Here is a 144,179-nt window from a genome sequence, read left to right on the forward strand (position 1 = left end):
TGATGTAACTGAGTTCTGGGGAATGAAAAGTGAGCAAGAGTGATGTGTGCCACTTCCAGCCCTGGCTCTTAAAAATTTCCCACAAGCTTCTCCATGTTCTCTCTCTTTCTTGCCTTGACTGCTGGCCAGATCCAGAGGACCTGGGGAAGGATTTTGCCGGCCCAGGGGGCACAGAGCCACTAGGTGGAAAGAGCCTGAGTCCTGAGTGACTGTGGAACACCTCTTCCTCTCACCGACTCACATTGGACTGTGATGAGAGAGAGAAGTTAACCTTTATTGGGTTGTTCACTGAAATGTAGGGGGTTGTTTGTTACTGTCTGTGGTCTATCCTGACTAACACATGTGGAGATTAGAGAGTAGCTCCTCTCTGGGTTACAGATATGCTGGTGTGTATGTTAAGATGGGTCTCCTATGGGAGGGCCTTCCATGGAGTCTGAGCTATGGGGTCAGAAATGGTGAAAGAAAATAAATACATGTTTAAAGAACTTGAGGTAGCATCAGCTGAAAATGTAAGATAATACCTAAAAATGTATTTCATGCCAAGACAATTCAATAAGGAAAGAATACTCTTTTCAACAAATGGTGCTGGGACAACTGGATATCCACATGCAAAAGAATGAAGCTGGACCCCTTCCTTACATTGCACACAAAAATTAACTCTAGAGCCAGCCCGGATGGACTAGTGGTTAAAGTTTGGTGTGCTTGGCTTCGGCAGCTTGGGTTCCACACCACTCTTGTGTCAGTAGCCATGCTGTAGTGGTGGCTCACATAGAAGAACTAGAAGGACTTACAACAAGAGTATACAACTATGAACTGGGGTTTTGAAGAGGGGAAAGAGAAAAGAGAGGAAGATTGACAACAGATATTAGGATGTTAGCTCAGGGGAAATCTTCCCCAGCAAAAAAAAAAAAAAAAAAATTTAGGGGCCAGCCCCATGACTGAGTGGTTAAGTTCACATGCTCTGCTTCTGTGGCCCAGGGTTTCACTAGTTTGAATCCTGGGAGCAGACATGGCACTGCTTATCAGACCACGCTTAGGTGGCATCCCACATGCTATAACCAGAAGGACCCACAACTAAAAATATACAACTATGTACCAGGGGGCTTTGGGAGAAAAAGGAAAAATAAAATCTTTTTAAAAAAATTAATTCTAAATGTACCATAGATCTAAATGTAAGAGCTAAAATTATAAAACTCTTAAAAAAAACATAGGAGTAAGTCTTCATGGACTTAGATTAGGCAAAGCTTTCTTAGATATGACATCAAAAGCACAACAACAAAAGGAAAAATAGATAAACTGGGCTTCATTAAAATTATAAAAACTTTGTGATTCAAAGGACATCACCAAGAAAGTGGAAAGACAACCCACGCATGCAAGAAAATATTTGCAAATATTATGTGTCATATGGGACTTGTATCCAAAAATCCTACAACTCAACAGTAAAAAGACAAATAACTCAATTTAAAATTGGCAAAGAATCTGAATAGAAATTTCTCCAAAGAAGACATACAAATGGCCAACAAGTAATGAAAAGATGCTCAAAATCTTTAGTCGTTAAGGAAATGTAAATCAAAATCGCGATGAGATACCATTTCATTTCTACTAGGAGGGCTAAAGTAAAAAAGACAGACAGTAGCATGTTAGCAAAGATGTGGAGAGATTGGAACCCCCACATGTTGCTGGTGGGAAAGTAAAATGGTGCAGCTTCTTTGGAAAACAGTTTGGCAGTTCCTCAAATTGTTAGACATAGAATTACCATATGACCCAGCAATTCCACTTCTAGGTGTCTGTAAACCCAAGGGAAATGAAAACTTATGCCCACCCAAAATCTTGTTCATGAACATTCATAGCAGCATAATTCATAGTAGTCATAAAGTGGAAACAACCTAAATATCCATCAGCTGATGAAAGGATAAATAAATGTGGTATATCCACACAATGGAATATTACGCTGCTGTAAAAAGGAATGAGGTGCTGATACATGGTACAACATGGGTAAATCCTGAAAACATTATGCTATGTGGAAGAAGCCAGTCACAAAAGGCCACCTATTATATGGTGCCATTTATATGAAATGTCCAGATATATGAATCTACAGAGACAAAGTAAATTAGTGGTTGCCTGGGGGTTGGAGGGGAAAGATAAGACAGGGGGAAATAGGGACTGACTTCTGGTGAGTACAGGGTTTCTTTTTGGGGTGATGAACGTGTTTTAAAATTGATTGTGGTGATGGTTGCAAAACTCTGTGAATATACTAAAAGCCATTGAACTGTACACTTTAAGTGAGTGAATTATATTGGCGTGTGAATTATATCTCAATAACGCTATTAAAAATCTATTCTGAATTATATTCTATTGATTATATAATTATGTATTTCCAAGCACAGAACGATATGCCCCAGCACAGAATTGTTGGGCTGCAAGTGATAGAATCAATATTATAGTCCAGCAAACATTGCTTAGGATACCTGTCTTGTCCTCAGAGATCACGAAGCTGGACTCCCCCCAGCACCCCAAGCCCAATGGAAACTTAAGTAAGTCTATTCTTAAGAAACTTCAGAGGGTCCTTTGCAGTGGTGTGCTAGTAAATGTTTAACAACTGGCTGTCTGGTAGGGGAAAAAGAAAGCTCTGATTTGTAGCACTTGCCAGTTTCCGTGGTGTAAACATTCTCACCATGGATAATTTTAAGCCACCAAGATGATATCACTGAAGGTAGAGTTGGAGAAGAGACAGGGAGAAATATGGCATCATACAGTATTTCCACCACACAGCTATGATAGATGTAAATAACCTCAAAAGCATAACAAATAGCAAATGTAGTAACATGATTAGGAAGTTATGAGTTTTGAGTATTTAATACCTTTGTTTTTAATATAATTTACTTAATTATCAGTTTGTATAATTAGTTTTTAATAATGAATGTGTTTATCAGCCGATTTACAAAATTCTTGAAAATTTAAGTTGGCTCTAGAGACCTGGTACAAGCTGGCTCCAGCAACCACTAGTCCCGTGGTTTATTTGTCTGTGGCTGGTCACAGGAAGAGAAGAGACAAATGGACAAACTTCCTCTCTCCTCTGACCACACCCATCCCCACCCTGCCCCCACCATTAACCAAACAGAACGCCTTCCTTCTCTAATCCAGAATCAGGCAATTCCTGGAAGACTGCAAATCGATTGGGAGTTTTCTTTTTCTTCCTATTCAAATAACGTTTCTGGCTTTATGGTTCTAGTCACTATATTCACCCGCATCCGCTAGTATTCTGCTCCACCCCCAGTCCATGACCAAGGAAAAATAATAAGGAAACAAGGAGGGGACAGGCAGGGACAGTGGCTGGTTTAATATCTTTTGAATCTAGCACCGCCACCCTGGAGTCAAGTGAAACATGTCAAAGAGTGGAACTTACATGGAAAAAGTCTGTTAGCCCTGACAGCTTCAGGTATATATTTAGAACAGAATCCAGACTTGTTTTGTTTGTCTCTTTTGTTTGTTTGTCAAAACAAACAGAACCTTTAAAAGATAGCGTGTGGGCTGCTTGTGGGCCTCCTAGGGCAGGCATGAGGGTCCTCTTCTCTCTCCTCCTCTTAGTGAGCTGGTATTCATCCTGGACCCCCCTACATCTTCCCCAAAGAAACCTGAAACTCTTCAACTTCTCAGAATTGGGACGCCAGTTTCCCTAATGTCATCTTCCCCATGACTTCATCACCGCAAATGAGTGAATGAATACATGAGTCAGTAATTTTAAAGCAGCTTAAATTTCTGGGTCAGAAATACCCTGAAGAGAAAGCAAAATGATTGTTCAAAAGATGTTTTAAGATTCCTGGAGGTTGCAGTTTATGACTGCTATGAGAGAGTCTATTTTTAACCAGCCATTGCATAAGAATTTAAGAAATGTTTTAAAAAAAATTGACTGAAGACAAAAGGGGAACCAAGCAACAGATGGGAATTTTCCAAATCCTTTCAGCCAGGCCCATATATCATCTGCATCACTGTAAATATACAGGACACAAAAACAAACAGCCGTGAAGAGATGCATAAACACTCCGTGCACATGCATGCTCTCACACACGTGCGCAGCCACTGGTGACCAGAGGACAACTGGCGTCTTTTGATTTTAACAAACGAGCTCATGAAAAGAGAAAAGTATTTCGTTAAGTTACACCGAATAGTGATTCTAGAGGCGTAATTAGTATAAACAGACTGGGCGCTTGCTAATTAGGGGCATTCTCCTGTAATATTTAAAATGATGTTCTTGATGTCTGATTTTACAGGAATCAAACGAGGCCTCTCTATTTTGGAACATAGTTTATCTGATGTAGTGAACACCTCCTTTCATCTACAGAGAATAGTGTGGAAAAGTCAAATGTTTTATCTCTTTTCCCAAATAGTTTTAAATCCAACAGGAAAGACAATTAGAAAACATGCGTAAGAATCCATCCACATAACTCATTGCACAAGTCAATGAACCACTGACCCCACTAGACAGTCTACAGCAACAGAAACTGCCTCACTTGCAAGAAATGCAATCTTCAAGTTACCCAAAGAATGTGGCTTTAGATACTCCTGGGATCCGTGGGATTACGGAATGAGCGCGAAGGAATCTTACAGATCTCTTTCATTTTATAGGTGAGGAAATTGAGGACTGCAAAGGTTGTGACACAAATGAGGCCCAGTAACACCTCTAATTAAGTTAAACAGGTGATTTGCCTTTTCAGATCTACTCTCCATCTGTGTTCCTCTCATTGTTGCAGGAGGCTGACCTGTATGGGCCGCATCTCAAAATCCGGTCCCCAGATCAGCAGCATCAGCATCCCCGGGAACTTGTTAGAAATGCAAATTCTCAGGCCCCACCTGAGACCTACGGTGGAGCCCAGCAATCTGTGTTTGACCAAGCCTTCAGGCGATGTTGATGTTCATTAAAGTTAGAGAGACACTGGATAACTCTGGATGGGAGATCTGAGACAGCAGGAGGAGTGAGTTGAGGGTATTTTTTTTCCTGGTTCTCTCCCTGTGTGATTGTCTAATATTAGCTGCATCCTTCCACCAAAGATCACTGTGCCTCTCAAGACAGCCTCTGAGCCACGTGACTCATTCCTTCTCGAGCCAGCAACCATTTCCTCCCCTCACCCTACAGGTCCAGGGACGCTAACAGTCCCTATTACTCGCTCCAGAATACTTCTGAATCGCTTGTGGTTCCCCTACCACCCACACCCGTATCTTTGTAAAGAGTCCCTTTATTCAGCCCTTCTCTACTTATCCTAATTTAGATGTGCCTCCTGGGATCCTCAGCAATTACATAACCAGATGGAAAGATGCTTGTCTGGGTGATGAGTAAGGAGCACGGCACGGCTCTCCAGGGCTTTTCCAACATGGGATAAGAATCTAGCTGCTCTCTTCAATTCCAATAACAGGAGTGACTCTGGGATAGTTCCAAATACCATATTTACAGCAAAAGAGCATAAAATTTATTTATACCAAACATGATAATAATGTTTATTGTGTAATTTTCAAGTCAAAATTTATTTCTCCCCATAGATTGCCTATCTTGAATTTCTTCTTTTCATCCTCTCCTCTCTCATTGTCATATACCATATAGCAAAAGATTTGTCTTGGACTGCCTCAAGACCTGATCTGCCTTTATCTGCTGATTCATGACCTAAGCACTTTGCCCTCAGACTCTCCTTTTAAATCCACCCTGCTTCTTCTTTTTTTGGGGGGGGATGGGGGTGGTTTGTGGTAAAATACACGGTAGCATAAAACTTACCATCTTATAATCATGAAACAATAACTCCTCCTCCTTGTCCCCTAGCCCCTGGCAACCACCATTCTACTTTATGTATCTGTGAATCTGACTACTCTAAGTATCTCGTATGAGTGGATCATACCAAATTATTTTTTGTAATTGGCTTATTTCACTTAGCATAATGTCCTCGAGATTTATCCATGTTGTAGCATGTGTCATGACTTCCTTCCTTTTTTAGGCTGAATAAAATTTCATTGTACGGATAGACAAAATTTTGTTTATCCATCCAACGGACACTTGGGTTGCTTCTACCTCTTGACTATTATGAATAATGCTACAACAAACAAGATTGTACAAATATGTGTTGCAGTCCCTGCTTTCAATTCTTTTGGGTATAAGTCCAGAAGTGGAATTGATGGATAACATGGTAGTTCTATTTTTAATTTTAATTTTTTGTGGAACTGCCATAGTGTTTTCCAAAGCAGTTTTACCATTTTACATTCCCACCAACAGTGCGCAAGATTCCAATTGCTTCAGATCCCTGTCAACACTTGTTATTTTCTGGGTTTTTTCGATCATACTATCTACTGGGTGTGAGGAGATATCTCATTGTGGGGTTTTTAAATGTTATTCCTCCTTCTAGAATGCCCTCACCATATACCTATCAAACGTCTTGACCAGTTGAAATTAATCTCTTCCTCCTTTGTGTTATTTTAACACTTTTTACTTTTATTTCTGCATCTATCATCCACTCCCTTGTGTGCTCAAGGTTTTTACCTGTTGTCTTCTCAATTTGGATGCAAGTCTCTTGAGGACAGTTGCCTTGGATTGTCCATCTTTCCATCTCCCATTGTGTTTAGCCCTAGGCATTGTGCATTGTAGGCTCTAAAATCCCCAGTGACTCGAAATGCTAGAGGGCACACAGTTAGCGGCAAAACCAAAACCAAACCCAGGTTTCCTAACTCTGCTGAGAAACAGTGGAACCACATTTAAAAACAAAACAAACAAACAAAAAAAAACCATTGTGTTGTGTTTGGAAACGAGATCTGGCTTCCTGAGATTACCTACTGCCTCTTAATTTCTCACTTAACATACTCACAATAAAAAAAAAATTGTGCTCTCAAATACACAGAATTCATGCTGTGGTTCATGAAGACTAGTGGCTGGATTTCTGGCAATCAGCTCTAAATTGTGGTGCCATGTGCTGCACTAACCGGGCTGCCTTTAGGTTGGATATAGGTGGATGTTGTTTTTGCCATCATAGCTTGATATGTTTGATTTTAATCCCGATGCGTTTTAATGGACTCTTTTTCCACTGGGGGATTGATGCTCATGTATCCCTCTTGCCTGATAAAGATGTCAGTGTTCTGCAGAAAGTGAGTTAAAGTGCAGGAAAGATATCTAATCTGGTGTTGAAGTCTTTCGAGATGCTGTAAGGGAACTGGCCCATCTTCCATGTATCTGCTCATTTCCCTCCAATCTGGGGGATAGATTCATCACATGTTTTGCCCTCACGTCAACTCTTCACAGTGTTGGCTACAGGAGTCTCTTAGAGATTATGATTTAGGCCCCTGATCAAGTAGCCAACATCCTGCTGACAAGACTGCCCTAAGCCCCAATGACCACTCAGATCTTCAAGAAGCAGCTCTCCTTATCACTTCAGGCAAGAGGCCTCCCGTTCGGCCCTGAAGCACCAAGTGGGGTGTAGTGAGATCGCAGGATAAAGGCCACTTCCTGCCTTCAGTCTCTTTGATTTCGTCTTTAGAGGATCTCAGGAGGGAAGTAGATAGAGATGGGAAAGCCCACACTGCTCTTTTTAAAAATCTTCTCATGGAATTCGCCACTCTTAGCAGAGCTTGAGTTAGTCATCATAAGGAGTTCTATGTGCCCTTGGAATAGGATTGTGATAGTGTTGGAGGCCCCCTAGAGCAATCTGATGAACTTCCACTCAACCATTTCCTTCCTAATTTACATTTAGGATATGGATGGTGAGGCCATGCTTAACAGCCAAAACATCACCATTGTGTCCTTTACACTGTAAGTGAATGAATCATGAGCTGCTGTTTTCGGAAGCATATCTTGATCCCTCTGGTGGGTGCTGCTGTCCTCTCTGCCACCAGAATTCCTGTCATGACTTGTCCCAGTGGGAGCACCATACATCTCATCTGTGTCTTGGAGAGATAGAGCATGACAGGGATTTTCCAGGACTGTGCTGCCATTTTTCATGAAAAATTCCAGACACTCTCCTGTTAGGCACGACTTCCTTTTATCCCCAGGCTCCCTCCTAGTGAGATGTACTCTCCTCAGTCAATTTCAAGCCTCACAGGTCAGGGATTCCCTGCCAAAGACTTCCTTCTCACTGTAGTTGGTTCTTTCACTCGTTTCTGTAGGCTTGACCCCAAACCAGAAGAAAAACATGGGACAGTTGCTGTCATTTGCTTTGAAAATACACTGATTTGGGGTCAAATCTGAAGTGCAATCTCTGTGCCTTCATTCAGCTGCAAGCCTATACCATGATAGTGAGACCATCCCACCACGATGGACAGGAGGAGGAGGCAAGCATTTATGGTGCAGGGATGAAGATTGGAGCCTTCAGAATCCTACTGCCTGAGTTCACTGTTGTCTCTGCCATTAATTATGTGACCTTGGGCCAGTTACTTGGCCTCTCTAAATGTCAGTTTGTTCATTTGCAAAATGAAGATATCATCTCATCTAATCTCCATAACAACCATGCCAAGCTAATCCATGTAAAACATTTAGCTCAGCATCAGACACGTAGTAAGGAGACGATACTGGATTTATCTGGCATGAAGTCACTAGTGACTTAAAGAGTGCAGCTTTAATATGTGATATGGTTATAAGAGGTTGCTTCCAGAGCCCTCTTCCATGGTCACTTGTGATCACTGGAGCATCGGGAAGGACCCCTTAGATTTATTCTCAACCTCTCAACTCTTTGCTGTTCTTATTTTATTTACCCAGTTCGTCTATTGCCCAGACCTCCCCTTATCCAAAGGCAGGACCAGCTGGCTGAAACTAGACAAATGGGGAAACTGTTCCAAGACATGAGTTCATTCAGCATCTTTTAAGCATGTGCCAGGCCCAGAGCTAGAAATTGGGGGCACAGCCTTGAGTCAGGTAGCCATAGTCTCTAACCTCACGGAGCTTACAGCTTGGATTACAGGGTGACATGGTCACTCTGCTCTTGCTATACCAGGCTCTGCTTCTTCAATGTCCTCAATATGTCAAGCATATTCCTGCTTCCAGGCCTTTACTGGCTGTTTCTACCACTTGAAATACTATGTCCCAAGACACCTTCATGGCTTGTTCCCCCAATTCCTTTGAGCCAGTGATAAAGTGTTCTCTTATCAGATGCCTTTCCTGACCACTTTATCTAAAATCCCCCTATCTGCCTCTATCTGCCTTCCCTATTTCATTTTTCTTTATAGGACTTATTAACACATGACATGTTACTTGGCTGTGTCTCTTTGTTAATTGATTATCTCTTTCCACTAAAATATAAGCTCCAGAGGGCAGGAATTTTGCCTATTTTGTCCACTACTGTATCCCCAGTACGTAAAGCAGCACCTAAGACATCACCGTGCTCAATAAATATTTGTTGATGAATGAATAAATGAAAATAAATACTTAAACATGCAATTGCAGCCTAATGAGCTAAGCATAAAATCAGAGATATACAGAATGGTGTAGGAGCGCGTGTGAAGGGTGCTCAACTCAGATGTGGGGGTCAAAGCAGGGGCAGGAAGGAAGAGAAAAGGAAAAGTGTGTGCAAAGACCTGAGGGTGGAAGAGAGCATGGTGCCTTCAAGCGTCTGAAAGGTCTTCAGGTTGGTCGAAACATGTCACAAAGGGGTAGGAGATGAGGCCGGGGGTGCGGGCCAGATCATGTAGGACCGGAGGGGCAGGCTTTCTAGTCCAAGTGTCCTCTCTGCCCAGTCACACTCTCTTGGCCATGGAAGCAGATAAATAGCAATCCAGTGGTGACCCGGGCTGCTGGGACTAGAGCAGGGCTATGGTCTGGCTGGAATGGAGGGAAACAGGAGAAAACAGGAGAATGATTAGTAGTTTAATCTTGTGTTAAACTAAGTTAATAAATTCTATTCATCCTTTAATATTCTTTAATTTATCCTTTAATGTGGCAAATATTTGTTAAATACCTCCTGTGTGCCAGGCACTGTGTAGTCCCAGGGTGATGAACCCAGACACCCACCCTGTGCCCCACTCTCACAGAGTTCACTGTCCAGTGAGCTGAAAGGAGGAAAACAAACCAATCAAGAAAACAGACAAAGAGACAATAACTTCAAGTTGTAGTAAGATCGGAAGGGAATACACAAGAAGCAAGGCTGAGGGCACCTACCTGCAGGAAAGCAGCAGAGTCCCGTAAGAAGCTGACTGGCTTGAAGAGGACAAAGTGCGTAGCGAGGGGCGGTTGATGGGGCTGAGAAATGGTCAAGGTTGTGCTTCCTGTCTTCCGTCCTGGTGCTGACCACGGTTCCCTAGAAATGCTTCAGTGAGGACCTGCCAGAGAATTATCATTGGTGGGTTATTTGGGAGACATCCATTTTATTCTTAAATCTCTTCTCCTTTCCATCTAATCACTGGCCTTTTCTTCTTCCAAGAGGTACCAAGGGCCTCCCCTTCTGTCTCCAGCCCCTTCGCGCGGCAGCTCTGGGCTGCTTAAACTGTCCCAGCCTACTTTTCAACGTCACCTCTCTGTGCCTTTGCCTTCAATTCACTTAGGACAATAGGTATACATGTACCGTCTTCACAGATTGTGCAATGCAGGGTAGAGGGCCCCCCGAAATAAGGGGGCTCCCCTCTCCTAGAGTTAAATAAATGCAGTCAGTTAGCACACATCTACTGAGGGCCCACCATCTCTGACCCTGTTCTAAACTCATCTTACAATTCCCACAGGGTCCACTTTACAGTGAAGAAAGGGCTTGGGGACCCTTCCTGAGGTTGGCAGTCATGGGACCCCAACATAAAAGGCCCCCCATTGGTTGTGGTATTGCTCTGGTTAAGTTACCTCCCAGGCCGCACCTGTGTCTGGAACGTGCTTCCTCCCCCACACTGCAGAAATGTCTCTTCTGTCATTGAAACAACCCCCGAAATCTCCCTTCCTTCCCTGGAATCTCCTCCGTAAGAAGGGTTATTTCCCACTCACCCCACCCTGTCTAACTATGTTCCTCCCACGACGCCTTCTCTCAGATGCACCTGCCTGGTGGCTGACATGGAGCGAACTGTCTGCTGTTTGCCCTGGGGTTCCTCCAAACGCTCGTGGGTGGATTTATCAGCAAGCTTCCAGAGGTCAAGAACTGTCTGCTTATTTGCACAATTATTACAAGGTAAATGTGTGAATAAAGCAAGTGAGAAAACACACATAAACACACCCAACACCACACTTGTCCCAGAGAAGGGACAAGAGAAAGCAGCTATGGGTGTTAAAGAATAGATGCTCTTAAACTCTATATTTGCTTTTTTGGAGAAGAAATATGTGACTGGTATAAAAGGGTGTAGGGCGAGTCCTCTCCCTGGCCACACGTCTCTGCTGTCGGCTGTTGCTTGCACATTCTTCCGGAGGTTTCGTGAAGACTCTCTTAACGAGCGAGGCTTTCACCATGGAGAACAAATTACCGCAATCCGGCTTCGCAGCTCCATGTGGAACCAACAGTCTTCCCTTCCCTCCTGACTCCAGCCAATCCCTGTCATCACCCTGACATTCCCACTGAATCATTCCCATCTGAAAGAGAAAAGGAACCAAAGTAACAAACGGAACGGACGCAGACTCCCCGGTGTGGACAACACAAGAAATTGTCCTTAGCATGGAGGCTGCTGAGCTTTGAGCCTGAAGCCAATTTCTCTATAATGCAATTGTCCACCACAATTGTTCAATAATGAAAAGGCGTACGGAATTATCATGTCTCATAGAATAATTATATGCTTTAAAGTCTATTTGTAGAAAAAATAAATACACCAATGCTAGTATATCAGCAGAAATTTGTATATGTAAATGTGGTGGGAGTATCACTGAATTGTTTTGCTTCTTTTTTCTATTTCCTAAACGTCTTTAATGTGCTTTTATAATAAATATATATGTACTTACAACTTACACTAGTTTATTTGATTTAATTTCATTTATCTAGCATTCACTCCACGTGTATATTTAAATATGAATTATAATACATTGAAAGGGGAAAGGTAACAAACTCTTCCATCAATACAAATGCATTCAGCCAATGAAATCCATCCCATTCTTGTGGATGTTTATTTCCTGAGAGCACACAGCATCACACGAAGTGGTGACTCTTGGCCATGTCTGAATACTGGGATCACTGGGCATCCTGAGAAAAATACTGATGATGCTTAGCTCCTGACCGCAGAGATTCTGACGCAGTTGGTTTGTGGTATGGCCTGGTTTGGGGTTTTTACAAGCTTCCCAAGTAATCTTAATGTGCATTGAAGGTTGAAAACTACCTATTTAAAAAAAGAAAATAGGAATGAACCCCGTTGAGAATTTATCAAAGTAAAGCATCTAAGACAGTGTTGTTATAAATTACAACCAATCTTATTCAAATCAAGAGGGAAATATGGTATTTTTTCAGTTCAAGAAGGAAAAATACCCTCGAATTTAATTAGTTAGAAATAAGAATGATCCCCACTACTTGGCATGTGCCTGACATTTTACACATACCACCTCTAATCTTCATAAAAGATAAATAGCATGATACCCATGTTAAAGATGAGACTCAAAGAAGTTATGTAATTGCCCCAAAACACAGCCAGTAATAGAAGGGGCTGGGGGCTTAAACACAGCTCTAGTGCCGAAGCCTGCGCTTACCCACCACCCAGGTTGCTTCCATTGAAAAATAAAGATGTACCTGTCAGGCAGAACAATGCAGAGTGTGACTGAACTTTTGTTAAAACGAGCAGACAGCCCTCAGTGTGCGGGCCTGGAGGGCGTTCACCGACTGCTAACCATCTCCCGAGGAGGTACTTTAAGTACTTTAAATATTGTTTGGATTTTTTTTACAGTGAACATCAACTATATTTGTAATCTATAATTTATAAAAGCCAATACTGAGGGAAACGTCTCCAGCAGTGTGGCGGTTAAGGGCAGACCTCCAGACACAGGCCGGGGGCAGACTTTCCCTTCTCCCTCTGACGTCACTTCCGTAAACCTCCATCCCTTCTCTCTCAACCAGGGGCAATAATAGCACCTACCTCAGGGGTTTTTTGAGGATTCTCACAAAAGGAATATTATGTGTACTATACCTATATTATATTGCTTATAATCATTCTAATAATGATAATCTATGTAGTTCTTCATACTGAAATATCTTCAAATTTCTTATTTAAATGTGGCAGCCAACACACGGTAACTCTCATTTCTGCAGAGGGGGAACCGAGGTCCAAATCACACAATATTTTAATGGCCACTCAACACAGCCCGGAAGGTCCCAAGTTCCGAGCGTCCTTTCCCTGGGCCAGTCCTGCTCCGACTCTGCTCTCCCTGGAGGTCCGTGATTGCCCACGAAGCAACACTGGACAAAGATCAGGTCATTTTTAAAGCTTGTTTTTTGTTTTAACCATTAGGGTATTTAAAAAAAAAAAATCAAAATTACTCAAAACAAAAACAGTAACCACATGTGTCCAGAGATGTCTATGGAGAAACTGGAGGTAAACAAGCCACCATCCTGCGTGTCCTAACAGCAGCTGCCTCAACTCGCTCTTTAAAAGCTGCAGGGTGCCAAGGCCCAGGGTTATCAAATCTCGTTTCTAAAACCCTCCTCATCCACCCTGTTCGCTCTACCGGAGCTCCCTGCAGGGAACCGATACCCCTTGTGTGGTTTCTAAATGTCAGGACAGGCCTTGGTCAAAAACAGTTACGTGTTTTTGTTTCTAGTGTGAAAAAGAGAACAAGCTTTGCAGACTGCTTTGTCCTCAATGGTGTTGATGAGGGAAAAAGTTGCAAACCACAGAGACACGTCTTAAGTTAACAGAACCTATAGGAGCCAGATATAACTGTGTGGGCATAGTTATAAAGGGAAAAGGACCTGCTTGAACACTAGTTAAAACTCTTCAACTTCTCAAAGAAAAACATCTAACATTTAACTGGCACTTCTGAGATGTTAGAAAATAAAGAACACTGGCTTTCTGGAGGAAGTCGGCCGTGAGGAAAGGGAAAGGAGAGATATCTCCTCTCTGCAGGAAACAGAGAGATCCCCGTTGTGTCAATAGCCCTTTCATTTGAACACGTAGCTGTGGAGACGGGGTGGGGGGAGCGGGGCGGTTCAGTCCGAGTTAATTAGCAGAGTCTGCATAGGAGAAAGTTCCCGAGCAGGATGCCGCGGTGGAAGGAGAGGCTGGCCGGAGCGCACGTACGTGCTCAACTGTCCTGCTGGGCCACTGACGACAAATGGGATGAGGGCTCTAGATTAAAAAGTGGTGCTGGCATTTAAGCGAGAAAAACAGACACGTTCGGAGAAAACACATGTGCTTTCCCTCCCACACACCCAGAGGATGGGAACACAAAACAAGTGATCCCGCCCTGTAGATACGTTAATGGCAGGATGTGCGATGAGAAAGATCTACGTTTCAAGGAGGGCAAGATTAGAGAATGCTGAAATGTTAGCAAGCCAGTGACATACATTTAAGTTATTTGGGACAACCATGAAATGAAGGGGCCAGTCAATCTTCTTTTAAAGGGAGAAAACTAATTGGGTAGGGGAGAATGTGTGTAAAGACAAGAAAGATAGAATTTTTATAAATATTAGAGGTTGTTTACCAGAGAGTCTGTGAGTGTGTGTGAGAACGGGAGTGTCCATGAAGGAAAGTGCTCATCGAAGAAAGAGGTCAAGGTCTCACGCAGGTTCCTGGGACTAGAAAGAATGAAGCAAGAATCAGAATCAGGGGAAATGAGAGAGTGACGTAGGGAGGGGTGAGAGGCAGCAACTAACATTTAGGGAGCAGCTTGTGTGGACCAGGCAGTGTACTGGACCCTTCCGCTGCATCCCTTCTCTTCTCTGAATAAACTAGAGAGTTGCTGTTAGTGCTGTCAAGTGGATTCCGACTCCTACTGACCCTGTGGACAGCAGAGCAGAACCCTGCCCAGTATTTTTGCGCCATCCTCTCCCCTTCCAGCGCACTATCAGACAATGCTCTGCTGCCGTTCATAAGGTTTTCATGGCCAATCTTTTTGGAAGTGGGTGTCCAGGTCCTTCTTCCTAGTCTATCTTAGTCTGGAAGCTCCACTGAAACCTGTCCACCATGGGTGACCTGCTGGTCTTTGAAATACCAGTGGCATAGCTTTCAGCGTCACAGCAACACGCAGCCGCCACAGTATGACAACCGACAGATGGTGGTGTGGTTCCCTGCCTGGGAAATGAACTCAGGCATTGGCAGTGAGAGCACCTAATCTTAACAACTAGACCTCCAGGGCTGACACTTGAGGAAGCTTCTAGGAGTCTCCTCTATGGATGAGGAATTCTGAGGCTAAGAAAGATTAAGTAATATGATCAGTTCGCGCAGCCATTAAAGGAGGTAGAGATAAGCTTTCAACTGATGCCGAAGGCCCTTGCTCCATCCCCTCTACCATGTTGTCACTCAAGGCGGAGACGGACCATGGAACACCTTAAAAAGACAGCCTAAGAAAGTTGAGAGCAACGTGAAAGTATCGAATCGGTCTGACAGACCTCTCAAGGGCCTTGACATCTTAAGACGGACTGGCTTGTGCCAGGCCATGCGTGTTCTACGTGACATCGTGCCTGAGTAGGATATTTTACTATTTAGGCATATTGTCTTTCTGGGTGTGGTGCACTATTGTTACAGGCCGCACACCCAGACAACATTGTGTGAGGGTTGCTGCTTACCTGGAAACTCCAGGCACCAGGATTTTAACTGCAAGAGTCAGAAGGAGTCCACCCTGTGCAGGTATCTTATAATAATAGCTGGTGGCTCTCCATAACCCAGGAGTTTATGAAGATAACAAAAGGAAGTATTGAGAGTGCTAATGAAATAAGACCAATTTAGTTACTTCCATTTAACTTATAATTTTATGCAACACTGTAAAGGATATAGAAAGGCATTTTGGCATAAACTCCCAAATTCTTCTCACTAAGAAGTAAGAATGTTCTCCATTCCAGTCTTGTCTGAATTCCTCTACATCTTGGGTTTTCAAGTTCTGGCAATTCTCCTGAGCATATTCCATGTTGATCTTGTCATACGCCTCCAGTAAGGTCTAAGTCTCTATACTGGGGCTTGTTCAAATTTCACTTTATGCAGCAAATATTTAGCAATAGTATTCCGAATGAGATTTGTTCTCTTCCTCAGGCTCACCAAAATGCCTGCTGCTCATAACTTCTACTTTGCAAAGGACTTCTCTATGTTTTCGAGTCCCTGCAAGTCTGAAAACCCAGTGTTCTGGCCAGTTGCATTTGAATTCTGTTTATGTGGTCGGAAGAGATTATGTTCAGCTTCTTTTTGATAGGAAGAGTGACTTCTTTATTTGGGACTCTCCTCCAATCTAAAGCAAGGATGCTGGGACACTTCTGATGTAGTCCTATTACAAACCCTATTACAAATGTTTTGGGTACAGCAGCTCAGGGCTGTTACTATGAACTATTTCATCCTCAGTATTGTGTAGGCTGCACTATGATATGCTGCTACTGGCCCAAGTATGTCTAGGTCCTTCAAAGAAAACCGTTGAGGTTTTTATGATAGGGGAACTAAATTTAGTGTACTTTAATTAAAATGTGAACACTTTTTATGTGCTATGTAGTACTGTTAGGAGCTTCACATACATGCTTTCATTTAATCCTCAGAATATCTCGGGCCGGCCCGGTGGTACAGCAGTTAAGTTCTCATGTTCTGCTTCTCAGCGGCCCAGGGTTCACCAGTTTGGATCCTGGGTGCGGACACAGCACCGCTCGGCAAAAGCTATGCTGTGGTAGGCGTCCCACGTATAAAGTAGAGGAAGATGGGCACGGATGTTAGCTCAGGGCCAGTCTTTCTCAGCAAAAAGAGGAGGACTGGCAGTAGTTAGCTCAGGGCTAATCTTCCTCAAAAAAAAAAAAAGAATATCTCTATGAGGTGAGTGTTCTACACCCATCTTTCAGATGAGGAAACTGAGACTCCAAGAAATTAGTTGGCTTGTACAAAGTCAAGGTCACGCAGCCACAAGGACCAGATATAGGGTTTGTTTCATTGTTGTTAGTGGTAAAAAGCACATAACATAAAATTTACCACTTTAACCATTTTTATGGGTGTAGGACAGTAGTGTTAACTATGTTCACATATTGTGCAGCAGATCTCTAGAATTTTTCATCTTGCAAAACTGAAACTCTATACCCATTGAGCAACAACGCCTCCTCACCCCTACTCCAAACCCCTGGCCATCAACATTCCACTTTTTGTTTCTATGAGTTTTATTATTCTGGATGCCTCATATAAGTGGAATCATACTGTATTTGTCTTTTTGTGATTAGACTATTTCGCTTAGCATAATGTCCTCAAGGTTCATCCATGTTGTAGCATGTGTCAGAATTTCCTTCTTTTTTTAAGACTCAATAATATTCCATTGTGTGTATACACCACATTTTCTTTTCAGATCTAGGATTTTGATCCAAGTTTGTGAGGCTCCAAATCCCATGCTCTTTTCTTGTGATAAACCATGTTACCTTCTCAGTGCTTTAAATTAAAGAGAATTATACATTTCATATCATACATAAAATGAAAGTGAAATGAGATAGTGATGTCCTGGCTCTGTTCTTAGCATTCCAAGCTCAGAGACAGAGTGGCAGAGGACTACAAGGCCCTTCACTTTCTTACACATTTCTAAGTGGAACACTCTGTCTTTCTCATCAGACAGAGCCCAGCTCCCGACTCCTCCATTCCGTTTGTACCACCCATTACTGCCTCCCACCATCCTCCTACCCCAGTACACACCCTGGCCTTTCCTCTTCTATAAGTCACGTACCAAGGGCTTCAGGACATTCACAGCTGAATATAAATAGCCCTGAGACCTCAAACTCCCCACCCTTCCTCACCCAGCCTTCCCTGTTGCCCAACTTCTCTGTCCTTGAGGGCTGTGTCAGTGTCCTGTTGCTTCTGCAAGTCTGAAGGCTCGGTAATCTTTGCCGCCTCTCTAGTTTTCATCACTCACCGTCAGCTGCCAAGGACAGCAGCTTCCTTCTCCACAGCCCGTCTCACTTCTGCCCATATCTTTCCCTTCACCAGAATCCCTTCCAAATCCCTTGACCAGGCTCTGATGGTTTTGCAATGCAGCATTGTTCTTCATCTCCACCGGCAACACACTTCCCCCTCACTGCTCTCCACTCCTCCCCCAAAGAGTGGTCTTGAACTACCTGCAACCATCTCTCCTGCTTGGCCATGCTATTATTCTACAGCACCGGGCTCCTCCATAATCATCTGATCCAATCAGACTCAACACTGTCCTGCTCACATCTTTCCCCCAGCTGCTTCTCCACTTCCTCCGTCTTCACCTACACTCTCTTTGGTTGGCTTTGTTCTGATCAAGAGTGCTTTCTGCCCCACCCTCCCAATCCACGCACTCCACCTTCACTTCCAACCTTTGGGCCTTCACCTAAACTGCCTGCAGACCTGGGCTGCTTTCCCTCCCCTGCCCAAGTGAATCCCTACTCTCCTCTTCTCCCTCCCTCTCTCTGGATTCCAGTTTGTAATCTAGATTAATTCCACTCCACTCTCTCATTTGTCATTTCTAATCTTTCTCAGATTTCAATATGCTTAGTCTGCTTCTTTATAAATATTTTTATAAACAATAAATGGGTTTATCTTTCTTTCACCTAAGTCCTTTGAGAATGAGCTAGGCCTGCTCTTCCTATTCCAAAATGGCTCCCTCACCGTCACAGCATATATTAGACCATAACTAAATTATACCATAAATAAATCAGGGTAGAGGGGATTTAAGATGACTTAAGAGCTGTTTTACCAGTCAAGATGAGTTTATTGGGGTCAATGATGGGGAAGAGGAGAATTGGAGGGAATGTGGGTAAGGTCTAGGTGTTGATGAGTTCCTGAGAAGGGTGCAGCGTCCTTTAGAAAAACAAGCCCTGCTAGAAATTCCTGATAAGTTTGGGGGTGGCGTGTCTCCATTCAGGTTTGGCACCTAAGCACGAGGGAGGGCTCCCTAGGCACCACACTTCAGCATGATGCCAAGGGAGCACTCCAGAGTTTCCCAGCACCACCTGCCCCCCAGCTCAGGATGCACAGAAGGGCCAAAGGAAGGGGGATGCCACGTGCAGGACACCAAAACCACCAGGGGGGAGCCCCGCTGTCGGCAGGGACCGAGGGCAACACTCTGGACCCAAGGGGCAAGTCCCAGACATTGGAGGCCAGAGACAACCATAGAACAGACAAGGTCTGCTCTTGTCCCCACCCCACCACAGATGGATCAAAATGCTAAGTAAGCCTTCCTTAATCCAGATTCTATCCTGAGAGAAGGGCAGGAAAAGAGAGAGAGATGGGGGGATCCTGAATTGACTGAGGGGTTACTCCAAAGCAACAGAGTTTAAACTGGAAGTGACAGAGTTACTGGAATTGGCAAGATCCAAGCTTCACCACCAAGAGGAAACGGGGCTGACGAGCTGAACTGGCTTCATTACAATGTCTGTGGAATTCCTCTCCTCCACGCAAATTATGTGCAGCAAACAGCGCAGAAATGTATGACTTGTGAATTAGGCCTCCTGGGCTTGCCAGGGACTTTAGAGGTGAGCTAGGTGGAACCTGTCACCTCGGTGACAAGGACCCAGTACTAAAGGCAGAGCAGGCATGTGGCTAGCCGGTGGGAAACTAGCACGAGCCCACTCCCCCACCTCCGGGCCAGCACTTCCCACCATCCTTCACTGCCTGCTCAGTTCTGTTCTTCTCCACGTGCAGGAGATGCCGCACGGAGGGTAACCAGGAAAGAAGAATCAAGTTTAATATGACAGCTTAGATTTAAATGAGAGGACTCAATAATTCCAAATATCACATTGCCTGTGTGTATGTTGGGAATGCGAAAACGGTTTGGGGATGTGGAGAGCGAGAAGAAACTTTTTTTTTTAATATCAAAATCAAGGTGGGGCAGAATAGGGTTTGAGGTGTGGGAAGGTAAAGGCAGCTTCCTGTCCTTGCCAGGCCCTGAGTCTGGAGCCCCTGGAGCCACCATGCTGACAGGCATGAAGTGGCAGGGCCCTTGCTGGGCTTTTCTGCAGCTAGAGGGTAAAATTCAGTCACCCTTCACTCAAAGAACCTCTACTTCATCTTTTATAGGAAGGGTGCTTTCAAAACATTTACACCCATTTTCACAATTATCTAGCGCTTTTTCAGTTACAGAGATGAAGCAAACCCAACTTGTTCTTAACCTGTTTGAATACAGTCCTGTCCCAGCTCCCTGAGCTTCTAAGCCAAGAACAGAATACTTTAGTGTTGAATGAAGGAGTCACAGGGCATCATTCCACAGTGATGAAGGATTCATCCTCCATATGTTAATGACTCACTTCCCCCACAGAATCATCTACGTGTAGCATAGAAGCAGGAAAGTATATTTAAAACCTTATTATGAGTAACCGCATAAGTTTATTATGAGTACATTTATTCCAAGTGATAAGTGAAAGCACATAACTCTTTATACATTGTCTACATGAGCACCCATGATGCGTAAGAAGCACTTACTGAATGAAAAGTGTCTCGGTGATTATAGCCAAATGTCTCCATCAATTTCATTGGACGAAATAAGTTGAAGTTTATTTCGTTAATCATATCTGTCATTTATATTCAGTGTATTGCTGTTCTGACTTTATAAGACAACCATTTTCAAGTTTGTGAACCCAGTTTACTCAGCCAAATTGCTTCCTGCTGATCTTTAGGGGCGGCAGTGGGGGTGGGAAGAGAGAAGGAAGGGTGACAGAGACCCCTGGGGCCTTTGGCTGTAGGGTGATCATATGCTTGTGCTTATATCCACAATAAGCAGCCAAAAATGAATCCTGAATTGTCAGGCCCTGGGAGCTAAGAAGGAGGGGCCGGTGCTCAGTGGTGCTGCAGACTCACGCATGAGGCTGAGGACTACCAAGACAAAGTGGAGTCTTCTAGTACTTTCTGCTTACAAACCCCTCAGGCGATGTGACATTTACGTAGACAAGGGTATCCAGTACTCTTTCCTTGCATTGCGTGGTAAAGAATAGCTAATCATTCTCTAAGATTATTTGGTAACAGTAATAATAATGACCTTGTGAATGTTGTGGTTGTGCTTAGCACTTCACACACACTATCTAACTCAATGCTCCTAAATACCACAGGAGGGACATGTGATGGACGCCTGCTGCGGACTGAATGCTTGTGTCCCCCACAAATTCATGCATTGAAACTAATCCTCAAGGGGATAGTATTAGAAGGTGGTGCCTTTGGGAGGTGATTAGGTCACGAGAATGGAGCCCTTGTGAGTGGGATTAGTGCCTTCATAAAAAGAGATCCCAGAGAGCTCCTTCCCACCTTCCACAGTGTGAGGACACAGTGAGAAGATACTGTCTATGAACCAGGAAGCAGGCTCTCGCCAGACACTGAAGCTGTTGGCGACTTGATCTTGGCCTTCCCAGCCTCCAGAACTGTGAGAAATAAGTTACTGTTGTTTATAAGCCACCCGATCTATGGTAATTTGTTATAGCAGCCTGAACAGAAAAGATAACCCCCTTTGACAGATAAGATGACTTTGTGTGTGGTGTATAAAAATGGAAGTGGGGAGCTGAACCCTTTAAATATATACATTTGCTTTGTTTTACTTATAACACTAACTTGATACTTACCATGTGCCAGGCACTTTTCTAAATGCTTCACTCAGTCTAAATGCTTGACTCATACCAACCGTGAGGCTGGTCACTTGCCCAGGGAGGTGGAGCCGGGACTGTGGACCCTTCACAGGTGGCACCAGTCTGTGCCTCCTGCACTCTGCTGGACTGCTTCTCCAAGACCCAGCACAATACCTGGCACATCGTAGGCCCTTGAAAACGAATGGTTGAGTTCAAGGATCTGCTCTGTTCATCTGCGAGGTATGTAGAACTGAGCTGAAGACATGAACAGTTTTATAATTAACCTTTCTTTTGAAATTGATACCTGCCAAGTATATGAGACATTTCTAAAGTCTGAAATAGTCTAAAAACTATGGTTTTGCAAAATAGCAATCTGAGATATCATCTATTAAAAATGTGCTAGTTTCTAGGCAGGATGTTAAGTACTTAACGTGTTTTCTCATTTAACTTTTGTAAAAACTCTGTGAAATAGGTACTATTTTGTCTATTTCACAACACTGGGTTAATTGTAACCCTTAGTTCAGGGCACACTGTCGTTGTTCCTGGCATGGCCCTCTTTCATTCATCTTTTATTCATTTATTCATATTTTAAATATCAAAACGAATTGCCAATAAACTTACTGCTCAAGCCAAGAACTAGAACATTAAAAAAAATTTACATCCATCTATGTGCTCCTCCCATCCCATTTTCTTACTCTCCACACATATAACCACTAACCAGAATTTTGTCTCTCCTTTTTTTCTATTGGATGCCAAAATACTTTATCGCTTAGCTTTGGTTATTTTTGGACTTTTGATCACTCAGCACCGTATTCCTTAGACTCATCCATGTTTTCAGAAGTAGCCACAGTTCATTCATTTTCTCTACTGTGTAATTTTTCCATACCTTCTTCTGCTGATGGGCATTTCGGTTGTCTTTCCATTTTTTATTGTTATGAACGGCTATTCCTCTTGGGTATAATGCCGATTTTACAGAGAAAGAAACTGAGGCACAGAGAAGTTAAGTCACTTGCCCAAGATCTCCCGGCCGATAAGTGACTCAACTAGATTTTGAACCTAGATCTCTCTGGCTCTGAAACATGCGTCTTTCACCACTGTCTTGTACAGCCTCTGTCAGTCTTCCCGGGAGGGAAAGATAATAGGAAGTAAAAAGCACACTTTTCTTCCTCATTTTACTGGTAGAAAGTTACCCCACCCTCTCTTTGTTTGTAGAAGAAAAACTTGTAAGTTGAGTTAATTAGTCATTCAAATAAAATCACTTACCCTCTTAGATGCCATAGCTATCCCATCTTCCTCATTTCAAAAATGAAATATTGGGTACAATATTTATCTCAGAGACCACGTGACCAAATAGTCTGGCTTTACACCTGTAATCTGTTTAGCTCTTTGTTTGGGGCCTAAATTTCCTTTGCAATAGAATCAATTGCATGTGTGTGTGTATTTGTATATACTTTTTAAAATCAAACTTCTAAAGAAGAAAATGATGGAAAAATAAAGTAATCTGACAGTTTCTACAGTGTGCTCTAATGTTCCTAGAAGCAAAATAACTAAACTCACGTCTTCAGGTTAAACATAGGTTTTACATGGAAAGTAGCTTAGTAAAATAAAAGAAGCTCTGCCGATATAAACTGTAGATCATGCTTTTAAAATAGAAATGATTTTTACTTATCTGTGAAGGAATTTCCCAAAGAAAATGCTTAGTTATTTGGAATTTAGGAAAAAATAGGAATGACTGTAATATGCATTTGCATTTATACAGTTTACTCTTTGAAAAAATAGACATCTCTGTACTTTGGGGCACTAAACAATGTAAACTTTGACTGTATGTGGATTTTAGATGTGGACCCGTTTGAGGTCTGGGTTCTACAAAGTTATGTCCCCCTGCTCCTGACTGGCTCCAGAAACCTCGCTGTCCTCTTTGCTCTCACCTCTGTTTTCCTTATAATAGATCCTTCTAGGGACAACCCATTTCTTCGACAGCTATTTCTCACTTCTGTTTCCAGCCTTCTGTGTATGTGGATTTGCATACAGATGTTTTTATTGTTGTTTAAAAGTATAAAACAAAAAATTTTAAAACTCACATAACAACTTTACAGAAAGTTTGGAAAATAGAAGGAAAAAATCTAACATCCTCATTTAACTCTTACTATTCTCCTTACTAATCTCTTACTTACTACTTACTAATCTCTCCATCCTCATTTAACTCTTACTATTGTTGTATATTTCCCTTTCATCCTGGCCTATATGCATACACATCGTCTACAGTGGCAAACAGGGGTATGTCTACAATTCCCTGTCCTGCATGTCTTAGTTTGGATTTCCAAGATGCAGACCCTGAGACAAGGATTCACACAAAGATAGTTTATTTGGGAAGCGCAGGCAACACTGTTAGGGTAGTGGGGAAGTGATACAGGGAAGGGAAAGCAGCTAATAAAAAACACAATTATTAAGTGATAGAAGCTTTATCCCCTGGGAAATTAAAAGACATGGTGTAAAACACGCACCTCAAAATTGTCCTACTCTAGGGGTGATGGAGCTGCGGTATTTATACATTAACTCCCTATGGTCATTGTTTGAGGATTGCTGGGGGGTTGAGAAGGGGCGCTAATTCCTCCGCTGTGTGTGTGTCCACAGTTGGGGGTGGTTGGAAAAGAGCTCCAGGTTCAGAGATGCTTAATATGGCAGCTGGAACAACTGAGAGCCCTAAGTGACGTGGGTGGACCCAGAGTGTCTGCTGTACTGTTCCCTTAATGCTTATTACAACACCAACACTTCCTTGTTGCTACACAATCTTTACACTTATGAAATTAATTTCCATGTAATATTTCATAAGGGAACCATAATTTAACTATCCCTCTAATATTGGATATTTACGTTGCTTCCAAATGGAATGAGTGGGTTTGCAACAAACAGCTAACTCATTTCTGTCCAAACTCTAAAAGCAGGAGCTGTATACGAGGAAACAGAAGTATGTGTTCTTAAATATATTGGAAGTTCTCTGGTCAAACGAGCCAGGCAGAACACCTCAGATGAAGACAATCCTGAGAATCATGACCAAGTAGCCTACGCAACACGTGCTCTGAACATGTCGAATGTAGGTATTTACAGGGACACTTAATTGCTGGTATGTGTTCATGCAATAGCTGTACTTCGTTCTTCAGAATTTCTTGGGTCGATAAATTTTGTATATCAAAACTTTGTCCCAGGGCCATGATGATTAGGAAGCACAAAGCTATCAAATCATTTTGTACCAAAAAATAATATTGTGGTTAGCCACCACATAGATGTATCATCTTGGGGAGGCCTTGTGCATCTCTGTGCCTCACCTATAAACCAAAGTGTGTGGCAGACACAGTCTGCAGCTTCTCCAACAGCCGTTACCACCCTCTCCCTTCTTCTTTCCTAATGCAACTCTGATTTTCTGTAGATGCCAGGTGGAGAGTCCCTGTTCTCAGGGAGATGGGTCTTGAGATAACCCCAGTTGGTAGTCATGATTGCTTTGCGTCACTTGAGGTAATCCCTTTCTCCTTGGCTACATACTCACTTTCCCAGCTTCCTTTGAACTTAGTGAAGGTCAAGTTAAAATGAAAATTCTTTACACAATAACACTTTCCATGTGCCACTCTTTAAGTACTTTATGTCTATATTAACTCATTTAATTCTCACGACAACCCTATGAGCTAAATATGCTATTATCATCCTATTTTACTGAGGAGGAAACTGCAACAGAGAACTTAGGTAAATTTCCTAAGGTCACATGGCTGGTAAATGTTGGAGCAAGGACTCTTACCCACGCTTGTCTGTCTCCAAGATCTATGTTCCTTTGTCATATGCAGAATATCCAGGCTTTTCTTTATGTAACCAGGAGTAGATCCAAGCATTATGCCTGAATTAGCAAAAGTTGGCCTGGGGAAACATTGGCTTTCCTACACAGCCTTGCTTATCACCACTGATTCCCACGGGAGTTAACTCCCGGCTTTGAAGGATCAAAATTTGTAGTTTCTCTTAGGGGCCTCATAATTTATTACAAACATTAGTCAAAATCATATTACTGAAAGGCAGCAGGTAGAAATGCTTAATTCCCTCTTTTTCCTACCCTTTTGAGGTTAGGTTGTGAAGGGTTGAGCTGCTGGCAAAATTGCCTCCCCTCCAGCTTCACTCTGTGTCACACTGCCCGAGCACGCGCACACACGCACACACATACGGGCCTCCAATGTGCATGAGGCTTCGGGACAGGCTCTCCTTCTATGTGCTCAGCTTCCTGGTTGAAGAAACTTTTCCTCAAACCTCATTGCAACTTGCTCTCAACTCTTTAGGTTGCTGACTTCTACTTTTTCTTTAATTTTCTGTTGACTCTCACTTTTTGGCCTAAGACACACTGTAATCTTTCATGCTAGGAGGGGTTCTTTTTTGTCTTAGCGATGGCCTAATGCCTCCCCCAATTCCACAGGCTCCTTAGGTGGAATTGACCCCAAACCCCAAGGCAGCATCTTCAGCTGGAGCTCAGAGACTCCAGGCAATAGCTTCCTAACGCTTTCAGTTATCAGTAACATAGCGGTCTCCAGCAAGCACTGCTCATCCTTCATTCTAGGCCAAGGTAATTATAACTAGGGAGCTGGGAGCAAGTAACTTGAGGCTTTGCTTGAAGAAGGACTCTGAGTTCTCTTGCAGAAATCATATAGAATGATAGAGCTACCAGAACACCAGTTATAGGAAAACATTGTCCTGGTTTTTAAATGTGAGAAGGCTATATTACAGAAACTTTAACGCTTCAGTTTAATCCATCCTGGACATGACCGTGAGCATTCAGAAAAGAAACCCAGAAAGAACCCTAAGAGTCAACATGAATTCGCTAAGAACAAACCAGGCCAGGCTGCCTCGTTTTCACTTTTGAGAGGGCTGGTAAGTCAGAGGAGCGAATCTTAACCTCAGCCCTCCTCACCCTGGTGTGGGACAATCAGTGCAAGGCAGTGGAGTAGAGTTACAACTTGCCCTCCAGGAATTATACATGTATTCGGTCTACATTAATCTGTTTCAACCTCTTAAAATATAAAAGAGAAAGCTTCAAACTGAGCAATTGTTACATCTAAATACTCAGAGGGCTGTTGTGTTGAGAAAGGATTAGATTTCCGAGGGCCGATCCAGGGTAAGTGTGTGCAAAGCACAGGGAGGCAGCTCTGCGCTCCATATAGGGACAAACTATCTAACACTTAGAACAGAGTTGCTTAAACCTGAGTCATGTACAGACCCCTGATAGAGAAAAAATATTTTTGCAAATCCCCAGGGGTTACAAATATTTTTCTATAACATTTCTTAATTTTTGGCATGAAACTAGATATAAAGTCCTGATGCTTACAGTTATACAAATTTACAAATTAAATTTACAAACTACATTTACAAATGTTTAAGTTAAATGCAAACAAAGCTGCAACGTCAACAATATTTAAATAACCTTATTTTAATGTGAGAGATGATTGATGTTGTTTTGCTGAAACAAAATCACCATTCAGAGTGTTAACATGGTACCAATAATTTTTGTCTCGGGCAGGCGTAGACCACTACATAGATTGCGATAGCCCAAACCAAGCACATTTCTTTTTCTGAACCACAGAGAAACCTTCATTTGTGAGGCATGCTATGATATCTCTTTCCTTCGGTAAAATTGACGTCTTCGCCTAGTCACTCCAACTCTGTTCTTTTCTTATTCATGCCAAACAATTAAAGTCGAGCTTCTCTCATAACACATAAACAACTAGTAAACAGTGAAAAATATCTTCTGGTGGTCCTCAGATAAAAAGTGGTCACTACATTTGTCAGAACCTGTAGCATGTCCAACACAAAGAGTGAACCCAATTGTACAGTATGGATTTTAATTAATAATAATGTAGCAATATTGGCTCACCAATTGTAACAAACATACCACCCTAATGTAAGATGTTAATAATAGGGGAAATTGGAGATGGAGGAGACGGGGGGTATACGGGAACTCTATACCTTTCATTCAATTTCTCTGTAAACCTAAAACTTCCCCCAAACCAAAAGTCTATTTTTTTTAAAAAAAGTGGTCACTGTAACATGCTTTCCTATTAGTTCTTTTTAGATCGTTGTCCAAATGAAGAGACAAAAATTTACAGATCTTGTATAGAACTCTTAGACCTCCAAGAAAGTGCCTGTGTATTCCAGATTCCCCCGACCCGCACAGTTTAAGAAATGCTGAAATTGGGGGATCAAGAATGGAACAGAGTATTCTGAAAAGTTGTTAGCACCTCTTCCCTCAAAGTGTTCCAGAAAATGTCTGGAAGGTCATCCTTCAGAGATACTCTTCTGGGGATTTTCTCTTCTGGAGAGAGGTCAGAACACATGATCCCCAATACCAAGATTATATAATTCCAGTTTTTATGAAGATTTAACCCTGAATTAGTTTGCTTTTAGCTCTACTTTTCACAGACTGTGCAGTGGCCTGATGCCAGAACAATGTGCTTGAACTTGTAGCTTTCTAAGTCTTTTTCTAATTCCCACAAGCCTGTCCAAATAGCAACAATTTCATTTAGGCCAATCAATTGTCAATTTTGGGTCCTGGGAAAGAATAACTAATAAAGTCCACTTCATTCCAGCAAACCCAGATCACATTCCTTTCTGATGGCCTATCACATTCCACTCTGAGCTAAGTACCATAGTTACAGCTCCATTTTACATCTTTGGGTAATGTATTTTCTAACTCTTCTCTTAGAGAAACCCTAGAAAACCTTTCTATTTCATTATTCCCTACGGAAAATATTTCTTTCCAGGAATCTGAAGCTAGGACAGAATCTGTAAAAGGACTCTGGTAATTCTAAACTTTTTTTGAAACCACTTTTTATAGTTTATTGAATTCACATGCGCACATCTTTGTTTAGTTTTAGCAAACGACACTGACATACTAGAAATTGTAACATCACTGGTATTGAGTATGTAAAATCCTTCTGCAAAGTGTCAATTGGGTCTAAATATTTAGTTTCTTCGATTGGGCTAGAATAGTTTTCCATTTGAAAGTAAGGAAACTGGTCCTAATAACAAATGTGGATGTCTAAGGAAAGAACAGACACCCGTGTTTTCTGGTTCCAGGCTCTCTCTCTCTCCGAAGCAGCATTTTCTCCTCCAACCCACTACATCAGACTTCTGACACTTCTGATCTGGAACTTCCAGAAGTGATGGCTGGCTGAGAGGCATGGCTTTTCAACTCCACCTACCGCCTGCTTCAAGAACTGCATGAGTATTTCAGACATCCCTGTCCCAAATTCACGAGGGGAGCTGACTCTTACAACTGCAGAAAGAGGAAATGGATTGGAATGGAAAGAAAGAATAAACTAGAAAAGCAAGTGAATATTCAAAGATTCTGGGGAATAAGCCTGAACATGAGTCACTAGGGGAGGCCTGTTTCTATCCCTATTTTGCTGTTTCCTAAAGGGAACTCTTATTTATAAAAGATTACAACCCAAGTCCAAGAGGTTGAAGTGAGATGATGTTTTCAACGTAATAATATCTGCTAATTATTTTCAAGTTGAATTAAAAGCAGTCATTTGATAACATTTTTTTGAGAGATGTAAATATGTGTTTTCATAATTGTTATCCCAGTGTGTTCCCTGTTTGAAAACTATCACAAAGCTGGCATCAACGTGGTTTTGAACATAGTTAACAGTCTAGAAAAAGACAAAATATGCCTTCCTGATATGTCGAGATTCTTCTTTTCTCACTTCAGTGGTATTTTTTTTTTCATACTTTTACCAGTTTCAGGAAAGGGTGGGTTTGAGTCAGGGGCTTCCTGTAACTTTTCAGAACATGCATTCTAAGCAGTGTGTTTAGAGGGCCCCCCTGAGAATCGTGTTTTGGAACATACCGACCCCATGTGGTATTATCTTTGTCACATTTTGCAATTTCGTGTGAAATTTATTTTTAATCTTTAACAAAGCATGCCCATGTTTATCTTAAGTTATGAAAAAGTGTAATAGCTTAAAACAAAACTTTTTAAAATAATTAAATATACAATGAATGCTGAAACATAAAAGTCAGACAGAATGTTACCTTAACAAGAAAGAGTTTCCTAAAGATCAAAGGATTGTTGTTTGTTTAATTTGCTAAAGACGAATAACAAGTACTTTCACTTTAAGGGACTCTGATGGCTATTGAAGGAGGCTCGGAGAAGTTTTTATCGCCCCACCCCCACCAAGATAAAGGCTTCCTATCCTTCATATTCACAGAGCTGGAAAACTCACTTACCGACCCTAAAAAGTTGTACTTCATGTTTAGAATGGGATGCTGTGATTTGATTGAAGACAGCACATGACTCAAGCCAATGGCATTTTTTGAGTATGCCTTTCGCTCTTATTTAAAATTGGGGGGAAATAGACAATACCTTAGGCTTTGCCTTATTTTGTGTATGGGCAGCAAATAATGAGCGCAGCTCTAAGTAGGGCTGGATTGCATGAGCTACGGTAACTATCACTGAAGTAAATGCTTCCAGCTCCATCCACCTCTCATGTTGGGCTGATTTTAAGGCTATCTTTGATAAAGAAGGAAAGAAATGGAGATTTAGAGAATGAAAGCTCTTTTCCCCTAAGTACCTACGGATTTGAGTTTTCTTTAAGTCAGTGATATTAGTTGTTAGTTATGGACTGACAGGTCAGAATAGGACAAGTTGGGTATATATTCTCAGTTCATTTTGGGGTGGCCTGTAAGAGAAGCGTGTGCATAAAGGTGGTCCCCTTCTGTATGAGGCCATTGTAATCAGCCAAAGCAACTTTGGAGGGTGTAACATCTGGTTGTTTCCAGTCTGCGGCTGTCATGGGCCCCCTCAAGTCCTATAAAAGTAACATTTAAAGAGAAACAGCAGTTCCTTTCATTTATCTTGTACGTGTCCCCTCTAAACAGCTTTAATATATGTTTGCTATTTTTTGTGAAAGCCTTGAACAAATATTTATTTTCCAAGTAGCTAGATTGTGATTTTTGTTTTTTTATGGCACTGTTTCTGCATTTTCTACCCAGGTAGTAGAGTAAAATGGCTAAGAGCTTGAGCTCTAGAATTTGGCAAACTGATTCTGTCATTCACTTGTGTGATCTGGGCAAGTCAACGAAGCTCTCTAAGCCTTAATTTGCTCATTTGCAAAATGGCAGATATTAACAATACTTAACTTGAAAGGTGGTTGTGTAGATCGAACACATGTAAGGAGCTCAGCACGGGACCTGGCATTAAATGATAACTGTTACTATGATAAATAAGGATATGTGTCCAAGACCTCAAACCGATTACAAAGAACCTAAAAGATGCTAGGCAGCAGTTGAGGGAAATCTAACACGAGCTCTCTTTTCAACTCGGCTCCTTTCTGTTACAGTCTCCTGGAAGGACACAGACGTTTGGAGTGGGATGCTCATCTGTAGGCAGTCTCCAGACTCATGCTATGAGGGGTGAGAGAAGGAAGGTTAGGAGGCAAAGAGAAGAACTCTGATAAATAGAGACATAGCAGAATAGTTGTGCTGAAGAGGGCTTTGCTGAACCAATCCTTCTTGAAAACTCTACACGGGACTGAACTTAATTGCAGTGTGTGATAAATAATATTCCGTGACTTCAGGAAATCTTGCAGAAAAAAACAGAACAAAAATCCTCTCATGGTTGGGAGAGCAGAAATGCAAATATTCCAAACACCAGATACTCCCCAAATCATGGCTTTGGAATGCATTGAACCACTGAATTACTTTGATTTGCTTAATTTACTTTAATGAGAGTATGGCAGAGTGGTGAAATGAGGTAGCTCAATCGTTATTATTGTTTTAAAAATTATGTCATAGCATGGTTATCAATCATTGCTTGTGATTGTTGACTGATATTATATAATTACATACCCATCAGAACAGCAGGAAAGATAGTTCATTTGTATTAGAGATAATAAAACTAAGTCTTAAAAGTATCAAAGACAGAGTAGGGGATGATTTTTATAAGGGGTAATTTGGGAAACAGGACTAATTATTTTGGGTAGACTAATTCTGTTATATAAGGCTTCTAAAAGAGTTGTTTTGATCTGCAGAAACACTTGAGTTTGGATCATATCTATTCAGTATATTTTATGTATAGGTTTTTATCTAGTTTCCAATTGACTGAATAGGTGGTTTTTAAAAACATTTCATCCACGGCATGATTAACATTAATATTCGGACTGAACCTGCATTGCTTTTCCCAATATTGATGTCATAGTTCCCTTTCAGTTCTGGACGGGGAGAAGCTTTGACCTGAGTGTGGCTGATTCTAAACAAGCGTAGACTGTGCTGGGATCCAGTCCTACCACATCTCTACTGGAAGGTTCTTTATAGTCACATCCTGATTGCCAAATCATTACTGAGTAGACAATTGTAACTCCCATCCCATAACTCTACAACAAAAATAGAATTTCAGACTCTTTTAATATGAACGTTATCTAGATAAAACTATATCTAGGTCTTCCCAGACGAGTAATATAATTTAGTGCTTTGTTTCTATAAACTAAAGTTAGAAACTCAGAGTGACTCACTTTTCTTTTTTGTATACATCTAAGTGTACAAGGAAATCAGGCTGCTTCTGGTGTTGCTTTCTTTACAAGAAAAAAAAAAAATACATGCTCCTTCTCAAGTATCCTTTTTAGGTCAGCAATTTTGAAGTGCAAGACTTATTGGTATCCGAGCGGAAAGGGCTGATGCTCTGATTTATCACGACTCCCTGCAAGTGGAGTTCTTCCACGGCTGGAGAAAGGAAAACATTTGTTGTACTAATACTGAATGTGCTTCCTGTGTAAAATAACCTTTAACCGTGGAGATCCCCCATTTTAATGACCAGGGCCATAGTGGAAATAGAAGGAAATCCAAACACCCCACTGGCAGCCATTCTCCTCACCAGCAGGTCAAGCTGCAGCTCTCCTCCTGCCAGAAAAGGCTGCTAGGAGAATGGTCAGCTGGGCTCCTGTTCCTCCTATTTCAAGATATAACTACCTTAATTGTTTAAAAATGTGTGTGACATTTTGACCCATTCAGAAGGCTGGGCTATGTCAATCAGGGATCATGAGGTAGCTGGACCAGGGGCGTCCTCTTACTCACGCATCTGCTATGCAGACTGCAGAGAATCCGGTCAACTGTAGAAACAGCCCTCAAATCCCAAGCCAGACTGCAGGTTTCTGTGTCTCTATATCATCATTAGAGGAACACGATTGAGTCTACAGTGACTGCCCTGGCCATCGGAACTTCTCTTTCTATGCAAAACTTGAAATGGGATTCCCTACACTGAATGAGGGAAAAGCCCACGGTGTTCACCTAGAGAAACAAACTTTTCAAGTATATTTGAGTTTTTCCAAGCTGCTGCAGTAGCCCAGCTTTTTAGATTCTGTGGAAAACATGATAGGGAAAGGAAGAGGTTAAGACATGCTTTCAGAGCTTTCCTGGCATGCCGGCACGACGTGTCCCACTGCAGGACACAATCATGTTCTGTCTCGGGAAACTACGCCTCACTAACACATTCAGTATTCTCAGAATACACTTAGCAGTGCATGAATGTGAGAGCTTCCTACAGGTCAATCAGTGGCACATCTGCCTCCAAGCTCCTTGCAGATGGCTCTTTCTTAAAAGACACGTCTACTTTTTTTTTTTTTTTTTAAAGATTTTTTATTTTTTCCTTTTTCTCCCCAAAGCCCCCCGGTACATAGTTGTATATTCTTCGTTGTGGGTTCTTCTAGTTGTGGTATGTGGGACGCTGCCTCAGCGTGGTCTGATGAGCAGTGCCATGTCCGCGCCCAGGATTCGAACCAACGAAACACTGGGCCGCCTGCAGCGGAGCGCGCGAACTTAACCACTCGGCCACAGGGCCAGCCCCAAGACACGTCTACTTTTTAAAGGAAAGCTGAGCTGGTCGGGAGAAAGAAGACGAGTTCCTGGGACTGGCTATTTTAATCTCTTTCCCATTCTGTATTCTCTCTCTCTCCGTCTGTCTCTCTCTCTATCCCATTCTTTCCTTCCTCCTCCTCCCCACTTACATCTGCAACTCCCTCAAGCCAGATCCTCCAGTTAATCTGGATGTTCATCTGTTTTGCCTCCTACTTCCCAAGAATGAATGATTCGTCTCAGTGAGTACAGAACAAACCTAGTGACACAAGAGTTGCGTATTTCATGTCTTAGACTGCATTACCAGTGGGTCCTAAAACTCCAGCCACCTGGTACCTTAGTAGGTATTTGATAAGTGTTTATCAACTTTTCTTTGATACTTGATGTTTGTGGATGGGTGAACACTGGCAAGGAATCATGAGGGCTAGGCTCTGTTGGCATTCTACTACTAATTTGACGTGCGATCTTTGACAGTCTCCTAGCCTCTCTGGGTTTACAATAGCCTGGATTTCTAAAAAGGAATTCTACTTTCATGATTTTTGAAATGGGGTATCCATACTCCTAGATAGAGGAGTTCAGGATTGTATCCTAGGATGCACATAGCCAGAAGAGAAATAGCTTCCTAGGGTATCAATTTCACTTGAGGGTAAATAACCTGAAAGTTTTTCTGTTTTTATATGAAATCAAACAAGGATATATTAGGTACTCCTGAAATGTAAAGCGTGCATGAATTATACACCTGCAGCCAACGGTTTTGAATCTTGACCAGAGATTGCCTCTCCACCCTCATCTCCTGTTCATATTCACTTTCCTCTGCTTTTAAAAGTTCTTCAGTGGAGAACTCTGGGAAGTACTGTTGGGTGTTAGGTACTCTCCGTTTAGGCTCCTGTTTCTTTCATATTCTCAAAGTACTAACTCTTTGAAGGATCTCCCCCATGCCCAGGGCTTTGATTACCATCTAGATGCAGATGTCTCACTCATTTATATATCTTCTCTGTGCACCAAAAGCCTGTATATCCAGCTGCCTACTTGAGGTTTCCTTTTGCATATGTCAAAGGTGCAAACCCAGCATATCTAAAGCAGGATTCACGATTTTCCTTCCCCCAAAACCTGGTACTTTTCCAATGCTCCATATCTGAGTAAATGCCACTACATCCATTAAGTTGCACAAGTTAGAATCATCCTTGATATCTTCCCCTACTTTAGTCCCTATAACCAATTCATCACCAAAATCTGTAATTATTGACTTCTAAATAGCTCTCAAATCCATCTTCTCTCCATCTTGAAGCTACCCTCATCCCTTGTTTTAGCCCCCTCTCTACTCTATGCCACATACTATTGTGGCTCCTCTACCTATAAGACCCTGCACATTCTGGCCCTATATCTACCTCTAATAGCCTCATTTTTCTTCTCCAGCCACACTGACCTCCTTCTAGTCCTTCATATTCACCAGGCTCCATCCTATCACAGGACCTTTGCCCATGTCTATTCTCACTTCCTCCCTTCTTCACTCAGTTAACTTCTACTCATCTTTCAGCCCTCAGTTAATTTCTACTCATTAGATCAAAGAAGTATTTTCTGACCTCAATGACTAGTTCAAATCTCCTTTGTTAAGACCATGTATTTCTCTTTTGTGGTACTTACTGAAGCTCTAATTTTTTGTTTGTTTACTACTTTATTTGACTGATGTATGCTCCCCCCGAGGCTAAAACTCCATGAGAATAGGAACCATAACTGGCAGGCAATAGGACCCCAGTAGCATAGCAGACACTTTAATCAATAAGCATTTGGTGAACCAATGAACAGTTATTCACTAGCAAAGGAATGGGGACTATTGATAAATGCCATCACTAACAATAAGTTAGTTAAGACACATGGAAGAATTTTGTGGCTCTAAACTGCTATTCGATTGTTAGGTTCTGTTTGGAGTGATTAGTTGAGATGTTATTTTTCAAACATTAAATGCAGATCACTTGACTATGGTGTGCAGATTTATGAAGACAAAGTGCAAATGAGCATTTGGGGTCAAACACTCAGATCCTTTAACAGAACTGCCAGTCTTTTAATGGTTGCTATACTAGGGCATTCAAACAAAAGAGCAGTTTTTATACATATACATAAGCCAGACTCTCCATATCTGTTAACTAATAAAATTAATTATTTTTCTGTACTTGCATGATTTTTGTCCTAACAAGATAAATACATTTTCTCAGTGTTCCCCGCTTAAAACAAATCTCCTTGAGAATTAATGACATGACATGGAAATGCCAGCATCAGAAAAAAATTTTTAAATGATGTTCCTTTTACTTTTTAAGCCCCAAGACTTTTGACAATAGGAGTCACAATACTAAGTTTAAAAAGCAATCCTAAGAAATATAGATTTCCAAATAAATTTTCAGTTGAAGGGGAAATCTTACAAGCTGTTTTTAATCAATGACCAATTTCTTCTTCCTAGTCATTAATTTAGGCATATGCTCAAAGGCAAAACACAAATTTCTCCATGTACGTGATACAAAATGATCAGTAGTCACTGAAAAACCATTATTGAGCACTTACTCCATTACAATGTTCTGGTGCACTTCACGGGGGAAATAAAGTATCCTGTTTTGATTAAGATTATTTTTGGATGCAACAGAATACTTGACCAAAGAGTACAGATTTAGCAAAAAAGGTATTGTTCTCCTGTGTCATGAAGTCTAGAGGCAGGCAATCCAGTGCTCAATGAGGTTATCAAGAACATGGGTTCTTTCTCTCCCATTTCTCCATTCTTGTGTTTGTCACCTCATGATTTCAAGATGATTCTCACAGCTCCAGATCTCATAACTGCATTCAAAGGTGGTGGCAATGGAGCAGAGGGGGACAGGTAAGGGTAAAATGTGACTTTTTTTAGAATGGTTCCCCTGTTTTATTATAGAAGTTTCCGTATGCCCCACAAGTTCAAGGCAGGATAAACAAAATGGCATTCACACCAAGACACATTGTAGTCAAATGCAGACAGAGAAAATCTTAAAGCAGTCAGACAGAAAAATATAGATTACCCACAGGGGAACAGCAGACTTTTGGCATACTTATCAACAGCAATAATGGATCCAAATGTATTTCTTCAAAATGCAGAGAAAAAAATAATTGACCACTTAGGTTTCTATACCCAGAAAAACTATCTTTCAAAAATGAGGGCAAAAGAAAAACATTTTCTGACAAACACAAAACAAGAGTTTACTATCACTCACTAGAGGAACGTCCACAGATGGACTTCAGGGTAACGAAACTCATCCCAGAAAGAAGGTCTGAGATCCAAAGCAGACAGCAAAGAAAATGATGAACACTCGGGTGAATCTAAACAATCAATGACTGTGTTAAACAACAATAACAAGGTCTTAATTGTGGAGTTAAAAAATAATATAAAACAAAAATGCTGGTAAAAATGGCATATAAGTTGGTAGGAGGTAATCGCTATAAGGCATTCAAAAGTCTGCTTTTTTCAGGAGGGTAAAACATTGATTAACTTAAGACATTAAATTACACACTTTCTTAGTTATACACTTTATTAAACTACAGACACACATATGTATGTTAAAAATTCTATGACACCCCCTAAAATATAAAAACTATAATTAAGGTATAAGCTTCAAACTACTAACGGGAAAAAAATAGATTAAGAGAAAAATAAAACATGAAACTTAACAAAAAAGTCAGAATAATAGAACACATAAGATAGTAGAAATGGAATCCAAATATATCAAAATAACAATCTGGATAAGGGGACTAAACTTTTTATCAGATTAGATAAAAAGCAAAATCTTGCTGCATGTTTTTTACAAGAGACACACACATGTAAAAACACATAGAAGAGTTAAAAGTAAAAAGATAGGAAAACATTTCATCAATATTAACCAAAAGAAGGCTTGTGTGAATATATTATTATTAGATAAATAAGAAGTACTTTAAGGCAAAAAGCATTACTAGTGATAGAGGTTCATTGCCTCTTGAGAAAGGTGCAATTCATTAAGAAGATGTAAACAATTTTAAACTTGCATACTTCTAATAACAAAGCTTCAAAAACTATCGAGCAAAACATGACAGAATAAGAAAAAAGAGTCAACAAACACACCGTTATTGAGGTATGCTTTTAAAAATCTTTGTCAGAAATCGACAAGACAAAAAGATCAGTAAGAATATGGATGATTTGACCATCACAATAAAGAAACCAGGTCTAATGAACATATACAGAGGGCTGTCTCCAACAACTGGAGATGCACTTTCTGTTCACAGGAACAATTACAAAAGCTGACAATGCACTGGTCCACAGAGCAAGTCTCACAAACGTCAAAGAATCACTGTCATGTAGACCACATTCTCTGACCATAACACAATTAGTAAAAGAAACTAACAAAAGAATTTGGAAGTTTAAAGCATAATTCTGAATAGTTCATGAGTCAAAAAAGAAAGCACAAAAGAAATTAGACAATACTTAGAACCAACAATAACAATTATATAGGAAAGCTTGCGGAATACAGCTAAAATGGTAGATGGAGGAAGTGAATAGCCTTACAATGCTTACATTAATAAAAAAAAGAATGAAAAACCTAAACAGAATAGAATAAAGGAAATAACAAATAAGAGCAAAAATTAATGAAACAGAAAACAACATTCAGTAGAAAGGATCCACAAAGCAAAATGTCGGCTCGTTGAAAAAATATGGATAAAACTGGCAAACCATTAGCAATTTGATAAAGAGAGAGAGCATATATAATTTTAAGAATGGAAAAGGAAATCATAAATACAACAGCAATTACACAGACAAAATATTATAAGCAATTTATCAATAAATTTTTAAACAAATAAAATGGACATATTGCCGGAAATATAAATTTACAAAACTGACTTAAGAAGAAATTTAAAATTTGAAATGTAAAATATCAGGGCTGATATTTAGCTTGTATGCAGCTGTACAACCATACTGCTTGCTTAGGGCCAGGGTCTGTTCTGATGATTGATGCAGCCATTCTAATCGGTTGTTAAATAATTTGATTACCACCCAGTTTATAATCATTAATAAAATTTTATCAGTAGTTAAATTGTTTCCCACAAAGAAAACCCCAGGTCCAAGCAGTTTCATGGGAAATTTTACCAAGATTCTAGGAACAGATAACTCCAATCATAAACTCTTTCAGTGAGTTTAAAGGAGAAACATCCCCTAACTAATTTTATGAGGCTAGTAGAACTTTGTACAAAAGACAGACAAGAAAAAAACTACAGCCCAATTGCACTCTTGATCATGCCTGCAAAAATCTTAAAGTATTAGAAACTACATTGGGCAATATATATATACATATGAAGATAATAATTATTGAGTTTATTCCAGGAATGGAAGGTTCTTACACCATTAGAGAATTTATTAATATAATTTACTTCATTAACAGACTGAAAGAGTAAAACCATATGATCATTTCAAAAGGGGTAGAAAAAGCATTCAAAAAATTTCACAAGCCATTTGTAATAAAAACAAATAAGCAAAAAACTCTTAGCCAAAAAGGAATAGAAAAAATCCTCAGCCTACCTAATAAAGGGTATCTGCAGATACATCTCTGGCAAATATAGTACTCCACAGTAAAAAAGGTAAAAAAGGTAAAAGCATTTTCTTTAAAAATAAGGACCAAGGCGGGCCGGTTCAGATCCCGGGCGCGGACATGGCGCTGCTCATCAAGCCATGCTGAGTTAGCATCCCACATGCCACAACTAGAAGGATCCACAACTAAAAAAAAGTACAACTATGTACCAGGGGGCTTTGGGGAGAAAAATGAAAAAATAAAATCTTAAAAGAAAATTAGAAGTCATGGATGAATATACCTTATGATTTTAATAAAGATTAAAAACAGGCAAAACTAAATAATACATATTTAAGTTACAGAGAAATTGAGTACAACTATAAATTAAAGCACGGAGATGATTTAAAATTCCTCTTCATACTCAGGACTAGATAATTCAGTGTTTTAAAAATTATTCCAAACCATAGAAAAAAGCCTGAAAGCTACATATTTAATTGTATAAAGCCAGCAAAATCTTAATCTGAATATCTTATTTTTAAAAACAGTACAATGAAGGAAAATATAGAATGGCCTCAGTTAAGATTATGAGTGCAAAAATTTTGAATACAGTCTTAGGAAATAGAGTATTTCAGAATATAAGAAAAGAAAAATTATAACCATGCATGGTAATTCCAGAAATAGAGGACTGGTTCCATATTAAGAAATCTGTCAACATAATTCATTACACCAGGAAATTAATGGATTATATAAATAATGATGAAAAGGCATTTGAGAAAGGTGGGCAGTTATTCCAAATAAAAATTCTATTTAATCTGATTAGAAGATGTATCAGTTAGCATAGGTTAGTTCATCTTGCAAGTAGTCCCAAACCTTAGTGGCTTCACACAATAAACTTTCTCATCACATCATAATCCAATGTGGGTCAGCAACAGAGCTTTCCTACGCACAGTTATTCAGAGATCCAGGCTCTTTCCATCAGTAGCTCTGCCATCTCCTAGGATCCTGGAATTCTCCACCAAGTCCTGTGCATCTGACCGGCAGAGAAGGGAGAAGATAGTGTGGAGAAACACTCGGGAGACTCAGAGTTAGCACTGGAAGGATGCTAAATCATTTCCACCCACATTCTTTTGACCCAAATTCATTTAGATTGGGCTTACTCAATCACAGTTGGGGCTGGAAAATGTAGTTTAGCTGTGTTCCCAGGAGAAAAGGAAACACATCAGCACGGCATCATTTTAAAAACAGCCTACTAGAGGGGCCGGCCCTGTGGCCGAGTGGTTAAGTTCTCGCACTCCGCTGCAGATGGCCCAATGTTTTGTTGGTTCAAATCCTGGGCACGGACATGGTACCGCTCATCAAGCCACGCTGAGGTGGCATCCCACATACCACAACTAGAAGGACCCACAACTAAGAATATACAACTATGTACCGGGGAGCTTTGGGGAGATAAAGGAAAAAAGTTTTTTTAAAAATTTAAAAAAATACCTTACCAGAATTAATAAGATAATTGAGTAACATGCCTGGACACAAGATAACACAGAGACACATACATATATAAATACACATTGGTATGTTTGCATGTATATTTATATATGTATAATATATGTAATGTATATATATATATATAATGTTTATATAATATATATAACGTATAATGTGTGCACATTGTTCCCTTGTGCTAGAAGCTCTCTTACTTCACTTCCATGTAAATGACTCTTGGGATTTACACAAGCTGTCAATTTCATCTGCAAAACCTAGAGATCCTACGGCAGGATAAATGCTTTCAGCTTGTGAGCTATTCTCTTCTATAACCATGTCCTCTGCTTTCACCAGTTGATTCATATGCCTACTAATATCCAGTTGTGCTTGCTCCGAAACAGTTTTATGACAGTTGTACTGTTACTAAGCATGTAATTTAAATAAATATAACTGAATCCAATAAACAATTATATGAAAAGAATAAATTGTTGTTTCTATGAAAACTACGTTGTCTGCTTTAGAAAGATTCAATAAAGGCAAGTTACAGAAAATGCTGTTGATTTGGGCATGACAATTGTAAAAGATGAGGTGGAAATTGTAAGATCCTGTATTTATATTTTCCTACAAGTGTTTTTTTTTTAAAGATTGGCGCCTGAGCGAACAACTGTTGCCAATCTTCACCCCCTCCCTGACCCACCACCCTCTTCTCCCCAAAGTCCCCCAGTACATAGTCGTATATTCTAGTTGTGAGTGCCTCTGGTTGTGCTATGTGGCATGCCGCCTCAGCATGGCTTGATGAGCAGTGCCATGTCCCCGCCCAGGATATGAACTGGTGAAACCCCAGGCTGCCAAAGCAGAGCGCGTGAACTTAACCACTCGGCCACGGGGCCAGCCCCATGTATTTTTTTTAATACATTTTTTTCTCTTTTATTTTATTTATTTTTCATGAGGAAGATTGGCCCTGAGCTAACATCTGTTACCAATCTTCCTCTTATTGCTTGAAGAAGATTGTTGCTGAGCTAACATCCCTGCCAATCTTCCTCTATTTTTTTATGCATGATGCTGCCACAGCATGGCTTGACAAGTGGTGCTAGGTCTGCACCCAGGATCAGAACCTGCAAACCCTGGGCTGCCGAAGCAGAGCGCAAGAACTCAACCACTATACCACTCGGCTAGTCCCTCTCTTTTATTTTTCATTGAGATAACGATGGTTTATAACATTATATAAGTTTCAGGTGTACATCATTATATTTCGACTTCTGTATAGACTATATCATGTACAATATTTTTAAGTTGTCGAAACACATCAGAGAAATTCAAACTGAAAATTGTATAGGATGCATTATGGATGTGGTTTATGCACAAAAGATATCACGCCACTCCAAATTAGTGGACCCATACTTAAAGAAAAGGTCTTTGCCCTACATCATAATATGGATAAATGAATATATACATACACACATATGTTTTAATGTTAAATATTTAAAATACGTATGCTGTATTAGTCAGGATAGGCTAGGTCATGCTTCAGTAAGAAAAAACAAAAGGCAAAAACAAAACCCCTTAAATCTCAGTGACTTAAAATCATAAAAACTCTTCACCTGGGTGGTGTCCAGGGCAACTGTCTTCCATATGACAGCTCAGCATTCTAGCTATTTCAGTCTTTTGGTACTTCCACATCAACTTTTAAGGACAAGAAAGTGTAATCTTGCATACTTGGAGGTAGAGAGGAACTGGATATTGTTGAACAGTGATAAATGTCAATCACAGGTATCATTTCCTAGGATTTCTCAATCTCGCCAATTTAAAACAAACTTAAAACTCATAACAACTTTAAAACAAAACACTGATAGATTATATTACTGATAAACATATTTGCTGCCCTTTGTGTTGAAACATTATGTACTTATCTCCATCCCATTGATGCCAGGCTTGGCATTGTGACTTGGGAGGATTGTGCAATCCTGACACTTCAGTGTTAGATATGGGCATGTGTTCTGCTTTGGCTTATAAAATGTGAAGGTGAGGGTGACGTGGAACACTTCTTTGCAGAAGGCCTGTGAGCCAGAAGATGCTATACCTTGATTCCTTTCTCTCTACTGCAAGGCGACAATGTGCCTTATAGCAGTTTCTCCATTAGCCTGGGTCTCAGAGTGAAGATGACATGAAGCAGAGCTGCTGCCAGCTTGTGGTGGACATGTAGCATGAACAGGAAACGATTGTTGTTGCAAACCACTGAGAGTTTCAGGTTGTTTGTCACTGCAGCATAATTTACCCTAAGCTGACCAAAATGTATACCTTCTTTACTGCATCAGTAAGAATGTTTATAGGAATAGCCAGATAGAAATGAAAATGGAAAAATATATAATCTACTTGTAATAGTGATGAATGTACAGAATACTTAAGGCTAAATTTGACAAGATAGTTTCAAGACATATGAAGAAAATTATAAAATATTATTGAGGGATATAAAACATCTCAATTGTCCCCAAAATCAATGTGTAAATTTAACGTAATTCCAGTCATAATTGCAACGGTTTCTTTTTAATTTGCTAAAAGCACTTTAATGTTCATGTAGAATAATAAAATTGACCTACAATGTTGCTGCCAAGATTAAATGAGCTAAAATACGTAAAGTACTTAGGACAGTATTTGGCAAATATAAGTACAATAAACGTTAGCTAGTTTTGTTATTTGGGAAAATAATTAGATCATTGGAATGGAGAGTCTCAAAATGTATCTTACTATAAGTGGGATTTTAACATAGCCATCTACAGGAAAATAAAATTAGACGCATCTTAATCCATATTCAAAAATAAATTCCATATGAACTAAAAATAAAAATGTGAAAAACAATAAATATTTTGAACAAAATTTAAGAGGATAATTTATACACTAGGGGTTAGGAAAACATTTTTGATGAAAACAGTAAACCGGGAAGTTGTAAAAGAGATTTATTAAAAATGCGTAGGTCCATAAGATACCATAAACAAAAATGTTACACCAGATTGTGGGAAATATTTGTAACGCATGAGACAGAGGTTAACATGTATAGTACATGTGCTTACAAATTTATAGGAAGAAGATGAAAAATTTCATGGAAAAATGAGCAAAGGATGTGTGATAGGCACTTCCAGAAAAGCAAGTCTAAATGATAAATAAATACGAAAAAATGCTTCATCTTACTATCAATCAGAAGACACAAACTAAAGTAGCAATGAGCCATTACTTCTCACCCATTCAGTAAACAAAAATTTAAATTTTTGACAGAAATGTGAATTTATACATTCTGAATCACTTTTTACATTTGTTTTTAAAAAAAGGATTTCTCAAAACAACCCTTTAATAAATATAGTGGTAAAGGAAGAAATTATTTTGTATTGCAATTAATCATACACAAACTATACCATTTTGAAATTTGAGATTCTCATGGAACATATTTTAACAAGACTCCAAATTCTGTTGCTCTTTGTGTCTCCCACATTGTACGCCTCTCTCAGCTCCAAACAAAGGATTTTGCAACTACTTGTGGTCACTGGACAGTCAGTACCACTCCCATCCAGGACTACAGGGAAATCTCATTAACACACTCCTGAGCACCCTGCCCACCCAAATTCTGGAAGCCCTGGTTGAACTCTGGCTAACTATTCCTTTTTGGATCTGTGACTGGCATAGCTATCCACACCTGATTCTTTACCTAGTTTCTCAAAGCCCCTACTTTTCCTACTTAACTCCTCACTCCTTCCCACCCTTTTCTGGAATCTCTCAGCAGGTGACTAGGGTCATGGCAGTCTTGATATTTAGCAGGAAATAAATTAGACCCAGTGCTAATTGAGCCCTGGAGCTAATTTTGCCCAGTCCCTACCACCAGACCTTTCAAACATACAGCCATTGTTCACTGAGCCTACTGACTCCAGACGATGTGGAGAATGAGTTAGAGAGCAGGTGAATGAGAATGGAGGTAGGCAGCCTAGCTGAAAGGGGATTACAATGTTCCTAATGCAAGATGAGAGCTACAAAAGGATATAATCAGCTCCAGAAAGATGGTGAGTGGGGTTTATAGTTGAACAAGGAGAGGCACATGTGAAAACAAGAGGTGCAGCAATGTGTTACAGATGCTGCGATACAATTACATATGTATACGCAATGCTACCCAAAGGGGCTACTCTCCCCGGAAGGTGGGGGGAAAGGGTGGCAGAGCAAGTCAGGAAAGGTTTCATAGAGGAAGTGATGCTTGACCTGAGATGGTGCAACAGAGCATTCCAGAAAGAGAGGAGAACAGGAATAAAAGTACAGGCACATGAAACCAATGACATTTTCAGAAAATTCCAGGTAATTTAATATGACTAGAGTAGAGGCTTTATGGATGAGATTGGCAGTCAGATCACAGAAGGGCTGTTTGCCATTCTAAAGAGTCTGGAATTAATCCCATAGGGCAGGCAACGACGAGCTATTGAAGGGCTTTAAAGGGGAAAGTAATAGACTTGAATTTTAGGGGACAAAACATCTTTGGCAGCAGTATGGAAGATGGTTGGAATAAGACAATTTCTTCTTGTGACTCAGGCCTTGAGTAATTAATTCTGTTAGCCCCAATACCCTACTTCTTAGGCAATTGCACTGAAGGATTTTAGAAATAATGTTTTTCTTTCTCACTGATGCAAAGACACTTAACTAGAAATGATAAACAAACAAGGGTCTTTTTTTTTTCCCCTCTAAACTCAATTGTGTAAACTTCGTTGTATACTCTAATTTAATAAATGGAGTGAAGCTGAATAGTCTTTGGCATCAACCCCAGATACTAAAACAGTGAGAAAACAACCAAACATGGAACATAAATCCATAAATCCAATTGTATGGTTAGGGTTATGGAGCATTTTAAGAGTTATGATTTCCCTGGCAAAGTATCAAAAGAACATACCTTTGAAAATTATTTAGAACAGCCATTTGGCATCCAACCATGCTGACAGAATGAAAAATGTTGAGTAAATAGCCTACGTGTAATTCACCATTCTTGAAGAAGTAAAGGAAGGATGTTTTCTAAGGCTTTGGAATGACATATTTTATTAGATAATAACATGGTCATGAAAAAAGCCAAGAGAAAACTTCCCAGCTCACTTAGAAAATGGAGTCAATGTATTTTTTTAAAGATAAATAGATATATTGTGTCATATAGAAGAATGTCTGCAAGCCCATACACTCACAGAGGTTCTCTCTGCTCTTGATGCCCATGTTTCTGCCTTTTGGTGTTTTCTAATTTTCTACAATGAGCATGCATTGCTTCTAGAAGGAAAAATAGAAAAGTAAATAGACCAATCATATAATAACAATGACTTAAGCTGTCTTTTTCAGCTTGTAGATTCTAAATCAGCTTTCTGATTCTGAATAAAATTAATGTAAACTGCTTTTAAGGTAACCCTCCAGTGTGCTTTGAATATAGGTAAATTATCTCTCCTCGAGTCTTTAATTGTCTTCAGGGAATAAATTTTTGAATTTTCAAAAATGCAAAAACCTCCCCTTTCAATTATTAATGCCAGTATACGGGAATACTGACACTAGCATCTGAGAACAGTAGGGAATCAAAAACATCAATATACATGTATATTATATTGGGTTCTGTGCAATGGGCTCTGTAAGGCACTCTACAATGCTTTTGGCAGATATGCCTTCTGAATTAAATTTTTCTGTAGCTAATATTAAAATGACTGTATGCTCCTACATGTAGGCTGGCAAACACAGGAAGAAACCTATGGTAAAGAAAACAGGTCTAGAATTTAAAATTCATTGCATATAATCTACAAACTGTATCTTTCACAAGTAAATGAATAAAGACTTACTATGCTGAAAATATAAACCACTTTTTAAAAACAGACAGTCCTGAACTAGGACTCTGAAAGCATGGAAAATGGAATGCGAACCTCTGCTGTGTCTGATACAATGCAGATGTAACATAGTAAAACAAAACACCTGGATTCAAGAGTCCACTGTAGTACTTACTCTCAAAACGCAGCTTTTCATAATCAGAGGACACTCTTATAAAGGCAGCTCCAACTGAAATCATAGTCAGCAAAGTATTTCAGAAGAAATATGAAACACTCATCTCTTAGGGTTAAAGAAAGGGTCTGTCAAATAAACTTGATGTAAAGTATTTCTCCATCCCTTAACACTTGCAAAGGGACTTGCAAAGAAAGATGTGTAAATATGATTTATCTTAAACGAAGCACACTGAACCCTTTCCAGCGTTACAAGAATTTAGATAGTTTTTAGAGCTGGATGTATTATTTATAATTTACGGATTCTTTTGAGGTCCTCTGAAGCATAGCAACTTTCTTATTAATTGAGACTTGTACCACCCCCTCACATGAACTCCCTCCCCCAACCTCGTAGGGGAGCACAATTTCTGAAACTTACCCTGCCGTATAACATTCTATTAGGTATTGGAGAGAATATGTTGTACAAATTTTCACACTAATTAAATGCTTTTCCCCTCTCATCTCTCTCAAACAATGGGGCTCTCCTGCTTCTCCTACCCTAAACTCTGAGGGAAGACCATTGCCACCCACTCTTGCCACCAGTTCCTCTCCAAATCTTCCCATTCTGCTTTCAAAGCTCAAAAGAATGCATCTGGCTGAGAAGGACTGTCCTTGGAGACTGGGAGGGGAAAAGACCAAGCGGGCCTGGCCAGAATTTGTAGCTGGTGGGGGGAGGGGAAAGCTGGGCACATCACACTCACACACTGTGGTTCTTGATGTCAGCGGATGTCAGAACTCTAGACTTGGTGATGGGCTGCCAGTTTTTGTTGAGTCTAGCCCTGGGAGGAAAGGGATAATTGGAATCAGACAACAATTTGGGGCCTGGGCTTACAGTGCTGAGCTTTAGGGTTGGGCTCTAGGCCCAAGGGTGTGCTTCTGGAAACTTCTCCAAATAAGTTATCTTGGATCCCCCATACCTACCTCCTTATTTCCCAACCACATTAGTCAGCCTTGCCTATTAGACACAACTATCCATTCATGCATTCATTCCCACACTTTTCATTCAATAAACATTTACTGGGCACTTTCTATGTGCCAGATGCAGATACAACAATACATATGGTACAGCCCCTGACTGGAGGAGCTTGTGGGAGACAAGAAACAGACAGACATGGAAATTGGTCAACGCAACCAAGTGGTAAAGTGTGTATAGGTTGCATGGGGGCATAACGGAGAGGACCTTGATTTATCTCAAATTACGCACACCCCACGTATTCCTCTGCCACTGCGATCCGCTCAGTCCCTGAACCTGCTACTCATTTGTCTTCCCTTCACAAACTCTGCCACTATGTCCCTTGGAACATGCAACTAGACTTCCCAGTTCTTGCCACAAGTTGTCTTTCCACATCATAGCACTAACCAAAACCTAGCTTTCATATAAACGATGCCATTTTCCTCAAAAGCTTGTTCAGTGGTGTCTACTTTTTCTCCCACTTTCCCCACTATCACTGCTTGATCTCTAACATTATCACTTAACCACCTCGTCTCTGAAGTGCATGCCACTTGCTTCACACTACCCTTTCTCTACTTTTGGAGCCACGAAAATTCAACCAAAGCCATGAGAATTTTTCACCTCAGTATGCTTTTACATCTCCCAATAACCAACCTCTGCTATTGCCTGGCTGTATTCATTCACCTGCTTCCCACTCATGTTTCATGACCAGCCTGTACTCTGGATGGGAGTTTCTCCTACTACATTCAACGACATGCATTCAGTAAATATTTGTGCCAGGGAGTGGGTATTCATAGGCAGACAAATCACAGTCCCCACCCTCAGGGAGCTTGCAGCCCAGAGAAACAAGCAAGCTGTAAGAAGACTAGAAAGCAGGTGCTATTGGAACACAAAGAAGGGGAGTATCATTGTACTCCTTTCTAATCACTTCCTCTGCCTTTCTGATCCCGTTGTACCATATGGTCACCTAGAATCCCTGCCCTACTTACTCTTCAGGAGGTCTGCTTTGGGAATCCCTTTCTCTACCCTGCGTTGCTGAGAATTGTTGCAGAAAACAGTGCGACTATGTTGATCTAGCCTATTACAAATTGATGTTACATTCACTCATGTCTTCATGGTTCTGAGCAGTTTTTAACTTTTACTGATCCGCTAGTGCATTCTCCATGTTGATTTTTCAATTTTTCTGCTCATCTAAAGCCACCACCAGCTCCTCTCACAGCAAGAGTATTAACAGTGGTGATTAGACATCAGTTCCCACAACATTCCTCCTCCATACTTCGGGTCTTCTCTTTCTTCACCATGTTTTTCATCTTTTCTCCTGTTTCAGAAACGGACTCCTTTCATGGCTAGCCACTCCGTCTGTCCTTGATCTCCCATCACACCTTCTCTAGGCGTCTGGGAGGTCATTACTTCAATCATACCTTATCAATTCTTCTTTCTCCCCAGTATCTTCACTCTTGCACATTCACTGACTCTTTCCAACATCTGCCTAACAAACTTTTGTCTCTCCAACTACACATATGAAACAAAAACAAAAACCAATTTCCATTCAAACCAAAATCCTATTTCCCTTTTTTGAGACTGACAACTTTCTGAAAAGATTAATCTAAAATGTTCGGCTGCCTCCATTTTCTAACTACTAATTCTTCCATTCCTAGCAATCTGGTCTCTGCTTCCACCATTTTACTTAAATTGCTCACCAGATCATATAAATGACATCTCATTTGCCAAACTCCATTGATTTCCTTGTAATCAAAATACTTGACATCATTGGCCATTCCTCAATCTTGGCAGATTTTCCTTGGCTCCTGAGACATTCCTTAACTGAGACACTTTCCTACCTTTGTTCTCCATGCCTCTTCTGGCCTATGCCAAGTTCCAAAAAGGGATATTCACCACATATTAGTTGTAAAGACCTTTCTTAAGGCTGTACCCTTTTTTTAGTGCTTGCTTAAAGTATGCAAGGCACTGTGCTATATAGACAAACCAGACTTTAAGAGGGGTCTCCTAAGGGTGGTAGGGTTTGGGGGCCCACAGCTTGAACTCAGGCAAAGAGCAAAAGAGCCAAAGGGTAAGTGCAGTTCTAAGTCTTTAGGGAGCATCACAGTTTAAGTCTGGAGAACCAAATTCAGTTGACAAGATGGAATACAGGAACAGGATGAAAACAGGAGACAGCCAGAGGTAACAAATGAGGAAAGAGCTAGAACAAGCAATGAGGGTTCTTGCCAGATGTTGTCAATGATGCTGAAGTTGTCCTCGTTGGCCTACATAGGTCATCAGAGTGGCTTACGAGTAAAGTCAAGGAAGACAATGAAAAGTAAAGTAAGGTATTTGTTCTCACACAGCGCCTACACGCATGTTTCTTATGTAAAATGTGGATAACAGTAGTACCTATCTCATAGGGTAACTTAGGATTAACTGAAACGATGTATGTAAAAAACTGAGAACAGGGTTTGACACACAGTAGACATTAGCTGTTATTAATATTCTATCTTCCAAACTATATAACGTAGATAAAGTTTAAGCAAACACATAAGCCATTCTAGTATCAAATCTAATTCTTTAAACTATTTTAGCATACTCAATGCTGCCCTATATTAGTTAATACTGTAACAAAACCCTTTTAAAAGGATATAAATATGGGTGTGTGTACTGCTCAAAATAAGGCTATTTTTCTCCTTGCTACGCTACTGAAACTGCCTTCACATTGGTCACCAAAGGCCTGTTTCCAGGACTTCATGATCTTTTTTAACCACTTTAAAACTACTTTCTAACCTCTCCTTTCAACTACTTTTCGACCTCTCAACACTTTCTTGCCCTTTGGATTCTGAGATAACACTTTGGTTTGGTTCTCCTGCCTCTCTGACCATCTCTTTTTGTCTCCATGGAAGGCTTCCCCTCCCCTGGCTGCCTCTTGAATTCTAGTATTTTTCAGGTTCATCCCTACTATTCACTGCTTCTCAGCCTTTCTAATACGCTGCACTACCTTAATTTATACCTTTATCCTCTCTGCCTTGGACTACCGCAGCACTCGAAATGGTATCCTGGTTCCAGTTCCTCCCAATTTCAGTGTATCCCTCATGCTGCCACCAAAATGATTTTCTTTTTTTTTTAAGATCAAGTGTTTGTGCAAGGACCTCCATTATCTTCTGTTTCCTACAAGAAAAAGTCCAAAACTTCAGCACACAATACAAGGGCCCTTCATTTTGGCCCCAACCAACCCCTCCAATCTCATCTCATCTTGCTCCACCTACTCAGCCAGAACTCCAACCACATGGAAATGTTCTTCATTATTCAGATTACAACATGCCCTTTTGCAAATCCCTGCCTTTGCACGTTTCCTCTTCTTCAAATGCCGTTTTTCCGTGTTCCCAACCACTTCCTGACCCAGCTCCTTTTTCTATTAAGCGTTTATCACACTGCATTTATAAATATCTGTTTACATGTCTATTCCCCCAGGAAAATAAAAGCATCCAAAGTATAGGAAAACAGCTTTAGCTCCAGAATCTAGTACCAAGAAAATGCTCAACAAGTATTTAATGACTGAATTGTGAGCAATCAACACACATTAAAATGATTTTTTAAAAAAGAGTTGCAGTTTTAAAATTTTTCCTTAGGTGGAATTGAGTGAAAGGAAAAAGATGCAAATGAAACACTCAAGCTCAAATCTCAAGGTAAATGTGGATATTCTGAAGAGCCAGAAGATGACCTATAAAGACAGCAGTACAGAATACTTAAAATCTGAAGCAGTGCAGAACTTCAAGGTTGAAGGCCATGGCAGTGGATATACATAACATATATGACATTATCACTTCCCTCCTTAAAACCCTTCAATTGCTTTTTAAAAATAAAGCTCATCTTTAAGCTGGTGCACAAGAGCCTCTGTAATAAACTTGCCTCCATCTACTTACAGCCCCACCTCACATCACTATGTACTCTCTCTCACAAAGGCCTTCTTTCCCACCTCAGACTTTGCACAAGCAAATCTGCCAGTAACTTTCTTTCACATACTCTCCTACCTCAAACTAGTTCACTCTCATCCCTTGGCTATCAGCCCAAGCGTTCTTTATCCCCCTTAGTGACAGAGCATAAAGCCCTTTTATCCCATTATATTTGGAAGGCAATACTGTATAGAGTTATGATCATGGATTATGGGTCCTTGGGCATTACCTATTTAACCCCTTTTATATCTTCGTTTCCTTGTCTGTAAAATCGGGGTAATAGTAGTACTTCCTTCATAAGATAATTGAAAGGATTAAAAAAGATAATTCACATAAAGCACTTAGAATTGTGTCGATATGTAGTAAGGGCCCACTGTATCTCAGTAATTATCGTATTTACTTAATCAGTTGTCCCACACTCCCTTCCCCTGCTCCTCCAGCCCAGGAACCACCCCAGCCTCATTCATGTCTGTATTCTCAGCCTCAGCACAGGGTCCCGAAGATAGCAGGCCTTCCACATATGATTTAAAAGATAAGCTAGCAAAAGCCTTGTGTCCCACGTTTGCCTTACTAGCTGAATAACCGCAGGCAACCACTCACCCACCTAAGCCTCGTTTCCCATTATGAAAAATGTAGCATCCACCTCAAAGAGGTCTTGTGCTAAATAAGGCGATGCATCTACCAAAGCACGTTGCACATCTTCAAATGTCGCACGAGCGGCAGATGTTTATTACTAAGAAAGCGGAGGTCTGCGTCTTCCCCTCTCCTCCGGCACATCTCGTCCCCACCGCTCCCTCCCGCCTCCCAGCCCACACCCTGACTGCGCCCTTGGCCCCCGCTCCCTCGGGACCGCAGGCGTGGGAGCCCCGGCCCCGCGCAGCTCCCTCACGGCGCCCCGCGCCCTCCTTCCTTCCTCGCCCGGACGGACGCACTTCCGGCGGATGTGGGGGGGGGGGCAGCCCCGGAAACGGAAGCGAGCGGCGGGGCCGGCTGACGGTAACGGGCTGAGAGCGTGTTCGCAGAGCGGGTTGAAGATGGTGAGTGAGACCCCAGGCGACCCGAGTTCCCGGCGGGCTCGGGAGCGTGGCGCTTCAGGAACAGGCCGCCGTCTCCCAGCCCGTCCCCTGGCGGAGGCAGCGGCGGGGCGTGAGGCCGGCCGCGGGCGCCATGATCTGTCGAGTCACGGGGCTGGGGGGTTCGTGGCTGTCGCCCGGGCCCGGCGCTTCGTCGGCATTCTCTTCCACCTCCTCCTTCTCTCTAGGTCTGCGCCGTCCCGTCCCCAAGTCCCCCGTAGGCCCCGGCCCCTTCCCCGGAGTTGGCGCGGAGCTGCCAAGGACAAAACCGAAAGTGCGGCGTCCTGTGGCCTGGCGCCTCGCCTGCCCTTCCCCGTGGGGAGACTCGGGGAGAGTCCTCAAAACCCTCGCCCGCCCCGGCCCTCGGAACCGCCCTGACCGCCGGCGCGTAACTGTGGGTCGCAGATCAGCGCTACTCTGCGGACATTTTCGGGAGTTTGTAGCGTGTCAGACGTTGGAGGGGAAAAAAATCAGACAGTTGCTGCTCCCCGTTTGTCAGTATTGTTAGTGCATCTCCTCTTCCGTCCTCCCTCTCTGTCTTTCCCTTTTTATCTTAAAAGTGATATTTGGGAAAGACTCCTGTGTCGCCGTTGCCGCTGACTCTGATACCAGTACTGCTGCTAGGCCTTCCAAATCTAGAAAACTTCTGTTGGTAAATACTGCTAATCATTTAGAGAGGTTTTGTAAACACGCTCAAGTGTAACTAGTGATCGTTAACTTTTCATAGGTTTGTTTTCCTCTTCTGGTTTATTGGAAACATCAGGTACTAATCCTGATATTTTACAGAAGGAAATTGGGAAAATGATAACAGTAGAACCCAGAGATCAGAATTCCCCTTTTCTTTGTGCATAGAAGAAACTTTTCTTTTGTCACTCTACAGTAAAGTGACTTGGGCAGAGGAGAATGTTCACGCAGGAAAGTAACAGGAGATACATTTGGAAAGGTACAGTCATACAACTCTAGTCCTGGAAAGAGTTCAGGTACGTGGTACAGATGAGCCAACAGGGTCAGAGAGGTGGTCTGCCTTTTCCGAGTCACCTGGTGGGTTAGTGACGGTCCACACTAGATTCCAGATTCTTTTCCTGCTTCACCATGACTTCTGCGCAGGAGAATTGAAACCTGTTGTGCAGGTTCTTGAGTTCTAGGCTAAGGACCTTCGACTTTGTTCTTCAAGACGAGACATTGATGACTCAGTGAAAGATTTCTTAGCAGCTTTGGAAGGGGAGGTTGTGTGTTTTAGGGAAACCTTGATATGCAGAATTGGAAAATGGAAGAGTGTAGAGGCAGCAAGACCCGGTAGGGTGTTGCTGAAGTTTTATCCAGGTGTGAGAGCCTGGACTAGAGGGGTGGATTGAAGAAACGCTGGACAGAATAAAGTACCTGACCAAATAAAATATAAAATGAATTAAGAAGTCAGTAAAAAAGTTGGTTTGCCAGAGTAGTTTCTCCTAGAATAGTATAAAACTGAATACCAAACTACCTGTACCTGTTTTCCATTTTTCTGTGGGATTGCAGCTATATTGTACTTGAACAATGAGTGATTTAAAGTGATTATCTTGTGTTTTACCTGTTGTAACATTTATTGCATTTTGTTTGTTTAATCTGTCTTCATTAGACTAAGCCCTGGAAGGTAGACGTGTATCTTCAGCATCTAGCAAATAATTGATGCTTAATATATTGATGGCACATAATTGATGCTTAATAAATATTTGGTGATTAATTGTTTTATAGTATAAGTATGTTGGGTGATAATACATGAGTATCAAATGCACTGTGAGTCTGTTTTTGATTTTGCATTGTTCTGTCTAGATACATTTATTTTTCGTACGTAGTACTGTTCTCTAATAGACACCAAACACTTTGTGAGACTCCCTTTTTTTCTTAGCTTCTGTGACCACTCTTCAAGCAATTCTGTCTATTCTTAATCTTTCTTTGTCCTTAAGGAATGGTATTCCCCAGGATTCTGTCTTCAACTTATTTCATTCTGTTGCTAATCATTCCAGGCTAAGTGAGGGATCTTTCCCGTAAAAGTCAATCTCATCATGCCATAACCCTGCAGAGGCTCTCTGTCAATTTCAGAGTAAAACCCAAATTTCTTTGCATGTTTAAGGCTTTTCGTTTTGCCAGCCTTTACTTCTGCCTCACTCATACATGTATTTATTTAGCTCATCATCACGCATTGCTTGTAGTTTGTTCATTTATATTTTTCTACCCTTAGCCATGTTTTTTTTTTCCTGGAATGCCTTTCAACCTGACAGCATTCAGAGATCAACTCAAGAATCCTTCCTATCCTCAAATTTCTGTTATTCACTATATCATGTATGTCTCTCTACCGTAATGCTTAAGGCTCATCGTGATGGTCTAGATTGTGGGCTCTTTGAGGACGGGGACCTTACCTTTTCTCTGTAGTGCTTAAACAGTGTTTTTTACATAGGTGTTCAGTGTGAGTTTTAATAATTTTTTTGTTTAATAGTGTTTTTATTTGTGTTCTAGAATGCCAGAGGACTTGGCTCTCAGCTAAAGGACAGTATTCCAGTTACTGAACTTTCAGCAAGTGGACCTTTTGAAAGTCATGATCTTCTTCGAAAAGGGTATGGGAGAGTTGTGACTTTGTTATAATAAAATGTTTCTGTGAGTTATTTTTCCCATTGGTCTTTAAATATTCTGATAGGCCATAAATGTGTGTGTGTGATTTGGAAGACAGCAAGTAGTAGCCCTTAGAGTGGGGCAGGAGGGGTGCAGAGGGTTTGATGTTTTCTACCGTGTAAGAACTGTCATATCAGAGTAGTAGGTTCCAGAATCGGGCATCCTTCTAGGAGATGTTACCCAGTAGCATGATTTGATAGGACTCTTCTTTTTGCTACTATAACTTGGAGAGACATTTGTCTCCTTATCTTATTAACTATTGGAGTAAGTCACTTTTTTCAGGAAGACACTAGAATTTAGCAGTTAAGAGCTTGGACCCTGGACTCAGGCTGCCTGGGTTTTGAGCCTGGCTTTGCTATTCACTAGATGTATGCCTTTGGGCAAGTTACTTAATTGCTCTAAGTCTCAGTGTCCTCAATCTATTAGTAGTTTATATCTTATTTTGAGGAATAAATGAGTTAAGACATGAAAAAAGCTTAGAACGGTACCTGACATGAGTAAGCACTTTGTGTTTGCTGCTATTATTTTTCTTTTCTAGCTTGAGCACACAATTATATCCCTTCCCTCGATTTCCTTTATGTTTTCTATATGTTTAGGTCTCAGGGTCTGGTACCGTGTCTTGGCACATTGCTTTTCTGCTTAATCAAATAGGGGTAATGCCTTTCCCCCATGAACATGCTGTTTTTTGAATTTTTACATTTTATATCTAATTTTAAGGTGTTTAGTCTGCCTATAATAGAGTGTCACTCTATACTGGTGTCTGGAGACAGACGTAATGCCTTATTATAGTCTTTCCGTTTTGTAGTGCAAGATGCAATATATAGCCTTTGGAGTTGGGGATATAATTTAATTTTTAGTATAGTCCAATTAGTAAGCCACTATCCAAGTCCTGATGATTTCCTTATTTACTTTTTTACATGAGATGCTCCTTTTTCCTTCCAGTTAGACTGTAAGATTGTCATGAGTAGAACCATTTTCAAATTTCGCTTCTAAGATAATAATGTTCTATACAAAGACAATTTTCAATAAACTATTGTTGCAGAATTTCTAAGGTTTCTTGCAGCTCTCAAATCCTGGTTTGGACAGTAACATGGTCACTTTTATATATCTAGAGTGATAGAGACCAAAGGCCTGCTTTTAGCTGTATATCACCTAACATAGACTTTGTACATAGGAGGTATTCAGTAAATGTCAAAAGTTGTTCCGCATGTGTTTATTAAACATATATTAAATACTGCATATGCCTTAGCCCTGAACAGAAGAGGCTTAGTTTATATAATATTAGAAGCATGTCATCAGAGTGACAATAATAAACATTATTAAATTTTTTGTAGATATAGGGCATCATTTAGCTACAGTTTTTGGAGGGTTCCCCGTAGTGAATTGAAGTCTTGACCACCAGTATCTATAATAGATGCATTTTAAACAATTATCATACAGTAAATTTGACTTGGTTCTTATTTTTGTGTATAGTTATATGAATTTTAATACATAGATCAATTCCTGTAAACATCACCACAGTCAGGATACAGAACAGTTTCATTGTCCAAAAAAACTCCCTCGTGCCATTCCTTTATAGTTATATGCTTGATAGTTGTGATTCTGAGCTTTGGGTATGGAGTGATACGTAATCTCCCTTTTAAATGTTTACTTTCAGTTTTTCTTGTGTGAAAAATGAACTTTTGCCGAGTCATCCTCTTGAATTATCAGAAAAAAATGTAAGTATATTACTTGTGTCTTTATTTTTATCCTCTCGTCAAAAAATACTTTCAGTAACACTGTTGTGGTTTCATTTATTAAGATAATTCTGGTGTTGAGCATTTGATGATGAATGGGAGGACTTATTTTCAGTAGCCTTTAGAGTAGGCTTTGAATTATCATTATACTGCGTAACTAAAGCTCTCTTTCTACGCATTCGTCTTGTCTTTTTTTATGGACATTTCTAAAGGTCGATCGGGGGCTGGCCCACTTGCACAGCGCTTAAGCTCGCATGTTCTGCTTCTTGGCGGCCTGGGGTTCGCCGGTTCGGATCCCGGGTATGGACATGGCACCACTTGGCAAAAGCCATGCTGTGGTAGGTGTCCCACGTATAAAGTAGAGGAAGATGGGCATGGGTGTTAGCTCAGGGCCAGTCTTTCTCAGCAGAAAGAGGAGGATTGGCAGTAGTGAGCTCAGGGCTAATCTTCCTCAAAAAAATAAAATAAATAAAAAAATAAAGGTCAATCCACTTCTCCATTCCTCTCATAATATTTTCTCATTTGATGACCCTGTTTTCTTTTATATTTTTCCCCTGCCATTTTTGCTGTTGACCTCTTTCTCAAGCCCTGCATCCTTAAGTTACTGAGGGATGTATCCACTTGCTAGGCACAGTAGGTACCCAGATGAAGAGGATGTAATCTCCATCCTTAAAGGGTTGAAAATTTAATGGGAGGACAAGCAGTGGATAGGGACTTCATCAAGTATTCTAGAGGACCAAGGATGGAGCAGCCACCTTTGTTAGGGCTTGTGGAAGGCTCCATAGAGGAGGGGATATTTGAACAGTTTTAGACCAGTATTTACCAGGAAAATTGGTGGGCACAGGTCACTCCTGAAGAGAGTGTAGTCTGTACAAATGTGTTAAAGACGACTTAAAGGATTTTTAAATCTCTGTTCAGACCAAGAAGAAAGAGGTATCTTACTACTTGGGGAAAATGGTGCACTGGTACTCAGTTAACAGAAATCTGACCTATTCCATTTTTTTTTGCTTCCTTCCTGTTTTAGTAGAGGGAAAGATTTTTCTATAAGAAAGAGTAGAACATGTAATGTAGTGATGAAATTCAAGTTCAAATTGGATGAGAAAATAAAGGGACTCCTAGCTGCTTTAAGTGCATTCTGGTTTCATGCTCAGAAGTTGACTTAGGAAGGTTAAATGTTTTTCAACCATAGAGGCTAATCATAGAAAGCATATAAATCAGGTTTGTGCAAGAAAAAGCTGATTAGGATAGCTCATTTTGATGAATAAGTGAACTGTATCACAGATGACACAATAGACCAAAAGAATAGGCCAGAACTTCAAGAAAAACACTTATGGAGGTGAATGTGAAATTCTTCATTTGAGTTAAAAAAATGAATGTACACATTTAGGTGTGGCAAACCTGACTTGTTACATAAAACTTGACAATTTTAATTTTATGTTCAGTATAAAGTAGCAGATTACAAACAGTTAATACAATCTTGGATTTTAGTAATAAATAGATGGGGCTCAAATCAAAGGAGATTGTAGGCTCACTTTCCTCTATTAGTCTGACCATTAGATTTGGAATGTTGGTTCAGTTCTGAGCAATACATTTTAAGAGAAGCTTTGACATTTCTGAGTGAGACTGACCAAAATGATGAAGAGTCTAAAAATTTCTTAGATCTTTTAAGACTCAGCTTAGTTCTGCTATCTCTGTGTAGTATTCTTTAGTCACTTTACCAGCTAATGGCAGTCCCTTGAAGTTCTGTGATACTTATTATGTGTCTTTTAACATGGGTTGTGTGGTTGAACTATATAGGTTTAAATTCTTGGCGCCACACTTGTTAGCCAGGTAAACTTGGGCAGCTTGCTTAATCTCTCTTTAAGTCTTAGTTTCCTCATCTATAAAATGGAGTTAGTGATAGCCCATCCCTTGGTATGTGCTGGCTTATAGTAGCTCTCCATGTTTGAGAGTTGCAGTGGTGATAGTGATGGAGGATGACCATCATCATCTATAGCAGGGGTTCTCTACTAGGGGAGATTTTGCCCTCTAAGGTCATTTGGCAAGGTCTGATAGTCACAAGTGGTGTTGAGGGGAAGGATCTTTGGTATTGGCATCTGTTGGGTAGAGGCCAGGGATGTTGCGAAACATCCTACATTGCACAGGACTGTCCCCACCCCCTACAACAAAGAATCATCTGGCCCAAGATGTCAGTAGTGGCAGGGGTTGAGAAGCCCTGATCTAGAGGTAGTGTCTTCCCCATTAGATTAGATAACCTCCTCCCTATAGACTGTTTCTTCTGTTTTGTTTTAGATCACTGCAGAGCCTAATTCTAATTTTGCAAATAGTTGCTAGTACTTAAGTGTATGTTAATTGATAATTGCGGTGTGCCATCACATTGCAAATTGAGTATATTCATCAAAGTTTATAAAATTGAATTGTTCTACATAAAATTGTGCTTATTATGAGATAACTCAGTATTTAAGGGAGACTCTGCAATTAGACCTTCAGATCATATACTCATGATAAAATATTGCCTATTTTCCCTGAGAACCATCAGTCAAAATTCTGCTCTCAGGCTAAAGAAATTAAAAACCATATTGCTAGATTTGTGCCTTCAGAATTAATATTTATGACCTCCAGGTTGTGTTCCAGGTGGGCACTAATCTCGCAGTAGATTTTTTGTCAAAACGATTTTTTTTTGACTGAGGAAGATTAGCCCTGAGCTAACATCTGTTGCCAGTCTTCCTCTTTGCTTGAGGAAGATTGTCCCTGAGCTAACATCTGTGCCATTCTTTCTCGATTTTGTATGTGGGTCACAGCCACAGCATGGCTGTCAAGTAGTGTAGGCCCAGGATCTGAACTCGTGAACCCAGACTGCTGGAGCAGAGCACACCAAACTTAATCACTAGGCCATAGGCGTGGCCCCATGATTTTTTATTTTTTAAGACTGTTAGAAAAGAATCTTATCCAGAGAGTATAGTGTAATAAAAAATGATCACAGAGGTCCCTTTCTCTCATAATTATTTTAGCTCAGACAGATCTTTATGGCAGTCTGTTTGCATGTCATGACTGCTATCCTTGAGAGCCATTTTGGGAAACTGTATGTTTGAGAATCCATGAGTCAAGTTGATTCATTTTGCCTGAAACATGTTAAATTGTGATAAAAGTTTTTAGAAGCAATATCAGTGCTTAGCAAAAGTATAATTCCAGAAAAAAAATTGCTTGGTAGTACTCAATACAATTTGGACAGACGTTAGAATCTTGCAGGTTCTTTTTCCCCAGAATCAATTACCCAAAAAAGTGGAGTTTAAACATTGTAGTTTAATTAACAGGTTGATATAATGGATCTGATTATTTCTTTTATGAAATCCTTTGAAATATATACTTTTGTACTTAGAATAGAAATTCACTATTAATTTTTGTTACTATACGTTAACCGTTTCTGAATCTCAAATTATTTACACCTTTTTGCTACCAGATTTGCAGTAATTCTAATCAGAAGTGCTAAAATGTGTTTGTGCTTAATTTATTAGTTTTGTAAATCCAAATTTTAGATGGTAATTTTATACTGGTGAAGTACACCTGCATGCTGGATAAAATAGAGGCATATATATTCTAAAATTTGTTGAAGAAATGAGTAAAAGTACTTTGTTTTTATTTTAGGTATGGATATTAAAATCCTTCATCTAAGTATTGTGTTACTTATGTATCAGTGCTGTTTTGAAAGCAAAATGTTGAGTGTAACATTTAAAATGACATTGTTGTCTTTTGTAGTTCCAGCTCAACCAAGATAAAATGAATTTTTCCACGCTGAGAAACATCCAGGGTCTATTTGCTCCACTAAAATTGCAAATGGAATTCAAGGCCGTACAGCAGGTGAGTTTTTAGATGTCAGTTGTGTATGGTTCCCACACATGTCGATATCTGTTGGAAGGACTCTTCTCTTTTAATAATAGCTATACAAACCCACCTTCTCATGTCCCCTACAACCAGTATTCTACTTTCCCCATTTTTAGGATATGGCCTCAATTCCTGCTTCATAGAGGAAAACAAGAAGCCATTAAACTCCTTGAAATTATAGGCTCAGTGTCTGAAAACTTAGCCATCTCCTTTCATGTTCTTCTTTGGGGAGGTTACATTGAATTTGAGATGCCTCTGGGAGTATCCGAGTGAAGGGATCTAGTGGGCAGTTTGTATATAGCTGAGTATACCTGTTGTTCAGGAGTGAGAGCTTCACAGATGTCCTTCCTCGTGTGTAAGAACTGTCCCCCCACTTGCACTCTGGATTCCATCACATCACGAGTATATGCTGTGGTTTTCCTGGATGGAAACAAAGCCCCAAATGTGTGCAAACCTGATGGGATTATTAAGTGTTGATAAAAGCTTCAATTTCAGTGTCTTTGCATATTTTGAGTAAAGTTTTGAGGAATTTTTTGAAACTTGGTTTGGGTTAAAATATAAACTAGTGTCCCATCCCTGACCCACCTCACCCCCAAGTTAAATTGTTATTTTACTTGATTTTGTGAATTTTACAAATGAAGAATGAAGAACATGAAATTAGATTATATAGTTTATTTCCCCTGTGGTTTTTTTAGTCTTACCCTTTTATACTTTTCCCAAAGGTTCAGCGTCTACCGTTTCTTCCAAGCTCAAATCTTTCACTGGATATTTTGAGGGGTAATGCTGAGACTATTGGATTTGAAGATATTCTTAATGGTAAGTGTCGTTCAGCACCTTTTTATGGAGCCCCAGGAAGACACAAGGCAACAGCAGCAAACCAAACCAACAGCATCTCTGGTCCTCATGGAGCTTAGAGCTGGTTGGATTCACTGTTTATTCACTGCAATAAGATAAACTTTAATCTTAATAACTTTTCTTTAACTAGTTTTAAAAGTGAAAATCATTTATGGAGTTCTGAGGTTGTAGTCATTTCAGTCAACTTGTGGTAGTCATTCATTTTATGTTCCGAGGATAATGTGTAATGTGTGACTCTAATACAGCATTCTTAGGGTAGCTTAAACAACGATCATTGTTTCAGTATTCAAAATGTGGGATGTGACTAGTTTTTAAAATTACTAGAAAAAGTATAATAAAAGTTTTCTTTAAAAAATAGTCCTCAAAGGGCCAGCCCAGTGGCGTAGTGGTTAAGTTCACATGCTCTGCTTCGGGAGCTCGGGATTCACAGGTTTGGATCTTGGGCACAGACCTAGCACCACTGGTCAAGCCATGCTGTGGTGGCATCCCACATGAAATAGAGGAAGATTGGCACAGATGTTAGCTCAGTGACAATCTTCCTCAAGCAAAAAAAAGAGGAAGATTGCTAACAGATGCTAGCTGAGGGCCAATCTTCCTCACCAAAAAAAAAGTGCCCCCAACCCCCACAAATAATTTTTGTGCTTCTATAGATGGTGAGTAGGAAAGAAGACTCTCATTTTTAACGAAATTCCCTGAATAATTGTATTATGTATAAGGTAAATGACTTTTAAGTAAGAACAATACATTCAGGATCCTGTATTTTTTCTAATTCTGAGGAAGATAAACAAATAGAAGTCTGTCCAGCATTGCTTCTGCTCATTATGCCCCAGCAGTTCAGGAGAAACAGAAAAACCCAACAGGATTAAATTCTCTTAGTTTTGCTTGGCTGCTGATGTCCGGTAAGGAAATGCTGTGGACACAACAGAAGTCTAGTGAGCCTCCTGCGAATCTTCCCTGAGGGAACTGTCTGAATGCAGGAAAACCTGGAATTCCTTTGCTTTTCCATTGAACTTCGACCTCATTTAAAATTAGTAAGGTGATAGTTAGGTCTGTGTATGCTTATCTTTTAATTAGTTATAAAGATGCACTCATTAAAAATCAACTTCTGTAATTCTCTGTAAAGAAAGGGAGAGGGACCTACTGAGCGTTCCTGTAGTCAGTCAGTCAAATATTTGTTAGATATCAGGCACTGGGCTAGGCTCTGAATATACAGGGTGAAACGACGTCTGTGCTTTCTAATGGGAGACCTAAACATTGAACAGATGAAACACCAAACATGTGATTGCAAATTGTGAAAACTTCCAGAAATAAAAAGGCTAGGGATGTAGTTTCTTGTTGAGTGGGAGGGTCAGCTACCTCTGGGAATAGGACACATAAGTTGATTCCTGAAAGATAGGTGAATTAGTTGAGCTAAAAGTAGAATATTTCAGGCACATGCACTATATTTAGGGTTATATTTACTGAAGAGTGCAGTAGTAAAGTCAGAACTGGAGTTTTTCTTAGTGCTGAGAAGGGCCTTCCCTTTAAGAGGGGTAAACAGACTGAGCGAGAGGCTCAGTTCTCCCTCAGCGAGCTACTGGCAGAGCAGGCCGGTGCCCTCCTTTACGATATGCTATCTCTTGGTGCAAGTGATTTATTTCATAAGCAAATACTTATTAAAGTGAAAAGCTTAAAAAAGCAGAGTTTAAAAGAAAGTTGTCATTATATAAATGAGTATATTCTTTGTTTAAAAATTTCAAACATTACTGCTGAAACTAGGTTCCTCCATGATTACCCCCAAACCCATTTCTGACCCTCCTTCCCTGGTGACCTGCTGTTTTTAATTAGTGTATGTCCTTCCAGACTTTTTTCTCTCCCTTCATACAAACATATATATGATCAGAAGACATTTGGCATTGTTCAGTGTTTGTTTTTTAAAGACAGCTGGTACCATGCTGTGTGCATCTTATGGTATGTGTGATACATCAATGTATTTATTGGTGGATGCTTGCTTTTTTCTCTCTTGCTCACGAACATGAAACAGTGCTGCAGCAAACATCTTTGCCTAATCTTTGTGCTCATATGCAGACATTTTTTTTTTTAGGTTTAGGTTTTGAATGCCTGTTGTATAATAGCAGTTTACTCTGTTATTAATAATTGTAGCAGTATCAGTTGTTGCTAAGGCTATCTTGTTGTGTCCAGAGTATAGATTCCTGAACTGATGTTCAGCAATAATCTCTAGTTTCTTAGGAGATCCAGTGAGGAAACCTCCACTTTGATAATGATTATTTTAATGTGAAGGGTATTTATTTTTACAGACTGATTTACAGTTTAGTTCATTGGGTCTTTATTTCTGTTTCTAGTTTTGTGTTGAGGAGTAGAGAGCAAAAAAGAAAAAAAGGCTTTATTGTCTTTAGAATTCTTACTGTATTCATTTTAAAAGCTCTTGTAGGCGTATTGTTACAATTAAAATAAGACTGTAGTCTGAGTCATCTATAAAAACGAGAGTGAAGATTAAGGTTTTCTTGCTCTAGAATTCTCATTTATGTTTGTGTACATGTGTATGCAACAGAGCGCAAAATAGAGAAAACGTTTTTTGCAAATTGGATTAAGAGTTTGCTTAATCTCTTAATTAGAGAATATTTCTAGAGTTATCTGAGAAGCCACTGGAAAACTTAAGAACTTTGAGACAGGAGGACTTTGTCAATCTATATTTTCTTTTTAAATTGAGCGTATTGAGGTATGATTGGCATACAGTAGAATGCATCCATCTTGAGTGTATAGTTCTGTAAATTTTAGCAGATGCGTACAGCTGTGTCACTGTCCCCCCAGTCAAGATAGAGTGTTTTCATTAACCCAGAAAGTTTCCTTGGTCCCCTTGCAGTCAGTCTCCTCACCCTTGGCCCCAGGCAACCACTGGTCTGTTTTCTCTCACTTTAGATTAGTTTGCCTGTTCTAGATGTTCATGTGAGTAGAAGCACTGAATTTATCTTTTTTTGAGAATCTTTAATGTTTGTTTTTGTTTGTTTTCAGACCCGGCACAGAGTGAACTAATGGGAGAACCACACTTGATGGTGGAATATAAACTCGGTTTACTGTAACGCAGCGTGTGCCGTTCGTGAAAAGAGTGGGGCTGTATCTTGTTTATAGTTGTCTTTTTACTGTAATTTGATGTACACAACATTAAACGTACTGACACATGAGAAGTTTTGCCTAAATAATATCCGTGATCAGTTGAAATTATTTGGGTCTTTGGTTTATGGCCATGCAACAGTTGAAAACACTAAAGAGAGATGATTTTAAAACTCCTAATTTATGTTAAAACAGTAGCCCCCTATGTCTTTAAAAAATTGTTGCTAATGAATATTATAAAACTCTCTACAGGTTCCAGATCAACCTATTTTCTAGGTATTTCATAAATACAATTTCAAATAACCATTAGCAGAATTTGAGTCTGCAACCTTTATAGTAGCTTCTTTTAGAATAAACATCTGTAATTGGTTGAAGTCGAAACATTTCAATTTAAGTACAAAGTAAGATTTATAGTTTACCTTGTTTCAGTATAGTTCATTAATACCTGTAAGAATAATATTTGCCTTATTGATGCTACTTTAGAATTATAGCTATTCCTTGGTTCTTTCAGGTTAAAAGTGTAAGTTCAGATGTTTTGATTTTGGTCTTGTATTTAAATTGAAAAATTAAAGCTACTAGCAGAAGTAGATTAATCCATTGTACTGCATACATTCAATATGTATTTAATATGTTATTAAGTAACACTGTTAAAGAAAAGTAAAACTCATTGTTCCTTGTTCTTTATATATCACAAGATACTTAAATTTAAAAAATAATTAGAACAGTCATATACACACACTGTGCATCCATGAAAAAATTCCGTAATTTATTTAAATCTTCACTATGGTGGTTCTTTCTTATAAAGGCATTCTTTATGAACCTGGTATACAAAAATTAAAGATTTTTAGATTTAATTAGTGAATGGGTCATCTTTTGCTAATTAAAAAATATGTTTTGATTATCAGTTTTTCAGGAACATCTTTATTAGATAAGTCACTGGTTTGCAACTGAGGGCAATATTGCATCTCTCTTCCAGGGGTGGGGGACATTTGACAATGTCTAGAGACATTTTTGGTTGTCACAGCTTGCCCGGGGGCTGCTACTGTCTTGTAGGTAGAGGCCATGGATGTTGCTAAACATCCTACAATATACAGAACATGAACTTATGGTCATGTAATGAATTGAAGGTCTTAAAGGAAGATGATTTTAAAACTCCTAATTTATATTGAAACAATAGCCCTCAACGTCTTAAAAAAAAGGTTACTATTGCATATTTTAAAACTGTCTACATTCAGAGTTTGCTCCCTGCAACCAAGAAATCATTTGGTTTAAAACATCAGCAGTGTCAAGGTTGACAAACCTTGAGATAAACCAAATGACATATATTTAAAAAATTGCTCCTGACTTTTGAGATTAAGTTTAAAACCATCTTTGCTAACACAGTATTTGCCAACACATTTTACACTTAAATTATGAGAAAACATAGAAATACTGAAGGTTCACTAATTGTTTGCAGATGCATTCTCTTTCATCTAATTAAGAAAGTTGGAGATTTCTTCTGTACCTTAGTTCTAGGAATGGTAGATACCCTTCCTGACCAGTAGAGGGTCCTGTGAAATTAATGAGCATAGTTTAAATGGAAAACCTGATACTGTAAATGCAGAAATTGGTAATCACATGATTAGCACTTTCTGAAGGTCTTTTGCTTCGTCTCTCCTTTTTCTCATTTATCTTCTTTCTGTTTATACCAGTGATCCTCATCCCTGGATGCAGGTGAGAGTCACCTGGGAATCTTGGGAGGAAATTTTGGTGTTATGGTTTGAATCTCAGAAATTCCAGTAGGACCAGTTTGGGCTGCATGCGAGAAAGTGTACCTTTGAAAAGCTCTGCAGGGTTCAGAACCTTTGATTTATATGCTTGCCATCCTCTTCTTGCTTGCCTTTGCCTTTATATTGACGACATTCATTAGCACTGGTTAATTCTTCTGGTCTATCTCATTGCTGAGAAGTTTCCTAATGTTTCTTTCTCCCTGCAATCTACAGTGTCTGCTTGGAGTTGAGGAATTATTCAGGTTCCTTCACAAGAGTTAGTTGCACGTCCCTCTGAGTTACTTGCCTACGTGCCAAACTCTTCACTTAGGCATTTTTCTTTCAGATTATATCATTTTGTTGAAGATTTAGTTTAGTATTTTCCTTGTCTCTGTTTTGCTTGTGAAATACTAATCTTTGGGGTCAAGAGGTACTTCACAGGTTGTTACCTGATTAAAATTCTTTTTATTAATCCTAAAATGATAAAATTCACAATAAAAGATAGAAACATAATGAGAGTACAACCTAATTCTATATTAAGCCTTTTAATGTATAAGAGAAGAAAGGAGATTTGTGGGTTTATTGTCTGGAAGTGTTTGGGTTTGGCAAAAAAATGAGCTCTATTTGCCACACCACGGCATGGCTCTTCCACCAAACACACCCCTTCACTCTTACCCTTTGTACAAAGTAGAAGTGACAGGCTTATCATTTTTCATTTTTTCTGCCCTTATTCGCAGTGTCTGTCATCCCTCTTTGAGGAGCACGCATAAGGATAGCCCAGTGCTGTCCTACATTTTGTTACTCCTTTGAATGCAGACATTTCAAGAATGTAAAAGATGATCTGAACAAGTGGATTACTTTTGAAAAACAGACTATGTACTTTATAATCTTCCACTGGAATCTATAAGTGGATAAATTTTTTTTCAAACACATGAAATTTAACCACATATTAACCAAATTTTGACTTGCTCTTTCAATAAAGCAAAATCGAAATTGCCATGATGCTTTCATTGGACTGACTTAGCTCATCATTTCAAAATTGAAATTCAGGTCCCTTCATGCACAATAAATGCTTAATTAAGAACCTGTACTGGGGCCGGCCGCATGGCCGAGTGGTTGAGTTTGCGTGCTCTGCTTTGGTGGCCCAGGGTTTCGCCGGTTTGAATCCTGGGCATGACATGGCACTGCTCTTCAAGCCACGCTGAGGCAGCGTGCCACATACCACAACCAGAAGGACCCACAACTAAAAATACGCAACTATGCTTTGGGAGAAAAAGGAAAAAAAAACCTAGACTTTTGTTTTTATTACAGATCCTCAAATACTATTGAAGAATGAGAACATACTGTTAGTTTTTTGCATAGTGTTTCAGCGGGATTTTTTTTTTTAATTCAGATTGAAAAAGTGTAAGGGACTTTAAAATGCTTTTTCTTTTAATAAAAAATGAAATTCTGAAAATTTAGAGATTGCTTCCGGATCTCGAATTTATTTCTAGAGCCAGTAGACGTGCTTTGTCAGTTGTACGTTGTCTTTTTGGTTTTCAGTTTCGTGGCCTGGTGGAGACAGGAAAAGCCTTATTGTTCATCTCTGACAAAATGAGGTCAGATAGAGGCTATGGCTTTGGGTCAGTGAGGGACCAGGTGGAATTCTGCTTTAACTTTGTTAGGCTTATTTACTTTTGGAGAAATGAATTGATTTTCACTCAAGACTTAGACGAGCCTTATATTTGCTTGTTTTTCGTATTATATAGAAATCTTGCAAAACATAAACCAAAGTATATTTTCACCAACTTTTTATTTTGAAAATTTTCAAATTTAGAAAAAAACTGGAAGACTAATACAAATAACACTCAATATAACCTTCCTGTAGATTCACCGATTGTCAACAGATTGTCTTATTTCCTCCTGAGTAGATTCAGGATAAACATTTTTGGCAAGAAGTCTATGAAGGTGGTGATACATACTTCTTACGGCATCACAATGGGAGGCACACTATGTTAGATTGTCCCATTTACTGTTTTGTTTTTTTCTTTTTGGAAGATTAGCCCTGAGCTAACATCTGCTGCCAATCCTCCTCCTTTTGCTGAGGAAAACTGACCATGAGCTAACATCTGTGCCCATCTTCCTCCAGTTTGTATGTGGGACACCTGCCACAGCATGGCTTGCCAAGCGGGGCCATGTCCGCACCCAGGATCCAAACTAGCGAACTGTGGGCCACTGAAGTGGAACGTCCGAACTTAACTGCTGCGCCACCAGGCCGGCCCCCCACTTATGTTAAGTGTGATGATCCCTTAGTTAGCGGGTGGTGGCCGCCAGAGCTCTCCATGTAGAAAGTAGTTTTCCTTTTGTAATTAGTAAATAATCTGTGAAGTAATAATTTTGAGACCTGTTGTGTGTCCTGTTCCCCAAGAACCTTTCAGAGATTTTAGCATCCATAAAAAAATCTTTGTTTCAGTCATTTATCACATGGTCTTTGGGGACAGGGGAGCGCTGAAAAATCATATTTTATTCTTCTACAGTTAAACTGGCTGACAAATTTTTGTAAAGTTAGGTTTCCCCTCGTTGTCTTCCTGTCCCTAAGGTATCCTTATGGACTCATGGATTCTTACTTCATGTTTTATAATCCATTTCTATCATTACTCTTTTTGATGCCCTAAACCTAATTGTTCTAATGAATACATAGACCTTCAATTTGAAAAGAAAATTACATTTGGCTTAATTTAATTTTTAGCATTACAAATTAAGGTTTTACCGAACATATTAGCGTTATTTCACAGAATATTGAATATACCTTAAATACTTTAGTTACCATAGTCAGTTATCATAGAAATTATAACCAAAAAAAATACTGTGTTAGCCAGGGAAAATACTGCTGACCTCAATACTACTGATGTTTTCCCAGTCACGTGAGGAATTCATGTGATTGAGACAAGCCAGGGTAGCCAGAGCCTTGCTCCCTTCTGCCCTGGGCTTACAAGTAGGCACAATTTTATGAAAATTTAAGAGAAGACAAAAGGAACTGATAAGGCACAGGAAGGGGTGCATTGTTCTTCTTTTTAAACTTTTTATTATGGAAAATGTCAAACATCCAAAAGTAGATAGAAAAACACAGTATAATCTCATGTTGCCATCATCTAGCTTCCATAATTTACTCACAGCCAATCTTTTGTCGACATTTTTCACCTACTTTCCCCCCAGTATTATTTGGAAAGAAATTCCAGACATCATTTCTATGTAAATATTTCAGTTTATAAAGTTGACACAACCACAATACCATTATTGTTGTACCTAAATTAACAATGATTCCTTATAATTAAATGTCTAGTTAGTATTCAGATTTCTGATAGTCCTATAAGCATCATATATATATATATTTTTTCAGCTGTTTTGTTTACTCAGGATCCAAGTAACTTACACACACTGATTGGTTTTGTGCCAGTTGTCTCTTAATTTACGGGTTCTACCTCTCTCTCTCTCTCTTTTTTTACTATTTGTGATGAAACCAGCTGTTTGTTCTAAAGAGTTTCCCATGGTCTACATTTTGCTCTTTGCATCTTTGTGATTAATTTAACATGTTCTTCTCACCTCTGTATTTTTCATAAATTGCTAGTTGAGTCTGTGGGCTTGATCAGATTCCTGTTCATTACTTTTTGGAAAGATCACTTCATAGGTGGTGTGTCCTTCCATAAAAAGATACCTAATGCCTAACGGGTTTTCATTTTGTGATATTGATGGCCATTGATGCACAATGCATAGATCCGTTTATTTATTAGGGGTTGGAAAATGATTCTAAATTTCTAAAATGATTCTAAATTTGTCATTCTTTCTTCATTGTTTTAGCCAAAATACTTCCTTAAAGGGAAGCTTACTGTGACTTACCATTTGGTTACCCAGGGATGGAGTTGACAGAGGAAAGACAGGGAAGATATGCTTTCTTCACTTGTTTTTAGTCATTTTCAAAATAAATTTTTTTAATATTCTTTAAGAATGATCGATTTGTTTTTATTGTTGTCAGTATCATAATGAAGGTGCATACTGTTTAATCAGTGGTTTGGTTTTGATTTGTTTGCTTGTTTGTTTCTTACAAAGATAAACAGATCATAGACCAAATTACCATTTTAGGGACTAGGCCTGGCTTAAGAGGCTTTCTCTTCCCTTAATATAAATATAAATGTATATTTATAAAATATAAATATAAAAATAAATATAAATATAAAATATAAACTGAACATGTCCGGGGTTTGGCTTTGGGCAAAAGATAGGGAAGGTCAGAAACTGGACTCCATTCCCCTTTTTTTCCCCTTCCACTTTGTAGAATGCACTTGTCTTATTTGGCTGTCTGGCCTCCACTCTCACTTCCTAATAACACTCCGAGTTCTTTAGGGGAATCACCTCTCCTCCATTGTTTGCTGTCTTGGGTGGAAATGGTGCCTGCCTCCCTCTCTGGAATTCGAAGAGGGCACACCTTTCTGCTCCTGGTGCTTCCTGGGGGCAGGCATGTGACCTAGGTCCGAACTTCTCTCCTGAGCTTGGGCTCCAGGTCAAGGACATGAGGACAGTGAGGTGACTCATTGCTGGCAGAAGCAGTGTCTTCATGTTGCGTGACCATTGCTATGTTGCCACTGCTCAATTTGCAAAGCTCCTGAGCTCCTGATTGTTTTCTTAGCCTGTTCCTAGGCTTTTTATTGAAGCCGAGAGCCTCCACTCTCATTCCAGTAAATTCCTGTGTGCTTGAGATAAACTGAGTACACTTTGTTGCTTGCAATCAGGATCTCTGAATGATACGGTAACTGGCATCATTATAGTGTTATAGGAAACACACCCCAGAGAATGTGGGAATTGGGGATTGTTATTTGACTGAAAAATTTAGGAAGTGAATGTAGGTGGGAAATCTAGCTGTCTTTGGCAGGCAATTGTAAAATAGCTATCCTGTCTGGTCACGAGAAGTCACATGCCCAACTTATAGCAAGGTTCTGGGCAACCAGAATAAAAAGTCAGGATGGTGGGGTGGCTGCTTCTGACAGCATTAGAAAGTTTAAAGCAAGTAAATAACAAGTTCAAATCCCCAAACCAACCCACAGAAGCCTAAAGAATGTCATTTTTTACAGGTAAAGTACTCAGAAACAAATCTGAGTCTCCAGAATGAGTACAGCTTTTGAAGTCACTGCCCTACCAAGACCCAATGTGTGGAAACTGGGGCACTCATTAGGACCCTGAGAACTGAATTCAGTGGGAATAGGATTGAGGAAGGAAGCAGTTTCTTCTCTTAGAAGGAGGATATTCCTTTCTTCCTTAAGGCTGTTTTCACCTGAGGGGGTCAGTTTAGTAGAGAAAGGCAGTTCCAGTCTTGCCACAGCGCTCTTTATTTCCAAACCCATGGCTAGTGTGAAGAGCCCAGCACGCCCCCTGCAGGCCAATCCGAAGAAATCCAACATGTAGAAAGAGTGAGAACTTTGCCAATTTCTATCTACAAGAATTTCAGGAACGCGTGAAGGAATAGATTTTGAATGTGCTTTTAGAATATCAATATGATGCCATTACACAAGATAATTCTAGATTCATTTAACTCGAGAGGATGGATGTGGTTTTGATAGTTTGCAAAATTGGATTCAACACGGGCGCACAGTAAGTGGAACTGAGATGCCAGAAGTCCTTAGTATAGTGTAGAGCAGTGGTTCTCGAAGTCTTTGCACATCAGAATCACAGGAGGGCTTTTAAAAACACAAATTCCAGGGCCCCACTCCCCTCAGAGAGTTTGTGATTCAGAAGGCTTGAGTTGAAGCCTGAGAATGTGTGTTTCTAGCCAGGTTTCAGGTGATGGTGCTGCTGTAATCCAGGGACCACTCTGAGAACCGCCAGTGTGAGGGGAGGAAATCACATACTTTGAGAGACAGGAACATTGGAGTGGTTCACCTGTGTAAATCCTCTGTTCACTGGCCACCGGACTGTCTTTCCCAAGATAAGTTACGTAACTACACCTTTACCAAGGGCCTCAAACATGTATTAGTGCTGGTTTCCAAGCACCAAAATAGTCTTTTATTTAACGTTATTGAGGTATAATTTATGTAAAATCAGTGTCTCCATTTAAAGTATACAGTTGGATAAGTTTTGACAAATGTATTCAACTGTGTAACCACCACCACAATCAACATATGGAATGTTTCCATCACCCCAAAATTTCTCTCCTGTTCCTTTATATCCCTATCTCTCCTGCTTTAAGCCCCAGGCAACAACTGATCTGCTTTCTGACATTGTAGATTAGGGTTTTTTTCCAAGAATTTCATATAAAGAGACATACAATATGTAATTTTTTGTGTCTGGCTTCTTTTTCTTTTTTCTTTTTTGCTGAGGAAGATGTGCCCTGAGCTAACATCTATACCAATCTTCTTCTATTTTGTATGTGAGTTGCCACCATAACATGGCCACCAACAAGTGGTGTAGGTCTGTGCCCAGGAACAAGATCCAGGTCACTGAAGTGGAGTGCGCCAAACGTAACCACTAGGCCATGGGGCCGGCTCTTCTTTTGCTTTGTATATTGTTTAAAAACTTATCCATGTTGTTAGGTATATCAGTAATTTTGTTCTTTTTTATTGCCGATTAGTATTCCATTGTATGGATAGAGCGTATTTTGTTTACTCACTCATCTCTGGAAGGATATTTGGGTCATTTCCAGTTTTTGGCTGTCATGGATGAAGCTTCTACGGACATTGATATGAAAGTCTTTGTACAGGCATATGTTCTCATTTGTTGTGGGTAAATAACCCAGGAGTGGCATTGCTGAGTCATATGGTAAGTGTACCAGCATTCCAGTTGCTTGACACCCTCACTAGTGCTTGATATCATCACACTTTTTAAACTTTAGCCATTCTAGTGAGTATGAGGTGGTATCTCGTGGTTTTAATTGCATTTCTCTGACGACTAATGGTGTTGAGCATTACTGTATCTTTATTTTGTGAATTGGCTTTTCAAATCTTTTGCCCTCTCTTTCACCTTTTTTTGTGTATGTGTGAGGAAGGTTGTCCCTGAGCTAACATCTGTGCCAGTCTTCCTCTGTTTTGTATGTGGGACACCACTACAGCACAGCTTGATGAGCGGTATGTAGGTCTGCACCTGGGATCTGAACCTGTGAACCCCAGGCTGCCAAGGTGGAGAGAGCCAACTTAACCACTACTCCACTGGGCCAGCCCCTCCTCCACCTTTTTAAAACTAGTTTATTTGCCTCATTGAGTTGTGAGAGTTCTTTATATGTTCTGGATATAAAGCACTTGTCAGGTATATGTATTTGCAAATATCTTCTAGAATCTTGGCTTGCATTTTCACTTCCTTATTGATGTATTTCAAAAAGCAGAAAATTTTAATTTAGATGAAATCCAATTAATCTATCTGTATGTATGTATTTTGTGCCTTTGACATCCTAAGATATCTTTGCCTAACCCAAGATTACAAAGATTTTCTTGTATGTTTTCTTCTAGAAGTTTTGCATTAACTTTTATGTCTTAATGTTGAATCTTCTAGTCTATAAACATTGTATATCTTTCCATTTACTTAGGTGTTCTTTAATTTATCTCTGCATTGTTTTGTAGTTTTCAGAGTACAGATCCTGTACATATTTTGTTAAATTTATCCCTAGGTATTTTGTGTTTTTCCATGTTGTTGTTAAGTGGTATTGTTTTTAATTTTAATCTTTTTGCTCACTTGTTGCTAGTATATAGAAATACAACTGATTCTTGTACTTTGACTTTGTATTCTATGACATTGCTAAATTCACTTATTAGTTCTAGTTGTTTTAAATGAAAGTTTAGAATTTTTTATGTCATGTCATATGTAGATAAACAGCTTTACTTTGTCCTTCGCAATCTGTATGCCTTTTAATTTCTCTCTCTTGCCTGACGGCGAGGACTTACAGTATGGCGTTGAACAGGAATTGTAACACTGGATACCCTCACCTTATTCCCAGTCTCAGGTGGAGCATCCAGCCTTTTTACCAGTAAGTGTCATGTTGGCTGTACAGCACTGTTTTGTTTTGTTTTGTAAGCGCCCTTTATCAGCTTGATCCTAGGTTCTTGAGAATTTTTATCGTGAATGGATGTTGAATTTTGCTAAATGTTTTTCCTGCATCTATTGATATGATCATATGGTTTTTTCCCTTTAGTCTGTTAATATGGTGCATTACATTAGGTGATTTTCAAATGTTGAGGCAGTCTTGCCTTCTCTGGATAAACCCCACTTGGTCAGGATGTATTATCTTTTTTATATATTGCTTGATTTGCTAATATTTGGTTGGGAATTTTTTGTTCATATTCGTGAGGGATGTTAGTCTGTAGTGTTGAAAGAACTTTCTAGGGCCAAGATGGAGCTACTCCTGCCTGGCATGCTACATCAACACACTCAATCTCAGATAACATTCACATCCCGGTAAATGTTTTCCTCTTTGTTCCCCTTTATCTGCACTCTATAAAAACTAGTCATTCCATTAATAATTTTCCTTCAGATATCAGTCACATTATGAGAGATTAGATGATATCTTTTGTTTTTTCCACATCTCTCTCTTGGCTGTATACCCCCATCAGCTTGCATGTTTCTCTAGCATCTTCAGCATCACATTTACTAATCTCTTCACATAGACACTTTGGAGATGGCTAAACTTATTCATGCTATATTATTACCCTGGGCCACCTCGATTCAGTCCCCTGATATGCTTACTACATCTCAAATAGTTTTTTCTCAACTGAAAAACCATCTGTTAATCCTTCAACCGTGTTAACTAGTACCACCTGTGCTCTCTCCAGTTCAAAGGAACGTCTGAAATCATGGAAGGAGGAGCTGGAAGGGCCTTTAATCTTGTCCACCCACGAGAAAGGCAGTATTGTAGGCAGTTTAGTAGGGTACAGAGAGTGCGCCCGTGTTTTGGAGGGCACTACACACTCTACCTGATGAATTCTCGCTATTGAATTGCTATTCCGTCACATGTGCACCCTGGCTGTGAAGAACCTTGGCAGTGCCAAGTCCATCCCTGAATAATGCTTTTGGTTAGTAGTAGCTGAATAACCAGGGACAAATCTCTCTGAGACTTACCTTCCTTGTCTGTAAAATGAAGAAACTGAAGATCTACTTTGCAGGGTTATTAAGAGAATAAAATAAGTTGGAATAGAAAACACGGAGTAAATCGTAAAGTACTTTTTATTTTGGCTTTGGAAGAGCATTGAACAGGAAGGAAAACAATAAATAAATGTGAGAATCACTCAGTTCTTACATGGGCTCCCATGCCAGAAAATATTAGCTATAACTAAAAGGAATGTCTTGGAAGTAAGAATTTCCAGTATTTTAAATTACGAGTGCTATTTGCTAGTTAAGCCATCATTCATTACCCTACAGGAAAAAGCCGTAAAGCAATGCTCTCAGACAGAAGACTGTATCTGCTTTCAAGAGATTATGAAGAAGTTAATCATCTAGTTGTCCTTCAAGGCATGTGTTACATAAGGTAACTTAGAAAATGGGAGGTACTGAAGGACCTGTGAAAATACTATAGACCCACTTAAAAAGTGTATGAGCTAGCATATTTTTCAATTTATTTGCAAGGCTGGCTTAATGACTATGGCATGATATCAGTGGTTACTCTCATGATGCATTAAATATATAGCTTTAAATTATTTTTACAACTTAAAACAAAATTTTGTAGTCATTTAGTTCAACAAACATTTATTGAGGATATGATAAGTAATCAAAGATGGTCCCTGTCCTCAAGGTGCTCATTGTCAAATAGGGAAACAAACATGACAAGGCAGTGGGATATGCTAGGACGGAAGTATACGCAGTGTTCTGGGAGCCCTGCCGGGACGGTGGGGTGGCGGGTGTAGGAATAGGGAAGAAATGTCAAAAAGGCTACCCAGAAGCAGCAATGTTTCGGCTGAGACTTGAAAACGTCAGTGTCACGAGGGAGAAAGGGCAAATGGAAGAGCATGTCAAAAGACAGGAGACATGAGAGAATGTGGTGTTTTCAGGGCCCAGGGTGGATCCCAGGATGAGTCAAGGCAGAAAGAAATGGATAACCTTTGACAGAAATAAGGAACGAATATTGGCTCTATGATATTAATTACTTCCCTTTTAGCTGTTTACTGTTTTTACATTTCTTTAGAAACAATTTTATTTATAATCTTATTTTTTTCCAGTCACCCCTATGTTACATGTAGAAATATTATCATGCCTGTTCACTGATGAAACATATTAGGAAAAGTGAAAATATGTATTCTTTAAAGTCCTTCCCTTTTAAGGATTTTGCATTGATTAAAAGTTTTGACTATCAATAACAGCTGATGGGTTCTATAAAACAAAGCATTACCCAAGGAGCGGTAAAATTATATTATAAATATTTGAACTCCCATCATTAGTTTCCTATCAGTGAAAGATTTATCATAATTTTCAACAGTTATGCCTTCAAAGTCCTTGTGAGACGTCAGACACCCTTTGTGCAGATGATGAAACTGAGGTAAAGAGCTCTCCTCGGTGTCAGTGTGAGAGACTGGAGCATGGGAGGGAGATTATTGCTTTTGATTGAATCAAGCGTCTTAATCCCTCCTTATACCAGGACGTTTCAGTTTCTTTTGTGAGTCCCAAAGTGGGAAGTGTTTTGCGATTTGTTCTTCTATGCACTGGAAACCTCTCACGTGATAGTCATAAAGTGCTCAGAGTGAGTGGTACTGTCAGAAGCGGGAGCCGGGGCTGTCTCACTGCTCAGTTTAGCAGCCTGGATCTGCAGCATTGATTATTCATGACGAAAGGATTATGGGGCTGGTTTATATTCTTCAGAAGTCAGAGGATATGATATGTGCATTTTGCTTTTTAAAAATCACAATCAATCAACTGTCAGAAGCGTCTTCACTGGATTCTTCTTGTACAGAAAGTATATAGCTTCCTTCACTCCAGCTGGTGCACTTGACAATACTGCCAAAGCAAACAAGACATTTTAAATTTGTGACCAAGGCAATACATAACTAATTCCATCTTTTTCCTGGTTACATGGCTTTTAATGAGTTAGGCAAATTATGCACAGAAGCAGCATACTGGTATTTTGAATCCCACTGACTCACTATGCACAATGTTCTGAAAATAACAAAAAACTACATGAATTCTTTCTTTTCCAGATCCCTAAGATGTCCATCTATCCCACTGTCTGCTCTGTGTAGTTCACACAAAATAGTTAAAACTAAAGCTATTGCTGAAGTTCATGTTCAACAGCTAAAACTGAAGCTAAGACAGGAAGACACCTGGAAATAATTGAAATAACAGGTAATTTTTAAAATATTGAACAGTATAGGATTAAAAAAAAACCTCAGAAAACTATCTACATTTATATTATTAGAAGTATTATGAAAAGGATAATGAACTACCTTTTATTCATCTGCATTAATTTTTCTAATTATAAAAGTAATAAATGTTCATAACAGAATATTTATAAATATGTGAAGAATAAAATTAAAATTACCGATTATTCTACTCCCCATGTATGTGCAATTCTTTTTTTTTTGAGGAGGATTAGCCATGAGCTAACATCCGTGCCCATCTTCCTCTACTTTACATGTGGGACGCCTGCCACAGCATGGCTTGATGAGCGGGGTGTAGGTCAGCACCTGGGATCTGAACCTGCGAACCCCGGGCCGCTGAAGTAGAACGTGCAAACTTAACCGCTGCGCCACCAAGCCTGCCCCTATGCAATTCTTATTAAAGTCATTTTACATGATACGGATGCACCATCTTTTATTTAACCACTCTCCTATTGTTGGCCATTAAAAAACTTTTTTGCCGTAATGAACCTCTTTATATATAAATTTTTTGACATTACTGATCATTCCTTAGGACAGGTTTCTGAAGAACCCCTGGGTCAAATACTATGAACTTCTTAATAAAAAGCTTTTGATACCTGTTCATGAATTGCTTTCCAAAAATGATAGTGCTGATAACACTACTACCAGCAACATGTAAGACTGATTGTCTCATCATGTGCTCACTAGCACAACATGTATTTTTAATTTTGCCAATTCAATAGATGAAGTCACTTTTTTAAAAAGATAACTAGTAAAAATAACTTTTTGTTAAAATTACAGAGGAACTGTAAATACTATTCTTTTCTTCTTCTTCTCTCCAAAGCCCCCCAGTACATAGCTGTATATCCTAGTTGTATGCAAATACTCTTGTACTCTGTCTCATACAGATCTAGGTATCCGAATTCAACTGAGACAATGTATTGAGGTCCTAATATGAATAAGACATGTGCCCACCCTTTAAGGGGTTTACAGTCTTGGTAGAATGCTTGAAGCCTGAGAGCACAGGTACTGCTTTCCCTTACTCACAGCCCCACCACAGTACCTAGGAGAAAGCAGAGATGCCTGACTGTTGGGCCCCACCTCATACTGACTCCCATCCCCATGCTATGCTGTCAGCCACGTGGAATGGGCAAAGTCCAGCAGAGAGAGGTTAATGAGCTCTCAGCTCAATGCTTGGGCCCCACAGAATGCGTCAGATATATTTACTTGGGCATTTTAGCAACCATATATCTAGTTGACTTACATGTTTTGTTAATCAAAACAAAGGGAGAAATAAACATTTCCCTTAAGTCTATGCCTCTGGTCTATCTTTTTACTCTGTGTACTATTCATAAATAGAATTTTGTATGTTGTATATATTGGGATATTTTACATTTACAAAGAGTCATTAAACAAGCCAACTCTTTGGACCGAGAATTCTTCATAGTCAGCGCATGCTCTCTGCTCTTGACATTTATTCACGAGTCCAGATTAAAGGATATCTTCTTAAAGTCATCTTTGACCATCAGGGGATAGTATACTCCAGGAAATCATAGTTTGAATATATTCCCCTCTATTCTTAGATGCTAATTTAATCAATTGTTCATATTTAAAGAGACGGGGGGCGACCTGTCAGAGCCTCTATCTAACCCAATCTTTCTCTCTCCTAGTTCTCGTTGGCTATGTCATTGTCTCTTTCTTCCTAAGTCTCCAAAATTATCGGCAGATATCTTCATGTCTAGGAGTTGTTGAGAAAAGTACATTCTGAGGCAAAACTTCAACAGATCTATGTAATTTTACTGGTGAGGTTAGGCAATTCATTTAATCCAGGTGTCCTTTGATAAAATGATTGAAAATAGTTACATACCATAGACTGATTGCTGGAATTAGTAATAGAACAGCAGACAGCAGAAAGGTGAAGCCTGGGTACCAAGCAACAGTGGCTGAATAAATTCCATTAAAAGTAGAAACTGCAGCGACTCCGCCAAGTGTTTCTAAGAAAGCAATACAGGCAAACAGGGTACCTGTTCGGGATTGGGATGTGGAGGGAGAAAAAGAAAAGGCTGAGTTACAAAACTGAGCAAAAACTAGTGGAGAAAACTGTTACGCATTGAAAGGAGCAAACAGGGGGGCAGTGCTTGATGGATGAAAGCCATTCCCTCAAAATCCCTGAGAAGTCAGTAACCCATTTGCAGGAGAAGAAACTGAGGTCAAGAGTTCTCCTTGGGCCTGATGTGAGAGATGCTGAAAACACAGTACAGCCGTGTACCGCTTAACAATGGGGACACGTTCAGAGAAATGCATCGCTAGGTGACTTCGTTGTTGGGTGAACATCATAGAGCGTACTTGGGCACACCTAGGCTACGGGATCACTGTCATATATGAGGTCCGTCGTTGACCTAAATATTTTCATGCGGCGCGTGACTGTAGTTCCAATGTCAATAGGGCAAAGCTAAAATGCAACAGCAGCTGGCACATTTGAAATCTGCAGTGTCTCCCTCCCTGTCACAGCCTCAGGCATAGCCACAACTACCCATGATGTTCCGGATGCACTCTCCCACTCTCTATCCCCACACTCATCTGTGACACACCCTGTATGGGCAGGACGGCTCTCAGTGGGCAAAACCCTCCCCACCAGAGGGCTTTTGAAAGACAATCATTTTCATCTGCTTCTAGGATCTGGCAAGAGTGACAGCTGCAGGGGGCCAGCCTGGTGGCACAGCAGTTAAGTTCGCATGTTCCGCTTCGGCGGCCTGGGATTTGCCAGTTTGGATCCTGGGTGCGGACGTCCGGACCACTTGTCAAGCCATGCTGTGGCAGGCATCCCACATATAAAGTAGAGGAAGATGGGCATGGATGTTAGCTCAGGGCCAGTCTTCCTCAGCAAAAAGAGGAGGATTGCCAGCAGATGTTAGCTCAGGGCTAATCGTCCTCAATAAAAAAAAAAAAAAAAAAAGAGTGACAGCTGCAAGAAAAGAGAGATGATCTTCTTATCATACTTTCTGCAGTTTGAATTTGATTCCTCCCCTCCAAAGTGACAACAAATTCAGTCACCACAACGTTCCTGTATGTTGGACTCATCAAGTAATTACCCTGTGCTCTAGTGAAGGTTATGCCACAGTTTGACGTTAAGTGATTCTTTAAAACATATTTTTCTGTCTTACCTGCTTGCAACTGCCTGCACAGTGAAGTGGCTTACGAGACTGAAAGGAGCGGGGATCTGCTGCCCATCACACTTGCTACACACCAAGTTTGGTAGAGGGTAGGCCGTGGAGCATCACTCAAGAAGCGTGAAATGGCTGCACGGTGAGTCCAAGTTCACGGTCAGAGAAATGGTCATTATTCTACTAATTTTTAGTTTTGTCTGGAATCCAAGACAATATTGACTGAAGAGTTAAACCTCCAAAAGACAGGCTGGTCATCTTGCTGGACCTTTCTTCCTCTTTGTCAAGTTTTACATCACTATATAAAAAAGTGTGTGACCGTCTTCAGCTCTCCATGCCTTCCTCAGTGTAAGTTTCTATGTAGTTTCTGCAGACTCTGCCATTAAGCTGTTGTACTTCTTCCCTACTTTGCCAAGTCTACTTTTCCATGATAAATTGTAATGCATTTTTCTCATAAACACTGCAAGTTGGGTAAATAATTGTGTTTGATTGCACTGATAGAAGGGAAAAGGAAGGTTGAGGGTCAGCTTTCATAACTGGGCTGTGGTTTACATGTCTATACTCTGATTCTCCCCATGGCCTTGATCTTTCAGACTCTTCACTCTATTATACATATTCTCATACATTGCTTCAAATTCTTCACTGAACAATGGGCCACATGTCCATAAAACAAACATCTCTCTGCAGAATGCTATCTTGTCATTTCTGCTTCTTTTGACCAAAATGAAATCTCCGTCAACACCAAGTGCACATCTGCTTTGTTCACCGCTGTGTCCCCGGGCCAAGCTGTCCTAGCACATGGTAGATGTTTAAGATGTATTTGTCAGATGAACGAATAAAAGCTTCGTTCAAAGGCACAGTTATCAGTCATCAAGTAGCATATAGGCTTACTTCCTCCAGGATTTATGAGACTGCATGAAGTCGGTTTAATTAGGAAGAAGTTCTCCTACTTGTCTAACCAGGTTATTCTTTTATTTTATGTCTGATCCCCACTACGGCCAGGGATAATGCCGTGGAGGACAGCCTGCACAGGACTCATCCTGTAAGGCAACGGTGCAAATCCATTCTCGCCGGGAGGCTGCTCAGGCAGTGTTGTGTTCTGACGCGAACAACCAGACTATCATGAAGTAGCTTTAGCTTGTCTTTGAACTTCCCTGAGCAGTCCAACTTGTTTAATGGTTGGACTGTATTGGATTAAATAATAAATACAATTTAGTTTATTTCTAAACTTTGTTTAATCCACTAGACCTCAAAAATCAAGTCTGCTTTTACAGTGCTCCACTTTATAATCATGAGGAGGACACAGGTGATACCGAGGGGTAGTCCAGGGTGGCTCTAGCTGTGGGTTTCACAGCTGAGGAGAGCAAATCCAGTGTCCTCCCCTTCATTTCTTTTTTTTAAAGAATTTTATTTTTTTCCTTTTTGTCCCCAAAGCCCCCCAGGACATAGTTGTATATTCTTCGTTGTGGGTCCTTCTAGTTGTGGCATGTGGGACACTGCCTCAGTGTGGCTTGATGAGCAGTGCCATGTCCATGCCCAGGATTCGAACCAACGAAACAGTGGGCCGCCTGCAGCGGAGCGCGAGAACCACTTGGCCATGGGGCCAGCCCCCCTCCCCTTCCTTTCTTAAGCTAACAGAGATGGTGAGAGACATCTGTAAACCTCTGCAGCATCTCCCTTCTCCTCTGATTATTTTAAAGTGCGTAATGTTTTCACAAAAATATCCATTTTTAAAAAATAATGAAGGATGAGAATACATTCAGTTATGGAAATTTTGACACCATCAAAAGAATTTCTTAGGGGCCGGCCCCGTGGCCAAGTGATTAAGTTCGCGCACTGCACTTCGGCGGCCCAGGATTTCGCCGGTTCGGATCCCAGGTGCGGACATGGCACCGCTCATCAGGCCATGCTGAGGCAGCATCCCAAATATAAACAAAAATAAACTACACATTCTGACAAAGTCTATTTTAGCTCTCAAAGCAAGTAGCATTTTCTTTTTTTCCCTGAATAGCTTTATTGAGAAATAATTCACATACCATAAAATTCATTCTTTTGAATTGTACAATTCAGTGGTTCTTAATATGTTCCCAGAGTTGGGCAACCATCACCACCATCTAATTTTAGAACATTTTCCTCATCCCCAAAAAACCCTCTGTACCCAACAGCAGTTCCCCTTCTCCACAGCCCCAGGCAAGCACTAATCTAATGTCTGTCTCTATGGATTTGCCTATTCTGGACATTTCATCTACTGAAATCACGTTTATACAATAATATGTGGTCTTTTGTGACAAGCTTCTTTCATTTAGCATAATGCTTTCAAGGTACATCCACGTTGTAGCATGTGTCAGTACTGTACTTCTTTTTATTGCAAAATAATATTCCAGTGGACAGATATACCATCTTTTGTTTATCCATTCATCAGTTCATGGACATTTGCATTGTTTCTACTGTTTGACTGTTATAAATAACTGTGCTATGAACGTCTGTGTACAAGATTTTGTGTGGGTATATGTATTCCCAAGAGAAATGAAAAAATCTTGTAGACAGTCATAGCAGCATTATTAGCATATACCTAGGAATGGAATTGCGGAGTCGTAACTATTTAACTTTCTGAGGAGCTATCAAACTGTTTTGTAAATTGGCTGCATCATTTTACATTCCCACCAGCAGTGTATGAGGGTTCCAATTTCTTCACTTCTTCAACACATCTTTTTCATTTTAGCCATCCTAGTGGGTCTCAGTGTGGTTTTGATTTGCATTTCCCTGATGGATAATGATGTTGAGCATCTTTTCCTGTGCTTATTGGCCATCTGCACCTCTTTTTGGGAGAGATAGCTATTCAAATCTGTTGCCCATTTTTTAATTGGATTGTTGAGTTTTAAGAGTTCTTAGACATTCTGGATACAGGTTCCTTATCAGATATTTAATTTGCAAATATTTTCTCCCTTTCTGTGGGTTGTCTTTTCACTTTCTTGATGGCGTCCTTAGAAGCACAAAAGTTTTTAATTTGGATAAAGTCTAATTTATCTATTTTTTCTTTTCTTGTTATATTTTTGGTGTCATATCTAAGAAACCATTGCATAATCCAAAGAAGCAAGTAGAGTTTTACATACTATAGTTTTTATATCCGAAGTGGCTTTCCAGTTACTCATCATCACACAATCTATAAACAGCTGTGTGAATATACAGCTGCATCTTATGAGTGGAAAAGAATCAAGAAACGTATTTTTTAACTTACTGAATTATACAGTCTTCTCCAGTGTTGACTAAACTGCCATAAATACAATAGCATAATTATGAATTGTTCATAAACAATTAATATGAACATTTGCACTAGGCTAAGACATAAAACAAAAGAAAGCTCCAAAGTCTGATAATACTCATGAAACAGAGGGGAAGGAGGACGTATGCCCAACATCTCACTAGTTCTAACTAGAAATTTCATTTTTGTTTTTCTCCTGTACCTCTGTTTTCTCTGCCCTCCCCTTCGACTGTTTGATGTGCCCTGCTCTGTGCTTGGGTGGCTGACTCCACAGATTATATGACTTGAACATCTTGCTGGCCTGACTTCCCATTGCACTTGGTCGATGGGATCAGGGCAGAGAGAGAGGCTGTGATGTTTCTTCTCTGCTCCCGCCCTATTTGGGCCAGGCCGTCCTCTCTGGATGCCTCCATTCTGCCCACTCCTCTCTACTGCCCTTCATTAAAGTCTCTTTACTGAACCAGCTGAGTGGGATCCTGCTTTTGCTAGGCCTCTGATTCAGGCCCAGCTCTAACATTTGTGAGGTCCAGCATAAGAATACAATTAGAGGCCTACGAATTATATTCTAACTATTTAAAAGTTGGAATTGTGACTAACAAACTGTTAACTAAGATATGTTCTTCCTCCCTACTCTGAGAAATATACCTTCATGATGATTTGAAAGGTCAGATACAAACTCAGAATTCTCAGACTTTTTAGAGTTCCATGTGGGAACATGACAGCACTGGGAGAGCTGGCCCTGGGCCCTCAGTTTCCAGCCTGCAGGCTGCAGCCCACCCACATTGTGTTTGACCTCTTGCTCCATCCTGCTCAGAAAGGGTCGTTTACACATGGGGGTAGACGCCACACTCTGCAACTCCAAGGTTGGGCTGACCCTCTTACAAAGAGTCACCACTTGGCCACCCATTTGGTCTAGAGGTGAGCACATTGGGATCATAGTCCACCCTCAGGAAAAATGGCCTAAGGAAGAGGATCATCAAGGCACTCACCGGATGTGAGCTCAGAGCTGTTTGGCTGGGAATTATGGGGACCCAGGTACCCAAAGTGCAGTCTAGAAGAGGAGAGGTGTTGTGGGCTCCCAGTGGGCATATCAGCCTGGCTCTGAGGTCTCTTCACCTCCTGGGGCAGGGCATGTCCAGAGCGAGCCTTCTAAGGCACGAGGCCCTGGGCAGGGGCTCCCTTGCCTGAATATACACCTCTTCCTAATGTAGAGCTTACCCCTGAATTCAAAAGGAGTTCTGTGCAGGAAAAGGGTTGTAGAATATTCTGAAGAATCAAGCATTGATCTTACATAGATTTGAGTTGGTACAGATTATAGATTTCATTATTCCTTAAGCAAATCAAACTCACCTTGTTCAGTAGAATGAACCACTTTTGACATCATGGACCGCAGAACAGAGAGCGGCACAATAAGGAAAAGGAACGGCAGTCTGACTGTGAGAGAAACGACTGAAGTCACTGGCTCAGTCAGAAAACTAAGGGCCAATTTTAAATGTGAAACACTTTCTAAATACTTTATTTTCGATAAGCATCCCAACTCACCGCACCTAAAGACTGAATTAATTAATTGCAGAATTCTGTTTAATCAATTAGGATAGACTATAGATAGGTCAGTTTAAGGAAAGTTTATTCTCTTCTTCCAGTGAAGAACAAGAGTTCATGGAAATTTTAGGTCCAGATCTATATAATCTGCCAACTGGGGCTGATCTGCTATTTCCCTAATTATTGTAGGAACCTCTTATTTAGGAAGTTGTGACTGTCAACTAGTTTTTTTGTTTGTTTTCTGCTTTTGCTTTTTCAGACTTGGCGTTCTTCATGTTGGCATTCTTTTATTATATTGATTCACTTCCTGATAAACCGGTTCTTAATCTTCTCACATGTTCACTTCTGTGGCTCAATAATTTCATGAACACAAATTGCCTCTGCTCTTAAATTCTGACCCTCACTAGTCTCTAACATTTTCAGTTATATGATAAAACAGTAATATATTACATTTGCAGATCACTTTAAAGTTTTCAATGTGTTTTCACATCTATTAACTTACTTGGCCTTGGCACCCTAAGGGAGATGGAGAACTGGCATCTATTGAATACTAGGCATTGTGCTAGGGACAGTTATCTCTTCTAACATTCATTATAACCCTCTGAATTAGGTACTACCGTGCCCATTCGATAGATGGGAAAATGAGAGCTCAGGCCAGTTAAGTAACTTGCCCACCATCACCTAATGCTACAGATGGAAATGAAGCCCGATTCTGTTTGTCACCCTGCTTCCCTGCAAGGGAGCAAGAGGGTAACTCTACCTTTGTAGAAAAAGACTAAATTGGACCTTTCCCAAGGTCCCTTTACAGAACGTTTAGCCCTTCCAAAATGCAGGATTTCTCTGAAGCCCTACAACAATCACTTAGGAGACAGGTAGTTAAGGAAGCAGTCCAATTTGCCACAAAGCGATTCATCAAAAGCCAATTCCTGAAATGACCAACTTGCTGAAAGATCAATTTGCAAAATCCTATCGTAAAGAATTTTCTTTTTGAATATATTCAACAAATACATATTTTTCTTACAAATCTTTTGAGTATACTTTATTTAATTGTCTTAAAATGTTTTATGGAAGGTAGCCTTCTTAGCAGCATTTTAAGAAATATTCAAGTTGCTGAAAGCTATACTGAAGAACTAATTCACAAGAAGAACGTTCCTCAAAATAATTTTTTGACAAATTCGCAAATTTGGAAAATTGTGATTATTCAATGAACTGCTTTTAAAAAATAAATTGGCTTTCAGCTCTGGCAAACTAGCTTTTAACAAATTACCTTTAATTGAACTAGAATGCATTAAATAGAGAATTTTATATTAAAGTTTTTCATCCAACAGACTAAATTCATTTTATATAAACATTGAATACATGGTTAGTTCTAAGGCTATATTTGTAACTCACCTAAAAGCATCATCAATGTTGTTCTGGAAAAAGCGGTCATAGCCATTCCCGCTGTGGTGGTAAAAATTCCAATGAAGGCCATATGAATATCTTCCATACAGTAAGAAAAAATCCATATTCCTAGGAAACTAGTCAAAAAAGACAGACTACCCAAAGCTGAACCATAACCTATATAAACTTCATTCCAGCAGAGTGGTGAATCCAACTCATAAAGGATAAAAATGGGAGCAGTGCCAATCACCACGAGAAAATAAGTGATCATTGTAAAAAGTAACAAACAGAGCAAACACCGTCGCTCACCAGGAGCATTTTTAAAAAGCAGGTAAGCTCGGTAAAATAGGTTTTTAAAGCTTTCACTACAGGATGTGGAAACATTCTGAGATGAAGACTGTTTCATTGAATCACCAAGAAAAAATAAAATATAAATCAAGTTAACAAGATGAGCCATAGAAATAATTAAAAACGACCACACAAAACCTAGTTCTCTAATAAAATAGCCAGAAGACAGTCCTGTTAATCCAGTAACTAGTCCAAGTAGGAAGTCAATTATAGCTATTCGAATTGTTCTTTGTTTCTCTTCTTTACACTGATCAACTATGTAGGCAAGACAGGCTCCAAAAAATGTGGTATAATTGCCACAAAGTGCACCAATGAAGGTAGATGCAATCAAAAGCTGGAATGGGAAGGCAAAATAGGAAAGCAAACAGAGCCAAACATTAGTTGCCAGGGCACCGACAGAGGCCAAAATCAAAGGGAATTTTCGTCCCTGCTGATCACTATGAGACAAAAGTAGGAACGTAGACACTAGACCAGGAATTAACCCACTTATGTCCATCTGCAGATTAAAAAGAGACACTTTTTTCTGAACTTCCTGCAAAGAAATAAAAAGAAGACAATGTGTTTACAGAGGGTTAGACAATGTAAAAATACCACGGTGCATACTTTTCCTGACAGTGCCAGTGGGTCAGGGATGGGGAATGTCTGGTGCATGGGTTTGCTACAGCTTAACTCTTCATCCAGTTCACAAAGCAAATATCAAGAGGTGAAATAATCATCAACGCTCAGTCTTAATGTTCAAGTACTATGGTGGGGACTTGAACCCATAAAAATAAAAATGTGTGTATTGATGTGTGTCTGTCTTCTATAAAGGATCCATAGACCCCAAGGCCTCTGGGACTGGCCATATAAGGATTTTTCTTTCTACTATGAACAGTTAGCACTAAGACATCATGACCACTGTTCTAAAGCAAGAGCAATACCCTTTCTCATGATATGTCTTTCTGTCCACTTTAAAGGGGAGTGAATATCACATGTAATGTCATATTTGATAGGCCTTTATTTAGGAAGAGCCCAGTTGCCCTTTTTACATGTGTCTCCACAGATTAGTGAGAAACTTATTCCTTTATTTACCAAAAATTAAGATAAAATACAAAGAGGAGCTTTGCATTGAGTAAAGATGACAGTGTGCCGTGAACTAAGGCATGAGATAAACTCAACTCCCCTGAAGACCAAATGACTATTGTAGGGGAGGAAGACATTTCCTCTACCCTCTCTGGGTTCTTCTGGCCAGAGAATGAATTAAATTCACATGAGACAGAATAACAGGAAAAAATTAAACAAAGCTTTATAACATGTATACATGGGAGAGGCTCAGGCAACCTGAGCAACTCGCCAAAATGGCCGAAGCCACCACCTTAAATATCCTCCTCAGCTAAAGACAAAGGAGGATGTTGGCAGTGGGGGGAGTCAGTTACAGGAGGTTACCAGACAAGTACAGTAAACAAGATGCAGATTTAAGTCCTTGCCTTTGGCATTGATTAAGAGTTTCTAGAGATAAGGTCATCCCCCTTCTTCCTGGTAGAGAGGGAGACACCTTTACAGATGGAGATTTCCTTTACAATGTAAATGTCTCTTAACAAAGGGTAAATAAATTCTACTTTTCAGAGTTGCTTTCCTGTCTGCAGTTTTTTTACGTAACAAGCCCAAAATAATCCTCAGGCCAAAAAGACGTATCTTGGGGTGGTCAATTCCAGTCCCCTACACTATGTACACACACAGATTGGCAGACGTAACAATCATTACACTAGCTATTTGATGGGAAGAATTTTGGGTGATTGAAAGCATTTTCTGCTTGCAACTTCTCCATATTTTTCAAATTTTATATAGAATATGTACCATATTTATAATAGAGATTACTAAGTTCATTTAAAAAAAAGATTCATTCATGTAATGTTTAGAAAGCACCCTAAACAACTAATGAACCACCAAAATATCAAATACTGAATTAACCTTTCTTTAAAATAGTGAGCCTATTTTTATTTTTATATATTCATGTAATTCAAGCAATTCCATGTTGCCGGGAAATGTTCTAGTGACTCAGAACTTCAGTCATCTTGTTTCTAGCCTTTCCCTTCACCCATCCCCCCACAACACAATCTTTCCTGCCCACCCAGTGCTTTTCATACCCTTGACCTTCTTTATCGTCCCATAGATGCCACTGGAATTGCAATCAGACCACTGGACCACCTGGACCACTCCAGCCTCTGACAGTGTCTACTCAATTCAGTATATAACGCCAGGCTTCTCACTTTGCAGATCGTATGCACTAATGCTGGGAGCATCTTGCCAAGGTAAAGGTGTCTTTCACTTGCTTGGTAGCTTCAGTATCTCCCCACTGCCTGCTAGGGAAGTCTACCCTCCTCAGCGCGGTATTTAAGGTGCCATGTGGCCCAACCTCACTTTCCAGCCTTATCCCCAGTCACTCCCCAAATATGCTCTGTGTTCCAGGCGCGGTCCAGGGTCAAGTCCAATTTGGATTTCCCTGATATCCCCAAACAGATGTAATCTCTTCTTCCTCTAGGCCTTCTCATACGACAAGTGTCACTCCCCATTGTACTTTGTGCATAATGATTAAGAGCTTGAGCTCTGGAGTCAGATGAATCTGGATTCAAATCCAGTCACTTCTTTATGCAACAATTAGAATGATCTTTAAAAACACACATCAGCTCACATCACTCCTCTGCTCAGAATCCCCCAGTGGCTCTGCTAACACTGGAATAAATCCACACTCCTTGCCATGGCATTGGCAGCCCACCATCATGACTTCTCTGATTCCATCTCCACTTCCTCACTCCTATCAGCCAACCTGTTGTTCCTCAAACACTCCAAGCTTATTCACTTTTGTACTTACTGTTCCCTCTGCCTGACTGTCACACAGCTCACTTCCTCAATTCAAATGTCACCTCCTCGGAGGGGCCTTCTATGACCAATAACTCAAGCCAAAGCAATCCCACTACCCCCCCAACACTCTATCCCCTTTTCCTACCATATTTTTCTGTGGAGACGTACCTCTCCTTGACAGGACCCTTGAACTGACCTACTCATGGTATGCCTCCACCACTACAGCCTACGCTCCGGCAGGGTCAGAACCTGGTCTTCTACCAGGGACCACCAGCTCCAAGAGCAATGCTTCCCAGGGCAAGTACTCAATAGATATTGATTGGATGAATGAATAATCAAGTAAAATAAGCCTCTGTAACTTGCTAGCTGTGTGTGATCCTGACCAAATTATGGATCACTGCAGCTTCCTCATCTGACAAGAGAGGTTAACAACAGTCCCTACCTTGCAGGCTGTTGTGAGAGTTAAATTTAAAATAAATAAAACATGCTGGGACAAGGCCCTAGTATAGGGTCAGTGCTTCATCAATTGTAGCTGCTTCATTTTTAGTAGATCAGACTTCTTGAGCACATCCTTGTGTCTCCTACAGATACGGTAGGCATCAAGTGAATATTTATTGAATAAATAAACGAAACAGGTACCTGTTAATCAACGTTTCAATAAGATGTTCCAGTTTTGGTTTCCTCCTCCCATTTCTACCCCTTCACCCAAGTCCTGGCATTTCCTTTCCATCTACTATCATTCCTAACCCAATCTTTTATACAGACTACTCTCCTCACCTGTAGCCTATGTTTTAAAACACAGATTTTAAAGACAAACTCAAAGCAGATTTCAATCATACATCAAAATTGAGACATAAACAAATCGTTGTATGTGTCTATACCTTTTAAACTCTGGAGAATTCTAATTGTATAATACATAAGGGTAGATGGGAGAAATCAAAGTAAAAAAAATGCTATTTCCTCTCCAAGACTGAACAGAATGACAATGTACTAAGACAGGAATAAATTAAGGAAAGTAATATCAATTTTAAAGAAGCCACAATTTCATAGGCTAAAATGTATACATTAATTCCAACTGAGTAGAAAATATTCCTGATCTGCTAGTAACAAGGGATTGTGTTAGTTATTAAAAGGTTCATAAACAATTCCTGAGCAAGAACAACTTCATACTCTGTCTGGTAACCCTAAGTTGTCCCCTCGAATGGCAGAGTCCCTCTCTTGAGAGCTGCCTGAAGAGAATGGACCCCAGTGGCCAAGTTAACACTTCAAAGTGAATCATTTAACAAGGGAAAGAGGGAGTGGTAAGGAGCTTAAAAATTCCTTCCTCCACAGAAGTCCACACCTCTGCTCTGAGCCAAGAGCTCCTTCCCACAAGATAGATTAGATCAATGTTTACGCATATGAATATATATATCTTAACTCCAAATGGGTTGAAAAATAAGCTTTTCATCCATATAGACTTCCAAAGTATTAAATATAAGTGAAATATCTCAGTTTATTCTTATATCTGTACCCTGAAATTCATATTATCTTGCATTCCAATACCTATGTACATGTATGCGTGTATATATATATATATATTTTAAGATTGGCACCTGAGCTAACATCTATTGCCAATCTTCTTTCTTCTTCTTCTTCTTCTTGTCCCCAAAGCCCCCCAGTACCTAGTTGTATATTCTAGATGTAGGTCCTTCTGGTTGTGCTATGTGGGGTGCCCCCTCAGCATGGCTTGATGAGCAGTGTCACGTCCACACCCAGGATCTGAACCAGCAAAACACTGGGCCACCGAAGCGGAGCACGTGAACTTAACCACTCGGCCACGGGGCCAGCCCCCATGTGTGTATATTTGTTATGTAGGAAGGATAAGTAAATATGGTATAACAGTATGAACGTGATCATATAATGGACTTTTCTTACACACAATTGATCTCTTGCGAGAGTGGCAAGAAAAATCTGAGCTGAAAAAAATCACTAATTTATTTTATTGGAGGCTGACCCTGTGCTATGGCAGCTCTCATTTTTAGGGTTACAAGAACAGTGCACAACCCCTAACCTTCCGGCCCACCCAGCAGAGCTGAGTACTGAGACAGAAGCTCAGGGAACAGGGGACATTTGTTCTTGGATTTAAAGGGAAGAGAATATTCCCTGGAAGTGAGCAGAGACAGTATCCAGAAAAAGGGCTGGACGGAAGTGCTGAAGGCGATGGTGGTGTCTCCTGGGAAGCAAAAGCGTTCCTCTGTCCTAAGGAGCAAGGGGGGAGTGGGCCACCATGCCCCGGCCCAGTCACGAGCGGGACTCGCCAGGGTTTCCACTTCCTCAATCTGAGAAAAAGCACCTGGAGCTCTAGACCACCAACTTGAAGGCAAGGGATCTAGGCCAGTATGTTCTCTTGAATATTAATCCAATTAAAAAACAATAAATGAAACAGGGTCAATCAATTAAAAACTTTGGCAAAAATCTTCAAAATGAGACCACTGCTCTGAGCAGTGGGGGGCTGTCAGCAGCTGGGTCAGGCTGCAGGTGGGGCCAATATTCATCACCTGCAGTCACAGAGGCCACCAAGGTGGCTGGACCCAGGCCTGCCCCTAGCAGGGCAAGGGCAGCCGACTTTTCCAGACCTTCAAGTCCTGTCCTCCTCTGTCCCTCTCACACTCCCAGGGGTCTGATGAAGGAAGGCACAGAATCAAACACTGAAACTGACAAGCCTATTGAAACTTCTCACTCCCTGGGAATGACATAGATATAACAGAAAACATTCTTCAAGGGAGACCTTTGGCCCAATCTATTTTTATGACCTCCCTCTAGGCCAGAACCTTGATCTCTGCATGGCTGCCCAGAAGTAATCAGTTCCAAGAAAATTTCTCCCATGGAAATGAGGAGATGAGTAACAGCAAGGGCTGTGCCAAACCACCAGGCCTCACAGCAAGGTTATGCCTGATACCTGGGGGAAACACCTCAGGAGGTGCCAGAGCCTTCCTTCTGGGGCCCCTTGGCCATTTCCTCCAGGCTCAGACTCATCTCTCAGTCACACCTGAATTCTCTTCTACTGAGGAGAAAATCTGAGAGCCAGCAGGCAGGTGACTTGACTCCCTTAGACTCTTCTCTACCTTTGACTGGGGAGGCAGTGCCAATCTTTTGCCATAAGATATCCTCAAGGGAAAGAGTTCAAAGTTTAAAACTGAGGTTTGTTTTTGAGGCAGTGTGGGGGAAAAAATTTCCAAATCTGGATGCTACCTCCTTCACATTTAGACATTGGTAGACTTTGTTAAAAACTCCTAAGGGAACAGAAGAATGGTGATGGACCTCCTGTTTTAAAGAAACAAAAAATTAGGGGAGGAGGCTGGAAAGGAGAAGGAAGGCTCTGTAATACCTGGCTGAACATTTTCAGTGTCCTCAGAGCAAAAGTGAATGCTCACCACCCCAGATATCTTCACACAGCTGCTCCTCAGCATGTGGGAGTCAAAGCTGACTTGAAAACACCAAATGACAATGGAACATGCTGCCCCACCCCTCACCCCATGACAGACACTGGCCCCAGGGCCCGCCCCCTTCACTGAGGAGCCATTTTCTGGATTCACTGAAAACTGGGTCACGAACATGCAGTAGAAGGAGGCTGAGAGGAGCGAGCCAAGGAAAGGCAGAACCACATGCATCCCCGTCCACAGGACACTCATGCCACCGAGCTGGGTCCAACTCTCAGGCTGTTTTGGGGGAAGGAGGAAGGAGACAGCCAGAGAGATGAAACTGCACTGAAATTTTCCAAGAGAAAGGAGCAGAGCCTGTGTCACAGAAGAGGAGGAGGTTTTAAGTAGAAGAGGCGCGTTAAAGGTGTCAAGAAACTTCAAACAGGATGAGAACTGAATAAAGCCTCTTGGTCTGGGATTTAGGAGTTTTATGTGACCCTTGAGATCAATGTATGATGAGTGCAATGTCCTGTTTTATTTAAAACCCCATTTCACATACCCTTTTTGTTACATTTTAGAGATATTTTAATTTCTTACCTCCTGGAATGCAAAAATCGGGCTGCTTTTGTTTTGTTCACACTCAGAAATATTGTTGGATACAAAACTGTAGTTGCCAGTTTCTTCCCATACCCTCCTATACACATACTGTGTTGTCAGCGGAGAGGTCAAAGCCATAGCAAATGCACTAAGGCAAATGGCAGGTTCTACCAAAAAAATCTTCATTTTGCTTGGGTAGGAAGCTGAATTCTCTTAAAAAGAAAAAAAGAAAAAAAAGAGAGATCATCAGTTGCATTCTTAGCTGAGAGGTTAGATTTTCAATGACGGGGAAATTAGGAGGAGTTTTGTGGAGTAAACAAGCAAACTGGGGAACAGAAAGCAGTAAGCACGCCCTGAGCAGAGACTGTCACACTTCCCATTTTTAAGAGCAGGACCTGTTAGGGCTCAAAGCGCTTTAAGGTGATTCTTTGAATTAACCTTAATAAGTTGTGACCCCTTTCGGCTGGCCAATGATCACACTACAGCTTCCACACTATACGCTGCCAGCTGCTTTCAGAAGGGAAACATGAGGGTCCTCTGGGGACACAGCCGTTGGCAGCTGTTTGTTTTTGTTATTCTGCCGCATGCTAATAGCAGACAGGAAGGAGGCCTTTTAAAAGGCAGCTCCCAATCGTAGGGGAACTTTTTTAAAACTCACCCCACGGTTACAGCCTTGCTGCCAGGCTAGGCACAGCAGCAAAGGCCCCGTTTAGGGGCCCGCACTCCCGGGGGGCTGTCGCCTCTGGGAGACCCTGAGCTCACAGCGCCTCCCGCGCAGCAGGGGACCCCGGGCCGGCCGCGCCGGGACGCGCAGAGGGGTCTCCCTTGAACCCGATCGGATCCACCTGTCTGCGAGCCGCAAGCCCCTATTTTCAGGCAAACCGAGGAAGGCGCACTTCCGCGTCCACAGTGACAACGGCGACAGTCCGCCGCGCGGCCCTCGCTGGGCTCCTCGGTGGCCCCGCGGGCCGGCCTCGGCGGGCTCGGAGGCGCCGGCAGCTGCTCCCCGGGCGGCGGCGGTGTGGCGGCGGGTCGCGGGTCCGCGGGCGGGCGGGCGTGCGGCCTGCGCTCCCCGTTGACTCAGCCCGCCCCCGGCAGCGCCGCGGGCCGAGGAGGCGGGGCCGCTGGGGGCGGAGGCCACCCGTGCCGTCCCTGCCCGCCCGGCTCTCCCGCGATTGGGCCCCGCGGCCGGCGCCCCCGCGGGGACTGCCCCGCCCCGACCGCGCTCGAGCGCGCAGCCCGCGGAGGCCCCGGCCGCCCCCGCGCCACTGCCGGGTGCTGGGCCGCGCCGCCCGCTCCTGCGGGGACCCTGCGGTTGCCGAGCGTTTCTGGGTCGGAATGTCGTTTTTCACAGAAGCACGCAGGGGATCTGTTGCCAAAGTAACGTGTTTGGGATGCAGCTCCCTGAAGCATCCGGGTCAGCCGGACAAGTGCCCTCAAAAGAAACGCAGAAGGGGCACAGACGATGGGACACCGGGGTGGGTGCGGGAGGGACAGTGAAGAGTCGCTGGCTCTTCCTGGTGGGGTGACCCTGGCCAAATTATTTCATCTCCGTGCGCCTCTGTTTCTTTATCTGTCAAGTGGGGATAACAGTTTTACAGGACTGTTGTAATGAAGCCCTCAGCATCTACACACAGCAGAGCCCTTGACCAGGGGAGGGACGGTAAATGCCCTCCAACAGGCCCACCAGGAAGGCGCCTGATGCGAATGAGTTGGGTTTATTGCTTCTTGTAGCGAGGAGGAATGCGTACACGGGGATCCTCGGGGTATCTCAGTAGAAGGAAAAGGCATGTAGAAGACGTTCTTCTTGTGGGCAGAAAAAATGACTATCCACTGTACTTCCCTGCTTCGCTGTCCCTTCCACATGAAGAAGAAACGCAGGACTTAATTTGTTCTGATGCGTGTCTCTAAGGGGAGAACAATCACTATGCGAGTCTTTTCCTTTTTCTTTTCCAAATATCTTAACTGCTTAAGTATGTATTAAATAAAGAAGCCTTAAGCAACCGTCACTTGGGATCTGTCGCTGTGCTGGACACTGTGGATGAGACGAAAGTTAACACACTATAGTTAATTATCAAAGAAATGTCCATTTATTTGGTAAGAAAAGGTGGAAATACATGAAAGGAATAAAAAATGATTCTAAAACCAAGTCTATGGAGATCACCCCAGAGCAGTAACTACCATTCCCCTCCTGCTGTTCCCCTCAGAGACTCCGAAAGCAAAAGAAAATCCAAGCAGCAAAGGAGGAGTTGCCATTCCTCAGGCATACTCCCCCTGGCAGTGTTCCTGAAAGGAGGGTCAACAGGTGTGTTCTCCAGGGCAGGGTCTCCAGGAGGATTGTGACATTTTATGTTTTCAGTTCAATGACCTGGAGATTTGAACATAAGCATATTCTAAATTATCTCATAATCAAGTACTGACAGTTGATTTCAGTGCCTGTACAGCCCTCCCTTGGTATCTGCAGGGGGTTTAGTCCCCAGATGCCAAAATCTGGGGATGCTCAAGTCCCTTATAGAAATGGTGTAGTATTTGCATATGACCTACACACGTCCTCCCCTATACTTTACCTCATCCCTAGATCACTTATAATACCTAATACAATGGAAATGCTATATAAACAGTTGTTATTCTGCATTGTTTAGGGAATATTGACAAGGAAAAAAGTCTGTATGTGTTCAGCACAGACAGAGCTATAGTAAGCCTTTCAATCCTAGGTTGGTTGAATCCATGGATGCAGAACCTTGGGACGCAGAAGGCCAACTGTATTTGTATTTCTGCTTATGATCACATTGGCTCCAAGAAGTACTTTAATAGTGTCAGACTAACAGGAAAAGTAGTAGACTGAATATATAAATGATATGCCCAAGCTAAGTGAAGACCGAATAATGTCACATCATGTTGTTCAAAATAGGTTTTCATAGTATTCCAATAACAAGTATGAGAGAGCTGAGTTGCCACTGGACATATGAATAGATATAGTGAACTCAGAAGAACCCTTGCTGTCCTGGGCAATGCCATAGTCAAGTGGCAAGGCCAAAACAGAATATAATAACTAGTAGATTTTGTTGGTTTCAAGAAGAAAGTGGCTTTGGCTTTTTTGCCTCTGATAAAATCAGCAATGTAGCATGTGATGAAAAGACCTCATTTACACCAATTACTGCTTAGTAAGTGATTGTTAATACTGTGCTCATAAAAATCTAAGGACATAACTCCAGGCACAAATTGTTGAAAGGAAATGTAATCGCATCATATGACCTTGGTCAATAACCTGCTAAAACAGACCTGAATAGATGTTATCTAGCTGACAAATTCATAACCTGACTTCAACCTTTGTCTGTCCTGACCTCTATTGCCTTGGACACCATTGAACAAATTCCTCCTTTTTGAACTGTTCTGTCTCTTTGGGTTCCATGACTTGACTCTGTCTTTCTACTACATTGAGAGCTCTTTCTCAGTTTTCTTAGGCTCCACCTCAGCTCCTTTCTTCTTCCCAGTCAACCACATCCACATTTGTAACTCGGCTACCGCAAGTATACCAATCATTCCCAAATCTCAAGCCCACCCTCTTCTCTTGGACTTGACACCCAGAGCTTCCACCTTAGTATTTTAAAAAACCACTGCATACTTTTAAATGTCCAAAACAGGCATCATCTTCCTTTTAATCTACTTCCCTTCAGGAATCCCCATTTCAGTCAGTGACATCACCTGTCCAGTCCCCAAAGCCACAGACCAGGAAATCATACAACTTTTTGGTCACCAAATGCTCTAGCTTTTATATCATAAATATAACTGGTATTCTCTATACCTCTTTTAGGTGTGTGGCTGTAAGAAAAGTGGGCCCTTGGATCCAGAGCCGTTAGAATGAACAGCTCTTTTTCAGCCTGGCTAAGGTCAGGGGCTTTGTCTTGCCGTCATCCCATTGGTGAGTGGAATTTGAGGGTTGCAGGAAAGGAGGTGGGCAAATATGCAGAGGGACCAAGGATTTCCCTGGTAAATCAGGAATCCTAACTCTTCCTTTGGGGTTTCAAGTTACTATAACTCTTCTGATGTGCTGGGATGGTCCTAAGTAAGCTGAGTGGTCAGAAATGTGCAATAATGGCCCTCAAGAAGAAATCCACCATGATGGTCGCGATAGGGATGGAGTAGAAGAGCTGGGCTGGGAAGCCAGGGCTAACACCAGGGCTTGTCTTGTCTTAGGGGAACATCAGCTTCCTAACAGAGTAATGATGTTGCACTCTGTCCTGACCCACTACCTTGGACCTTGAGGGTCCTTAAGAGAAATAGTTGATTATCTATAAATGGTAGTATCTGTCACTAGAGTTGTATCTGGGAACATAGCCTCCTATAGTGTGGAGTAACCACTGCTAACCAGGGTCCACCAGCCTCCCTCCAGTCTGTGCAGCCCTGTCTACAGTGGGTAGGCCTTCAGCTCTTAGACCTGAGAGCTGGACTTCTGTTTTCAGTACCATCCTCAAAAAAGCAGAAGTTGGAACCTCAGGTAGTCAGATCAGACTTCTCAATTTCTTTTCTGCACAACAGAAGTAAACAAGATTGACTCATCTGGATGAAGTAAGCACCTTGAGGGGTCTACTTTTTAAGAAAGGGAGAGCTCACAGAATGATGAATGGACTTCTCATAACTGGGGTGGAAAGTTCAAATTTGATTTCTTTGTGTAGTAACTTAAATATGACTTTATTTTCTGCTACAACAGGTGAAATAGGATCTATGTGAAAGTTCCTAGAATAGGATCTAGTACTCAGCAGGTATTCAATAATGTTTGGATTTGAATCTGGATCTTGCTTAATCAGACACACATACTACCATTTTTGAGAAGTTATAGAGAGGAACCTGGCCACTGCTTCAAATTGGCACTTCCTTTTGTGACCCTATAAAGCTACTATCACTTTCCTCTCTTAAGAGGAATCAGTCCCATTTTCAGTGGGGTTGGATGTGAGAGTAGGGAAGGATTTAAAGTCAGCAGAGTAAGTTAAATTCATGTGCACATGACTCCACAATATGACCATGTTTAGGGATTAATCCTCCTCCTTCCCTCTGCAACTCCTTGCCCTAGGCCACATCGTCTCTCATCTGCACTGCTGCAACAGTTTCTTACCTGAGTATTCCTCCTCTACTCTCCAGTCTGTTCTCCACACAGCAACAGAGCATGATCGTCTTTACAGAGATATAGAATCACATCATTCTCTTGCCTGAAACACTTCAATGGCTTCCCCACTGAATTCCAAATCAAACTCAGCCTCTTTGCCATGGCCTGTGTAGGGGAGGAAGACTTTTCCTCTACCTAAATGTGGGTTCGTCTGGCCAGAGAACGAATTAAATTCACATGAGACAGAATAGCAAGAGAAAATTAAACAAAGCTTTATGAGGAACCATGGCCTGGGGCCTCTCTTCCGAAGGAAGAAAGGGCACCGAAGAAGTGGGGTGCACATAGTGGTTATATACCCCCAAACAGGGTGTTTCACATATGATTGAAATGTCCCTCCCACAATAGTCACAAAATTGCCCTGTTGGCACAGCACTTGATGGACACAGCAGATAGTGGGTCTGCTGTCTCGGTGGGCGTGGCAGGAGGCAAGTCTATTGTCTCAAGCTGGGTGGTCACAGGTGAGTGCAGCAATCAGTTCCTAGCCTAAGGAAAGATACTAATCCTTAAAGAAATGCCAATGTTGGGAGGGGGAGGGAAGTCAGTTACAGGAGGTTACCAGACAAGCACAATAAACAAATGCAGATTTAAGTCCTTGCCTTCGCCATTGATTAAGAGTTTCTAGAGACAAGGTCATCTCCTTTCTTCTTCCTGGTACAGAGAGGGAGGCACCTTTACAGATAAAGATTTCCTTTATAATGTAAATGTCTCCTAACAAAGGGCAAGCAAGTTCCACTCCTCAAAGCCTCCTTCCCTGTCCCAGTTTATTAAAAGCAATCAGCCTCAAATAATCCTCATGCCAAAGAGACATATCTTGGGGTGACCATTTCCAGGTCCCCACACCTGAAAGGCCCCAAATGACCTGGCCACTATCCACCTCTGCAGCCCTGAACTGCCCCCCACCATCAGTGTCAGTACACTTCTCCTTTAGGTGTTAGCTTGCTTTAGGTGTTAATTTGAATGTCACCTTACAGAAGTCTTCTCTGAGCATCCTACCCAAACTAGAAAAGTGGATTCTCTTCTGCTATTCTCTAACTCAAAGCTTCTTGTTTGATTTCTTTTAACACTTCACATTTATATTATTTATTTGTATGTTTATATTTTTTGGTCGTGTATTTCCTGCACTAGAATTGTGTGCTCCGTGCATGCAGAATCATGGCTGACTAGTTCAAGACTGTGGCCACATCTACAGCAATGGCTAGAATGTAGTGAATCTTTGTCAAAGGAATGAAATAAGGTGGTTTTGTTCAGCGCCCCCTAATACGGAATCGTACACTAAATCTGCCCTTGGGAACCACAGAGAATAATTATCTGACATATTTATTTTTCTAAGAGACTGAGTTTATGACTACATGCTCCGTCTTGCTGAATCTCTTAAAAGAAATACCATGTACCAGAATATTCAGCAAACTATGTTTACTAACAATATTCAAATATGGTTTGTAATAATGATAGAAATAGAAAATTTTTATTTATAAAATCAGTCTAAAATGTGCAAATCCCAAACTAATTGTAGTTCTACCTGAAATTTTATTCTTTACCAGAAAAAGAGGTAAAAAAATGTTCAGACTCACTAGTAATCAAATAAAGTCACATTAGGATAATGATTAAGGTATCATCTTCCATATTGAAAATGGGCAAAGATTTTGTTTTTAAGATAAAATTCATTTGGCCAACATGAGGTGAAATGAACATCTTGTCATACACTGCTGGTAATAAGTCAACTGGTAAAACTTTTTTCAGAGTAGTATTTTAACAATATGCACTGAAATCAACATTTTGGATACGTATTGTCTACCCAACAAGTCCTACTGATGAAATAATAATGAATTGGTACAGAAATTTAACTACTTAGATTTGCATAAGTTTGTGTATAATTTGAAAAGACCTAAATATATAACACCATTAACTATAACTATATGTATAAAATAATACAGGAATGGTGCATATAGAATGATGTGTTTAGAAAGGCCATTATACTATATTCTCACAGAATATTTTATTATATGAAAAGTCTTTCATGAATGATATTAAATGAAAAAAGGAAATAAAAAGTGTACAATATATCCCAATTTTGTTGAAAAATAAGTATACATATGAATGTATAGAAGAAAGTCCATAAAGTCATATATACACATTAAAAGAAATTATCTGAGTGGTGGGATTGCCAGCATGTTTTATTTGTGTATGAAATGCCATAGAGAGTATTATTTTCCGTATTTTCCACATTTTCAATAATGAACATATGTTAGTTTATAATCAGCGAAAGAGTTTACTTAAAAAGAAATGACAGAGAGAAATGATAAAAATGATTATATGCAAAATCACTCATATTTGTTACAAAGCTGTAGGAAAAAAAAAAACACCTTTAGAACTTTTCAAAGGTTGATTCTTTTCTAAGTGGTTCTACAAGCTTTAAGGTTGAATCAGCAACCACCTGGCAAACTGACGTTCTTGGACTGTCACAGGTGGCCCAAGACAAGACAGGATGGAAGGCAATAACTGACAGGCAATCAAGAGTACTTTATCTAGGAAAGCTACTTAAGAATGTAGAAATAATTGTTCTGAAATGAAGGGAGGCACCAGGGCGAACTTTTGGGCTGCCTGGACCAACCTTTTTAAAACTGGACACACAAAACAGTGGAACCTCAGAGAACTTAGAAATCCTCTAGTCCAACTCTCTAACTTTACCTCTTAGAAAACAGAAACCACGGTGCATAACTGGGTTATTCTTCACGGAACATACTTGCCATTCTGTAGTCCTGTGCTCACAGATCCCGAAAGGAGCCTCCTTGGAACCCAGTCTCTGCTGGGGCCAAGCTTTCCCCTTCCATTTTCCTAACAGAAAGTGAGTGGAGTTTTTAAGGAGGAGTTTAAAAAGGCAGTTAAGAAGTTTAAGAGGGAAGATGAAAGAGTTTTTAAGAAGGAGAGGCTTCAATCTATGTATGTGCCCCAGGAAGGTACAATGTACTGTCTTATCTTTCCACTCCTGCAGCTGCTCCCCTCATTACCCCATTTGTACTGATGGCCTCCAGGCCACTGCTCTCCCTGAGGTTACGAAAGCGGAGCAGTCACGCCACTGCCTGGGCTCTGACCCCAGTGGGGAGCCACAGTCTTAAAGGAAAGGAGATATCATTTTTCTTGTTAGCATGCACGCCAATCCTGGTCAATTGGATTATGGTTTACTTTATTTCTATGCCCCTGCAACTGTGATAGTAGATAGATTTGTAATATGCAGAAAACGTTCAGGTAATCAAAACATAATCTGCAAGGATTCAGAACGTAACTAAGTGGAATCTCTATTAATGGGCTTTCTTGTTGTTTTTTTTTTTTAAATTTTCCTTCCCCAAATAATCTGCTACCCCCTGTTTCCCTATGTAGCTTTCCACTTCTCACGCCAGCCAGACCCGGTCTCATCCGTGACCCCTCCCTCCAGTGCATTCCCACCCCAGGTGTTCGTTTGGACCTGCTTATTGTGCTTTATTCATTCAACAGAAATGTACTGAGGGACTTCCAGTTTCACCTCCAACCTGTAAATAACCTCCCATCCTCAGAGCAAAAAAAAGCTGAAGGAGCTGAAAAGTTGTGCTTTATCTTGGACCCGTCAGAGACTGAGATTGAGGGGCACAGCTACACCCCATGGTCTGGAGAGACAGGTGAATCCAGAGTCACAGCCGAGATCTCCTTCTCTGGACAGAAGGGGCTGGAACCACACGCTGGCAGAAACACTTAGATGGCAATTTTGATAAATTGCTAGAGGTCAACCGTGGACTGACCTGAGAGTAAGACGCTCCTGGGGTCTGCCACCCAAGGAGGGCTCCACACTTTTGTAGGTTTCTTTATCTCCAGGAACACCGCCAGGTTCTCACAATGAAGATCTAAAAATGACCCCCTCATGGCTCTGGCAGACGGAGGGGAATATTTACCATTTTGAAATATACCTAGAGTGTTCTCGTAACAAAGGCCTATTCTCCAAGGGAAAAGACTCATCCCACTGGGGGACGGGCATTTTCCTGACTCCAGCTCCCACTATACTTCCTGTCTCACCTAAGGGAGGGGAAAAAAGGAATAAATGCTTGTGAAGATCACAGCCCAGGGACACAGGGCCACTAGAAGACTGGTACTTATTAATAAGATTATATAAGAATGCTTCCCCTCCCCCAGACCTTACCACCACCAGCAGAGCCTCAGTGAAATAACTGAATCGTAGCTGAAAGAGCTGTAAGGCACAGACTCTACTTACTTCAAAGCCTCTGGCACCTGCAGCTACAACAAAGTTAAACATGGCCTAAAACCCTAGCCAGAGTGACATAAAAGCTCACACTAATGGCCTATGTACCTCACTTCCTATTAGACACGTCATGTTGGGCTTTCAACAAAAAAATGGCAAAGCATGCTAAAAGGCAAGCAAAAACACAATCTGAAGATTAGACTAGACTAAGACTAGAACCAGATGCAGATATGGCAGAGATTTTGGAATGATTGGACAAGCAATTTAAAATAGTTATGATTAATATTTTAAGAGCTCTTTTGGAAAAAGTAGACAACTTGCAAGAACAGATGGGTCATGTAAGCACCAAGATGGACACTCTAAGAAGGCACCAAAAGGAAATGCCAGAAGTCAGAACGACTGTGACCAAAATGAAGAATGCCTAACAGGCTCAACAGTAGACCAGACATGGCCAAGAGAAGAACTAGTGCGCTTAAAGCGGATCAAGATGTATTGAGTTCTGACAAATAAAAATGGCAAGCAATAGGATATATTGGAGTATATGAGGAAGCCATTTGGTATAAACCCAATTCGGCCTGACTTTGTTTTTCCAAAAGGGCCTGACTGTGGCCATTGAGCATGCATTGTATATCCGCTTAGACATTTTGAGATAAAGGTGCAACTTCCCTCCCCCTCCCAACGTTGGCATTCCTTAAAGATTAAGCATCTTTCTTTAGGCTGGGAACTGATTGCAGCGCTCATCTGTGACCACCCAGCTTGAGGCAACAGACCTGCCACCCTGTGGGGTTCACTGAGACAGCAGGCCTACTGCTGTTTCCATCGATCGCTGTGCTGACAGAGCAGCCTCGTGACTATTGTAAAAGGGACATTTCAATCATATGTGAAACGTACTCTTTGAGGGTATATAACCATCCTGTATACCCCCACTTATTTGGAGTGCTCTGTTCCTTTGTGGAAAGACTCTCCTGGGTTATAATCCTCAGATTTAAGCTCAGAATAAACTCACCCAAATTTTCATTTATAGATTGGTTTTGAATTGTTTTCATCGACAGTTCCTTTGTGTGCCAGACACTGTGTTGAGTACTAGTGAACCAGACAGGCCAGTCTGTGTCCACCCAGAGCTGCCTTATGTACCACCAAGCAGAGAATTCAGAGTATTCCATTCATCTTGGGTCTGTCTCCGTCCTGTCCTTCCCATCTTCACTCTCTATCTCCATTCCAGTCCTCGCCTCTGCCTTTTCAAAATCTCCCAGATTGCTCTAAGACTTTCACATCTGGTCTTCTTATCTTTCAATCCTGATCCATTCTAGTTAATTCTTTACACTGCTGCTGGAAAAAATCAATCTCAAATATAAAACTGGCTGCTTTATCTCTGCTTTAGTGGTTATGGTTTCTCTTTGGATAAAGTCCAAATTCCTAAGCAAGTCATGCAGCCCTGACCTCTCCCTACTTCTATAGCTTCAATTTTTACCACTCCTTGCCTAGAATTTTACGTACAGACACACAGAACTCCAGTTCAGTAACTTAGTGGAACGTCACTCCTCTTTTCTTTCCTGCCTTGTCTGGGTGTCCAGTTTGTCTTTCAAGACACAATTCAGGGATCAATGACCATGGGAAGCCTTGCCTCCTCTCCCCACACATCAGTTGTACCTTCTCTGTCTACCATAGCAATTACCACCCTGTATCATAATCATCTGTTTTCTTGACTATTCTGCTCTGGACTAGGCTATGGGTTCTTTAAGGCCATGTCTTAATAGACCATGTATTCCAACCCCCTACTACTTTGTCTGGCATATAAAGGTAACTGGTAAATGTTTAATGGATGAACAAATGAACAGATGAATGGATACAGAAGGCTTACAGGAGGGAAAAAACAGATGAATACAAGAATACAAACTACAACAGTCACTTAGGTCAAAAACTAATTTCCAGGGTGTATTAGTCAGGGTTCTTGGTTACAAATAACAGAAATTCACTCTGGTTCACTAGCAGAGAAGGAATTTTCTAGAAGAGTATTAGGTAGCTCACAGAATCAACAGAAAGGCTGGAGAGTCATAGAAAAGACATAGCCAGGGATTTGCCACAGGCATGGCCCACTGAGAACCGATGCTGATGGAGCCGTCCTGGCACCTTTGCTGTGGTACTTCTCAACTGCCACAGCCACTGCTGGGAATCCTAAATCAATGACTCAGTCCCTCTTGCAAGATTCAAAGTCTCAGAAGGAGACTGACCTGCTACCCTTTGGTGAGGCGTCTGTGATGTAGTTGTTGGGGTGGGAAAAGGGAATAGCTTCTCTTCAACCTCCCAAGTAGAAACGGCGTTCATACACTAAACAGCCCAAATGACAAACTTACTACGCAGATTTCCCTGAAGACCTCTGTGTCAGTTCCCTAGGGCTGCTTAACAAAGTGCTACAAACTGGGTGACTTAAAACAACAGAAATTTGTTTCCTCGTAGTTCTGGAGGCCAGAAGTCTGAAATTAACGTGTCAGCAGGGTTGGTTCCTTCTGGAAGCGCCTCTCTCTTTGCTTGTCGTGGTTACTGGCAGTGCTCGGCGTCCCCTGGCTTGTAGATGCGTCACTGCAGTCTCTGGCTCCACCCTCAAGCCGTGTTCTTGCCGTGTGTCTGTTTCTGTGTCTCCTATTCTTATGAGGACATCAGCCATATTGGATTAAGGGGCCACCGACTCCAGTATGACCTCCTCTTGACTAGTTACATCTGCAATGAACCGATTTCCACATAAGGTCACATTCTGAGGTAGTGGGGGTTAGGACTTCAACACACCTTTCTGGGGAACACGATTTGACCCATAGCACCCTGCATCTTCTACATTGCGGTTTTCTTTCTATTCTGTGGTATCCAAGGGCGGGGGGGCGGGGGGCGCGGAGTGAGAGTGTTCTGCCCCACGTGCGGACAACAAGGGGAACATTGTCTGTGAAGGATCAAAGAACACAATAGAAATGACTGAAAGAGTGGTTGCTTCTCATTATCAACTTGTTTAGAACCAGCAATTCTAAACTTCAGTGATAAAATACTTCCTCCCCCAAAATCTGTGTTTCGCTTCTTAAAAATTGCTGTGTGTGGAAAAATATGTCCACAAATTCTTCGCTACCTCTCCCTTTAATAAGCGGAGCCCAGCTCTCCTCGCCTGAATGTGGGCTGGACATATTTATGTGTGGGAAGTGCAAATGTTGGTTCATACGTGATGTATTTACAGAGTTTGAATTCTGTCTTTAAATGTAACTCTTCTTTTTGTTAGTTGTTTTAAAGCTAAAGGAATCAAACAATATAAAGTTAAGCATAAAAATAAAATTATTTTTTGCAATTACTGAATATAATTTTGTTGTTCAGAGAAAGGGAGTAAGAAAACAATCATTTGCCACAGTTGACAAATATGCTAGGTATTATGTCACTGCTTTTATGAAATTTAAACTTGAGACTCAAAATTCTGTGAGGCAGTATGAGATCTCCAATGCGTAAAGAAGACTACATTGTCCTCATCGTGGTTCTTTCCAATGTCGGAGAGTTAGATCATAAAAATAATGGAATCATACCCCTACTTACCCTGGTGAAAAATTCATCAAAGAACTTCAACAGAGGTTTCTTGCATACCCACTGTGTGCTTGGATTACATCTGGGAACAAAACAAAGACTCATGCCTGTGAGCACACCTGCTGGTGTAACCACAGGACCAGGAACAGAATTTGACACCCCAAAATATGCCCAATTGGCATAAAGGCTATTTTGAGCTGATGATTATTAAAAAACAGCAGACACAGGAAAAGCTCTGAAAACCTAGTAGAAGTTCCCCTTTTGTAAGGGAAATATACATTTCTAAGAGAAATCTCCACTACAAGGGTGCTGCCCTCTCTGTGCCAGGAAGGGGAGGATGCCTCTAAATCTCCAGAAACTCTTATAATGGAGAAGGCAATGACTTAAAGCTGCATAACAACTTTACCCTTGTTTACTGTAGGACTTTCCCCAGTAACCTTCTATAACTGACCTCATCTTAACAACAGAAGGTTAAAGCTACTTTTCAGGGGTAGCAAACTGCCAGGAGCACGCACAAAGGAGAAAATTTTGATCTGCCAATCGAAACTCATCCTGCCAGCGCTCCCACATACAAGCCAGCCCTCCCTGACCCCTTAAACCTTTCCCTATACCTTGGACAGACAAGGCAGATTTGAGATCCTGGCCTCCTGTCTCCTTGCCAATCAATTGGGCAATAAAGCCTTTCCTCCGTCAAAGACTGGTGCACCACGGTGTTGGCTTCTGCACACATCAGGTGGCAAGCTCTTGCTCAGTAACACTGGGGGAGGGAGAGACACACATGAAAAGTGTATCCTGTAGTAGCTGAGAAGCGGATGAGAGCTTTGGGGAAAACAAATAGAGGACAGAAGAGATAGGCGCACTGGGGAGGAGTGGAGAGGCACAGGTTGTGGGATTACACAGACTGATCAGGGTAGGCCTCAGTGAGAAGAGACACTTGAGCAAAGACTTGGAGGAAGTAAGGGCGTGTGCCACATAGATAGCTGGAGAAGAACTTTCTGACAAACGTGCTGGCTAAGGCAAGGATCTGCTCGAATGTGTACCTAGCGCGTTGGAGGAGGGGAAAGAGGCCGGAGTGAGCAGGAGGGAGAGAGGAGGACAGGCTTCTCTCAGGGAGAAGGTGTAACCTTGGGTGAGTCAGCTCTCTTTGGAAGGAGAATGTCTGAAGGACAACTCAGCTGAGAGCCTGCACCTGCCAGCAGCTGGGGAATGAGGGCTTCAGCCCTGAAGGGGGTCTGGGCAGGATGCCCAGCATTCCCTACAGAGCTGGATTTCTAGGGCTTGAGTCATTTCATTTGGATAGGAAATTAATGGGGAATCCTAGAAGATTAGCATACCCGGGCTATTCATGTAATCCCCAAGGCAGGTAACCGACTAACAGCTACAGAATGCAAAGACACAAAACTTATGTAGGAGACGGTTTTGCATAGATCAGACCCAGAAGGGGCTAAAGACCACCTTAAAGAAAATGAAAGTCATGCAGCAAGGAAACTACGAAGGGCCAAAAATATTTCCTGGCTACTTTCTTTTCACTGTGTCTAAGACCTGTGACTTAGATGGTGAGCTATTAGTGAGGGAGAGGTGGATCATAGACTTCTTTAGTGTATGTATTAGTTTGCATGGGCTGCCATAACTAAATACCACAGGCTGGGGGACTTGGACATTTATTTTCTCACCATTCTGGAGGCTGGAAGTTCAAGATCAAGGTGTCAGTGGGTTGGTTTCTCCTGCGGCCTCTCCACTTGGCTTGCAGAGAGCTGCCTTCTTGCTGTGTCCTCACGTGGCCATTTCTCTGAGCTCAAGCATCCCGGGTGTCTCTCCCTCTTCCTATAAGGGCATCAGCCACATTGGGTTAGGGCCCCCTCTGATGAACTGGCTAACCTTAATTACTTCCTGAAAGGCTCCACTTCCAAAAAAGTCACATTGGGGGTTAGGGCTTCAACATGTGAATTTTGAGGGGATATAACTCAGTCCATTACTGTATCATATTACCTTGCAATATTTTAGGCATTTAATGCCATAAAATCTTGGGGTTGGATAGGTTATTAGAAACGTTCAAACTTAATCTTCCCTCAAAGTCCGAATACCTGGCAAATGGCAGTTAATTCACCAGAGAAGCAAAGTTTTTTGGTTTGCAAGTCTGGTATATAGGATTAATAATACATACCAAGTAAGAATAAAGGGAGAGGTGTAGAGGAGAGAGGGTTAGGCAAGAATAGTGAATTCCAAAGCAAAATTTATCTATAGTAATAAAAGGAGTCTACAGGAGGAATAAAAATAGAAATGATAACAAATTAAATGCAGGGCCCAGAAAGGTAAGCATAGCCCTGAGCTAGGGGCCAGGATCCCAGGAGCTGTCTTAAGTCTGTACCCAACATCCTGGCTTCCCCAGGGATGTGCCCACCACCCTCAGGAAGGCTGTCGGGTAATTCAGGAGTTAAGATGAGGATAAGGAATAGAGTGTGCAAGCAGAGTTATAGGATGTAGATGATGTTACGATGCTGAGGAGGGTGACTATATAATTTCTCTTCCGAATATGGACACTTCTTAGAGTGAAAAGGATGCTATTAATAATTATGCCAAGACAATGGGTGCACACCAGGAAACTGGGACATATGGTCATTCTAATATTATAGGGTTATTGCCAGGGAAGTCTCAGTGTACAAATGTGGGGGTGGGCTATGGGCATGTATGATCCTCCTGGATCTCTAACTGGCATCCTACGTGGAATTCTTCAACCTTTCTTTTTGGTCAAGCTGAGCCGAGGGTGGAAAAAGTTAATGAGATACACCTTTGAGACGTTAATCTCTCTATTATTCTGGCACCCCAAGAAAGGCCACCACTACCTGTCCCCCTCCTTTAACTTGCACCCTGTCGGTGTTGCAATCCAATGTACACATCAAGATAGACGCGGAGAGGGCTGATGGCCACTCTGAGTTTATTATAACCAGCGTTTCAATATATACATAGCTTACATCTGTTAAACATACACAGGTGTTCTGGACAATGTAATTAGCGAATGCCAAGAATTCTTAGTGATTTCTCAAGGAGCCCTCCCTCGGCCTCTGTTTTGATATTATCATGTTATTGCTGTGCTCGTATATTTTATCTCGGAGCATGCAAGGCCTCCTAGGCAACGACCCCTCCTGCTCCTGATATCGTGTCTCCATATGTGCTCCCAGGCAACCGCGCCTGGCTTAGGTTGCCTCCTCCTGGAGGTCTTACCCATCATTGGCTAACCAGCCTTCTCACCTCTGGGTCACAGTTTGTTGGCAAGCCTTTTCCAGTGATTATTAACCCTTCCTGCGTCAGGGGTGGCTACACACCCAATGATTTTAATTCTCTTCTCCAAGTTTTCAGATGTATCTTTTAACCTTTCAGTACTTGACAATACATTCTTGTTATTGATTGATATAGAATGGAAACTTGTCACCAAATTCTGTGCCTTGTCAGTAGATTATGCAAAGTGGTGTTTCCTTGTAAAACATAACAGAGAATCTGAAAAACACAACTAGTTGTGTATCACGTTAAACATTAATAATCAGCACAAGGATGACAAAGGCCATGCACTTGTTCTATATGTGCCTAAAAATCTCCTCGGCAGGGGAGAACAGAAGTAATACTCTCCTGGGAGCAACTGTTGGGTGACTGGAGGCCAAAAGTCATAGAGTTAGAAAATGTTATCAGCAAACTGCATGTTTGGAAAACCCAGGAGAGAGAGGCTGCTGCAGATGCGTTCCTTCCTCTGTCTCTACTCCTCCCCACCATAGACACACTTTTTTTTAACCTGGCTGTTAGAGCTTGAGTTTTGTTCAGGTATTTATCTTCCTCCACGAGCCCTGGGGTAGGTTTATCATCACTAATTTCAGAGATTGAATCATTATTAGTCTAACCCAGCCATTTCCCTCCGCTATGATTACTTCAGCCACGGGTGTGTGATGTAATCTTGGCCCATGAAGTGTGTGGGGAAGTTTGCTGGGATGATTCACTGTTACAAGGGGCCACACAGAAACACACTCTCCTTTTTTGTCCCTAGAAGTTGTGTGGTTGTGAAATCCGGAGCTGCTGCAACCATCTTGTGACCATGATGAGAGCTTGTAGAGGACAAGCAAGCTGCTGAGGATGGTGGGCAAGGTGTTTTGAAACGAATAATCCATAATCAATCTATAAATCAAAATTGGGGTGAGTTTATTATGAGCCAGATCTGAGGACTAGCCTGGGGTCTTCCTTCCCCAAGGAAGGAAGGGCACCAAAGAAGTGGGTTGTACAGAGTGGTTACATATGATTGGAATGTCCCTTTTACAACAGTCACAAGACTGCCTAGCCAGTACAGCAATTCACACAGCAAGTAGCAGTTCTGCTGTCTCAATGGACACAGCAGGTAGCAGTTCTGTTGTCTTGACTGGGTGGTCACAGGGTGAGCGCAGCAATCAATTCCTCACCTAGGGAGAGAAGCTTATTCTTAAGGAAATGCCAATGTTGGGGAAGTTGCACCTTTATCTTATGGACATTTGTTCTTGTCTTTGGGACATAGTAGATCATTAAAGCAGATATACAATGCATGTTCAACGGCCACATCAGGCCCTTTTGGAAAAACAAGGTCAGGCCTAATTACGTTTACACCCTATACTCCAATATAACCTGTGGCTTGCCATTTATTTATCAAATGGAAAGATAAAAAGAATTCAGATCCCTGAACGAATTGTTGAGTTGCTGAACTGTGCAACAGTGGAGCAATGTTTCCTCTGGACTTTTTGCTTATTTCTTGAAACATAGCAGCATAGTTGGTTTACAATTTGCATCTAATAAGTTTTTAAACGTTTGTGTAGGTCACTTTCTACTGTTTCTTGCTTAATTGGCTTTTTCTCATGGAGCCTTGTTTCCTGATTTGCCATTTATCTTTGTGCAAGGGCCATTGCCCCAGAAAAATGATATCTAGGCTTTCCCAGAGGCCTGGGATAAAGGTGCTTCCTCCATAGAGGATTTGCATTTGCTTCTGCCGGGGGCCCGGGAGCAAGACTGGACAAGGACACCTAAATCCAACACCTGGCTTGAGATTGCAGAAAGGAACCTGGCCTGCAAATCTGCCCAACCAGGTTCTAATCCTCAGCTTGACTCAAGTAAAACTCACCTTATCTCTCTTATCCATAGAATGGTTCGTGGCTATTTTGCATGGACAACACTCACCTTGACAGGGGGCCCTCTGGAGTATCAGCCTATAGGCGGGACTCCCTCCCGCTCTAGGAGGCGAGGAAGACAAGCCTGTGAGTCATTGTAGGGCTTGTGGCAGCAAATGCCCTGGAGCAAAGTGGCTGAGGCTCTGATTCCCTTATCTCTCTGGGTTCAGACTGTCCTTCAACTTTGGCCTGAGCATTTGCTCCCAACTTGTCAGTTCTTTGATTTTTAAGGTGGTACTCTTTATATTTCATCTAGCAAAATGCTCTTTTCCCCCAGAGGGTTACTCTCCCTCTGGAGTTATTGTCACATGAGAAAATACATTCATTCCTGTTGAAGTCACTTGAGTCAGGATTTTTTGCTACTTTCAGCCAACCAGCTCTGCTCTTGGCATCTTAATTACATTCTGGAGAGCTTTCTGTCAGGACACCTGGAAGTTGGCGAAAGTCTCTAGTATTAGGATTTGGGATGCACTGATTCAGTAAGGATTTCTTAGTTATTTTGGGCAAGTCTCTACAAAAGAAAAAACATTTTTTTATAAAGGAGATGTGCAAATATTACAGCAAAGAAGAAAATTCACATTTATTGAGGGCTGGCAGCTATTTGGCACTTGGCTTTATTATCTCTGGACTGAAACTCTAGTCCCTTAGATTAAACAATGAGGTTCTATTACTTAAGATGCCCAGATAATGCGACAGAATAGAGGGAGAGGAAGGAGGGGGAGAGGAAGGAAGGAGCGGGAGAGGAAGGAGCGGGAGCGGAGGGAGAGGGAGAGTGAGATCTGTTCTGTCTTGTTTTACTTGGAACAAAAGTAAAAAAGTGGTTCACGCCATGTTTTCTGCCGTTTTGGGTCAGTCAGAGCATGTTGTGCAACGAGTACTGAGGTCTCTGGGATTTTCCTCACTGGGGTAGAGACACAGCTTGTGAATAACACTGCCAAGTTTGCTGCAGTGCAATTTACATTTGGCTTTGTTTTCAAGCTGGGACTGAAACCAGAGGGCAACCTGCTTTAACTATACTCAGGGGCTTTTGGGAAGAGTAGTTAGATAACACATTACTAAAACCCACCCCATAGATAACATCTCTGACATGTGGGGCACCATGGGAATGGGTGCTTGAGTTTTTCAGTAACTGAGAGTCAACTTCTTGTCCAGTTCAGGCTAGTTGAGACCACCAACTCATCAACTGGCTCTGCATGGATGACCAATAAGTGACCCTTTGACATCAAGGATCTGAAAACTCCACCCTCAGATCATGGTGACACCACCATTTGTTTTGTGAACGTGTGTCCTATGAAGAGCCATGAAGCTTGACTGCGCTTGTAAGATCATCAATTACCTCACTGCTCCTCACCTACAATCATCTATTCCCACTTCAGACCACCCCGCTCCCTTATCTCATAAATATCCCTAATCTTCATTTTTCAAGGAGGTAGATTAGAGACTGGTTCTTCCACCTCCTTGCTTGGCTGCCTTGTGGTTAAATCCTTTCTCTTTGCAAACTCTTCATCTCGGGGATTGGCATAATTGTGCAGTGGGCAAAGCGAACCTGGTTTGGTAACAGGACCTTAAATAAAAATTGTGTTTAGAGCCACTGTAGTTGTGTTGATCATCAAATCAGTTTTCGCCAGAAAAGATATCTTGCAGAGAGCCTTGGGGAGCCACAGTCCTGGGTCCAGGCTGGTTTTCAAGTTGCCTCTCCATCTTGGGAGAATCTCAATTTCTCTGAACCTCTTCACCCCCGGCTTTTAAATAAAGGGTTAGACAAGATGATCTTTAAGATTCCTTCAGATTCTGAAGTGCTGCTTTATGAATGCAAATTTATTCAAGATTTTAAAAGCTTGGTTTGTTAGAAAATCATTGAGATGATTCCTGTAATACTGTTCCCATCCCTGAAATAGTGTCCTCATACTGTTTGCAGATCTCCATCTGGCTGATTGCACTGTCATGGGGCCTTCCTGCAGAGGGTGCCCTGATTTGCAAACCAGACCCCTCAGGGCCCAGCCCTGGCTGCTGGGCTGCCAGCTCAGACCCTGCCTGGCAAGTAAATGCCTCAGGTGAGGGAAGCTGCCTCACCCAACAGGACGCCTCTTCCATGGCAACAATGCACATCCAAGCCTTGGCCAAGAGAGTGTATATTACTCTGCTCAGGCTGCCATAATAAAGTACCACAGACTGGGTGGCTTGAAAAATAGACATTTATTTCCTTACAGTTTGGAGCCTAGAAGTCCAAGATCAAGGAGCCTGCAGGGTTGGTTTCTTCTGAGATCTCTCTCCTTGGCTTGTAGTTGGCTGCCTTCCCACTGTGCCCTCACTGGCCTTTTCTCTAAATTGCACATCCCTGGTGTCTCTGCCTCTTCTTATAAGGATGCCAATCATACTGGATTAGGACCTCATTTAACCTTAATTACCTCTGTACAGGTCCTGTCTCCAAATACAGTGATATTCTAAGGTTCTAGGAGTTAGGGCTTTGACTATGAATTTTGGGGTACACGATTCAGTCCATAACATGGTGTAACACCTCAGACCCCCTGCCTCAAGTCAGAAGAACTCTACAGGGCTCCCTGGAGGCTAGCTAAGTCTTTTGTTGCTCCTACTTCTCCCTCTGCCCCAGCCCGCTGCCTTCACTCTGCCTCAGGTGTCCACCCCGGGGTACTCCTCAGTAAACTTTCTGTGCCCAAATCTCCATCACAGAGTCAGTTTCCTGGGGAGCCAGATCGAAGACATGTGCCCTCCATCTTTGCTTTATTTCTCTTCTGGGGAAGACCATTTTGACAGCATATCAAGAAGGCTATACGTAAACCTTCCTCGAAATGCATAGCTTCCCACAATAAAGAGTGACCACCACTGGAGGGGGTCAGTGGAGATACATGGTCTGACCAGGTGGTCTCTAAGTTGCCTTTTACAAGACTTGCCTGTTTTGGCTCATTGTCAGCTGATAGCTCTTCCTTAAGTAGTCAAAGGACACAGGGGCCCAAATTAAAAAAATTACATATCTTGTACCTGATTCTGCTGATCTTAAGCCAAACTTAGCTCCCTGCCTAAGCTCCCAACAGCCCCAAACAGTTTCACTTTCTCTCTGCCTACCCTTCTTTTACAAACTGAGAAAGAATTTCAGGTCATCAAAATTGCAGAAATGAAAAGTACAATGGGACGTTAGTATGATGGTGGAGTAAATTGTTCCCTTTGTCTCTCTCCTCTAAATTACAACCAGGAAGACACCCGCTGACCAACAAAGGACTCCCTGCACAGCACACCAGAACACCTGAGAGATCCATACATCTTAGGATGGGTGATCTTGACCTCCAGGAGGAAGTGGAACTAGAGGGCAGTTCCCACCCCATACCCCAGCAGTGACTCCCACACTGGCCCCAGGAGTGGGGGCTGCATCCAAAATGCAGATACTCCCAGCAGTGGTGGTGGTGCCCTGACCTGAGGTTTCAAAAAGCACACTAGTGCCAGAGACTGGAGGCTGCAGGAGCAGCAGTGGGGCTCAAGGATCAGCCCCTGCCCTTCCCCCAGCAGTAGCAGATGGCACCGGCGACCTGAGTCTTCAGTAAATGCAGCAGCACTTATGGCTTAGCCCTCCCCCACCTCCAGCAGTTGTAGCTAGCACCTGCAATCTCAGGGTTCAGGAGCCACAGCAGGAACCATGACCTAGCTCCCAGTGGGAGCACCCCTGACACCAGCCCTACCAGCAGTGGGGCTGCATACAAGATCCTGGGCCCCTGGCAGTGGCAGAAACTCCTGTGAACCCAGCACCCTCAGCAGTGGTGCCACCAGCACCCCCAGATAACCCGGGAGCCAGCAGTGCACGTAGTGAGCACAGTAGCAGCACTTGAGTCCATGGAGAGTCAGTGGGGGAACATGAGATCCAGGAGACTCCAGAAGCAAAAGAGGTATTCACAGCCTGGTGACCCTGGTGGCAACATCCATGACTGCAGTGACATTGTAAGTAGCAAGACACCAGCAGCCTCAGAGACACAAGCAGCAAAAGGAGGGCAGTGACAACACATCTGGCATAGGCAGTGGAGGATGGAAAGTGCAGGCTCTCAAACACAACCAGAAGCAGCTCAGAATAAAAGTAACCAAAGCCTTGCCTAAATAAGAAATGTGTTTACTACCACAAATGTGCCAGCAGAGGGTCAACTTATCAAGTACCATGAAAACTACGGTAACATGGTAACACAGAAAGAAAATGACAACTCTCCAGAAATCAAACTTGAAATCACGGAAGATTGCAGTCTCTAAAACTCTAAAAATGACAAAGAAGGAATATTAATGGTGGCCAGAGAGGGGAAAATAACTTACAAAAGAAGCCACATCAGGCTATCAGTGGATTTCTCAGAAGAAATTCTACAGACTCAGAGAGAATGGAATGATATATTCAAAATATTGAAAGACGAAAGCTATCAGCCAAGAATACCCTATCCAGCAAAGTCATCCTTCAAATATGAAGGAGAAATAAAGGCTTTTCCAGACAAATTAAAGCTGAAGGAGTTCATTGCCTCTAGACCTGCCTTACAAGAGATGTTAAAAGGAGCCCTCTTACCTGAACCAAAAAAGCAAAAGTATAGATAGCTTTGAACAAGGTGATAAATAGACCACAGAATCAGAAAATTGCAGCTCTGTATCATAATATGTTAGTAAACACTTAATTATAACATAAAAGCTAAAAGACAAGAAAGCATCAAAAGTTACTGTAACCAATTCAATTTGGTAACAAACTCACAATAGAAAAAGCAATAATTTGTGACAACAAAAACATAGACAAGGAAGATGTAAAGAATGAAACCTGCATAGAATAATGGAGATAAAATGTATCAGCAGAAAAAAAGACTATCTCATCTATGAGATCTTTTATACAAACCTCATGGTGACCATAAAACAAAAAATCGGAGCAGAATCACATAGCATAAAAAAAAGAAACCTGAGAAACACATCACAGAAGACCAATGGGCTGAAATGGTAGACAAAAACATGAGGAAAAAGAAATAATGGAAATACAGAACAACCAGAAAACAAAAGATAAAATGGCAGAATTAAGTCCTGATATATCAATAATGACTCTAAATGTAAATGGGTTGAACTCACCAATCAAAGGAGACTGAATGGCTGGCTGGATTAAAAAACAGGACCCAACAATATGCTGCCTCCAGGTGACCCATCTCAACTCTAAAGACAAACATAGACTCAGAGTGAAGGGATGGAAGATGATACTCCAAGCAAATGGCAAACAAAAGACAGCAAGTATAGCTGCATATATCAGACAAAATAGACTCCAAGCCAAAAAAGATAAGAGACAAAGATGGACATTATATATGGATAAAAGGGATATTCCACCAAGAAGACATAGCACTTATTAATATATATGCACCTAACACAAGAGCACCAAAGGATATAAAGCAACTATTAACAGACCTAAAGGGAGAAACGGACAGCAATACAATAATAGTAGGAGACTTCAACATCTCACTTACATCAATGAATAGATCATCTAGACAGAACGTCAAAAAGGAAACATTGTCCTTAAATGAAATACCAAATCAGATGGACTTAATAGATAAATATAGAATATTCCATCCAAAAGCAGCAGAATATACATTATTCTCAAGTGCATGTGGAACATTCTCAAAGATAGGCCATATATTGGGAAACAAAACAAAACAAGTCTCAATAAATTTAAGAAGGGGATTTGCATGTGGTTCACCATGGTGGAGACTCCAAATTGCAAATCTTTGCTGATCCCAAATAGACTCATTTTTGCTGGAGAAATAGCTGACTGTTTGTTTAAGGTCAGCATTCAACGTTTTTGTGGCCTCTACAGGGATGCAGAGAAGACCCCTGATGACTATGAAGCTGGTGAGCAAACAGGTGGGATATCCACAACAATGCCCATTGAGATTGCTACTTTTCTCACTGACCCTGGACTTTGAGGATTCCATTCTCTGGAAGAAGCTATGTCATGAACAGCCTTATGGAGAACCCCACATGGTAAGGAAATGAAGCCTTGTACCAATGGCCAAGAGAGTGACATCAGCAACATGGTGGAGCAAGCTGTTCCCTTTATCTCTCCCACTTTGAACTATGCTTAATGGACATTCATTGGCCAATGGAGGATACCCACAAAGCACAACAGGATGCCTGAAAGACCCACATAACTATACATCTGAAGGTGGATGGACTGGCTCCCCAGGAAGTGGTGGACATAGGTGAATACTCCCTTACCTTTCCCTAGCAGCCTTGTGTGCATCTCTGAATACTTTCCTGGCTGCCCTGAGAGCCCATAGTACCATTGTGGTCCCAAAAGTAGGAATGCATCTTGGGGTGACTGTGAGAAGGGGTGGCAACAGCCCTGGGCCCACACACGAACACTTTCCTAGCTTGTGGGAGAACCTACCTGGCTGCTGCAGTCCCAACAAATGTCCCCCACCAAGCACAGTGGCCGGTGTGACCATAAAAAGAGGTGACAGCAGATATACACGTGTATGTGTACACGTACACATGCAGCATGAGCAGCAATAGTACCACTGTGGCCCCACAAGTAGGAATGTACCTCAGCCTGGTGGCAGCCCGGAGCCCGTGTGTGAACACTTTCCTGGTCAATGGGAGCACCCACCATACCCACACAACTTCCAGCAGATGGGGTGGGATTAGAAACACAGCTCCTCCTTCTCCCCAGTGGTAGCAGGTGGAATCTGTGACCTGATACTATCACAAATGCACTGGCAAAAGACCAGTTCATCAAACACCATGAGAAACTATAGCAACAATTCAGAGCAGAAGGACAATGACAAATCTCCAGAAACCAACCCTGAAGTCAGGGAAATTTAAAATCTAAATGACAGAGAATTCAAAATAACTGTAATGAAGAAACTCAATGAATTACAAGAAAACTCAGACAGACAGTTCAGTGAACTCAGGAATAAAACTAATGAGATGAAGGAATACTTCACCAACGAGATTGAACTATAAAAAAAGACAAGCAGAAATTCTGGATATGAAGGACACAATTAATGTGATAAAAAATAATGTAGAATCCTTAAAAAATAGAGCTGATGTTATGGAAGAAAGAATTAGTGATTTAGAGGGTAGAAATATAGAAATGCCTCAGGTGTAGGAGGAGAGAAAAATTAAGATTTTTTTTTAATGTAGGAATTCTTCGAGAAATAGCCAACTCAATTAGGAAAAGCAACATAAGGATTATATGTGTTCCAGAGGGAGAAGAGAGGGAGAAAGGAGAAAGCTTGTCCAAAGAAATAATAGCTGAGAATTTCCCAAACCTGGGGAAGGAACCGGACTTACAAAAACATGAAGCCAATAGAACTCTTAATTACATTAATGCTAAAAGACCTTCTCCAAGGCATGTAATAGTAAAACTGGCAAAAGTAAATGACAAAGAAAAAGTACTAAGGGCAGCAAGGCAGAAGAAAACAACTTACAAACAAACCCCTATCAGACTTTCATCAGATTTCTCAGCAGAAACTTTACAGACCAGGAGAGAATGGAATGATATATTCAAAATACTGAAAGACAAAAACTTTCAAGTTATTCTCTTCAATACATAGTGTTGGGAAAACTGGACAGCCATATGCAAAAAGAATGAAAGTAGACCATTATCTTACACCATACACAAAAATTAACTCAAAATGGATTAAAGACTTGAATGTAATACCTGAAACCATAAAACTCCTGGAAGCAAACATAGGCAGTACACTTTTTGACATGGGTCTTAGCAGCATCTTTTTGAATACCATGTCTCCTCAGGCAAGGGAAACAAAAGAAAAAATTAACAAATGGAATGACAACAGACTAAGAAGCATCTGCAAGGCAAAACCAGGAACCAAATGAAATGACAACACACAAACTGGAAGAAAATATTTACAAATCAGATATCTGAAAAGGGGTTAATTTCCAAAATATATAAAGAACTCATACAACTCAACAACAAAAAAACAAAGAACCTGATAAAAATGTGGGCAGAGGACTTGAACAGACATTTCTTTAAGGAAGTTATACAGATTGCCAAAAGACACATGAAAAGATCTTCAACATCACTAATTATTAGGGAAATGTCAATCAAAACTATATGAGGGCCTGGCCCTGTGGCCGAGTGGTTAAGTTTGCATGCTCAGCTGCAGGAGGCCCAGTGTTTCGTCGTTTAGAATCCTGGGCGCAGACATGGCACTGCTTATCAAACCACGCTGAGGCAGCATCCCACATGCCACAACTAGAAGGACCCACAACGAAGAATATACAACTATGTACCGGGGGGCTTTGGGGAGAAAAAGGAAAAAAAAAAACTACAGTGAGATATCACCTTACATTTATCAGAATGGGTATAATTACCAAGACAAAAAATAACAAATGTTGGAGAGGATGTGGAGAAAAGGGAACCCTCATCCACTGCTGGTGGGAATGCCAATTGGTGTAGCCACTATGGAAAACATATAGACATATCCCAAAAAATTAAAAATAGAAATACCATACAATCCAGCTATCCCACTACTGGATATTTACTGGGATTTCAAGAACTTGAAATCAACAATCTAAAGAGATTTATGGACCCCTATGCTCATTGCAGATTTATGCACAATAGCCAAGACATGGAAGCAACTGAAGTGCCCTGCTACAGATGAGTGGGATAAAGAAGATGTGATATATACATACAATGGAATACTACTCAGTCATAAAAAAAGGGCAAAATCATCCCATTTGCAACAACATAGATGGACTTTGAGGGTATGCTGTTAAGCAAAATAAGCCAGACAGAGAAAGACAAATACTGCATCATTTCACTCATATGTGGAAGATAAACAAACACATGGATTAAAAAGAACAGATTAGTGGTTACCAGAGGGGTAGGGGGTTGGGTGAAAGGGGTAAAGGGGCACATATGCATAGTGATGGATAAAAATTAGACTACTTGTGGTAAGAATCATGTGATTTTTTTACAGAAATTGATAAATAATAATGTACACCTCAAATTACACAATGTTATAAACATTTATGATTTCAATAAAATAATTGAAGAGTAAATCAATAAATTTAAGAAGATTGAAACCATATCAAGCATCTTTTCTGGCCACAATGGTACGAAACTAGAACTCAATTACTAGAAGAAAGCTAGAAAAGTCATGAATGTGTGGAGACTAAACAATATGTTACCGAACAATTATTGGATCAAGGAAGAAATCAAAGGAGAAATAAAAAATACCCAGAGATAAATGAAAATGAAAAACCAACATACCAAAACTTACGGGATGCAGCAAAATCAGTACTAATAGGGAAATATATAGCAATACAGGGCTACCTTAAGAAACAAGAAAAATCTGAAATAAACAATCTAACACTACACCTAAAAGAACTAGAAAAAGAACAAATGACATCCAAAGTCAGTAGAAGGAGGGATATAATAAAAATCAGAGTTGAAATAAAAGAAATAGAGACTAAAAAGACAGTAGAAAGGATCAATGAAACTAAGAGCTGGTTCTTGAAAAGATAAACAAAAGTGACAAACCTCTAGCTAGACTGACTAAGAAAAATAGAAGGCTCAAACAAATAGAATCGGAACAAATTGGATACCTACAAGAAATGGATAAATTCTTAGACTCATACAACCTCCTCAAACTGAATCAAGAAGAAATAGAGAATCTGAAAAGACCAATCACACAAGTGAAGAGATTGAAACAGTAATCAAAAACGTCACAGGGGCCAGCCTGGTGGCGTAGCAGTTAAATTAGCACACTCTGCTTTGGTGGCCCAAGTTTGCCAGTTCGGATCCTGGGCGTGGACCTACGCACCGCTTGCCAAGCCATGCTGTGGCAGGCATCCCACATATAAAGTAGAGGAAGATAGACACGGATGTTAGCTCAGGGCCAATCTTCCTCAGCAAAAAGGAGGATTGGCAATGGATGTTAGCTCAGGGCGAATCTTCCTCAAAAAAAACAAAACCTCCTATCCTTCTCAAACTCTTCCAAAAAGTTGAAGAGGAAGGAATGATTCCTAACTCGTTTTATGAGGCCAACATTATTCTGATACCAAAACTAGACAAGGACAACACAAAGAAGGAAAATTACAAGCCAATATTGTTGATGAACATAGATGCAAAAATCCTCAACAAAATATTAGCAAATTGAAACTACAATATACTAAAAGGATCATACATTACCATCACATGGGATGTATTCCAGGCATGCAGGGATGGTTTAACATCTGTAAATCAATCGGTGTGATACACTACATTAATAAAATGAAGAATAAAAATCACGTGATCCTCTCAATAAAAGCAGAAAAACTATTTGACAAGATTCAACATCCATTTATGATAAAAAAAAATTCTCAATAAAATGGATATGGAAGGAAAGTGTCTCAATACAATAAAGTCCATATATGACAAACCCACAGCCAAAATCATAGTCAATGGTGAAAAACTGAAAACTATTCCTCTAAGAACAGGAATAAGACAAGGATACCCACTCTTGCCACTCCTATTCAACATAGTATTGGCAGTCCTAGCCAGAGCAATTAGGCAAGAAAAAGAAATAAAATGTATCCAAATTGGAAAGGAAGAAATAAAACTGTCACTATTTGTGGATGACATGAATCTCTGTATAGAAAACCCTAAAGAATCCACCAAAAAACTATTAGAAATAATCAACAAATACAGTACAGTTCCAGGGTACAAAATCAGTTGCATTTTTCTACACTAGCAATAAACTAGCAGAAAGAGAAGTCAAGAATACAATCCCATTTACAATCTCAATAAAAAGGAGAAAATACCTAGGAATAAATTTAACCAAGGAGGTAGAAATCTTTACACTTAAAATTCTAAGATAGTATTGAAAGAAATTACATGCGAAATAAAGAAATGGAAAGATATTCCATGCTCACAGATTGGAAGAATTAACATAATTAAAATATCTATTTTACCTAATGCAAACTACAGATTCAATGCAACCCCACTCAGAATTCCAATGACATTCTTCCTGGAAATAGAACAAAGAATCTTAAAATTTATGTGGAACAATGAAAAAATCCCAATGGCTGAAGCAATCCTGAGAAAGAAGAAGAAAGCTGGAGGTATCACACTCCCTGATTTCAAAATAATCTACAAAGCAATAGCAATCAAAACAGCATAGTACTGGCACGAAAACAGACACACAGATCAATGGAACAGAATTGAGAGCCAGAAATAAACCCACACATCTATGGACAGCTAATTTTTGACAAAGGAGCCAAGAGCATACAATGGAGAAAGGAGAGTCTCTTCAATAAATGGTGTTGAGAAAACTGGACAGCCACACGCAAAAGAATGAAAGTAGACCATTGTCTTACACCATACACAAAAATTAACTCAAAACAAATTAAAGACTTGAATGTAAGACCTGAAACCATAAAACTCTTGGAAGAAAACACAGGTGATATGCTCCTTGACATTGGCTTAGCAGTATCCTTTTGAATATCATCACTCTTGAGGCAAGGGAAACGAAAGAAAAAATAAGCAAATGGGAGTACACCAGACTAAAAAGCTTCTGCACAGCAAAGGAATTCATCAACAAAAGGAAAATACAACCCACCAACTAGGAGAAATATTTGCAAATCATGTATTTGATAAGGGATTAATATCTAAAATATGTAAAGAACTCATACAATTCAACATAAAGAAAAACTCGATTAAAAACTGGGCAGAGGATATGAACATTTTTCCAAAGAAGATATATAGATGGTCAACAGGCACACGACAAGATGTTCGATGTTACCAATTATTAGGAAATGCAAATCAGTACAATGAGGTATCACCTCACCCCTGTCAGAATGGCTACTATTACAAAGACAGGAAATAACGTGTTAGAAAGGATGTAGAGAAAAAGGAACCTCTGCTGGTGGGAAGGTAATTTGGTACAGCCATTATGGAAAACAGTATGGAGATTTCTGAAAAAATTAAAAATAGAAATACCATATGATCCAGATATTCCATTTCTGGGTATTTATCCAAAGAACATGAATACACTAATTCAAAAAGATATATGCACCCCTATGTTCATTACAGCATTATTCACTACAGTCAAGACTTGGAAGCAACCTAAGTGTCCATTGATGAATAAATGAATAAAGAAGATGCATACATATACGATGGAATATTATTCAGTCATAAAAAAAGATGAAATTGTGTCATTTGGGACGACATGGATGGACCTTGAGGGTATTATGCTAAGGGAAATAAGTCAGATGGAGAAAGACAATTACCTCATGACTTCACTCATACGTGGAAGATAAACAAACAAACACAGAGATAAGGAGAACAGGTTGGTGGTTACCAGAGGGGAGGGCCAAAGGGGTAAAGGGGCACATGTGTATGGTGACAGATGGAAACCAGACTTTTGGTGGAGAACAGGGTGCAGTCTATACAGAAGTCGAAATACAATGATGTACACCTGAAATTTATATAATGTTATAAACCAATGTGGCCTCAATAAAGTTAATTAATTGAAAAAAACTTTTTTGCAACTACAAGTTTGTCATAAAAAAAAGAAAATTACAATGGAGTAAATTTAATTGAGAATTTACCCTTTATTGAGCATCTGTTCTACTCAGGGCACTCTATCATGGAAAATAGGAAAAGAGTAGAAGAAAAAACACCTTGTCCTAAAGTTGTTACAAAGTAGATGGAGAGGTGAGTTATATTCAGACTGAAACTTGTCATTGTCAGAAAAGAGGCTATTGGCCACTTTGGGGAGGACCTGATGATAGAGGCCTTGCTTCTGGAAATCAAAGCAAAATCTAGGTCCTATGACCAAGGGTAACCCCAGGCATGGGAATCTCTTTCTCTCTCTGCATCTGGTCATTAAATGCAACATGACCTCCAACAGGCACCAGTCAAAGATTTGTGATATTTGTCCTGATTTTGCAAGACGGTGACCCTGGGCGAAAATGTAGGGGAGGACTGGATCTGAAACTGCCTTGAACCCAGATTCCCCACACCAATACAGGTGCAGCCAGTGGGTTGGGAACCTCTTACAAATTATCTGAAAAGCCTTTTGAGATCTTTGGAATCAGCTATGGAGTGAACATAAAGATTATGTTTGCAATATTAATACAAAAAGAGTATCACATTTCTTAGTTATTCTGTTCATACTTGGCAACTTGCTCACAGGAACTGTAGTCTCAACAAAAAGTTAGTATATTTATGTCTGTCCTGTTTCCTCCAGGAGTCTTATCTATGTCCCTAAGAAAAAAATCACATGGAGCCAAATATGTAACCTGCATAATGAGTACAGGAAACTCTTCAAGATTTAGAAGAAAACCTTCTCGGAATCAGATGGGGAGAAAGCGGCAGGGTTTAGCTACAGAATCCATCCCCCGCCTTCTGTCACCTCACAGTGGAGCCACGGCAGAGCTGTGCACACCGCTCCACTTTTCTCTGGGGTGTTATCTGCAGTAAAGTGTCACGGGAGAATTAAGCATGCTGCAGAGCTTGGCACCAAGTCTGGTGCAAGACCACAGGGAGCCTTGGCATGAATTCTGAGACAGCACTGAAGCCAAAACTCTGGAGCTCTCCCTGGGCAAGAGCAGGCTGCGTGGACCCACTAACATTTTCTCTGGGTTTGGTCAAAGTTCAAGGCTCTGGGTCATGGGGAGGTTCTGGGAGTCCAGTGGGGCTTCTTCTGGGGGTCAGAGGAGATTTGGGCTGAGCTGGGCTCTATACTCTGTAGTCAGTTTCAAAATTAAAGAGAATCCACAGAGACTATAAATTACCCTCTCTCCGGGATTCCCTAAAGCGACTCCAGTCCTAGCCTGCTAGATTTGTCACACCAACCCAAGACTGGCTGACCGGTCAAGTATTAGCAGGGTCAGAACCCTCCTTGGGAATGCAGAACTGATCTAGAGCCTTTGGATTCCTAGGCATTACTTTAGAACATGCCCCAGGAGGTCACTAGGTAGTGTCGGATCTTTGCTTAGAAGGTGCTTACCCCAGACCTTTGATGATTTAATACTCAGTTGAAGATAAGGTCAAAATACATTTAGTTCTTTCTCATGACTTACACTTGTCTGTATATCCTCTGTTAGTAGAAGTTATTTTCTTTAACTTTTTAATTTTGTTTTTTGACAATGAACCTCTAGGGGAAAGTGTATTCTTTTCTGCATTTTGCAGTAAGTCCTGTGAGGAGGAACGAGTGCAATCCATTGACCCAACGATGTGTACTCGAAATACATTGCATTCATTTGTCAGAATTTTCTCCCAAAGACCACTCCCAACTATCATCTGTTTGATTTTATAGACAGACATATATACAGATACACACAAGAAACCAGATTAATAGGCATATATAAAGATGCAGTGATTAAAATATGTGTTTATATATATATATGAAAGATGTAGTATTAATATTGTGTATGTGGATATATACATGTACATTGGTGGATATACAGTAGTCCCCGCTTATCAGTGGGGGATGTGTTCCAAGACCCTCAGTGGGTGCCTGAAACTTCAGATAGTGCCAAACCCATATATACTATGTTTTTGTCTATCCGTGCATATTTGAAGTGTGACAACAAAACTAGTAAGAATTTCTTTTTCCTTCTTCACAACTTCATGGATAGAAGATTTGCTCTTACTCTAGATCTTAGCAATGTCAGCATACCATACCATAAGGGTCACTTGAACACAAGCACTTCAATACCTCGACAGTTGACCTGATTAACTGAGACCGCTACTAAGTGACTAACTGGTAGGTAACTATACAGAGTGGATACGTGGGACAAAGGGATGACTCAGGTTCCGGGTGAGAGGAAGCAGGATAGCTCAAGATTTCAACACGCTAGTCAGAACAGCACACAAATTTAAAACTTATGAATTGTTTACTTCTGGAATTTTCCATTTAATATGTTTGGACTGAGGTTGACCACAGATAACTGAAGCCAAAGAAAGTGAAACCACAAATAAGAGGGGACTATTGTAATTCTAAATTGAACCCTTTGTTTCTCTTCCCTCTTCCCAGTAACGTCCTCTTCTTGATTTCCCACTTTTGCAACCTCTGCTTCATCTTTCAGTAACCCAAACATGAAGCCTCCGGGTCATCTTGACTCTCTTCTTAGTCTCCCTCACATCCAAACAGAAATGAGCCAGAGGGGGCAAAGGGATGGGCACAGGGGCTTCAGAGGCAGCTGACTCTGGATTTAGATCCTAATTGTACGACTAGTTGTCTGATGTTGAGCAAGTTTCCTAACCCTCTATGAATCCTGGATTCCTCAAGTGAGTTTTGACTCATGTTCTTCCATCTCCTACCTGAAATAGAAACTCACAGAGCCAATAACTTACTATTTGCATAATATCCTTTCCTTTTCAGGGGTATTGAATATTTTTAATTGTGGTAAATTACACATAACATAAAATTTATCATCTTACCCATTTTTACGCGTGCAGTTCAGTGGTAATAAGTACATTTACATTGGTGTGCAACCATCATCACTGTCCATCTTCAGAACTTTTTCATCTTGCAAAACTGAAACTCTATACCTATTAAACAATAATTCCCAATTCCCCCCGCCCCCAGCTCCTGGTAACCACCATTCTACTTTCTGCCTCCATGAATTTGACCATCCTAGGTACTTCTGAAATAGGCAAACAGTTAGCCATTGATGATTAAGTAGCTAGTAACTATTTTTTCCTTTTTGCAATTACTGATTATAGCTTTTAGTTGTCCCCCTGCCCGTTGTTAACTGTGCTGCTTAGGCAATATGCTATCTGACTCCCACTAGGTTCCTGTAGATAACATCTCCCTGGAGCCTGGGTCACCACGGTAATGGGTGTTTGAGCTGTTTTTCAGGAGTTAGAACCCCTTGTCAACTTCAGGCCAGTTGAGAACACCAACCCATCAACTGGGCCCACACAGATGTCTGATAAGCGACCTTTTGACATCAAGAGGCTAAAAATTCCACCTCAGATTGTTACCACACAAAGGGTACGACCTGTTCACCACAAGACAAAAACCAGTCATCAAGAGGCAAGATGGTGGCAGAGAAAGGGCATTTTATTACAGCTTGCTAGCAAGAGGGAAGATGGCCAACTAATGTCCAAAAGAACCATCTTAAGGGGGCACAGAATCTTGAAGCAGTTATATAGGCCAATGGGTGATAGGGTAGGGGGTTAGGAGTGTTGACCCTCTGGTGTTACAGACTGGGAGTTGCCACACCAGATCTTTCAGTTTTCATTGATAATGGTTTTCAGCATAGACTCTCTGTTTGGGGGATCATCACATTCCTAAGGAACTAAAAAAAAAAACCGAAGGTATCATCTTATCGCAGCTGGGAGGTATATGCACTAACCGAGGTCATAAAATCTACAGAGCAGGTGGATCTCCTAGAGGGTGCAAATCCAGCTGGGTTAGTTAGTCAGAGGTCATTCAAAGTTACAACATGGTCTCTTTTCTACAATATGGCTTTCCTTATGTCAACCTTGTGTTGAGCTGGTTTCAAGATCTTGCTAGCTCCGCCATTTTGTGAACATGGGTCCTATGAAGAGGCATGGAGTCTGACTATGCTTGTGCAGATCACCATTACCTCACCTCCAAGCATCTATCTCCACATTTCAGACCACCTTGCCCCCTACCCCATAAATATCCCTGAGTCCCCATTTTCAGGGAAGCAGATTTGAGACTCATTCTCTCACTTCCTCACTTGGCTGCCTTGTGATTAAACCCTCTCTCTGCTGCAATCTTGTTGTCTTGGTGTCTGGCTTTCTAGGTGATGGGCAAAAATGAACCTGGTTCAGTAACAATTCATATAAGTGGACTTTTCAAATATTTGTCCTGTTGTGTCTAGCTTATTTCACTTAGCATAATGTTCTCAAGGTACATCCATGTCATCACATGTATCAGAATTTTCTTCCTTTTTAAAGCTGAATAAAATTCCATATTTTGTTTATCCATTTGTCTATCAGCGGACACTTGATTTGTTGGCACCCATTGGCTATTGTTGATAATGTTGCTATGAACATAGGTGTACAAATATCTCTTTGAGATCTTCCTTTCAATTCTTTGGGTATATACCCAGAAGTGGGTCTGCTGGGTCATATGTGTAGCTGCCCCTGACGCAGGAAGGGTTAATAATCACTGGAAAAGGCTTGCCAACAAACTGTGACCTGGAGGTGAGAAGGCCGGGTAGCCAATGACGGGTAAGACCTCCAGGGGGAGGCAACCTAAGCCAGGCACCGGTCGCCTGGGGGCACAGATGGAGACACGATATCGGGAGCAGGAGGGGTCGTTGCCTAGGAGGGCTTGCATGCTCCGAGATAAAATATACGAGCACAGCAATAACATGATAATATCAAAACAGAGGCCGAGGGAGGGCTCCTTGAGAAATCACTAAGAATTCTTGGCATTTGCTAATTACTTCATCCAGAACACCTGTGTATGTTTAACAGCTGTAAGCTATGTATATATTGAAACGCTGGTTATAATAAACTCAGAGTGGCCATCAGCCCTCTCCGCATCTATCCTGACGTGTACATTGGATTGCGACACCGACAATATGGTAATTATATGTTTAACTTTTTGAGAAACCGCCATGCTATTTTCCATAGCAACTGCACCATTTTACATTCACACCAACAGTGCACAAGGGTTCCACATTCTTCACGTTCTCACCAACCCTTCTTATTTTCTGGTTTTTTGATATAAATTTTTTAAAAGATGAGGAATTAACTAGGCCAGTGTTTCCTTAAACTTATTCTGAAGACCACCTCCTCAGAATCGTCTGGAGGGTTTGTAAAAATGCAGACTCCTAACCCCACCTCAGAGCAAGTGGGACCTCTGAATGTGAGCTTTTTTTTTTTTAAGATTTTATTTTATTTTTCCTCTTTCTCCCCAAAGCTCCCCCGTACATAGTTGCATATTCTTAGTTGTGGGTCCCTCCAGTTGTGGCATGTGGGACGCTGCCTCAGCATGGCCTGATAAGCAGTGCCATGCCTGCGCCCAGGATTCGAACTGGCGAAATCCCGGGCCACCACAGTGGAGCGCGCAAACCCAACCACTCGGCCACGGGGCCGGCCCCTGAATGTGAGCTTTTAAGCAAACTCCTATGCTCACCGGCACCTTCACTCACAGGGAAGCCTCCTGCATGTGGGAGTGTAGGCCTGCCGACAAGGCTTCGGGGAGAGATTTGAGGGGGAGACAAACTTCCAGCCCCCTAAAAACCACAGCATGCAGGAGAAAGCAAGTCACACCCATTGGGATAATCGCATCCTGTGGATTCAAGTGACAGCACAAATTAAAGAACTACAGCCATTCATATTGCTTTTTCAAGTTTTCAGTCTTTTCATTCATGATCTACTAAAAAATCAAATCAAGGTCTGGAAACATGATATTTTTAGCTAAGGAAATGCTGTTGATCCAAAACCAAAAACGAGGTTTTTTTTACTGGTGATCCTCAAATGAAATCCCCTATTATCAGCTTCCTCCAGATCTCGGCAGAGCCACTGGCAGGCACTGGGGAAGCGTCTCCACATGGGCCGCCCCCCTGGCTGGGTGCCGACCACGGCATGAGTCACGCCTTTGTCTTGTGCCTGGAATGCAGAGATGTTTATGAAAAGTTGTTATAAATACTAGTGACAATTCCTCTTTTCACAAGATTTTTTATTTCAGAGAAATGAGTATCTTATCACGTACAAATGTCATATTACTTCCAGTCCCATTGTCACCTGGAAATATCCTCTCTACTGTTTTACTAGAGATTATTTAAAAGCTTTTGAGACCAGTGTGTCATAGAAATCCTCCACAGGACATAGTTTCTGGGTTGCACCAATAATGTTAAAATACATATTCGCATCAACTGTACCAACTTCATCTTTTGAGGGCAAAAAATGGAGTCTTGCCTTAAGAAGTAAACGCTAATGAAAGGCAAAATATCTTTTCAAATGCAGGCCCCTTGAGTTTAAGTGCATCTATTTACATGCTTCATTTAAATTCCCAAAGCAGGTAGGTAATTAATGCATACCTCATAATGACATTTTCCTTAAGACAATAAAAGCTTTCAAATTAAACTGGTTTGATATTGAGCATTAATATTTTAAGGCAAAGTGTGATGATTCAGAACTTTTTAAAAATAAAGAATAGGTCACTTGAGCTTTCTTCTCCAGTGGCATAGCTCAGCATCCTACTCAAGCCCTCCGTTAGACTAGGCCAGACGAATAGAGTAAAGCAGTACGTGGGCCAGACTGCCCAGCGAATCTCAAGCAAAACCAAGAAAGCAAAACATTAAAGACAACATTCCACTGAATCCCCACAAATAGAAAAACATGTTATGTAAACTGTCAATTCTCCCTATTTGTCCTTGGCAAATATTGACGGAGGGAGAGAAGAAAGTCAGAAATAAAGTGGTCAGATGTGGGTGCCTAATCTATAGTCTGGGAGAGATAAGTATACTGTTTATGGAAGTAAGTATTTAAAACTGATTTTTTTAAGGAAAAAAATTATACTTTTAGTTTCTACAGGGACATACTGAAGTGGACAGTTCTATTCGTGCAAATATTGGCTATGTTATAAAGGCTCTGAGGCAGGTGAATTATTAATTGGGTGTTTGGTGTTAATCTGGTGGGAAGGCAGGCTGCGAAAAGCTGGCCTCTATTCTTTCTTCTGTTTGATAGGGGACAGTAGCAAAGGCCTTCTTTCCTGGGTGGTTTAGAACTCTGCAAAACAGTTTCTCAGACTTTAATCTGCATACTTATCACCTGGGAACTTTGTTAAAATGCAGATTGTGGTTTGGTAGGTCCAGGGAGGGGGTCTAAGATTCTGCATTTCAAAGAAGCTTCCAGGTGCTTCTGATACTACTGGTGGGAGGAGCAGGGTGGTCGGAGATGAGAGCACTGTGCTGTGCTCTCCCTCAGCAGTTGTGGGGCACGTTGAATTTGTCCCTCATTGAAGTAGCCACCATGAGAAGCAAACAGGTGCTCTGCTGTCAGTCTCTCACAGCTGCAGAGCAGAAGCCCTGAACAATAGGAAGACGAGACCAAGCTAATAACTTAACCCTCCTGGTTGTCAGCCTGTTTGCTCTATTATCAATCAAAGGAGTCCTTGATTTAAGATTTAAAAGTGTGCACTGTATTTCCTAGTGGGGTTATAGAGTGCAAATGAGATTGGTGTGCACGGTGGATGATTCAACAGCCCCATCAGAGACAAGAGCGTCCCATTTTACAGAGAAATCCAGGCCCTACAGATAACATCCTCGTTTGGGGAGAAGCCCTCAGGGATGGACGGTGCTGCGAACATTCTCTCACGACGAGCTCTCATTTTTCTTTCCACATTCCTGTTCCTACCTGTTGTTTTATTTCACAAAAAGCATTAGTTAAATTTTATCAGGAATGAAAGGTCATTTTGCACTAGTGTTCTGGCATAGAGAGCTTTGGCATAGGGATTTTGGAAATTCAGTGGGTCAAAGATCAAGGTGAAAGTCATAAACCCCTGTCAGGGAGCAGGGAGCCAAACGCCAAAATCTGCCAGGGTTGAGTTTTTGCCTTTTTCATGATCTGCTTTCACAATGAATCAAGTTTTATTAAGAGTCACAGGATTGTGGGCAAAAGAGTTTCAAATTTCTCCTCTTCCTAAAATTCGCATATGCCATTCCCTCCGAGATCTCAGGGCCCAGGTACCTCTGGCAACCTCAGGATTCCGCCGCAGGTTTTTAAACTGATAGTTGCGCAATAGGTTTTTTTGGTCCTTGTCTCTATCTTGACTGGCCACCACCACCTCGGTCCAGCCATTCCCTCATGTACACAGTCACCTAGTGAAAAATTACCTTTTGGCAATCTTGAATAACTTCCTGCAGGTCTTTACTTTGAGATCCACAAAGCTGAGGGGTTGATCACAAGTTCCTGATTCTTTACTCAATGTTGTAGTCATTAGGGCTGTACCTGAATAAACAGTTCAATTCTCCTCCTTTCAGGGCACATGCTAAGCTTGTATTTTGTTGTCTCTTTTAAAGTTAGGCATATTATGTGACTTGTGTTGGCCAAAGAAAGGTGGGTGGAAGTTAAATGTTACTTCCAGGAGACAATATTCAGAGCTCGTGCACAATTCTGTTCCCATTCTTCCAGGATCATGGAAGCATTTCCCTAGAGGGTCCTCCAGCAGCCCACCAGCCTGGGCCCCTGGGTGGTCACAGGGAGAAGAGCACCCGTCACCACATCCTCCAATCCACACTGCACACGTAGTATGAACTACAAACAAACCTTTGTTGTGTTAAACCACTGAGACGTGTGTGTGTGTGTGTGTGTGTGTGTGTGTGGGATTGTGTTGGGAGGGGTGTTCCTTACAGCAGCCTACACTGTCTCTCCTGACTGATCTGGCATCAGCTGCTGGTGTCACCCCATCAGAACTGCTAGGAAATGACCTTTCAGCTCAGTGTTTGTGTTCTAGAGCAGGATGGGGGGCAGGAAGGAGGGGCAAGTTCTTTTAAGTTTGAGGAAATGGTTAGCATGACCACCACCAGGAATCACTTCCTCATCTTCGCAAACAGCTGACTGATAGTTCAGTCACGAGCTGAAATTAGCTCTGTAGATTGTACGGATTCGTAAATATGTGTTTATTTAAAAAAATAAACTTGAAATATCTAGAACGCATTCCTGTTCATTCATCCACCACCTCTCTCAAGGACACATCTATATTGGATACAGTTATATCCAATCTTGAATGAAAGCTGTTAAAAGCTAGATGCATGTAGTAAACCACAGAGGCAGATAACGCTCTTCTCTAGAAGGAGGATTAACTCAAGCGCTGGAGGTAAATTTTGTGTGTGTGTGGGAGGAATTTGGTACTAAAACAACTTGGTTATTTTGTTGTTTCTGTTTAACTCAGTAATTAATTTTGGAGCCTGGCCTCCGCAGAACCTCAGGTCCTGCTTTGTTTCTCTCTTGCCATGGCCTGCCACTCTGACTTCATAACCAAAACCCCCCCGAATCTTCCACTCACCATATCTCACATCTGCTGACATTACCAGTAGCTGATAATGAAACACCTAGGTATCTTGGGGGCATTCCCTGCCACATTTTTCTTCAGAACTTCCTGGCTTTGAAATTAACGTGAATAAAGAAAATACTCATTCTCCCCATTGTTTTAAATTGTTGACTTATTTGTGTAGGGTACAATTAAGAAACTAAATATGTAAGACTGAATTTTTTTTTTTTTTGGCTACATGAGAGGTAGTATTAGAAAGTGACTAAGATTTTGGCTTCTGAGCTCAGATTGCTTGGCTCCGAATTCCACTGTGGCACTTACTAGCTGGGTGGTCTCGGGCAGCTTACTCAGCCTCTCTGTGCCCTAGTTTCCTCATTTGTAAAATGGTGTTCTAAGAGTGTATCTTTCATTGGCTATTGTCCTGAGCATTAAATGAGTTAACTCCTGTAAAGTCCTTGGAAGAGTGGGGAACAGCACGTGCTTAGGAAGTGTTAGCACCCTAAATAGCCCAGAAAGGAGGCAAGACAGCCCAGCTGGGAGTACAGGCCACTGACTGCCTCTGTGGCCTTAGGCCTTAATGACCCTTCTGTGCCTCAGTTTCCTCAGCTGTCAAATGGGGATAATAACAGTACCTACCTCATAGGAGTTGTGTGAGGCTGAAATGAGATCATATGTGTAAACATCTTAGCAAAGAGTGCTGGGACACACAAATGCTCAATAAATACCAGTTATTTTGCTACTACTATTATTTGGAAAAATTCTTTTTAATTCTCAGCATTTAAAAAAAATCTGCCACCTCCTTTCCAAACATCCTATGCTTTCCTCTTACGGCGGCATTTATCTACAGTTTGAAAGATGGAATCCTGGGCCTGTCTAGTGTTTCTTTGAAGGGGTAGCTGCTTTGATCCGGGGGATGCGGTGTTTATGTTGGTGTCAGGGCAATGCCCAGGAATTATTTTTTAGAATCATCTAACATAGTTTCCTGGAAATTCTCCAAAACATAAAGGCTGTTTAAGGTCAAAATAAATTCAAGGCTTCCATTAGCTCCTCAACACAACTTATTAGCCATCTCTCAGACGCTAACATTTTCCTCTGCATCCTGGCCCTGTGCCCCACATTGCATGGCTCTGCCGTTTAAGAGGACAGCTGTTGGGGCTAATTCAGTACATTCTTTTGGGTCTGAGGTATATTTTATACTATAAGTTTGTATCTTATATTTAGACTACAGTGACTTGTTTTTCTATCCTCTATATTTATTTAGATCTGTTTCCTAATTTATTTTACAATTATCAAAAGAGCATGACAAGGCTTCTTTTGTGAAATCTTCAAATGTTTCAGGATCAGGCAGACATCACGAACTGTTCTTCACCTTCAGAAACTCCACATTCGTGTCAGTTCCTGTATCGAAAAGGTCTCTAAAAATATCAATAGGCATGGAAATAAATTTATTATGAGGAAAACAGCGTCTCTTTTTATCTCAACTATTTCAAACATATAATCAAATTTCTTGGTTCAAGGCCAAGTACTAGTTTTACTTCTCTCAGAATACTAGCACTCCGTTTACTGGGGTGTCCTGCTGAGTCTCACGTGGCTTCAGAACCCAACACTCCTGCACGGGACGCGTTTGCTCCGTTGCTCTCGGCAGCCCTTTTCCCCTTTGAGGAAGGCTGAGCCTTGCCTGGCGGCGCTCACAGCCAGCAGTTTATAAGAGAGCCATGTGCTGGCAAAGGATCAGCACGGACCTTCTGCCCGTTCACAACCTGGCTGCGACTGGACAGGGCTCGTCTGCGATACCAGCAGTGTCCCTTTGGTTGAAAGAGCTTTTCGAAGCTTTTGACAAATATCAAAACCACTAAGAAACCTTGCTGGGTTTGGCTCTGTCATGGGCCTGGCAGGATTCATCAGAGTGGGGCTCGGCGAAGAGAAAGAAGTACCAGAAAAGCTGGGGTCATTCGAATCAGAATAGCGAGGCATGCTGGGGACTCGAGGGGAGAGATGGAGCACACGGGTAAAAAATGGCAGAAGAAAGACATCCCCCTGAGCTGCATGCAGGGGAAGGGTGGAGCCAGCTGACGGCGTGGGAAGTCCGCTTTAGTTGAACACAAGGGGGTGCGGGAAGGAATCTTTAAAAGGAAGCATAGTGCATATATAGCCACAGCTAGCATATTTTAACTAAATGATTTGCTATTTGGGAAAATGGAGAAATTGTAGGTGTAAAGGAAGCCTCAACTCTCTGCAACTGCATTGGAGGTGTTCTCCCCCTCTGCCCAGCCCCGCAGCCCAAAGTGGTCGCCGTTCAAGTGCACCTCCACCAGGGGACACTGTGGTCCAGGCGAAATCAGACCATTCTAGCCATGGGACTTCCGGTGCAGCTGTGAAGGAAATGCAACTGAGGATGGCTCCCTTGCCGGGTCTCAAGTCCTCAGCGCTCCTGTCTTAACCGGGTGTCCTCTCCCCTGCCCGAGGTACCATCTTCTGCCAGCGCCCAGGCAGGCTCTTGCCAGGGGGGTGGAGGTCGGCCTTCGGGCACGCACACGTGAACAAGCCCCACGCGGCCCGCTCTCATCCCACCCGCCGCCTCCGCGGTGGGCGACGTCTCCAGGTGGCCAGCCCGCACGCCCACCCCCTCCTCCTCTCCCCTGCCCTTTCTTCAAGGTCGCTCCTCCCTTCCTTTGTGCTGATAACATCGAATGGGGCAAACTCAGTGTCTGCAGCTTTTTACTAACTGACCCTCTACACTGTGACAGGAAGAGGTTATTTATTTATTCTCAGGAAACCTCCACATCTAGGTGGGAAAGGACTGGTTTCCTGGAAGAGCGCTTCTAGAAGGACCACTCCCCTAGGAAATGCAACAAAGTTTTTATCTAGGCGCTTCCTGTTTTCTCGGTTTAAAGTGCTCCCCGCCCTGGCCATAGGCTTGTAAAGGAACTTCAAAGGCTTGGGCCCCGCAGATTTAGGCCCATAGGCTTTTGTCGTTTAACTCCTTATGGTTTGCTCTCATTGAGCATTTAGTTATCCTACAGGATGGCCTGTGGCTGTTAAAGGAACATGATTATTAAATTCTACTTAACCAATTTTTTCTGCTAATACTCTTGTGTACCTCCTATCTGAACATATACGTTATACTATTCTTGTAGTGCGGGCCTTCAGAGGAGGACGTACGCCTTGTCCGGATGTCATTGTGAGGTGAAAGGCACATAGTGGGTGATACTGACACTTCTAAATGTAAACAGTCTTATTTATTAAAGTTTGCAAAAATGTATGCCCATTACATCTTCACTTGCAAAATTGTGATAATTCATATTTCTCCATGGCCCAGCTTCAGCTCTACATGTAGTTATTTTCCTGGAGAGGCACAAACAATAACGATTGTAAGAATCTCAAGTAATCTTGAGACACAAGACTCATTTCTTAGACACAAACGTTGCATTAAAACTCCCTTTTATAAAGCTAATAGTTCTTGGAAGGAACGTGTAAAGGAGCTATCCATCATTTAAACCTCCTTATATGTTAGTCTACTAGAGATTGGAAAGATCTTAAGGAAAGAGGGCACAAGAAAGGTGAGCCACGTGAACTTGGGCAAATTACCACCCCTCAGAGCCTCATTTTCCTTGTGGAAAGTGGGAATGAAAAACTGTTTACAAAGGAGCATGAAGATCAAAATCCAAAGGAGATGGGAAAGTGCTTCATAAAACTCAGATGCACGGAAGAAATGTCCAGTACTATCAGGGTTTTGATGGAGGCAGACGAAAGGAGGCTGCAGAAGAGGAGAGTGAAGATGAGCAGAGGGATGGGGTAAACATCTGGATGGTTGAGCACCCACAGGGTCAAGAAAGGTGGGAAAAGAAGTGAGAAGGCCCTGAGACAGACTCTCTTCCTTCATGACTTTGCACTGTGCATGGCTCCAAGGGGTCAAGTCAATCAGAGGTGGTGAGAGGTGGTGTTTCCTAGTGAAAACAGTGTGAGATTCTCTATCAGAAGAGCTGGCACTGCCCAATGATAACCTTAAAGACTTTTGGCAAGTTTCCAAGCTCTATATTCCCTCAAACGACAGATGCTGATAAGTGTTGTAGTCAACATTAAATGGCAATAATAAAAAAAATTAACTTTGTAAACGGTAAAGGGTTGTGGTTATGCTATGGCAGAACAGCAATGATTGACGAGCTCACTCTCTGAAACGAGGCAGTGGCAGCAAACCCTACTGGCAGCCATTGTATTTCATCTGTATTCCACCATGTATGCCCAGTACAAAAAAGGCCTGTTCACTTCAGAATGTCCTTGATGAAGCAGTAAAAATTAGGTTTATTAAATGTCAGCCCTTGAGTCTTTTTAATAGTCTCTGCGACTAAATGGAAGGACATTTAAAGCACTTCTGCTGTATACTGAAGTGTGGTGGTGAAGTGCTTAAGGAAAAGCACTTTTTCAACTGTTGGAGATGTGAGCTCAGCCAGCCGCTTTTTTTTTTCACAGAACACCAATTTTACTTAAAGAATGATAACAGTCTAATTCTTATTATTCAGACCCGGGTATTTGAATACCAGAATATTTCCTATCCTTGAAGTGAAGTAGGCCTATCATTTCAAAGCAAACAAATGACAGTATTTGTCGTTATGATAAAAATGAAAGCTTCCAAAAGGAATTTAGGATTTTGTTTGCCGCCATGAGCTTGACAGCTTTCCGATACTTACATTTTTTCTGATAAGATTAATAATATAACTAATGTGATTTAAAAATTTAATAGACTTTATTTTTTAGAGTAGTTTTAGGTTTACCAAAAAATTGAGCAAAAAGAGTGTCCCCGTATACCTCTCCCCCACAACCCCACAGTTTCCCCTATTATTAACATCTTACATTAATGTGGTATATCTGTCACAACTAATGAACTAATGTTGATACTGTATTATTAAAGTCTATAGTTTATATTAGGATTTACCCTTTGTGTTTTTCAGATCTATGGGTTTTCACAGGTGCGTGAGGTCACGTATCCACCATCACAGTATCATAAAGAATAGTTTCACTGCCTGAAAAATCTCCTGTGTTCTCCCTATTTATCCCTCCCTTCCTTCGCCCCTGCCCCCCAGCTTCTGACAACCGCTGGACTTTTTTTTCCGTATTGTACTAAAAAAATCTAACACAAAATTTATCATCTTCACCATGTTTAGTTATACAATAGTGCTAACTGTATGCACCATATTGTACAACAGATCTCTAGAACTTTTTCATCTTGCAAAACTAGAACTCAGTATCTGTTGATCAACAAGCCCCCATTTCCGTTTCCCCCACCAGCCTCTAGCAACCAACATTTTACTTTATTCCTAAGAGTTTGACCACTTTGGATACCTCAGAGAGTGGAATAATGCAGTATTTGTCTTTTTGTGACTGGCTTATTTCACCTAGCATATGTCTTCAAGGTTTATCCATGTTGTAGCATATGACAGGATTGCCTTCTTTTAAGGCTGAATAACATCCCATTGTATGTATATGCCACGTGTTCTTCATCCATTCATCTGTTAACAGACATTAAGTTGCATCCACTTCTTGGTTAGTGTGAACAGTGCTGCAATGAACATGAGAATGCACATATCTCTTTGTGATCCTCTTTTCAACTTTTTTTATATATACCCAGAAATGGGAATGCTGGATCACATGGTAATTCTATTTTTAATTTCTTGAGGAACCACCATACTATCTTCCATAGCAGGTACACCATTGTGCATTCCTACCACAGTGCAGAACAATTTCAATATATCTTCATTCTTGCCAACACTTGTTATTTTCTGTTTTGAGGTTTTTTTGATACTAGCCATCTTCTGGGTATGAGGTGAAAACTCTTTGTTGTTTTGATTTGCATTTCCCTGATGATTGGAGAGTGTCTTTTTACATGCTTGTTGGCTGTTTGTATATCTTCCTTAGAGAAATGTCTACTCAAGTCCTTTGTCCATTTTAAAATTGGGTTATTTGGTTTTTTGTTGTTGAATTGTAGGAGTTCTTTATATATTCTGGATATTAACCCCTTATTGGATATATGGTTTTCAAATATCATCTTCTATTCCACAGATTGTCTTTTCATTCTGTTGCTTGTTTCCTTTGACACATAGAAGTTTTAAAGTTTGATGTAGTCCCATTTATCTATTTTTGCTTTTATTGCCTGTGCTTTTGGTTTCATGTCCAAGAAATCTTTGCTAAGTCCAATATCACGAAACTTTCTCCTATTTTCTTCTAGGAGTTTTATAGTTTTAGGTCTTATATTTAGCTCTTTAATCAATTTTGAGTTAATTTTTGTGTATGGTGTAAAGTGGTTTTTTTTCGCATGTGGATGTCCAGTTTTCCCAACATTTATTGAAGAGACTATCCTTTCCCCATTGTTGAAGATCATTTATGTGACAGTTTATTTCTGGGCTCCCTATTCTGTTCCACTGGTCTATGTGTCTGTCTTTACGTCAGTACCGTACTATTTTGATTACTGTAGCTTTGTAATATATTTAGAAATCAGGAAGTCTAAGGCCTCCAGCTTTGTTTTTCTCTCTCAAGACTGTTTTGGCTATTTGGGGTCCTTTGAGATTCCATTTGAATTCTAGGATGGTTTTTCCTATTTCTGCAAAACAATGCCGTTTGGATTTTGATAGGGATAACACTGAATTGCTGGATGGCTTTGGTTAGCACGGACGTTTTAACAACATTAAGTCATCCAGTCCATGAACATGGGATCTCTTTCTACTTATTTGTGTCTTTTTCAATTTCTTCCCATCTTTTGTTTTCAATTTTCAATGTCCAAGTCTTCTACCTCCTTGGTTAAATTTATTCCTAAGTATTTTATTCTTTTTGATTCTAGTGTAAATGGGATTGTTTTCTTAATTTCCTTTTTGAGTTGTTCATTAGTATATAGAAATGTATAGAAACGTTAGTGTATAGAAATACAACTGATTTTTGCATATCGATTTTGTGTCTTTCAACTTTGTTGAATCTGTTTATTAGTTTTAACAGTGTGTGCTTTTTGTGTGTGGAATCTTGAGGGTTTCCTACAAATAAGATCATGTCATCTGCAAACAGATGATTTTTCTTCTTCCTTTCTAATTTGGATGACTTTTACTTGTTTTTCTTGCCTAATTGCTCTGGTGAGGACATCTAGTACTAGGCTGAATAGAAGTGGCAAGAGTAGGTATCCAAGCCTTGTTCCTGATCTTAGAGAGAAAGCGTTCAGTTTTTCATCATTGGATGTAAGATTACCTGTGGGATTTTCAAATATAGCCTTTATTATGTTGAGGTAGTTTCCTCTTTTCCTAGTTTGTTGAGTGTTTTTATGATGAAAGGTGTTGAATTTTGTCAAATGCTTTTTCTACATCAACTGAGATGATTGTGTGGTTTTTATTCTTCATTCTGTTAATGTAGTGTATTACAGTGATTGATTTTACCATCCTTGCATTCCAGCAATAAATCCCACTTGGTTATGGTGTATAACCTTTATATGTATTGTTGAATTTGGTTTGCTAGTATTTTATTGAGGATTTCTGCATCAATATTCCTTAGGGATATTGTTCTGTAGTTTTCTTTTGTAGTACTATCTTTGTCTGATTTTGTTATCAGGGTAATGCTGGCCTCATAAAATTAGTTTGGAAGTGTTCTCTCCTCTTCAGTTTTTTGGAAGAGTTTGAAAAGGCTTGGTGTTAATTCTTATTTAAATGTTTGATGGAATTCTCCAGTAAAGCCATCAAGTCCTGGGCCAATGTGACTTTTTTTGATTATATAATGAAATATGTCTACATTTGAAAGATGCCTACTACTAGTGAACCAAAATTTTCCAACTGAACAATGCATGATGTTATTAAATCATGCCTGAGTAAAAGTACCATTCAAAGTACAAGATGGACCAATGAATTTTCATGTAACAGAGTATGAAAATTTTACTGATATGGTTTCAAATTCTATATTGCAACTAGCCATTTATCATGTTTTGGTGTAGTATCAAAGAAAATATCAACAATTATCTGAAAAGATTATTAATATACTCATCCTTTTACAACAACATATTTGTCTGAGGCTGGATTTCCTTTTATACTTCAACTAAAACTACATATCACAAACAGATTATTGCAACAAAGAATTGTGATGAAGAAGGCATCTTTGTGCTCTCTGGGGAGCTGGTCTAAATGACCTCTAAAAAGTGCTCCATTCAAATCCTTAAATCCTAGATCTCAACTTTTTAGAAGTAAGATATTTAAAACTCTTGCTTAAAAAAATGTTGCCAAATAGAAACCGACAACTTGTTCTCATCTTCCTCAAAACAACATGGCTATATGTATGTATGTGTGTATCCATTCCTTCCTTTGACCTGGTAATCTTATTACTAGGAATATAGTCTATGGAAATAGATTCTAAAGGAATACTAAATACTAAAGGAATACTAAAAGACAAAAGGAATACTACAGACAAATAGTACTATTTATACTAGGAATACTAAAAGACAAAAAAGGCAATTTGCACAAATATGTTTATCATAGCGCAATTCACGGTGGTGAAAAACTGAAGCAACCCAAGCAACCAATGCACAGCAAGCGTTAAGCAAACAATAGTACATTAGTGTAATTAAACTCTATGTAACCATTAATGTGGTACGTATATGAATTATATTCAATAAAAAGTGAGCGTGCCCAATAGTTTATAGTATAAACCATAAACTCTATAAGAATATTATAAACTCTATAAAAATTCAAGTTCCAATATTGATCAGAATTAGAAACATTTTAGTTGAGTAGATTTTTTTTTCTGTAAAGTGGTTATATGCACATTAACATTTATAAACAATAAATAATTACTACAAAAATATCCAGTTCTGGATACAAACAGGTCAGGATGAGCCATTTTAATGTTGGTGGAGGCCTTTTTGGGTAGTCCCATCCCCTCTCAGGTCTCCTGTCTCCTCACAGTCTGGTAAGGGGAAGCGGGAGGGAGGTAGCTCAGGGCAGTTGTTGGGGTAGCATAGGCAAAGGAATTGACTGGGGGGGGGCGGGTCCATGAGGAGGACCACCAGAAGTTGGGGCACCAGCTGTGGATGCTTGATTGACTCGGCAGTATGTCATACCTCCTCTGGTCTCCCTGGTTATTCTGGATTGGCAGGTCCTAGGGTTTTGCAATCCAACCCAACTAGATATGCGACACATTCATCAAATGCCTCCTCTGTGCCAGGTTCTTCACGAGGCCTTGTGGAGCCATAGGCTGAATAAGTCATGAACCCTTCCCGTAAGCAGCTCTCAAGCTGGAATAATGTAAGCAGATACCAGGCAATCCCCACCAGCCATGAAATGGATGGGCTGTGATATTTTAGATACTTGAAGATAAAAACGTACTGATGACTTCTATTGAAGAGTAAGTTTCACGATTTGGGGACAACGGTTGAATAGAGCTGCTCACAGGTGGCGTGTTCTAGAGTACCTTGGATTGGAGGGTTGGGGAGCCTCAGAAGGAAGGAAAAGAGACCAAAGCAAAACAAAACAGCAACAGCACAAATAGGGTAGCTTAGTCACAAATTGTATGACTCTTTGGAGGAAGACACAAATGAAAATAATTCTCCTTCTGAAGGAAATGTGGTGATTTGTCTCAAAATTATCGTTTCTTCCTGTAACAAAAAAATAAAGTTAGAGCCAGGATGAAACTATCCTCAAGGTCATTTTCAGGAGCCTAAGAATACACGTAAAAGAGTGGAAGCACATGGGACAAGGAGAGAGGTCTGAGTTTGAGGCTCTTTGCCACTTGCTCAGTTCCTGTTTGTCAAATATTACCTACCTCGCTGGATTACCGTGGGGATACATAAAATAGGTTTGTG

At 40.9% G+C, this 144,179-nt stretch overlaps 2 protein-coding genes and 1 long non-coding RNA gene across 8 annotated transcripts; 2 read left to right on the forward strand and 1 right to left on the reverse strand.

Annotated features, from left to right (window-relative positions):
* Positions 1-52,218: 52,218 nt before the first annotated feature.
* On the forward strand, positions 52,219-65,562 carry POMP (proteasome maturation protein). Its single transcript, XM_003363177.5, has 6 exons — positions 52,219-52,442; positions 54,972-55,069; positions 56,782-56,842; positions 60,617-60,718; positions 61,465-61,558; positions 64,610-65,562. Exons 1-6 carry the CDS (start codon positions 52,347-52,349, stop codon positions 64,675-64,677), a joined length of 519 nt encoding a protein of 172 aa, XP_003363225.3. The 5' UTR covers positions 52,219-52,346; the 3' UTR covers positions 64,678-65,562.
* Positions 65,563-75,615: 10,053 nt separating this feature from the next.
* Positions 75,616-95,588, reverse strand: SLC46A3 (solute carrier family 46 member 3). 6 transcript variants are annotated; one of them, XM_005601115.4, is made up of 6 exons: positions 95,140-95,588; positions 94,295-94,506; positions 87,114-87,984; positions 85,530-85,613; positions 79,621-79,777; positions 75,616-77,394 (listed from the first exon to the last, which is right to left on the reverse strand). In XM_005601115.4, the coding sequence occupies exons 2-6, from the start codon at positions 94,478-94,480 to the stop codon at positions 77,310-77,312; spliced, it is 1,383 nt and encodes a 460-aa protein (XP_005601172.1). In that variant the 5' UTR covers positions 94,481-94,506; positions 95,140-95,588; the 3' UTR covers positions 75,616-77,309. The 6 variants fall into 6 exon arrangements, with proteins under 6 accessions (XP_005601172.1, XP_005601173.1, XP_001494396.1 ...); XM_005601116.4 differs by having other exon boundaries at positions 95,191-95,411; XM_001494346.5 differs by having other exon boundaries at positions 94,953-95,409.
* On the forward strand, positions 89,605-114,004 carry LOC138918496 (uncharacterized). The gene is made up of 3 exons (XR_011427935.1): positions 89,605-89,743; positions 98,109-98,216; positions 111,272-114,004. It is a non-coding gene; the product is annotated as an uncharacterized lncRNA (long non-coding RNA).
* The last annotated feature ends 30,175 nt before the right edge of the window (positions 114,005-144,179 follow it).

This window comes from Equus caballus, chromosome 17 (genome assembly GCF_041296265.1).
Source record: "Equus caballus isolate H_3958 breed thoroughbred chromosome 17, TB-T2T, whole genome shotgun sequence".
In the NCBI taxonomy this organism is placed as follows: domain Eukaryota; kingdom Metazoa; phylum Chordata; class Mammalia; order Perissodactyla; family Equidae; genus Equus; species Equus caballus.

Excerpts from the sequence above, each read along its gene's own strand:
- POMP (XM_003363177.5), top strand. The coding sequence starts at position 52,347 with ATGTGGGGGGGGGGGCAGCCCCGGAAACGGAAGCGAGCGGCGGGGCCG. Across the intron at positions 52,443-54,971 it reads CGCAGAGCGGGTTGAAGATG|AATGCCAGAGGACTTGGCTC; the intron begins GTGAGTGAGACC and ends TTTGTGTTCTAG. Across the intron at positions 61,559-64,609 it reads ATTTGAAGATATTCTTAATG|ACCCGGCACAGAGTGAACTA; the intron begins GTAAGTGTCGTT and ends GTTTGTTTTCAG.
- SLC46A3 (XM_005601115.4), bottom strand. The coding sequence starts at position 94,480 with ATGAAGATTTTTTTGGTAGAACCTGCCATTTGCCTTAGTGCATTTGCT. Across the intron at positions 85,614-87,113 it reads AACATTGATGATGCTTTTAG|TCAGACTGCCGTTCCTTTTC; the intron begins GTGAGTTACAAA and ends TTTCTCTCACAG. Across the intron at positions 77,395-79,620 it reads ATTCCAGCAATCAGTCTATG|TATTGTCAAGTGCACCAGCT; the intron begins GTATGTAACTAT and ends TTGCTTTGGCAG.